Consider the following 142717-nt stretch of genomic DNA (forward strand, 5'->3'; position numbering starts at 1 on the left):
TCCCTCAGACCAAACCCAAGGAAGAATCCCAAGAGAAGAGCCATAAGCCAATGAGCTAAATATCTCCCAGATGCCCTGAAAGAATGTGTATCTGTGTTTGGGCGGGGGATGGAGGGGAAATTGCTTTCAAAGTTCTTGGGCTTTAAGATGTCAAATCAAAAGACAATAAGTTGAACTTCTTTGATGTTGCTGGATGAAACTGAAACTTTCAAATAGTTATATTTTTAGCAAATGTGCAGAATAGAAAAAAATACACTCACCAACTCAGGAAAATAACAAGAAAGTAAGGTTGTGTTCACACAAAATCTAGACAGATCAATAAAAGTTGGGCTTGAGAATTTGTGATATTGGAGTTTTCCTCTGACATGATGAAGTTCTTATTTCCGTTATCTATATGGTCCAAGAATGTTTCAGCTGAGAAAGCAAGATAAAGTGGTCTATGGCTGCATTACTGTACAATATCACTGTAACATCTGGATGAATCAAATTGAAAATCTCTTTAAAGGACAAATAATCTACATTGTAAAGCCACACCAGATTCTCACAAATAAAGCTTCACAGAAAATATGCTTATAATACAGAATCATAGAGCCAACAAGGAAACATTTCATCATAAGTGAGTAAATTTTTTAAAAATCCAAATATTTTTGTTGGTACAAATTAAAGTTAATCATTGATATTTAAAATTCAGTAAGTTTGTTAAAAGCAGGTAAAACAAAGCTAAGTAGAGAATTAATAAATATAAGACTGTATTTCCCATATACAATGCTGCAAAGACATATACAATGCTTCAGAGACAATACCATGAAAGAGAAGTTGAGACATAGAATATGAAATGATTAAACCTAGTGCGTGCTTCTTTGGATTTCCAGAGATAGACAGTAAGTGGAATGACTGAGAGAAAATATTAAAAATTAAGTGGTTGACAAATTTCCTAAGCTGATGAAAAACATAAATCCCTTATGGACATCAGGGAGGGTGTGTGCTATGGTGAGTGCTATAAAATGTATAAGCCTGATGATTCACAGACCTGTACCCCTGGGGCAAATAATACATGAAACATTAATAAAAATAATTTTTTTAAATACAAGAATTTTTTAAATTATTTTTTCTAATTTGAAAATGTACAACAAACACCAAGGTAGATAAATACAAAAGAAACATACCTACGTAATACAATGAAACACAGAAAACCAAAGGTAAAGAAGTGCTTTCATGTGCAAACAGAGAGACAAGGCAGGCTTCCTAAAAGAAATGACAGTTACATAAACTACAGACTTCCCAAAAGAAATGGTAGATAGCAGACAATGGTGGAATGCTATTATCAAGAAATGGGAGAAAACAACTCTCACATTATTCATTTATTATTATATTATATTATATTATATTATATTATTGATGTAGGGTTGACACATAATGTTACATTAGTTTCAGGTGTACAGCATAATGATTCAACAAGTCTATAAATTATGCTAATCTCACCATAAGTGTAACTTACCTTCTATTGCCATACAACACAATTAACAATATCATTGACTATATTCCCTATGCTGTATCTTTTTTCCACATCACTTTTTCATTACATAACTGGAATCCTGTATTTCCCATCCTCTTTACCCATTTTACCCATCCCTTTTCTTCCTTCACCTCTGGCAACGTTCAAATTGTTCTCAGTATTTATGAGTCTGTTTCCACTTTTTGTTTATTTGGGGATTTTTAGGTTCTACATATAAGTGAAATCATATAATAATTGTCTTTCTCTGTCTGACTTATCTCACTTAGCATAGTATCTTCTAGATCTACCCATGTTATTGCAAGTAGCAAAATCTTAACCTTTTTATGGCTGAGTAATATTCCATTGCATATAGCATTTCTTCTTTATCCTTTCATCTGTGGATGGATACTTGGGTTGCTTCTGTATATTGGCTATTGTCAAAAATGCTACAATTCACAAAAAGGTGCATATATCTTTTCTATTTAGTGTATTTGTTTTCCTCATGTTAATACCCAGTAGTGGAATGACTAGAGCATATGGTAATTCTGTTTTCAATTTTTTGAGGAATCTAAATTGTTTTTGATAGTGACTGTACCAATTTACAACCCCAGCACAGTACACAAAGTTTCCATTTTTCCCACATTCTCACCAACACTTGTTATTTCTTGCCTTTTTGATTCTAGCCATTCTGACAGGTGTAAGGTAATGTCCCATTATAGTTTTGGTTTGCATTTCCCTGATGATTAGTGATATTGAGCATCTTTTTATGTATCTCTTGGCCATCTGTGTCTTTTTTGGAAAAACATCTATTCAGTAGGTCTTCTGCCCATTTTTTAATTGGGTTATTTGTTTCTAGAAATAAGTTGTATGAGTTGTATGAGTTCTTTACAGATTTTGGTTATTAATCCTTTACCAAATCTATCATTTTCAAATATTTTCTCCCATTCAGTAAGTTGCCTTTCCATTTTGCTAGTGGATCAAAAGATATTCTTTGGTGTAGTCCCAATAGTTCATTTTTGCTTTTGTTTCCTTGCCTGACAAGACACCTCCGGAAAAATGTTACTACAGCTGATGTCATAGACATTACCACCCGTGTTTTCTTTTAGAAGCTTTATGACTTTTTTCACATTCAGGTCCTTGATTCATTTTGAGTTTATTTTTGTATATGGTGCAAGAAGGTTTAGTTTCATTTTTTGCATATAGTTATCCAGTTTTTCCAACACCATTTATTGAAGAGACTGTCTTTTCCCCTATTGTATATTCCTGCTGCCTTTGTCATAGATTAATTGACAGTGTGGATTTATTTCTAGGCTCTCTATTTTGTTCTCTTGATCGATGTGTCTACTTTGTGCCAGTACCGTACTATATTATTACAACTTTGTAGTATATCTTGAAATCCGGAATTGTGATGTCTCCAACATAGATCCTGGAGAATGTTCCACAAGCACTTGAAAGGAATGTGTATTCTATTGTTTTGGGATGGAATTTTCTGTTTATATCCATTAAGGCCATCTGATTTAAAGTGTCACTCAAAAGACATTGTTTCCTTATTAACTTTTTTACCTTGATGATCTGTCCATTGACGTACGTGGGTGTTAAAGTCACCTACTCTTATTGCATTACTGTCAATTTCTCCCTTTATGTGTGTGTTAGTATTTGGTTCCTGAGCCCTCTGCACCAGGGGTGCTCTAGGAAGCTGTCTGGATTTGAAGTGACAGAGACTTGTGTTCTTAGTGCAATGGCTGGAGCTGTAGAACCAAGGGTGTCACGGTGTGTGCCGTGTTGGGACCATATAGGTAGATGGCTGGAGCTGGTATGGTCTAAGTAACCAGGACTCGCTAGGTAGTGAGTCCTGCACTACCAAGACAGAGGGGAAAAATAACCTGGGACACCTGCCAGCCTGTCTGACCCAGAGAGTTCTAGCAGCTCCTCCAAAGTTTGGCACAATTCTAGGTCTAATTCCTTTATATTCTTTTGCTCTTTTAAACCCACAGCTTTTTTTCTGTGCCCCAGAGCATCCAGGGCTAGGGTGGGCTAGGGACCTTGCTCACCAAGGCAGCAGGCCAGCTATGGCATCTATAACTAAATATCAGATACTACCACAACTCACACGAATTCAGATCATTACTTATAGTTAAAGGAATAATTTTCCAGATAGAATAATTCTAAATTCATGGGCACCTTATATATAATACAGCAAATTATAGAGCTGTGTCTGTCACAATAAGAAAGATATTGACAAATCCTCCTTAACAGTGGGAGATTTAACATTCTCTCTAAAAGACTGAGCAACTAGATTTTTTAAAAAGGTTTTCAGACTGTGGATGGAGACAACAATGAATTAACCTTTTAATCTATTAGTGATACATAGGATGACACATTAAAAAATCAGGGAGGAGATACTCCTCTCAGTCGTGGACCAAACTTTCACAAAATTTGACCATGAACAAAGCCTAAAAGCAAGTGTTTCCAAATACCAAAGTAACAAGATCACAAAATGTGTGTTCCCTAAACAAAGGGAAAAAGTAAAAATTAAAGTAGAAATTGATAATAAATAGATTAAGAAATACTTAAGTATTTAAAATTTACTTATAAATAATAAATTAAGGGAGAGAAATAATGAGAATATAAATATGTTTAGATGAAGGGTGATTATGAAATAGTATATACCAAAACTTGTTTAATTCTTAGCAATTCTGTAGTACTAAATACTATATTAGAAAACATTAGAAAATTAAAAATTAATGACACTAACAATCTAACTCAGAAAATAAGTAAAAAAGAACAACAAACAGAAGATAATCATTTTGCAACTCCTAATGAAGTAATTGATTCAGGCGAAGTTTTTAGTGGATGCCAAACCATTTGATAAAAAGCTGACATAAAATGGAATTGATACAAAACTCAAATAGGGCCCACAGGTTCCTTGCTAGTAAGTGGGATCATCTTCCACTGTGATCAATATTAGCAACATTAATAATTAGCCAGCTTTTTGATGTAATTAATAAGAAATAATTAGTCTTATAATATTCTCACAAAGAAGCATTTTATCAACTTAATAATGTACTCAAAGTAAGTCAAATAAAATCTTTACACTTAAACTTCTAATTTATAGGAAATACCAAAACCTACAGTGATAACAAATACCAAACAATCCACAAATACTTTTAAATCCACCATATACTTTAAAAATCAGATGTTCTGGGGCACCTGGGTGGCTCAGTGGGTTAAAGCCTCTGCCTTTGGCTCGGGTCATGTTCCCAGGGTCCTGGGATTGAGGCCCACGTTGGGCTCTCGGCTCAGTGGGGAGCCTGCTTCCCCCCCACCCCGACTGCCTCTCTGCCTACTTGTGATCTCTGTCTGTCAAATAAATAAATAAACTCTTTTAAAAAATCAGATGTTCTAAGGGAAAACTGATCTGATCTCTTCAAAAAACTAATGTCATAAAAAAGAAGAGAGGGGAATGCTCTGTATCAAAATATCCTTTAGAGAAATACTACATATTGCCATTGATTGAATCATGGTCTGAAGAAACTAGATTTGAAAGGAATTGTATGAACTAATGGAGACATAGATAATATTAAATAATATAAAATTATTTTAGGGAATGATTAATTTTGTTAGGTGTGATAATCCTGTTGTGGTTATGTAGAAAAATGTCGTAGTTTTAGAGATGGATACTGAAAGAATTAGGAGTATCTTATGGGGTTTTGTTTTTCATTTATTTATTTTCAGCATAACAGGATTATCTTGTTATGATATCTTTAATTTACATTTAAAAATTTACCAAAAACAGATGAAACCAATGATTTAATTGTTAAATCTGAGATAGGTGTTTATAATTCCCTTTATTTTTTGTGTGTTTGAAATTTTTTATAAAAGTTTCAAAAATAAAAAGCAAAGAAAATAGATGCAGCCTCAGAGATCTACTATTCTTAGCTAATGTGAACCAGACATCAGCCCATCCAGGCTCCGGTCTCACCAAGAGCTGCCTCCCAATGTTGCACGATGTTTGGCCCTGAAAGTTATAGCGGCAGAGGTCATTCATTCCTCAGCAAGCATGGCCTTGTACACTGAGTGATCATGACATTAATTCAACCTTCTCTGGTCTTAAACTTAGTATTTGAACATGAACTGGGAGTCAAGCAAATTTGGACAGCTCCTACTTGAAATAACTAAGAACACTGGGGAGACATTCTAGGATTAAAAGCAGTTTCAACTCTTGGAAGCAATTTTCCTTTCCAGTTATACCATTGCTGATTTGGCTTAAATCCTGCCAAACATTTCTTTTCTGGCTGTCTCATTCTAACCAGTTATCCGACGGAAATTGCCATTCTTCTTCCAGAATATGGGAAAAAGAATTATATTCTTATATGGATAAAAATTAAGCAGTCCAATTTTATATTCATTTATTTGAGCCTTAATCTATCCAAAAGGTATGCAGTATGTGCTACGAGGGACTCATAGATAGGCAAGCTCTAGAAGAAAGCATAAATGACATTGGGAGAGAAAGGTCTTAAAGATTAAAGGCATAGTTTGTTGCAGAAATCCAGAGAAAAAACACTATCTATAGAATGAACCATGGGACAGGCTATTAATAATGATAGTTTTGTTTCTACCTTATTCACCCTTTCATTTATTTTTCTTTCCTTGCTATGACTCCTTTTTAGGCTGAATAAAAGTGACAATAGCAGGCATCCTTTTCTTGTTGCCAATCTGAAAGGGACATTTTTCTAGTTTCTCCACTAGTGGCTTTTTTATTTTTTATTCTTGTAGTGGATTCTATTGGTTGCCACCAAGGTTCTTTTCATTAAATCAGTCAGTGTAGCCAACCCCCAGCTATTGAAAATTAACTGACAGTTTAAGTTTATAGCTGCCTTTTCCACAAAGAATTATCTGGATCAAACTGGAGCCAGTGGGGCAACTAGTGTCAACTCATTGAAATATGATTACCAAGACTGACCACTTTGTAAATACCGTTGAGACATTGAAGAAAGAAAATTGTAGGCTCATATTGAGTAATCAGCAATCTAAGACAAATTATGAGACTCAAAATTCTCCTTGGCAGCATTAAAAAAAATATTTTTTGCCATAAGGTAGTAAATAAAGTGAAAGGCTAGATTTAGAATTTATTTGTGAGACTATCATAAAAAATTTTTTAAAGATTTTATTTATGTATTTGACAGACAGAGATCACAAGTAGGCAGAGAGGCAACCAGAGAGAGAGAGGAGAAATCAGGCTCCCCGCTGAGCAGAGAGCCCGACGCGGGGCTCGATCCCGGGACCCTGAAATCATGACCTGAGCCGAAGACAGAGGCTCAACCCACTGAGCCACCCGGGTGCCCAAGACTATCATAAATTTAGAGGAGGTCATATTCTCCTTGCCTAGGTTAGTGCCCTCATAATAAAGTGGGATGCTGAGGTTTGGGATGGGACATGTAGCTTCACTTCCTCTCTACATGTGCCTATCCACAGATGCCTTGGATATCTTCCCATTATGGCAGTTGGCTTCCCACAAAGAGAAGATCCAAGAGATCAGGCAAAAACTTCAATACCTTTTATAACCTAGTTTCAGAAATCAGGTACCATTACTTTCACAATATTGTATTGGCCACTCAGTTCAGCCCCATTCAGTGGAAAGAAACCACTCAAGGGCCTGAATATCAAGAGGCATGATTCCTGGTTGCCATCATGGAGGCTGAGTCCCACAGACCACACTTTGGTTTTTAATAATTCAAGTCTCTCCTACACATGAATTCTCATAAAGTCTCAAATCCTTGCAGTATCAGCTTGAATTCCATGGACTTCATCCTCTAAATCAGGGACAACCATGTATGTGCTTCCTTGAATGTAATTTCTAAAGACTAGTGAATGAAGAGACAGTTATCCGTTCTGCACACCCATTAAAAGGGCAGGGCAGGGATAGGATAATCACCATAGACTCTTCCATGTAAAACTGGAAAAACAAGAGGTACAGAGAGTTATGGGCCCATAACATTCCTAAAATCTAGAATGTCAGACACGGGTTCATAGTGCCTTGATGAGGATTTAAGTTTTGGGAATCGTTCACTGTGTTTCTGGATTTGCCCTCTGAACTTTTTGTTCTTCCCTTCCTTCACTATAAAATGTGTCTCATGTTTATAATTGGGTCATGTTCTCAGCCTTCTTCCTATATAAATTTGAGGATTCAGAGTTCAATTTTTAATTTTATTGTCCCTGTTCCTTTCAGTTCAAATTAGTGCTACTTCCATTGTCTGATAATTTTTAAAATTTTACATTACTGTTTTTTAAAGTTTTTATTTTAATTTCAGTTAGTTAACATACAGTGTAATATTTGTCTCAGATATACAATATAGTGATTCAACACTCAACAGTGTGAGAAATGAATTCACAACTATATGGTCAATTAATCCTTGACAAAGCAGGAAAGAATATCTAATGTGGGAGAAGATAGTCTCTTCAACAAATGGTGTTGGGAAAACTGGACAGGAACATGCAAAAGCATGAAGCTGGACCATCTTCTTATACCAAACACAAAAATAAATTTAAAATGGATTAAAAGTCCTAAATGTGAAAACTGAAACCATAAAAATCCTAGAAGAAAACAAAATATGTTTATTTTTAAAATCTTTGTGGTTCTCCTAGTAATCTTACTAAAGTTTAATCCTATAGATAAAAAGCCACACTGCAAGTCTCTTTGAGATAAGCCTTTTTCTAATTGGACTTCCCAGTGAGGCTATTGAAGTATAACACACTTTAGATTCTTAGAAGCCCTGCTATTTAAAGTCGAAGGTCCATGAGACACAACATTAAAACATTATAAAGATTTTGTTTGACTGATTTTTCTAAGGTCTTTACTGGCATATTCTCCTCTTTTTTTTTTTTTTAAGAATTTATTTATTTGACAGAGAGAGATCACAAGTAGGCAGAGAGGCAGGCAGAGAGAGGAGGAAGCAGGCTCCCCGCTGAGCAGAGAGCCCGATGCGGGACTCGATCCCAGGACTCTGGGATCATGACCTGAGCCGAAGGCAGTGGCTTAACCCACTGAGCCACCCAGGCGCCCCATGGCATATTCTCCTCTTCATCTTTAGACCATGTTTTCCTGAACTTTTTCTGTACTTAATCTTTTCCTGGGAGCCTTTTTTTTTTTTTTTTATCTTGAGGTAGAGAGGTTTACTCTATTTTTTTTTTATTAATTTCTTTTCAGCATAACAGAATTCATTGTTTATGCATCACATCCAGTGCTCCATGCCATATGTGCCCTCCATAATACCCACCACCTGGCTCCCCCCAACCTCCCACCTCCCGCCCCTTCAAAACCCTCAGTTTGTTTTTCAGCCATTTTAAAATGTTTACATCATTCATCATATGGAAAGTCTAGGAATTTTCCACACCAGCAAATCCTTCATTTTCATGTTTAACAGTTATTTCCTGAGCATATCTCTCTCTTCTTGCATTTTACTACTGGCAATAAGAAGCAGTCAACTGGCATGTTGAGTAGTGTGCCTGGAAGTTACCCAGTTCACTAAAAAAAAATTTCTACTCTCCATGTTAGTGCAGGAAACAGCATATTACACAGGGAGTCCCTTCACTCTAGTTTCCAGTAGTATTTTTCTCACTGTTCTTTAAGCCCTCACTGTCCATCTCCTTGGAATCACCTGGCTTCCATAAACAAACTCTTTGCTTCCATTTCCCTAACATTCCTTTTAAAGGCCTTCCCCCTTTTACCTCTTTCCTTGTTTCAAAGCAATGCCCACATTTTTTAGATTTTTCTTAGAGTAGTATCACAGTCCCAATACCAAAATCTCTATTGTCTATTGCTGCGTAAACAGTTACCCCCATATGTAGTGCTTTAGAATAACAATGAATATCTTCTATCTCTTTGTTTGTTTATACAAGAATTTAGGTGTAGTTTGGCTGGGTAGTTCTGACTCAGGGTTACTCATGAGGTTCCGTCAGACATCAGCTGTGGCCGCTGTGATCTGAAAGCACAAATGGGCTGGAGAATTCACTTGAAGATGGCTCGCTCACATGGCCACCAAGCTGATGCTGGCTATTGGAGGACAGTTTCAGTTCTTCTCTATGTGAGCCTCTCCACAGGACTATCTCAGTGTGTCATGACATGTTAGTTGGCTTCTCCATGAGTAAGAGATCCAAAAGAACTAAGGCAGAAATTTTAACACCCTTTATGACTTACCGTCAGAAATCACACACACCACTACACATGACATCATGTTAATTGAACCTGATAACTGAGAAATGGCAAGTACAGCTGAGCCTTGAAAAATGCAGGGGTTTAGGGGTGCTGAATCCTCATGCAATTGAAAATTTGTGTACAACTTTTGACCCTCCAAAAACCTAACTACTAAGAACTTTCTGTTGGCTGGAAGACTTACAAATTAAATAAGCAGCCAGTTACCACAGGATTTAATGTAACATACCAAATACTTCATATATTTGTTTTTTTGTATGTGATCCACATTGTAATGTAAATTTGATGAGCGTAAGAGTATTTGTCAATTTTTAAACTGTCGGATCCCCAAAGTATATATAGAAAAGTGCCTGTATAGCAGAAAGTAAGAAAATATTTATTGGGTGAATAAATACTAGACCCCGAATTTTAGTGAATGTCTAATGAACATCTTCATTTCAATGACCTTGAAACGTTGATCATTATCTGTCATTCCATACGGCAGACAGAATAACTCCATCCAAAGATGTTCATGTCCTAATCCTTGGAAACTGTGAATATAACTTGTGTAGATTATGTGGAAAGGGAGAATTAAGAGGAAACTACGATTGCTAATTAGTTGACCTTAAAATAAGGGCATTATCCCAGAGTAGCTGGGTGGACTTAGTGTAATCCCAAGAGTCCTTAAACCTGTAAAAGGGACAAGAGGAGGAGCTCAGAGTGATGTGATGTTTGAAGAATGCAACTAGCTCTTGCTAGTTTTAAAGATGGAAGAAAGCGGTGACAAGCCATGGAATGCAGGCAGCTTCTAGAAGCTGGAATAGGCAAGGAAATGAACCCTTTGCAAAGCCTATAGAAAAATAATCCTTGTGTTTAGCCTGGTGAGATCCTTGTCAGGCTTATGAACTTCAAATCTAACGTAATACATTTGTGTTGTTTAAGTCACTAAATTTTGTGGTAATTTGTTATGATTGCAATGGAAAATTAATACACTTCCTCCCTGTTCTCTTTAGATCTACTTATTCTCTCCTATACCCTCTTTATTACCAGGGACACAGTGGTAATAAAGTGTGATAGGTTTCTCTTTTTTTTTTTAATTTTTATTTATTTATTTGAGAGAGAGGGTAAGAGAAAGTATGAGAGGGGAGAAGGTCAGAGGGTGAAGCAGACTCCCCATGGAGCTGGGAGCCCAATGTAGGACTCGATATCGGGACTCTGGGATCATGACCTGAGCCGAAGGCAGTTACTTAACCAACTGAGCCATTCAGGCACCCAGGTCATAGCCTTCTTTCAGGAGCAGTGTTGGCCTCCTCAAATCCAGTTTCTATGTAGTAGTTTCAGGAAACTTCAGTTCTCAGAAGATACAATCTTGCTCATTTACTCCTGTATCAATATCTGGAACCAAGCACACCTTATAGTTTTGATCCCCATTTGTGTTTCTAATCTGTTTCTGATACACAGAGATGCTAATCTTGTATTTAAACATAGTTGTTTTATTACATTTTTAATATCCCCTTACTTTCATAGTAAATAACTAAGTTTTATCCATTCTATTACTAAAATGTCTTGTGGGATTTGCTCCTCATTGGAACTGTCACTGGTAATGTTCTCCTCTAAGTCCTAAGCATCTCTTCAGGGATTATTGCAGTTAACTTCCTAACTGGTTTAGCTGTTTCCAGGCTTTCACATTTTAATTCATTGTCCTCTGCATACTGCCAGTTATCATTATAAGATATAAGGATGATGTTATTACTATACTGTTGAAAAATCTTAACTAGCTCCTATCATATTTAAAGTCCGTAGTATTAAGAACTGAGTAGTATTAAGGCCATAGGCTCTGGAATCAAATTGCCTGTGTTCTGCACTTTGTTTCAATTCAGCTTCTGGCTCAGAAAAATCTGGGTGTAATAAGTCAAGCAGAGAGAGTCAATAATCATATGGTTTCACTTATTTGTGGAGCATAAGAAATAACACGGAGGACATGGAGAGATGGAGAGGAGAAGGGAGTTGAGGGAAATTGGAAGGGGAGATGAACCATAAGAGACTATGGACTCTGCAAAACAATCTCAGGGCTTTGAAGGGGAGTGGGGTGAGAAGTTGGGTGAGCCTGGTGGTGGGTATTATGGAGGGCACGTATTGCATGGTGCACTGGGTGTGGGGCATAAACAATGAAATCTGTTACACTGAAAAGAAATTAAATTTTAAAAATACCTTCATTTAAAAACAATAATAATAATAGATGTTCCTTCACCATGTAGTTTAGGAGTCATGGTGAATAGCACATATATCTTAATTTTATTAAACAAGTTTTTTAAATTTTTAAAAATATGTTTTCTTAAATAAAAAAAAAATCTGGGTGTGCATCCTAGTTTTCCCATGTATTGCATGACTCAGGGAAAAGTTTTTATCCTCCTAAGAGATCATTGTAGTACTTTCTCCAGAGTGGTGAATACTGTACTGTAATACATGGAAATTTCTTAGACAGTAACTGGCATGAAATGTGATCAATAAATATTAATTGCTTAACTATATAACATAGTATTCAATGTTATTAAGATTCTGGTCCTTTATATTAGTCTGTCCAGGCTGCCAAAACAAAACACCAAATATTGAGTGACTTAAGTAACAAATTAATTTTCTCACAATTTTGGAGGCTGCAAGTACAAGGATCCAAGTGCCTTCAGGGTTAGTTAGTGGTGAGGCCTCTCTTCCTGGCTTGTAGACAGCCGCCTTCTTAGTGTGTTCTCACATTACCTCTTGTCTATGTGCATGTGCAATCAGAGAGATTTCTGGTGTCTTCCTGTTCTTCTTAGGACACAATTGGGTTAGAGCTCCATCTTTATGACCGCATTTGGCTTAATCACCTCTTTTACAGAACAGTCTTTAAATATACTTATATCAAGGGCTTCAACATATGGATTTGGAGGGGACACAATTCAGTCCATGACACCCTCCTTAACCTGACATTCCGGACTCATCTCTTTCTAGTGATACAAATGCCAGACTCCTGCCATAATAGTATTTTGTGTCAAAAATGCACATCCTCCCATTCTTCTCTTTTCAGAGTTCTATCTGGTTCAAATGCAGAAATAACTGACCTTCCATCTTTGCTCCTATGTTACTTTGTTCAGACCATTAACATAGCTAACATGAGATTAGTATTTTTCAGGTACCTATTTCTTTTATATACAATGTTTTCTGTTAAATGTCATAAACATTGTATAATGTAATTATTATTAATGACCTTCCTTTATGAATGTAGCAGCTGAGCCTCAAAGAAGTTCTTTATTCATCTTATCAAATTTGAGAACACTAAAAATGTGCTTGTTTGTAGAGGATGGTACTATTCACTGATTAGGAAATATTGAAAGAGGAGTAGGTTTTATGGGAAAAGATGTTTTATTTGACACATACCAAGTACAAGGTACCTATGACTTATCCAAGTATGCAAATATTCTGTACCCATTTAATATAGCCAGTCTTGGATTAACATACAATTTGGGACTTAGTCTTCTCAGTCCATCATGGTTAGTACAAGTAAGTGTTTGGTGGCAAATAATCTCTTCTAGTGGTTAGTGAAAAATAATGTGTTAGTGAGTAATAATGCTAAATTATTTGTTTGTTCTAGATGTTCAACATTCTTTCTCTTCTCATTTTTACCATATATCTTAATTTCTAAACAGACAATTTTTTAAATCATAGAAGTGGACAGGATCTGAAGTGAATGACACAAGATAATCTAAAGGTAGTTCTTTTAATTTATAGATGAAAAAACACAGTTTAGTTAAAAGTGGCTCGTCCAAGGTCACAATTAGTACTCACATAAGAAGTAACACTCATATTTTCTTAAGTTTAAGTTTGTACTTCTTAATCATATTCATAATCATAACATTCAAAATGTTTTCTCATTCCAATCAAAAGCCTATTCTACCAGTGATTCTCAAGCAGTATTCTGCAGAACATAAATTATGTGAGAAGCTCAGTGAATAAAATTCAAATGTCTTTGAACTCTGAATACAATCCTCTCTTAGAGAGTTGCAGCGAACATTTAACCCAGAATTTAATTTATTTTTATTTTATTTATTTATTTATTTATTTTTTAAATTTGCATTTTCTTTTTTTTTTATTTTTTTATTTTTTTTTTAATTTTTTATTTTTATAAACATATATTTTTATCCCCAGGGGTACAGGTCTGTGAATCACCAGGTTTACACACTTCACAGCACTCACCAAATCACATACCCTCCCCAATGTCCATAATCCCACCCCCTTCTCCCAAACCCCCTCCCCCCAGCCCAGAATTTAATGATAGAACCCCTTTTCCAGCATGTATTAATTCTAGTAGAAGATGCTTTGGAAATTATGCACTATGCCATATTTGAGAATGACAGTGGTTGGCCTGAATGCTTGGTAGGAAAATTTCCTGCTGAGATGAGGTCAGGCTAATGCAAAGGTAAGAATTTCATTTGTTTGGTAGATTTACACTGTTATTGGAAGATGTAGCACATATTAAAAAAGTTTCATTAATAAATGAGTATGGGATCATTTGAGTAACTTCCTTAGAATGTATTAATCATATTGTAAGGTAGGTTTTTTAAAGATCTGATTTCTTTTAGGTAAATGGAATGTAAATACACTAAACTGGGTGTTTGAGGGCTTCCGGTTGGAGAACTGTTCTTTCCATGGTAATTGCTGGAAACGAGGTAATGAAGTCATTGTTCTTTGTTTGACAAAGAAATGCTGGGAAAGATGGGAAACTAAACACAGAGTTAGGATTTGACAGAGTAATTAATTCTGTTGCTGTGAAGTAGTAAAGAAGCCTCAAGGGAATTAATAATGATGGAAATCTCAGCCCAGTTTTACGGCTGTGCATTGACTTGAATTTGAATTAAGGGGAAATATTTCTAATAAAATTTACACATGAACAGAAAGTTTCTGATTTTTTAGGACTGTCTTTTAGGACTAAAGATTACTCATGAAAACTGTGTACATCTTAATGATATACATCACTTCAATCAAAACCATGATACTAAGAAAAAAATATGTGCTAAAATATGGAGCAATATAAATACTTCAAAGTAAATTTACATAATTTTCAAGTTATTTTGGTAAGAGAAAGGCATTATTGTCCTGTGCCAGTTGTAAATGCAACAAACTTGACTACTTTCAATATGTATTATGTTTATATATAGTGAATAAGAAAAATTTAAATATTAATTTGCGTTTCTATTATCTTTAAGCAAGTTCAGATTTTAAATGTTATAACTAATGAATTAATCAACATAAATAACAACATTAATTTAATATTCCTTGTTAAAAATACTCCCTAATTAAAAAATTTTAAAAGTTGCAAATAAAGAATATAACCTAAAAGTGGAAAGGACATACCAATGTACTGAAGATTTGTCAGCTTATTGTAGCTGGAAACTTAGAAAAATCACAGATCAAGAAATATTCTATTTTTAAAACTACATTTGGAAGTTTAGCCTTTTTCCCATATCTATAGATACAAAATCAAATCTACAACTACAACTATAATCTATAATCTATAACTATATTAATGGAAAGAAAACAATTGTGGCAAACACCTCTGAACTTAGAGGTCTGCCTCTTACATGCTCTATGAAAGCAGACCCTTCTGTGTCTTTCAGGAAGTGAAATAAATCTATAAATTATAAACAACCAAGCAAACATTAGATATTTAACTGGACCAGTCAGTGCTACTTCCCCTGATCCCTACTTCTCCTGCAAGATAATGAATTTTTAAATTCAGTAAAGGCAAGCATCACTCCTTCTACTAATACTTTTTGATCCAGCAATGTTCAATGCGCCATACTAAGTACTATGAATAAGACAAGTCCTTGACCGCCATATATTTATATCTCAGGAAAGCAAGTAATTCTTTGCAAATACCAGGATGAAGGTAATTATCATAAGCAAGCTACAGAGAAGTTATCACGAAAATTTCAGATGCTAGAATTTTTACTTCAAATTGTAATGACTGGAGCCAGCTTTATTACAAAATGGCATTTACACTATGTCTTCAACAACAGGTCAGATTTGTTTTTGCAAAAATAGGGGTAAAGAGAATTCCAAAGGGCATAAAAATTAGGAGGGTTATCGGTACGGTTCAGGCACTTTGAAAATTCCTCTTTTAACTACAGCAAAGATTGTTGAAGTCGGAAATAAAGTATAAATTAGCAAAAACCCTCTTACTTGTAAACTGTAAAGCACCCATGAGATTTTGCAGTTTTGTTGTCAATTCAAAGGTTAGGCAATAACTCTTCTTTTTCACCAGCACAAATACAAGGTTTTACACAAACTAAATTCACCTGAATGCTTGTCAATGACTAAAACCTGGACTTCAGTCCAGGTGTTGTCCACACACCCTACCCTCTGGAGAGGGTAATGTTGTGGAGATGAAAATGCTCTACCATCTCCAGACAGGCTGTTTTCAGTCTGTTTTCCCTATAAATAGCTTTGTAATTCTGCATTACACCACACCCTTTGGTTACGTATATAATAGTTGGTTGGGCTTTATAGGATTTATCGAGGCACACAGGCTGACAGCCTTCAAATTATCGGTGGTTCTCCATACAGACATGGCCGTTTCCTCCCTGAGACACAACCATCCTCTTAAGAGTTGTAGTTCAGTGTAATCAATATTACAAATTTTAAAGAACGGGCTATGTTCCAGGCCCTAAAGCTCGGGCCTCAGAGCCTACAGCTAAGCCCAGAGCAGCGCGCGGAGGGAGGTGTTTCGGGATGGTAAAAACATGCCAACGCCCAGGGAACCGGACCCGCCGGCCTATTCAGAAACCAACACCCCACCGAAGGCCCGGGGGCTGAGCTCCGGAAGGCTGGCCGACTCCAGAGAGCTGCGAAGCCCTTCCTGCCTCCCACTTCCGCTTCCGGGGAGGTGACTCCCGGGTACTCCCGGCGTGAGAGGCGGTAGCGAAAGGGGAGCCGGAAGTAGCCCGACACTTCCGGTACGGGAAACTCCTTGCTGCCGCTCGGGCTGCCTTGACAGGCGCGGTCTCTGCAAGTAGCTCTGTCTCCTTTCGTCTTCCTCGCGTCCAGCCTTCCAGCTCTTTCGCCGCCGCCGTCCCGCAACTCCTGTCTCCGCAGGCGCCCCTTCCCCCATGTTCCGGGGCAGGAGTCCTGAAAGCGAAGACCCGCTCGCCGGTACCCCATCATGTCCGAACTGACTAAAGAGCTGATGGAGCTGGTGTGGGGCACCAAAAGCAGCCCCGGTCTCTCTGACACCATCTTCTGCCGCTGGACGCAAGGTACCCTGGCTGGGCTCTGACTTCCAGCCGCTTCCTTTGCCCTGCGAGAGGCTAGCTGGACGCCTCTGGCGCCACAGCTCCCCGGCTTGCCCCGCACTGTGTCCCAGTTGCCCAGCTCAGCTCTGAAACTGGACTTTCTAGAAACGCCCTGCCTGCCTTGGGGGGAGTGGTTGAGTAGGAGAAGGGTTACAGCTGAATGGTGCCACTAAAGCCCCGAAGCGCCTCTGCCACTTCTGAGCTCCCCTCGGGCTGGAGAGCAAGGGTGGTGGTGGTTGGGCTGCAGTGTTTGACCCTGAGGGTGTGCCCTGTGCCTCGGTGTCAGCGTCTCAGGAAGTGTTGTGGCCCCCTGAATCTTGACCGACCCCCGCCCCCAACAAGGCTTCATGAAATGGGTGTTCGGTTTAATTTTGGAGAGCGCCAAGTCCGCACGAAAGTCAAAGTGGCTAATTCCAGAAAGCAGCTCTGCTCTTTGTATTTCAATTATGTGGTTAGACGTAGTACTCGGTGTACGAATTTAGTGTTGCTTGCTTATCAGGTGCTCTTTGGACCCAGAGTATCCCCGGCTTTGAGACGGTTTATGTCTATTACAGTTAAAAGCAATGTGGATAATAGTACTTCCTGCGCTGGTCTAATTATCCAGATAGGATTTTGAGTTTTGTAAGAAGTTTTATTAATACGAATGCTAATGAAATAAAAATGACCATTTATTGAATTTCTGCGCTGTGCCAGGCTCTGCGTTAGGTACTTTATGCTAGTAATTATCTGTAATTCTGAAGTTATAATAAAACACAACGTGGCACACTGCTTAAGGTGACTTAAAGACTGGTGAAGTTAAGAGCCTTTGGAGTCAGAAGGATTGGTAATGTAAGTATGTAAAACATCACAGGCTGGTAAATAATAGCATTTCATTCTTATCATTAAATCCATTTTTTAGTAAATACCTGTTCTCAAAGGATTTGGGGGAATTTTAGCATTGTAAATCCAAGTTCCTACCTCATAGTGTGTACTTTGTAACAAAAATGCAGGGTTTATGTAAATCCCTTCCTCTCTCCCACATATGCCTCATTTAAGAGCTGGTAAAATTAGACTCATAATGTTTTACAGTCAGCTTATTTAGCTGATCACTCTTGTTTTGCAGATGAGGAAAATGAGTGGTGGGGTCATAAACAGGCCAGAGTTGGGCAAATTGAAAGAATCGAGTGAATTACAAGTCTCCCAATTCCTAATGCAGCTCTCTTTTCACTTTATTCCTTTGAGTTTCCAAACCATAACATGTAATTAGTTTGGCTCTTTTTACTCATTTTAATTACATCACTGAAGTAATATTTTCTGAAATCTTGGTCTCCTGCATTTGCAGATTTTAAAGCTTGCTTTCCACTTTGACTGAGTTTATCCTAATAATGAACAGCCCAGAAGTATACAAGGCTGTGAAGGATTAAGAAAAATTTTACTTCCTGTGTAATTAATTAGCATTAATTAAGCATTTACAACATAGAATAAGATAGTATTCAGCCTTGTTTATGTTAATACTGAGATGGAGATTCCAGGAGAATTCAGAGGCAGTTCTAGTAGTGGTTAAGAGAAGGCTTTGGAACAGGTGTGCTTTGGTCCCAGATTCAAGTTATTTAATTTAGTTAAACCTCAGTTTCCTTCTCTGTAAAATGAAGATAATAGTAGTGTCAACCTTACAGGGTCGTTGTGAGGATTGAAGGCGTGTAAACCCATGGAGGCACTTAGCACGATATCTGACATACGGTAAACACTCAGACATGGAAGTTCTTGAGACTTAATTTAAAAAGTGTTTAATTGTAAGATAAGCCAAAGATCACTCCAGCCATGACCTGATACTTACAAGAAATTATTTGATGAATAACCATTATTTGTTTACTTTTATTAATTTTTTATTGAAGCATCGAGGATACATGATAATTATTATCTAAAATACAACTTTATAATGACATTAGAGAATGCTGGGCCCTGAAGGTCCTTAACAAGATTCATTCAGTCACTGCCATTTAAAACTAAAGAATTTTTTTTTCTTTTTAGAGTTTGTTTACATTGTGGATATATAATTCTTCAGGGTTTTACATTGATCAGGATTTTCAGGCAACCGAATTTGTGTTTTTAATTTACCATCTCTGAGAGGAAGGTTGTTACTGGTTTTGCGATGTTAACTGTTGTATTCATCTAGAGGCAAAAATCATTGCTGAAGATTGCTTCGGCAGTCATTTGGGATTATGAGACTAGGCACAAGAAACTGCTGTGCTGCACTTGCCTTACAGCATTTGTAATGTGACACCAACTTTGGCTTTATTTCCTAGTCTGTAACTGCTCTGACAACTGTATTCTTACGAGTTTTTTGGAAGCTATTTATAAGTGTGAGATGTTTAGGGTAAATATTTGTAAAATTATGTTTAGGCATAGTCCATTTATGAACCTATATTGATCACATTAAAAGTTTTGTGATACATTAGAAAAAGCTGCAGGAGTTGCTGCAGCACAGAGTTGGGTTTTTTTCTGAATTGATTTAACAATGTCAGATAATACGTGAAATCAGTAAGCCACAGAAGTGGCACATAGTTGTTTTAATTCACTTGGCTGTTTTAGATAATTCCATTCTATAACTCCTTTTTCTTTGGGGGAAAAATGGCATTTTGTGGGATTTTGGTTTGGTTTTTTTTTTTTTTTTTTTTTTTTTTTTGGGGTTTTGTGTGTGTGTTGGGGGGGGTTGCCAGTTTCTCCTTGAAAGACCATAAGTCACATAATTTAAAGATTTGCAGCTGTTATTTTCTTTTCCTTTTTTTCTTTTTTAAAGACTTTATTTATTTACTTGACAGAGACAAAGTGAGAGAGAAAACACAAGCAGGGCGAATGGGACAGGGAGAAGCAGGCTTCTCTCTGAGCAGGGAGCCTAATGCAGGGCTGGGTTCCAGAACCCTGAAATCATGACCTGAGCCGAAGGCAGGCACTTAACAACTCAGTTGTTATTTTCTAACTTGGAAATTGAGTCTCTGCCCCTGCCTCCTTTTCTCCTGCTCAGTTGCCTATGATCATTTTTTAAGAAAAGTGTATATTTTCTACCTCTTATTCAGAAACACCATTTATTCTCCTTGCCCTTTTTCCCACAGACTACAGCAGTGTTCCAGGCCTCTGCAGGTTAGGATGGGAAGGCAGACAAACAATAAGCATAGCACAAATGAAGTACATGTAATAGAAAGTAAAGAAATAGGGAGTTGTGGAGTGGGGTGGCATGGCTAGCCCTTATTTTAAGATGAGATTTGAGCAAGCACTGGAAGCAACTGAGTTAGTTATGCACTTATATCTGAAGAGTGTTCCAGGCAAAGAGAATAGCCATTATAAAAGACTTGATGGAGAATATTCCTGGCTTTTTGTTCAAAGACCAGGAAGGAAACTAGTTCAGCTGTAAAAGGAATGAGAGAAGGGGAGAGTAATAAAAGATGATGTAAGAAATAATTTTCATACAATGGCCAGTAAAGCCTTATAGGCCATGGTAAGGACTTTGGCGTTTATTCTGAATGAATGAGAGGTCATTGCAGAGTTTGGAGCAGAGAAGAGAAACAACATGACAAGTTTGTTTGTTTGTTTGTTTGTTTGTTTAAGATTTTTTAAATTTATTTGATGGATCACAAGTAGGCAGAGAGGCAGGCAGAGAGAGGGGGGAAGCAGGCTCCCTGCTAAGCAGAGAGCCAGAGGGGCTCAATCCCAGGAACCTGAGATCATGACCTGAGCAGAAGGCAGAGGCTTAACCCACAGAGCCACCCAAGCGCCCCCGACATGACAAGTTTTTAAAGGACTGATCTGACTGCTGTGTTTGAGGATAGACTGTAGTGGCTTGAATGAGACAGCAAGATCAAATGAGAGACATTTGCAGGAATCCAGTGGGGTAGAGATGGTGGGTCAGACCAGGATAGTAGTACTGGGAATGGAAGCCAAGTGGTGCAATGGACCAACTCCCAGCAGAACCAAAATAAGAGTCATTTAGATCTGACAGGATTAAGTATAAATCTTATTATACATGAAAACATTTTGACTTATTGAGAATTTGTTTCCTTTTCAGTATTGATTGTCCAGTTCAGTGTTTGGCAAACTTTTTCTGTGAAAGAGTCAGCTGCATTTGTTGTTTCTGTCTCAGTACTCATCTCTACCATTGCAGCAAAAACAGCCCTAGATAATATAGTTATGGCTGTATTCCAAAACTGCATTCACAGAAACAGGTCAACCCCTGATCTAGATGATAAGCTCCAAGACACCTTTATTTTTTTCCTTTCCTCTAAGTTTTAAGTTATTTTATCATTTAACCTATTAGATTAACCCAAGAGGGAGAAACACAATTCCCATTTATACAGTTCATTGTTTGGTGGGGTTTTGTGCAGGTGGATGGAGAATGGAGATATAGTTGGCTGAAATTAAGAGTTTGGACTTTTGGTATAGGACAGTTTTTGTTATGTAATATGAAAAAAAATTTAACAAATAATTTATGTAAGTGAGGGATCAGTTAAAATATAAGTATCAAATGTATTTATAAGTTAATAGATTTTTTATGATTTAACATTCTACCAAATAATAAAATGATAAACCAGTATTATTATTGTTGTTATTATTATTGAGAGAGGGCGAGCAGGCATGTGCAAGCAGGGGAAGGGGCAAAGGGAGTGAGAATTTTTAGTGGGCTCCCAGCCCAGGGCAGAGTCTGACATGGGGTTCTTTCTCATGACCCTGAGATCATGACCTGAGCTGAAACCAAAAGTTAGACTCTTTATTTTTTTGTAATTTTATTTTATTTTATTTTATTTTTTCAGTGTTCCAAGATTTATTTATGTACCACATAAACAATGTACCACACCCAGTGCTCCATGCAATAAGTACCCTTCTTAATACCCACCACCAGACTTACCCAACCCCGTATCTCCCTCTCCTCAAAAACCCTCGGGTTGTTTCTCAGAGTCCACAACTCCCGGTTCCTCTCCCTCTCCGCTTTCCCCCAACTCATTTCTCCTCTCCATCTCCCAATGTCCTCCATTTTATTCCTTATGCTCCACAAATAAGTGAAACCATATGATAATTGACTCTCTCTGCTTGACATATTTCACTCAGCATAATCTCCTCCAGTCCCGTCCATGTTGATACAAAAGTTGATTATACATCCTTTCTGATGGAGGCATAATACTCCATTGTATACATGGACCATATCTTCTTTATCCATTCGTCCGTTGAAGCACATCTTGGCTCTTTCCACAGTTTGGCAACTGTGGCCATTGCTGCTATGAGCACTGGGGTACAGATGGCCCTTCTTTTCCACTGCATCTGTATCTTTGGGGTAAAGACCCAGTAGTGCAATTGTAGATTCATAGGGTAGCTCTATTTTTAATTTCTTAAGGAATCTCCACAGTTTTCCAAAGTGGCTGCACCAACTTGCATTCCCACCAACAGTGTAAGAGGGTTCCCTTTCTCCACATCCTCTCCAACACTTGTTTACTGTCTTGTTAATTTTGTCCATTCGAACTGGTATGAGGTGGTATCACAATGTGGTTTTGATTTGAATCTCGCTGATGACTAATGATGAGGAACCTTTTTTCATGTGTCTTTTAGCCATTTGTATGTCTTCTTTGGAGAAGTGTCTGTTCATGTCTTCTGCCCATTTTTTGATGTGATTATCTATCTTGCGTGTGTTGAGTTTGAGTAGGTCTTTATAGATCTTGGATATCAGCCCTTTGTCTGTAGTGTCATTTGCGAATATCTTCTCCCATTCCATGGGTTGCCTCTTTATTTTGTTGATTGCTTCCTTTGCTCTGCAGAAGCTGTTGATAACGGACTGAACCAGGCACCTTGATCTACCATTATTCATTAATGATTCTTCCAAAAAGGAGGATAATGTGGATCATTATCATTTCAGAGGTTTTTGTTGTTGGATGCCTCTTTTTTCTCTCAAGGATAGATATTCCTTTCTCCAGCTTACCTGAGTCATGTCACCTAAGATCCAATTCTTTTAAATTAAAATTTGTAAGTTTATATGACAAAATTAATTTCTTGGTACTTTGAATACATTATGTATATTTTAGTTCAAAGTATCTATCATAAATTCTTACATTGCATTATGCTTTACAGTTTTTCAAAGTCTTATTTAATCCTTGCAACAACCCTGAGAGACCGCAAAGGATAAATGTAGTTTTCTTCATTTTTATAAAGGGGAAACTAAGGTACAGTTCAGATTTGACTCAACCAATATCACAGAGTTTATAATGACAAACCAGGTCTTTCTATGGGCTTTTGTTTACTTCAGAGCTTAGTGTTATGGAGGCAGAAGTTAAAAAACTGATTTGAATAATGTATATATGGGTAGTAAGTCATATGAAAGTAAAAGATTGGAAAACTACAAAGATGTTCATGACTTAGGTTTAAATTTGTTATGAGCTATAAAGCAGATTTCTATGTCTGTAGAACTGTGGGAATGTGATACTAAATTATATATTTGTGATCATATGCTTTAGATGACTAATTTCAGATCTAATCAGAAAAAAACCATTTTGAGAAAAAATAATTCCTTTTAGAAGTAGGAAATTATTTGAGTGTAAGAATACAAGAGAAATAACTGTATATCCTAAAAAACTTAAACTCAAGTGAAACCTTATTATAAAGGGAGAAGCCTACTTAACCTAGTCCTATTTTAGCATAGAATATTTAATTTACATTTAGTTGACTTTATTATATTTATTTTATAATAACCTTTGTGCATTATCAGCACACTGGAACATGTATACTGTAATTAAACAGAATTTGGAGTATAGCAGATCTGCCTAGAATTCTCTCCATGGGATTTTTCTATGTAACATACAAAAGCAACTCACTGTAGTTCATTTCAGCTATAAGACTTGCCCATGGAGCTTGAAAACTGCATTACATTGTTAGTAATTTTAAGGAAGGTAAAATTCATTATTGATTCATGTTTATTACATACCTCAAATGTTTGATAGCTTCTAGTTTCACTTCTGCCCTTGGGCCCAACGTCAAAGATCCTTTCCTGTTCCTGTAGGAACAGAACTGGATGGAGTAAGGGGCCTTTTGGCTTCATCTCTTGTTCCTAGATTGGATCTCAGATTTGGTTGTCTTGATGTGATAACCAGCACCCTTAGATTTCATTTGTCCTTATTAAATTTGTCCTGTGCATCTTACCTATTTCTCATCCTCCGTATAGCTTGTCTTCTATTTTGTTTCTCCCAGGCTGCTGCGTATTGAGGGAGAAAATTGTGGTCAGCATCAATGCAAATGTAGTAATCAAACCTTAGCTGAGCCCTCTGCTTTTCTCTCAGTTCTTTATCTTGTCAGCTTTTCTTAGTGCTTTTTAGAATTAACATTCCCTCAGTTCTCTTTTTCTCCCATTCCCCTCATTCTTATTCAGTAATACCACTTCCTCTTTGTGTATATATTTAATTTAGAAGCCTGCTAAAATTCACTTCTTCTGCCAGGCCAATGGCTTTCAAGTTGTTTTTTTTTTTAACTAGAGGCCTCATTATACTCTGAAAAGTATTAAGTACGTCAATATGAAAAATAAAATTAATGAGACCTGAAGCATTACTTTACATTTCTGTAAGTCTCTCTAATGTCTGGCTCATTAGAAGACGGCTGGATCCTCACATTTGCTTCTCTGTTCAGTCTGTTGCAGTCTGTGTTAGGAAGAATATGCAGAAAATCCAGCCTCACAAAGGTTTGTAAAGTAGGAATCATAAAAAAGCCTTTTTAGGTAATTGTGAATATTCATTTTTGATACAACACCAGAACTTGACCGGTGGTAGTTTCTTAGAGGTTATTCACAGTATGGAATCTGAAACCACATGAATGAATTTTTTGTACTCTCTTAATTGAAAACCATTGGTTTGTCTTGTACTTTGAATGAATCTTTACCTGTGCATTCATATCTGATAGCCATGCATCAGTCATTTGAAAGTTACTGGTCCACTGGTTTATTCACATATTCCAAATGATAATACACTTCATTCTACAATAACAAAAATCACATTTATTACTGTCACCACTGATCTCATTAGAAGAATATCCAAGAATTGAGATGCTGTCAAGTTCACAGTGGTAGATGCAAGTTTTCCAAAATTTTAGTTATGCTCGAAAGCCTAAAATTTTATCACTGGCAAATATAACCGTCAGTTATTTTTCTCGATGTAGCAGGCTCACTTCATTCCCTTCTTAGAAAGTGTTTGCCGCATAATCAAGTCTGAATAATCATAGTTTGTTAGTACCTCTTCAGAATAAAAACAGTGCTCTACAAAAAAGTATGTCCAGCTTGCAATTCAGAAAATTACATACATGCATTTCCTGGAGACAAAGATCAGTCATCATCAAGGTATGTTGCACAGGTGCTTTGTGGGTAGTTTCCATTTTGTCATGCAGAATAATTTTTAAAAGGACACTTTATTCAAGTCAAAATTTAATAAAAATAGCATCAGTGAGGGCATTCTTTAGTTAAACAGGCTTCTTTATGTGTGTTTGAGAGAGGGTAGTTTTGTTTACTGGGATGGTGACTGCTAGTACAGTTTAATGACACACTTTGTGTGTGCTAAGACATTAGCAGTCACACCTATCGCTTTTGTACCATGGCTATGAAAGTCAACACAGTGTAAAGGGCAAAAAATGTCTTAGTATCCTTATGAGAATTATTTTTACTCCTAGTAGATCCCCTGAAAGAGTCTCAGATTTTCAAGTTTCTATAGACCACACTTGGAGAATCTCTTTTTCTCCAGTCCTGTCTGCACCCCACCACTCCACAACTCTTTCAAGACTTAGAGTCTTTAAACTTCCTTTTTCCCATGTAATCACTCATGCCCTTCAATCCATATAAATAATAATTTTTTATCCAGCTATGTTTTAAGTTACCATATGTTTCCCCTTCATTGGTTTGACAAGTAGTTTGCATTTACTCTTTCTCCTTATATTCTGAATCACAGTTCAACCCTTTAAAATTTGCTTACACTCTCCAGTGCTTTAGATTTCTTTTTGTATTCCCAGTGATGTGCTTAATGCAGTGTTTTATGTTTTACTCTGCTCAGCAGCATTTGAAGCAAGTGACTACTCTCTGCTTCCTGGAGGACTTCAGTGTGTTTTCCTCTTACCTTTCCAATCTTTGTCCATCTTTACTGATTCAGCCTCTGCTAATTTTTTGATGTTCCCATCTCCATTATTTTTGTTTTACATATTCTCATTTACTTGACTGCCAATGTTGAGGATGATTCAAATTGTGTTTAATCCTAGTACTTGCCCTGAGCTCCAGACCGGTATTTCCCCACTTCTAAGAATTGTTGCCAAATGGGAGCACCTCGGTGGCTCAGTCAGTTAAGCATCTGCCTTCCACTCAGGTCATGAACTCAGGGTCCTAGGATCAAGCACCACCTCGGGCTCTCCACTCAGTGGGGAGTCTGGTTCTCCCTCTCCCTCTGTAATCTCTCTCACTTTCTCTTTCTCAAATAAATAAATAAATAAATGTTGCCAAATGGTTATCTCAACTGAACTTGGCACACCTAGAAACAGACTCTCCCGTTACCTTCCCTTGCAATATTTCAAAACTATTTATTGAGCATTACTATACAGTATACTAGGAAAACAGTGGTCAGCAGAACAGGCAAGATACCTGTAAGGCAAATATTAAACATGTAAGCAAGCAGTTACTTGTAGTAATCACAGAATATGAAAAGTACTAGTTGTGCTTAATGGTAGGAGAGACCTACTTAGATAGATTTATCAGGGAATATCTCTGAGAAGTTAACACCTAAAATGAGAATGAGATGGATTCAGGTTTCTGAAGAGAGAAGAAACAGCAAGCACTAGGGCTGAAGTAAAGACTTTTAAGTAAATTCACTGTAGATGATGAATATGAAAGTGAACTAAGAAAATGTGGGTTTGATAGATCACGGTGTCTTTTAAGGCCATAAAAATGAGTTTGGGTTTCATTTTAATTGCTGTGAAAAGCCACTGAATTGTATTAAGTAGGCATGACAAAATCTGATTTCCAAGGCTACAGTATTCCTCTGATAACTATGGTGAGCATATAAGGATTGGGAGCAGGGTAAGTGGGGAGGAATGGAGTCCTCTAGTTGGAAACTTTTAACAGTACTCTAGGTGAGCGATGACAGTGGTTTGAATCTCAGAGTAGACCAGAGATGGGATAGAATAGACAAATATAAATCATGTTTTCGGGTCTTGAACCAAGAGGATCTTGCCTTAAAATGACAAAGGGTTAACAAGTGTTTCAGGTCACAGTATGTTCAAAGGGTAAGAAACCTGACAGAAAATGGATATTTAATGACCTGAAAGATACTCAGCATGCCTGAAGTCCAAGAGGAAGAGTGGCCAAGGATGAGGTAGGAGATTTAGGTCGAAATCAGATCATACAGGACCATGTTAAGAAAACTAAACTCTCTTTATGTCTGGGATTATAATCTGGGCTCTGTTTGAGAATTCTCTGATTATAACCAATAATGGAAATCTTGAGAGTGGATGAGTTACACAAGGAGAATGTATGGAATGAAAAGAACATAGATCCTAAAGCCAAGACGTGAGAAACATTAACATTGAAGAGGAGTGGATTGAGGGGACTGAGAAGAAATGGAAAAGAAAAATTTGCCACAAGAGAAACCAGTAAAGCCAAGGGGCAAAGGTTTTTCAGAAGAAGCCCATGGTCAGCATTGCTGATGATTCTCTGGAGAATAAATAAGAAAAGACTTGAGAAATTGCCTGTACTGGTCATAGATGAACTTGGTGAGAATGAATTTGGTGCAGTGAGAGGTTGAAAATTTGGGAGATTGAATAAATTGTAAGGAGAATAATATTGTAAGGTTAAATAAGTATAAGGAGATTAAAAGAGTGCCTGTGGACAACTAGGTGGGCTTTGAGAGGGTGGTGATTGGAGTTTTTGGTTTTTTTTTTGGTTTTTTTTTTGACCATCAACTGCATTTTTTTTTAACTTAGACTTTACTTTTTTAGAGGAGTTTTAGGTTTGCAGCAAAACTATGGGGAAGCTACAGAGATTTCTCATATACCTTCTGCTCCCACAATGTGCATAGTGCTCCCCTTTTACCATTACACCCCACCAGGGTGGAATATTTATTAATTGATGAACCTGCACTGATGTCATTATCACCCAAGATCCATAATTTACAGCTCACTCTTGGTGTTGTGCTTTCTCTTGGTTTGGACAAATGTATAATGACATTTATCCATCAGTGTGGCTTCACTGTATTTCCCTGCCCTAAAAATGTTCTGTGCTTTGCATGTTTATCCCTCTTCCCTTTGTTCCTTCACCAATCCCTGGAAACAACTCATCTTTTTATGGTCTTCATTGTTTTGCCTTTTCCAGGGTATCTTATAGTTGGAATCATACAGTATGTAGCCTTTTCCAGTTGGTTACATCATTGAGTAATAGGCACTTAATATTCCTCCATGTCTTTTCATGACTTGTCAGCTCATTTATTGTTTTAGTGCTGAATTATATTTTGTTGTCTGGATTACTGTAGTTCATTTACCCACCCATTCACTTACTGAATGAAGACCAGCTTAGCTGCTTCCAAGTATTAGCAGTTATGTCTCAAGGAGCTATAAACATCTGTGTGCAGCTTTTTGTGTTGACATAAGTTTTCATCTCTTTACTCAAAGAATTTTGGGAGGATTCTTAAGGAGGAGGATTGGTTTTTGAATATGTGAGAAACATGTTTAAGCCCTGTTTGAAAGAGAAGGATTGAAAGGTTGAGAGAGCAGAGGTGGGATGGAATGGGATCCTCTATGCTGTTTCTTATCTCAATTGTTACCACCTACTCTCTCAAGCTAGAAACTTCAGAGTCTGCTCTCATTTCTTTGCCCCACTTGTATGTGCTCATCAAACCTTAATTTTTACCTAAGAAATACTATCTAGGTATAGTTTCTCCTCTCCATACTAATGGCAATTTTATTAGGTCGCTAGCATCTCTATATGGCTGTTGAAACAGTCTCATCCCCGTTCTGTTCCTTTAAAAAATGGGGGGGAAAAAAAAGGCAGTATGATCATATTATAGTTCAATTAGTATTTGTCATGGTCTGGCCTTTCCCAGTACTACCCTCTTGTCAGCTTTCCCTCCCATTTACCATCTCCCCCATACTACCCTTAAGCTACATTAAATTTCCCCCTGTCCTATAAACTTGTCCCTTTTCTTACCAAACTCTTTCCTTTAATAAAGGTAAGTTTTCTTTACCTGAAAGTCATTCCTCATCCTCGTCCTCACAAATTCCTGTTCAAGATCAGCCTCAAAATCACCTATTGTGACTTGACTCAGGCAGAGTAAATCATTTCTTTCTGTATCCATAATACTGTTTTCATATTTCTGTTTTAATATCCATTTATGCTTTATTTGTTCATATGTCCATGCTCACCTGTACTGTTGGCTCCTGCACACGAGGGACTTTGTCATTCACGCGTACATCCTAGATGCTTGCTGTAGTATTGTATGTTCATTAAGTGTTCGTGGGATGAATGACTGAACTACAACTATTAGTGAAACTTTACATATTCCTACCATGTTGGAATTAGAAATGATCATTTTAAAGATAACTACACAGAGACCTAGGGAGGTGAAATGATTTCCCAACAGTGATACCGATAGTAACTCGGTCCTCTGGACCTCTGGCCCTATACAGTCTGTAGGAACATTTACTAGTTGTTCTGTCAGTGCTGGTTGGGTAATAGTGAAATTGAGCTAGAGCTAGTATGAGCACATTCATAGTCTATGATGCCTTTAATTTTTAGCTTATAGAATATGACTCAAAGATTTGAATGAAAAATATATTCTATATGGAAAGGATCCTGAAATTCTGTTTGAAATCAGTAGATAGACTAGTCTTTCTTCAAATAAATTATTTAGTGTTCTTTTACTAAGGTCCACACTTTATCCCCTTAGTCCACTTAGGAGGATCCCTACGTACAAATTTTGTGTGTGCATGTGTGAGTATGTTTATGTGTGTTTACATGCATTTGGGGCACAGGGTGGGAACAGGGACTCCAGATCTCTTTTCAGAGGGTTTCTTGATTCCCCAAAAAGTTAAGAACCACTGTGCCTGAATAACTTGGAGATATTTTGCTTTTGTAATAAGTGATCTTTCTCAAAGCAAAGTACATTAAACATTCTTTGGGCTTCTGTTTGAATTACCTTTTTAATCTTTGCTACTTGCTTTCATTTTTAGGGTTTGTGTTTAGTGAATCAGAGGGATCTGCATTAGAACAGTTTGAAGGTGGCCCCTGTGCTGTTATTGCACCTGTTCAGGTAACATAGACTACTTTACCGACTCCTTAGAGGGACATGTTCAAACGTTTCATATTTGACTTTTCGTTTTCTACTGTGTATGTAATTAGATGATGAGTTATCTCTTCACTTTTGTTCATGTAAATTGCTATAAATATCCAAAAATAAAAAATGAATTCAGAACATGGGCAGGTTATGCAGCAATAGCCTTTTAACGGTCTTTATTTTCAAGAAAACATAATAGGTGTTCTCTAACCTTCAGAAAATGATGGTGACATTGTTCTAGAATAGTGATCCTATCAAATCATAATGTTTTATGCTACTGTTAGGTATATCATAGCAATAATACTCTTTTCATTTGTACTTTCTGTAAAAATGATTTTCCTACAAAGTTGAGGATGAGTAATACTTCCATGCTCTGAAACCGTATACATTTTTAAAATAAGCTGTATTTACAGTTTTAGGCTGTTGGCTTTTAAAATAAAATTAATGGTAACTGACTACAAACAGAATTTCCAAAATTTAATAAAAAGAGGTTTTTCTTTGACGAGATAGTGTTAATCTGAATGTGTGTGTGTGTGTGTGTGTATGAGATTTGAATCCTAATGTATTGTTTGAATTTCAAAGGCCAATTTGCTGCGAATGTTACATTGTTAAAACCACATATTGAATTTTCAGTTTACTGTAATACTTTAAAATGTCTGAACAGCAGTGTCACTTCGCAGCTGGTCTAAGAGAAGCTGGAATTGATTATGTTTTAATCAGCACGTTTTGAAAATACATATTTAATGTGATATTTATTATTCATTGGGCATAAGGAACACATTCCTGAACTTTGTTAGCTACAACGTAAATTTGTCTCTCAAGCCTTATGCTCCTCATTATTAAATTAAAAATTTATCTCTGAAGGAGGCGGCAAAAAAAAATCTTTCATGACTGAGTCCAAAATGTATCTTTTATAGTTCATCATTTTTCTTTAAAGGGTAAATTTGATTTTTTTTTTTTTGCATTAGTAGAATTACAAAAAAAATAAGAAAAATTTGAATGTTTGAATGTTACCTGGGAGTAACTGAATATAAAGAATAAAATTTAACTGTAAATTAGTATTAGAGTTGTTATAATATTATGCTGGGCACAGATTTTGGTTGCTTTCAGAATCTTATTAACTGAATTTAAAGATTCCTTATCTTGTCAGTATTTAAATTAGATTATATTAACACTGCCCTTCCTGGTTTTTTTACTAAAAATCTATGAATGTAATTAAATGCAAGGTATATCACAGTTCCCTGTTTTATAAAATTTTATAAAATTTATAAAAATGTGAAGTTTTACAAAATTCGGTATATTTCCACAATGATAGCTGTTTTTGCAAGGAATAATTGTAATGTTCAAAGCCCTCTTGTATCTTTGAGGTTGTAATTTAGCTTCATAGTCACATAAATATTCTCAATCATAGAATTATGGGTTTCTTTTTTTTTTCCTCAGTGTAAAAGTCAAAACTGAGCCTTTAAGCCTAATGAAGGGAAATGAGCAAGTCTAGATAGTAAAACTTTTTTAAACTATAAAAATTAGAATATGGTACTATAGCCAGAAGAGTAGGCATATTATGGAACCCAATAGTTAATACTGGACAAATGACATTACATATAGCATTTTACCAAGAATTTATCACATACTGCAAATCAATGGTAGAATAAAATGATATTTAATGAATGTCACTTGATAAAACTGCCTGCCAGTTTGAGGGGAAAAAATGAATTTAGACGAGCTGATAGCATATATCAAATATGTTCTTGATATAAGATTTAACCACAGAAAAACTAAAACTAATGTATTGTCAGCACTAGAGAAAGGATGAGTTCCAGGCTCAGAAAAATATTTGTAGTGAATATTAGCAGTAAGTGGATATTGTTGTTCTTATACAAGGAACTTGTACAGATTGGTTAGAAAACACTAAAACTCGTCAGTGGTGAAATGATGTGTATAGAGTCATCACAGGTGGAATAGTGATCGAGAACTAGAGAATCAAAATGTTCAGTCTTACTAGGAATCCAGAAAAGTACAAATGAAACTATAACTAGATTGTGTTTACTCTTATTTTTAAATATAAAATAATTGCCAGTGCATATTATGGGTAGGATGATGCTGGCATATTCATAGTGCCATAAGTACATTTGTACTTTGATTTGGGGAGGATAGTTACATTATAACAGGAACCATAATGCAGATTGTTTTTTATGAAATCATTGAACTTCTGTGAATCTTTCTTAAAGAAGTAATCCTTCATATGGAAAAGGTTGTATTCAATAAGAAACTATTATAGTAGTAAAAGAAAAAATTATAAGCCTAATTTACTATAATGTAGTTTACACATGAAATGATGTTTGAGTAATTTTGATAGCTCAATAGACATTTAGTGATTAAGAATTATAGTTATGATGCCTGTGGGAAAGCCAAAATGAGAAACATGATCGCATACCCATTATGCTTCTCACTTGTAAGAAAAACTAAAACAGGTATGAAAGGCTGGAAGGAAGTATATCAAAATACTAACAGCATTTGTATTAGCGGTGAAATAATGGGTATCCTACCTAATTTTTCCCAAATTTTGTAAGGTAGTTACAATACTCCACAATTTTATGGTTGTTGCCGTACTGGGGGAAAGCCAGAAACACTTGATTGCAGCATTGGTAGATTTTACTAATATAAGAATGTTGTAGAATATTACTTGTGTGGTTTTTTTGTTGTTGTTGTTGTTGTTGTTAAAGTAATTGAAATGATTGCTTATTAGGTGGCAGGTACTGTGCTAAGTGCATTACATAGATTATTTCATAAAATCCTCACTGCAGCCTTTTAAAGTTTATGCTATTATTATTTTTAGTTAGTAAAGTAGTGGAACCAAGATGCACACCTAGGTGTGTCTGACTAAAAGCAGTCCTCTTATCAACACACTACCACTTTCAAACATGTAAGTGAGAAACATCGAAGTAACCTTTTTCTTGGATCTGCTTCCTGGAGGTTCAGATACAACAGGTGGCGCATAAGGGTCTTCATTTTTAATAAACATGTCAGGTGACTAGGATGGAAATGGTCTGTAAACTGCACTTTGGGAAGGAAACACTACTGAACTGCTTTCTATCAAATCATCAGTATAACACACTTAAGGAAAAGTGAGAGATCAGTTTGTTTTTTCTTTTAAATCTTGTATTTTTTTTAGTCAAACCAGGAAGTTGGAACTCGTGATAAGCGGAAGAGTCTTGTAGTGTATTTTTATGTCACAAATCAGAGCTAATAGAGCAGAACCACCTTTGTATTTTTATTTCTTTTCCCCCAAGGAACCTAAGAAAAATGTAGACTTGTTCCTGTTTCTAGGGTTTTCATTTTGTGAATGAGCAATTAAGTTTCTTTACTTTTCTGTTTATGTGTCTGTTTTTTTGAGTCAGTTGAGTCACTTTTTCTATGTATCAAAAAATATGTATCATGAAAGAAGAATTTTATGGATCTAGAATCAAGTTTATAGTAGTATATTCTGAATAATATGCTCAATTACTGTTGAATGTGGTGAGAAACTCCAAAATTTTTATAGTACTATTTAGTAAATCATAAAGGGTTTTTTCCCATTTTAAAATAAAAGAATAAGGTATGCTTACAATGCATTCTAATAATTATTGCTTTAATTGTGTAAAGGCATTTCTTTTGAAGAAGCTCCTGTTCTCTTCAGAGAAGTCTTCTTGGAGGGATTGCCCAGGTATGATCGTGGTTGGTCTTTAAACTTTTCCTTCACCTTCTAATTTATATATGATCTATGCAGCTTTTACTGGCAATAGTTTAACTGAAATTATTTATCTTAAAAAGTAAACCATAAACAGGATATTTGTTCTTGAGATTTATTTTTTCAGTGTTTCAGAAATTTTCATGAACAGTGATATTTTAATATGTGTATTACCTAATTTGGTTTACCCAAGAGTCTAAGACAGGATAATAGAACTAAGGACAAAAAACTTTGGCTCTCACTAAAAAGTGGTGCCATTTCCCTGAACTGTTAAATGATAGCCTACCATAAGGAATGGTCATTTGTGTTTGTTTTGTCTTACTTGGCTCTCAGCAAGAACTGAGTTATCTTTGTATTCCTGCAACTTTTAGTGCAGTGCCTTACACAATGCAGATAACACTGCAAACGAAGCTGTCCTAGCTTCTGCGCTATGATTAGGTCAGAGAGCTGTGTGGTTCTACCTGATAATAACAAACATTTGCATTCCTCTTGACAGTTTAAAAGTCTTTCCTTCAATAAGTGAACAATTTCATGTGAACATCACGATAACTTTGAGAAGAATGGGGAATATATTATAATCCTGGTTTGGCATATAAAGGCAAAACAGTTTCCATTCCAATCCATACCCATAGAATCTAATGATTGTGAATTTAAGGGCTAAAGTGTCACTCATGTATTTTTTATTAATTAGTAGTTGAAATGCAAAATAAATTATAGAAAACAAATCAAGAGATATAATTATTAATATCAATGTTTTATTGATAAAATTTATAATAGCTGTTATACAGAAAGATATTTACATTGATAAAATATATAGCGTTGTCATAAATGTAAATGTCGTGGTGGTTATAAAATGAATGACCTAATTCTTGCCTTTAAAGAACTGCTAGTCTATTAAGAGAAGTAAAATTCTCCCCAGAGCATTAAATTTTATGTAGGATGTGTGTACACATCGTATCCCCTTTGAAAGTTTCAGGGGCAGTCCTACTGTTAGAGAGCTATCCTGCTTGGAAAGGGGAGGTGGGTAAGGCCTAGGAAGACGTTGAGCATTTTCTCATTGCCCCTTTCTATAAAAGTCTAATGTTCAGATCACTGCAATATAGTATCAGGAGCTTCTGTATTATGCAACGTAACCGCGATGGCGTCTGCTACTGTAATGGATTGTGGTACAGTATGTGCTATGTGTCACCTCATTATCCTTACCCCTATGGGACAAGGAGATCAAAGACATTAGACTGACTCAGAAATGAGGAAAAAATAGAAGTCTCAGCAGGCCCTCACACTGTGCCTGGTCCTGCAGTAAAGGAGCCCTCAGGGCTCCTAGTGCTCCCTTTGCAGCCTCAGGAAGGGGAGCGATCAGTACCAGGTTATTCCAAGTAACGTATTCTTTCTCCTAATGTTCAATTCTTCATTTTTCTCGTTTCTTTTTCTAATTAATGGCCGTATTTAATACTGATGACATATTAATCCTTAAGCACTTTTTTTTTTTAAACCTAAGTTGTTTATGGGGGGAGGAATCCTCCACTTAAAATGCTTGGTTTTCATTATTAAGTTAAAACATTCTTACTATTGTTATCCATGACAGGATATTTTTCTTTTCAAAGAAAACCATTATAACTGATACTTTGGTTATTTTTAGAGGAAGAGCGGAAGGAACTCCTTTGTCATACCTTATGTGATATTTTAGAGAGTGCTTGTTGTGACAACTCTGGATCATACTGCCTCGTTTCCTGGTTAAGAGGAAAGACAGCCGAGGAAACGGCTAGTATTTCTGGGAGTCGTGCAGAGTCTAGCTGCCAAGTGGAACATTCTTGTAAGATACATTTTTATTTCCTGAAGTCATTAATAAAACTGTCTTAATAAAACTGTTGAAAATTTTAAAGAAAAAAAATATTTAAAATTTTCATAACACTTCTTTTTTTTAGCCTGAGCTTAATTCATGAGCCTTAGAATCTTTCATTTCCCTGTCAATTATGTTAGTTGCTGGAGGATATTGCACTTGTTTATCATGTCATTTTTGGAAAAAAGAAAGGATTTGCATCTCTTGAACTTCTCTATAAGTTTTAGTTAGTTTCTGCTTGATGACAATCTCTTCTGATCTTTTGGAACTCTAATACAGAAAGTTAAAAGAACATAATCCTACGTACTTTAGTTTTAGATGCTTTAATGTTAGTTTTCTTGCTATTGGGAAAAAAAAGGATTTTTGGGGACATTAGAAAATTTCTTAAATATCTTTAGTTTCTTAGAGCAGAGATGGGGACATTATTCTTTATTACATATTATTTCTTTTCCTCCTGAACTTTTTGGACATTGTGTAATACAGTCTACATATATAGGTTATTTTTAGGTAGTTTTAAAAAGGGTTTAATTATTCTTTCAGGTTTCTCATTATTGAAGATTTCTCTTTAAACAAAAGCTATTCTTATTCATAAAAAAAACATATTCTGTGGATTATAGCCTTTGACACTTCTTACATAATCAACTTCAAAACTGCCAGAATGCAGTAGTAAAAAGAAGACTTCTGGTGGTACTGAAGGTAGATAAAGAATTGCTTTTCTGTTTTTCTTTTCAGGAATGATCTTGCTAGTATGTGACTTCTGATAATTGGTAGTTCCATGTGTTTATATTGAAGAAGTGACTTATTCTGCCTATGATGCATTCCATTAATGATCATCCCTGCAGAAATTATTTTTAAAGAAATTGGACACCTGATTTACAGAGAGTAAATTTTGATTACTCATGATATATATATATATCTCAGTTTCCACGTAGGATTATCCCTGAGGCACAATTGTCTCCACAGGCTGAAATGACTCTGTAATGTCAGTCTTCTTTCTCCTGTAGTTAAAGTGGCAAATTCTAATAGGTGTACATTGGCAAGGAATAATTTTTAAAATTTAAACAGTTGAATGACTTTCTTTTGAGGCCTTTTAAATATAGCCTTTCAAAAAGAATTTAATATACTTTGAGAGTCGATGATGACAGTTGAAGAAGAAAATTGGAAAATATTCCCAAGGATGATTGTCAAGAATCTTAAGATTGGTTTTAAACTATTTTCCAGGTTTTACTGGGTTGCATGAAAGCATGTTTAATAGTTTCACTTAGGACATTAAAATCCTGACAGAGGAACAGTTGGACTAATTAAAAGTTCTTTTAAAGACTATCTGCTTAAAGCCAATCTATACACTAAAATGCAAGAAAATAGTACGATCTTTTCTTTTAACATTTTTCGTTAGTATTTTTGTAGTACAATCTATACATGCCATAGAGTACACTGTATAATTTCTGTAGTTAGAGGTTAAATCACTCTAGGTTAAATAGCCTTTATAATGTATTAACTTTGGTACTTGGTACTTGAGTAACTAATTTAGGTGGGCATATTAGATTTAATTTCTTTTCCAAAAACATATTTTAGTAGTTTTCCAGTTCACTTTGCCTCATTTTAAAAGTGGACATGAAATGAAACCATATATTAAATCTGTTTTTAGGTTAAGACTGTAAAAATTTGAAAAGTTTTGTTAAATGAAAATTTGAGAATTTACCTTAGATGTTGACAAATGCAAAGAACTTACATTAAAGTTTTTATTCCGTATAACAATCTGTTTTACCTGTTCTTTCCTTTGTTCCCAGCTATGTTCTTTTTCTTGTGTTTTATATTTTTTCATCATCCTGCCTGCTAAGCTTTTTATTTTGCTTGCCTCTTCTCTCTAAATTACTATCTTTATGTCTACTTTCATAGTGTATACCCAGTAGAATTATTTAGGTAATCAAGCACTGCAGAGCAATTAGTACAGTTTGGAAAAGGTTAGGTTGAATTTTTATTTTATCCTGAAATTTTACATGTGAACTGTTTTTCCCCTTGTCATTAGTACATTGTGCACAAACATTAATTTCATTGGCTTGTGTGGTTGTGTAGTTTTGGCTTTCAGTAACGCACACTTGTTTGCAATAGTGAATGCTCAGGTTCAATTTCAGTTTGTTTCCCATGCATATCAAAAGCTTATTGAAATTAACCCATCTGGGCTGGTAAAGATTTTTAAAAGTAGTTTAAAGCACTTGAGAATTAAAGTGATTTGAAAAGGAGAGCCTAATGAAACATTTTTAATTGTAATTCAAAAAATCCTAATTTTGAATTCATAATGAATTTCTTTCATTTTCTTATCAGAGAATGAAAGAAATTCATAAGAATTAATATTTAAAAGTACTAAGATTTGCTTTATAAAATATATATAAAATTGTTCATTGTGATAAATTAGAAGTATTTTGATTCATGTTTGAGATCTTTAAAGGTGTTATCTTTGTAAAGGGAGCCAACTCTCTGGATTCAAATCTCTGCTGTGCTGTTCATTGCATTGTGCTCCAGGGAGGCTTCTTCTCTGCCTTGGTTTCTCTTCTGTAAAATGCGGCTGATAGGGTTGTTAGAGGATTAAATGAGATAAAATCTATAGAGCATTTACAGAGGGGCCTGGCACTTAGTATAAAGTGCTATATAAACATCACCTTGGATTTAAATGATTTATTTTATTTCCTTTGCTTTTTTAATTTATAATTGTACTGTATTAATGATCATAATCCAAATGAGTTACTGAAAACTTCTCTAACAATTGTACCAACAAATGAGGAAACAGACTTAAAGCTGTCGTTGAACCTGTGTAGTTTCAAAGTGCTATTCCTTTTTATACACATTAGTTTAAAAATTAAACTTAACCTAAAGATTTTATATTATAAAGGAAGAAGATTAGCTATGATGATTTTATTTGGATCTATGATTTGGAAGATTATTTTAAAGTGCAAGACACATTTCAGTGATGTGTGAAGCACTGTCAATAATTTCTCATATTTTATGTAGTATTCTAGCCTGACTGAGTTGAAAATAAATGTTTATCATTTAATCACCCTTCTACATTCTCAGTATTATATCCATTTTAGTTATAATCATGGTAACTAAGATCCTGAAATAAAAATTTGTGTTATAGTAAAGTTGAAAATAAACAGAATTTTAAGGGAGTAAGGAAATAGGGAAAATTTTGATTGCTTGAAAGTATTTACAGCCTGCTGTGTGTATCTTGTGTCATTTATTTGCCATGTGTAGTGCTGAAAAGTGTCTTTTATGTATAGCTGCCTTGGCTGTCGAAGAGCTTGGCTTTGAGCGATTTCATGCATTAATTCAGTAAGTAACATTGGAACATTTAAAATACTTACCTTGTGGACACATTGCCATTTTAAGTCTGTTCATATTGTGGAAAGGTACTTAGATATATATAATTGAGGATTAATTTGTTACCAGTTTTTTAAATAGTAATTTATTAATGTTTACTTAAATTATTCTGATTCCTAAATTAGCTAACTACCAGAATACACCTTTTATAATATTAAAAGCTTCTTCATCGCTTACAATGAAAAAAATCATTCTAGCTTGATGTCTCTCTGACCTGAATGAATACAAAAATTTCTAATAGGATAAATATTTGAATTATTTTGTTTGCCAATATATGCCTTCTATGATTCTCATTAAAAGTGCCATATTTTCACTAGAACATTAAACTTTTTATTATAAAAGGTAAGGATAGGTACATTGATAGTATTACAAGTGGCATTTGAAATACGACATTACTTTCTTTTAAAAGAAGCCACAATTGTACACCTTATCTTTGGTATTCAGATATTTATTACGTAGTTTTCAGGCTTTACAGAGTCAAGTGTTTTTTTTTTTTTCCTTTCTTGAGCACCTCTTAAAGCTACTTCCTTCTTTAAAAATGTGTAATTATTGTAGAATTTATTGATGCTAGACAGTTCACCTAAGTGATGAAGAGTTTTCCTGCCAAGTAGGCATTCTATTTTAATAGTATATATTTAGCAACATTTGTCAGCAGCAGCTTTTGCTTTTAATGGCTAAATCTGTATTTGAAAATTTGAGACACAGAAATCTCATTTGTACATATACAGTTTAATGTATAAGACAGTTTTAAAATTTTCCCATTTGTCAATGTAATCATTCTCATCTCTAATACTAATACTTAATTCTTTTTCCCCCCCCAGAAAGAGATCATTCAGAAGTTTATCAGAATTAAAAGATGCTGTCTTGGACCAGTATTCAATGTGGGGAAACAAATTTGGAGTGTTGCTTTTTCTGTATTCTGTGTTACTGACAAAGGTTTGTTTAAGAAGATACTTTTGGCTTTTATTAGTTTGAGTTTAGTACTGGTTTTCATGCTGTGATGAGTAATTTTATTTTTGGTACCGTTTCTAATCTCAGAATAAAAGTCTACTTATGCTGATGATAAGGAATCATCCAGTTCTCTTTTCTTACCACTCACTTAGTACTTAACCACTTTCAAACTTAGTTTGACTCCTGATTTCTATGTTATAAAAGTTATCAGTGATATTCTAATTATGAAATGCTCTCAGTTCTTCTGAGTTTTATTTTCTTTCATCTTAGCAGTAACTGGCATTTGACAACCTTAATGCTTTCTGGAAGCTCTTTCTGACGCTCAGTCCCTCTCCTAACTGACCTAAAAAATCACTGTGCTAGTTCCCTTTTATTATTGTCCCATCTCCCCCAACCCTCACTGCCTTTTATCAATAGCTTCATTTTCTTCTTTACCTGTTATCTCCTGCTCCTTTCTCTCCCGGTCCAAATTTTTATATTGAAGAAATTTTCAGTCCCTGTCATCTTCACGCTTTTTCTCTTATGGGCATTTTATTCTCTCAACTTACTTTTATGTGGTTAATTTCAATGCGTATACTTCTGGCCTACCTTTTTTTCCCCCAACTCCTAACCTCCTATCTCTAACTGCCTGTTAGTCTCAGTTGAGTATCCTGCTAGATGTGTCATGTCTGCTATCAGACTTCTTTCATTTGACAGATGTTTATTGGGCATTGACTCCCTGCTAGGGATTGGAATTATAATATGAGAAACAGGTTTTTTTTAAAAGATTCCTCACCAGTACTGTGAAAAACAAATTTACACATTAACAATTCCATGCGGGCTCTGTTTTTAGGTGTTTATTTCTTGCATGCACAAAGCCATGGGGGCGGGGAGGCAGGGTAGAATAGAATGTAGCCTGAATCTTGGATTTGATTTGTTTGTCTTTGGTGGAATCAAGGACAGACTTTACATAGTAGGGACCCTTTGGTGGATATAGTGTCTTGGTGGATGAAGAAAAGTTTTCTAGAAGAAAAAGCTGTGGGAAGATTTTCTGAGCCATGGAAACAGCAAGTATAAAGGCATAATGAATTTGGGTGTAACACCACAAGAACTCTGAGGAGTTCAGTTTTACTGCAGCATTTTATTTATGTAAAAAAGGCTCAGAATGTTAAGGCCCTTGTATTCTGTCCAAAAAAAAAATTATTGCAGTTTCACTTGGTCAGTATTAGAACAGAGCAAAAATTTAGACAAGGTAATAACGAGATCTTTTGTTGATAAGTTTCCTTAAATTGAGGTAAGACTTGTGTGAGAGGGAGTTGGTGGTAAGGTTGAAGACTGGAGTCAGGAAAACAAGAAAGAGTGGTTACTGAATGGTGAACCTAAGCTAGGGCAGTAGCCATGGAAATGGAAAAGAAAAAGACCATATTTAGAAGTGTGTTCTAAATTTGGAAATTTAAAAAGCACATTTAAGAGAAAGAACCACAAGTACTTTGTAGTTTGTTAGATGTGGTAAAGAGCAAGTGAGGGTAGGACTTAAGATGTCTGGCCTCTAACAGGTTTGGCTTTGACTATTCATTATTCCCCCCCCCCCCGCCGTTTTTTATGCTCAAAACTTTTGATGCCTCCTCTTCCCTTTACAGCCAATAAACCGTCATGTCTAGTTCTTACTTGAGCTGGTCTTTGAGATGATGTCCCCTCCCTCACCAATGATTATGTCACTTCTTCATATTACTCCTTTTGGCTTTATCATGGTCTGTTTTGTGTTGTTTACAAGGCAGCAAGTGCAAAAATCTCGTACTTGTTTGTATTGTCTTACAATATTTAGGCATTCGTTAAATATTTGGATTTTTGACTAATGCCTTTAATCCTTAGAAATGGCCTTAATCTGATAGAACCAGTGGTTAAAGTTAGATGAATAGCACAGTGACGGGCAGTTATTCTTTATTCTTTCAACGCTGATGAAAATGCCCTAGTCTTGTACTTACCTAGACTTCTGGGGATTTGGATGCGTTTTTGAGGAATTTTAAAAATACCAGAAAATTCATTTTTAAGAAAAGAAGCTTCCTGCCCCCCTACTTTGACACTTTTATTTTATCAGTACATGTTTAAATTACTGATATTTCTGAGAATGCACAATCAGAATTCTATTTTCTTCTGTTTCAGACCTTTTCTATATTTAATTGATATCTCTATCAACACTTATGTGTATGTCTTTAATACTAATAAGTTTTTTAAAAGGCCTAAGTAAATACTTCAGATACCTTAGCAGATGTGTTAAATCTGAATTTACTTCGGCCTGAAATTAAATGAATATTAACTCTTAGGATTTAAAAACTTTCTCCTCCCTCCTGCTGAAATTTAAACCTCTCTCAGTACCCCTTTGGCCAACATGCCATAAGATCTATCACCTATGAGATAGTCAGTGCTCTGCATAGAGCCCAGGATAGAAAAGATACCCTTAGAGGAGCTCCTCTTACCATTATCATCTCATATGTTCTCTCATATCAAATATGGGTAACTTTTTAGGAGAAAAGTTACTTAAATAAATGTGTTTTATTCATTTATATAAAAAATGGTCAATTTATAAACTGTAATTTTCATTTTTAGTTTTTGAACTAAGTGAATGTTTTGGTTCCTTTAGGGCATTGAAAACATAAAAAACGAAATTGAAGATTCAAATGAACCTTTGATAGATCCTGTATATGGACATGGCAGGTAATTAACTAAAATCTGTCTTTTCTTTCATGGACTTAAGTTTTTAGAAACTTGACTTTAAGATAATCTGAGTCAGATACTTTTGTCAGTGTTGACAGCATAAAGTGTGTGGATTTGAGTAGTCTGTGCTTTATGCATTGCTTGCTTTATGTGTGAAATGATAATTTCCACTTCAGATTTATGTATGCATTGCACTTATCATGGCTCATACTTTCTTTAAAGATGACAACAGAATTTTACAAATTCTGCTTTATGTTCCTCTTAATTTTTTAAAGAATGCAATTGACTCATTTCGACTTAGAAATAAGTGTATCCTTACCTGTTTGTAAATGCTTTCCTGCTTGAGGGAGATATTTTTTTCCTTATTTTTCTCTGAAACCACACCCCGCCAAGCTCTGTATAATTGTACTAAAATAGTCAAACAGTGATAGTTAACCCACTCTGTTACATAAGTCCTTCTCTTTAGATCTTTGTGCCTCAAAGGTTAAAATTCAATGGTCCATCAAACAAAAAATAATAATAATTACATATATTATTTATAGATGGTTATAAATATAAAGTAAGTTATTAGTCTAAGTAACTTTTTTTCCCATCCATTTAAACATAATATCTTAGATAAATTTGTTAAATTTAGATGAACGTATAGAACAATAGATACCATTGTGATGATACACTAAGTCATACATTTCGAAAGCTGTTGTTGAGCATATAAAATAAAAATGTAAGGTATTCCTAACTTTGTTTCTTAATAGACATAATGTAGAAGTTATTACTTTATGCTTTACCATGGGATCATTTGATGTGGAAACTAGTTTATTCATGTTTTAATTACTTCTACATTTTTATTAATAGCCAAAGTTTAATTAACCTCCTACTGACGGGACATGCTGTTTCTAATGTGTGGGATGGTGATAGAGAATGCTCAGGAATGAGTAAGTATATTTTTTGCTGTGTTTACTCTTTGATGATGACTATTTCCCTAGAGTATCGTTGATTGTTATTCACCTACTTAATGGCTCTGTGTTACTAAGAGGTTAACATAAGTGCTTTAATATAGAAGAATGTTTCCCTGTTTTCAAGGCACTGTCACTTAGAGAGTGTGGAATTTGAAGGCAGACAAACTTGGATTCAAATTCCAAGTGTTTAGACTTCAGTAAAGTTACTTCATCTACCTTTAGTTTTCTCTAGTATAAAATTGGGATTATATGACTTCTTTAGAAAGTAATAAATCGATCTTTTTAATCTATAAATCTTGTACATTTATGTAGTAATATCTATAAGTCTCAGACACTACTGCATTTTCTTAAAATTGAAAATTACAAGTAATGCAATTTGAAATATGAGTCTAGTGGTTTTTCCTATATTACATTTAGTGTGTATAATTTCATCTGAAATGTTGGGCAGATTTAATGTTATCTGAGAACTTTAAGTGACCCCCCCCCACCACCACCACACCTCCATTTCTGGTTTCATTTATTTCATTGCTATAACTTCATACATTCCCAAGGTCTTTGAAGTGAAACACATTATTGGCCAATTCATCCAGTTAAGAGCTGATATATAGTTCTAAGTAAAATTCCCTTCAGCTTATGACTGGGTCAGTTTAAATTCAGTTATTTACTCACTCAACTTGTATCAATTACTACGTACCTCTTTTTGGAGTATGTAAAGCATAGGACAGGAAGCTTCTATAGTTTCTATAGTCATAGGGAAATTTATTTATCCTATGAGATGAAACTTCACCAGATAGCAGAAGCAAATACTATGAGCTGTTCCTTTTTACTTCCATTTAAATGAGTGAATCTTGATCTTAAATTTGAATTATTCTCAAGTTTTAGAAATAGGTATAGCTAATTAACAAAACAGGAAAGGATATAATATTAACGGGGAGGGTGAAGGTCAGTAAAAATTTATAATTTCAGGTTTAAAGCACCCTAGCACAATCCAACCCTTACTTTTACTATTTAAGAAATGTAAGAATGACCTTCTCTCCCTCTACACATTAGATAAAATATGCAAAATCATTCACTTAGTGTTTAGGTTAGAATGAGAACCCAGTTTTGCTGATTTCTGGCAAAGAACAAAAAACTTACGGACAAAGAAACTACAAATTTACCTTGCTCTGTTTTTTTAAATGAGCCCATTCCATTCTTGAACCTTATTTTGATTCAGAGTTGTAAAGGCACTTAATCCTCCCAGTTAAAGGTATGTCATTCTTTCTTCAGTAATATGCACTCACTGTATGGCTTCTACACACCCTCTCTTTTTCCTTCTCCCTATGATTTCTGGAGCCTGGAGTGTCTTAGATCATCTCAGATGATCAAAGGAATATCCGGTTCCTGTTAAACTTAGGTTAAAGTATCTCATCCCACTTGTCCCTGTCTTTGCTGCCACTCATAATTCTATGGCTCATAATTCTTTCCACTTGGACTTTGATGGCATTTCTCTGGCTCTTGATCCTAGTTACCATAGTCCTCCTTTCTCCTTATTCTGCAGATTCTCCTAAGCCTGCCCTCTCAGAGCTAGGCTATTCTGCCTCCCTAGGCTTTTCCTCCCCTATCCTCCCATAGGCTTTTTTCTTGCCATGAATTTTTTACTTTCCCGATAGGGTATTAGTCACTTATCCAAGTTTAGGTTCTTGATGTGTACAAATTTATTCTTTTCTGTTGCTTGAAACATCAGCTTTCAAAGCTGTTGTCTCGCTGTGAATTTTTTTTTTTTCAGTATAGCTTAAATATCAAAACTAAGCAATTACTTGAATTATCTTGGAAAAGAAGGTAGTCAGGGCATATGTCTTTCATTTTCCCTTAATTGTTAGGAATTATTAGGAATTTGTTTTCAGTCACCAAACTTAAAAATCTGTACATTACTCAGCATTTATCGTATGTTTTTCTGAACTGACAACATGGGGGGAGGTTGTGATATATGTAATATACAAATAAAAAGTATAAGTAGGTACTAGTTGTACAGTACTTAGGCAAGCCACTTTACTTCTCCTAGCTTCAATTTCCTTATTTATAAATATGGAGGTTTATTGCCTTCCTCAAAGGGATGCTCTGAAGGTTAAGATCAGATTTCTAAAATGCCTCAACTGGCCAATGGGGAGAACTCAGTTTTCCCTCGAAAACACACACACCTAGTTTGGGGAACTCAGAACGTGCACCCAAATAACCATAATGCAGTATGAAATGAAGCTTGTTGAAATAAAGTATTATAGAGGAAAGAGAAAACCTTTCCCACTATGTTTATGTCGGGGTAAGCAGAGAGACTCTCAGTAGGAGTTAACGTTTTGATGGGGCAAGATGGAACGAGTGAGAGGGCATTTTGAGAAAACTGCAGGTTGTGTTTAGGGGCTGGAGACAGTGGATGAAAGCACTGGACCTGTGAAGGAGACTGGTAAGAGGAAGGATCCTAAACATGGGGCTAAGTAAGAACCCAGAGTCTCTTGAATACTCAGAAGTTTACATTTTAGTTGGCAGACATGAGGAAGACAGTCATTGAAGGCATTTGGAATGGAAGGAAAGAGGGAGCAGCTTGTATTTATGTACTTGGGCTAAGTAGCGTTTTAGACTGCTGTATGTTCTTAATGTTGGTAGATAAAAAGGTGAGCCTCGGGTGATTAAGTTGACCGGTGTCAAGCAGCAAAGGCATAAGCTGCTGTGTCCACACCCAGAGCTTGTGCTCATTCCACTGTAGCATGTGCCGCTGTACCGCTCTGCCTCTGTCAGAGACCACAGCAGAGTGGACATTCATGAGGTACCTAAGGGTAAAGTACAAATGACTAGGAGGTTTTCAGATAAAGCTTATTAAACAAATGAACAAGCATGGCAAGTGGACTTGAAACCAGGTCACAGAGAGTAAATATTTTAGCCGTGTAAGCAAGGAAGTTTTCCTGGTGGAAGAGGGAGAGAGGAACTGATTGCCAAGGCAAAGAGATGGTGTGTGTAGGTTTTGTTTTAGGGGATAGAAATCACTTAAATTGTTTGTTGGCCAGGGGAAGGGAACCACCTTTAATCAAAGTAAATGGGGTCAGGAGGAACTGTAACCTCGGAAAGATGCAGAGTTGTAAAACAGGAAGAAAGAACGGGCTGAGGAAAGAAAAAGGCATTCGAAGTGTGAAAGATTTCAATAGGGAGAAATTTTGAGATTTTGAAGTCTGCTGAGAATAAGTGGACCGAGGTGAAGTTGGAGGCATATAAAGGAGAGAAAGGGTTTGAGTCCACTGCTTGAAGAAGGAATAAGAAAAAAAAATGGATCGTGGGAGAAATTTTGAATTGCGTCGTCAGCAGTAAGAGGGAGGGATGAGTTTACATAGAGTGATTTAGAGTGGATCCAACCAGTAAGGTTTATAGTTAGGCTTTTTCCTGCCAGTAAGTATAGATCGGGCAGTTGGAGAAAAAATGCAAATTATGTGTTACCCAGGAAAGACCAAGAAGGCTCAGTGAAAGATAAATAGGGCATTTTTCTTGCCTTTAATTCATAAGGATGTCAATGCTTGATCTGTCATATATTTTATATATACAAATAATATAACATGCAATAAACATTTTTCTCAGTTTGTCTTTGCCTTTAGTTAATGGTGGACATGTATATTAACATTTTTACTGTTATAAACAAATACTGCAGTGAACATTTTTGTTTATAAATTTTTACATATTCAAGTATTCTTATAGGATAGATTTCTAAAAATAGAATGTGTGATAAAAATTTAGGTGTGTTATATTTGTTACTAATAGCTTTATCAAGATAGAATTCACGTACCACACATATGATATTATTTAAAATTTATAATTCCATGGTATGTATGTATTTATTTTAATTCCATGGCTTTTAATACATTCTTAGAGTTATGTGACTGTCACCAGATCAATATTAGAACATTTTTCTATCAGTCCAAAAAAATACCCTTGTGCTCATTTGCGGTCACTCCCCATAATTGCCTTGCCCTTCAGCTCCTAGCAACAATTAATCTGTTTTCTGTCTCCGTAGATCTGTCAAAACTGGGGATTTCTTATAAATAGAATCATGTAATATCTGGTCTTCTATGACTGGCTTCTTTTACTTGGCATGTTTTCAAGGTTCAGCCATGTTTTAGCGTATGCCAGGACTGTACTCCTTTTAATTGGTGAATATATCCCACTTAGTAGAGAGACCATAATTTATGTATTCCTTCATCTATTGTTGGACATTCAGCTTGTTTCCACTTGGCCGTCCTGAATACTGTGTTTAGGAACATTTATGTAAGTTTTTGTGAGGATGTATGTTTTAATTTTGCTTTGGTATCTACTTAAGAATGAAAATCCTGGGACATATGATAACTCATCTATTTAGAACACCTGTAAACCTGATAGATAAAGCCAGATTACCTTCTAAGATCAGCCTTACCAACTGCTAATATATCAACTTTGCTTTTAAAAAACTTAACTGTTTTCCTGTATCCTGGCCCCACTCAGAACTGTCCATCTTTTATATGTCATTTACTGATAATTCACATTTCTCTGATTCCTCCTGAGCCTCTGTTTGATCATCTTTTTGTGTGTTTGTCAGCTTTTAGTATTTTCTCTTCTGGGAATTGCTTCTTTCTAGCTTTCGGCATTCTGAGGGGAAAGGTTACTGTCTTCTTCATAGTTGCTAGGAACTCTATAAATTCTTTCTTTGTTTAAAAAATGTGATGCAAATATTTTCCCTCAGCCTTTTCTGTCTCTTAACTTTGTTAATGGGTGTCTGTTATCATCCCGGAGGTTGTCATTTTTAGAAAGATAATCATTTCATCTTTTCTGTTACAGATTTTGTTTTTCAGTTTTTTTTTCTTAAATCAGTTTTGTATTTCGCCACAAGATTAAACTAATATTTCCTAATATTTTCTTCAAATCATTTTATAGGCTTTTTTTAATGTTTAATTCTTTAATCCACTTGGATTATTTATTTGTGAATAGTATGAGATGGAGATCTACTTTTACTTTTTCCCAAGGAACTGCCCAATATTCCTAACTTGTCATTTTCTCCACTGACCCACCTACTTGATTAAATAACAGATTTTCCCATATGTGTGAAACCTTCTTTGTACTCTTCTGTTCCACTTACCTGTTTGTGAGTTCTTATGCCAAAACTACCTTATTGCCTAGTTGTATGTTCTTTGATATTTGTTGGCACGTTTCCTATGATTATTATAATAAAAATATTATAATGTAAAATTATTATAGCCATTTTTATATTATCTAGCCCAGTTGAACTTTTTTTAATGTTGCAGTTTTAAGAAATTTGTAAGAATTCGAATGAGTTATGTTAAATTTGTAGATTATTTTAAAGAAGTGCCATTTTTACAGTAGTAAATCTTCCCATTTAGATTGGACTTTTCTGTACCTTTCAATGAAAGTATATAGTATTGATCATATGTGTTCTGTAGTTTCCGAATCCAGATACTTGATTCTGCCTCAACTGTTAAAACTATCTTTAGCTTCTGCAATAGAATACCGATAAACCTGCAGTAGAACTCGTCATCTAATTTCATTTTTGCCCACCCGCTAGTCTTTTACACCAGCTAGTAGGATATTTTTAGAAACTAAGTCAGATCATGACAGTTTCAATGACTTGGTTCCCCATGCACTTCAACCCGTCTACTGCCACCCATGCACTTCAACTCCTGTCTACTGCCAGCTGCCTTTACTACTGCATGTCTTTTGAGCTGAGATTTTCTTTGCTTTGTTTGCCTATAGATCAGTTTTTCAGTGGCCTCTTTCCTACCTTTAAGGTATTCTGTTGTATTTGTGCCCTGTGTTATTTTATGTATTGAACATTTACTGTTTACATTTATTTGATTATTTGAATGTTTTCTTCATTTTATGGGATTGACATAGAGTCAGCTCTTATAAATCAGAAACCCAGAGCTTCCTTTCTTTTTTCTCTTTAATAGAAATCATTATCACAGTCATTCCAGGCTACAGTTAAATAGTTCATTGAATGTTCATGAACTTGTGATACGCAGACACTAAGAGACTCTAAACCGAAAATTTAGATCACTTTGAAATTTTAGTATTTTTTAAGTAATGTGAATTGCAATTAAGTGGTTAGGTGGTATATAAATTTGAAGTGTTTGGTTTATCAAAATTTGAGGAAAAAGTCAGAAGTGCTTCTTTTCTCTATATTTTATTACTATAAAAATAGATTTAACTAGCTGTAGTTAAGTTGCCAGAAGCAATACGGGACTCCCAGTTAAATTTATTTGCAGATAAATCATTTTTAGCATAAGTATGTGCCATTCAATATTTGGAATATAATTTTACTAAATACTGGTTTTTTATCAGAAATTTACATTTAACTGGGCATTTTGTGTTTTTATTTGCTAAATTGGTCTATCCTAGCTATATGTCAACTCTGTAGCAACCTGACTTCTTAGGAATACAATAACCAGTAAATGGGTTTAAGAAGCTCTTCACTTTCAAAAACAGATTACACAAAGTTCATAGCTCAAATTGTGTGTGTGTGTGCAATTTATGTATCAGTGACATAATCAAGTCTTTCTCAGTATCCTACTGCTTTTTAGTTTAGCTAGTCTAACATTCTTGCAACTAAGTTCATTTTAAATTTATCTAACTACAGATTTTTTCCCCTTACTTACTCAAGGATCCCATATAATTTCATCCTGGCTTATTTCTCAACCATCAGAAATCTATGCTTGAAGAAAATTGTGCCACTTGCTTTTATTTCTTTGTGCTACTCCCTTTGCCAAAGACCTATATCCCTCTCATCTGTGCCTGTGCAGTCCTTCACTGCCTACTTCACAGGCCATCCCTCCAAGGAGAGCTTCGTGATTCTCGGGGCTGAAAGTGATCTACCCTTACCTCTGAGCATTTTGTTTTCATGGCACTTAACCACATTCTACTTTGATGCCTACTGTTTAAGGGGGGGATGGGATTTTTTAAATTGTAGTAAGAACATTTAGCATAAGATCTACCCTCATAATGATTTTTTTAAGTCAAGTTACAGAATTAACTATAAACACAAAGTTGTACAGCAGATATCTAGAACTCAGTCACCTTACATGACTGCAATTTTATCTGTTAAATAGCAACTCCCTATTTCCTCCTTCCAGCTCCTGGCAACCATCATTCTGCTCCACTTCTTTGAATTTGACTATTTCAAATACCTCATCTAAGTGGAATCATACAGTATTTCTCCTTCTCTGACTTCTATATTTCACTTAGCATAGTGTCCTAAAGGTTCATTCCTGTTGCCATGTATGATAGGATTTCCTTCTTTTTTAAGCCTTGACTAATAGTCCATCATATGTATATTCCATAATTTCCTTATCCAGGCATTCGTTGCTGGACGTGTAGATGGTTTCAACATCTTGGCTGCTGTAAGTACTGCTGCAGTGAGCATGGGAATGCAGATATCTCTTGCGATTCTGATTTCAGTTCTTTTGGACTGAATACCCAGAAGTGGAATGGCTCTGTCACATGGTAGATGTATTTTTAAGTTTTTGAGGAACCTCCATACTGTTTTCTATAGTTGCGACACCATTTTACATTTCCGTCAACAGTGTATAAAGGTCCAGTTTCTACATATCCTCACCAACAACTTAAGTTTTTTTTCCCTTTTTTAATTCTTTTTTTTTTTTTTTAAATAATGTCCATCCTAACAGGTGTGAGGTAATACCTCTGTTGGGTTTTAATTTGCAACTCTTATGATTAGTGATGTTGAGCATCTTTTCATATATTTTTGGCTATTTATATGTATTCTTTGGAGAAATGTCTAATCATGTTCTTTGCCCAATTTTTAATTGGGTTATTTTGGGGTTTTGCATTTGAGCTGTAGGAGTTCCTTATCTATTTTGGTCCTTAACCTCTTATCAGATACATGGTTTGCAAAAAGAATCTTGCCAGCTTCATCTTTGTAGTCCCCATGGTAGCTTTGTATTTTTGCACTCTGCAGCATTGTTGGGTTTTTTGTTTTGTTTTGTTTTGTTTTGTTTTGTTTTGTTTTGTTTTGAATACTTGGCACTCAGGGTATGCTTCTTAAATGCAGTGCAGTTATCTGGTGTCCAAGTCAGCATCAAATTTAAAAGGCCCAAATGGGCCTTCTATAGATGTACTGAGAGCAGTGAGAAGAGACAGCTGAAGTGGAAGAGAAGAAAGGGGGAGGCAACCAGGAATATAAAACTTTGCATATATATATGATCTCACTGACTGAAGCAGATGGGGTTGATAGGGAATCAATGTGATTATAAGAAAACAAAGTTAGAAAATTCTAAAATAAAATGACACAATTATTAGGATGTCCTGCAAGTGTCTCAGTAAGTCTTGAAGTCATCTTACAAGTCTTATATAAGTAAATTCTGTAAGTTTTAATATGTGAGATTGGTATATCCTCACTACATTTACAACTTTGTACACTAATAAATATTCTTAAGAATGAACGTTAGCTATCAAAAATAAAAATTTAAGGGAGCCTGGGTGGCCCATCAGTGGTTTAAAGCCTCTGCCTTCGGCTCAGGTCCTGGTCCCAGGGTCCTGGGCTCAAGCCCCGCATCGGGCTCTCTGCTCAGCGGGGAGCCTGCTTCCTCCTCTCTCTCTGCCTGCCTCTCTGCCTACTTGTGATCTCTATCAAATAAATAAATAAAATCTTTTAAAAAAGAGAGAGTCTTAAATAAATAAAAATAAAATTTAAATAGATGATATTCTGTCTAAAGAAATAGTAATTTGAAATAATACCATTTAAACTATATATTTAAATATGTGCTTACTGACCTAATCTGAATAATTCATTACCCAAGAATTATGAACAGCTGGTTTTCTATACTTAATAGCATGATATTATTATAAATATACTATTTTAGGTGTATGTTTAAAATTCCAAGGCAGTAGATGGTGCAGTATCTAATCATAACACTAGGTGGTGGTATCCGATTTTAAGAAATTGAAGTGTGGAAATGTTTCTCAACATACATATTCTTTGACCTTGAAATCATTTAGTGCTTAAATCTCAGAAGAAAGAGGAAGGAAAAATTAATAAAGCAATAGAGTACCATTTCTACTTATTAGGGTTACTCACCCCTACTCTCTTTTTTTCCTTTGAATGCTATAATCCAATTATTCACATGTTGTTTTGTCTCATGCTGTTGACATTTGTATTTGTTTTGTTTGGGGTTTTGCATTTTTTGTGGGGTTTTTTTGTTTGGTTTTGTTTTTGTTTTTGCTCTTGACACTTTTAAAATGACTGAAGATCTTGGGGGCACCTGGATAGCTCAGTAAGTTAAGCATCCAACTCTTGATCTTGGCCCAGGTCATGATTTCAGGGTCATGAGATCAGGCCCCATTGGGCTCTGCATTGGGCATGGAGTCTACTTAAGATTCTCTCTCTCTACCCTTATACCTTAGGCATGATGTCTCTCTCAAAAAAATTTTTTTTAAAGTAAAATAAATGATTCAGAAATCCCAAAGAGCTTTGGATTGTATGAGTTATAAGCAAATAATGATCAATATTTTTCTTCTTAGAAATTATGACTGAGAAATTTAAAAAGGTGTATTAACTCATTTTAAAATAATAATACAACCATTACATGTTAATAAAAATACAGTAAATTTTTTTTTATTTTTTTATTTTTAAGATTTTATTTATTTGAGACAGAGAGCGCGTGCAAGTGGGGACAGTGGGAGAGGGAGGGGAAGACTCCCTACTGAGCAGGGAGCCAAATGCAGGGCTCGATTCCAGAACTCTGGGATCATGATCTGAGCTGAAGGTAGATGCTTAACGACTGAGCCACCCAGGCGCCCCTGAAAAGTAACTTTTCTAAAATGAGAAGAAAATTTAGAAGAGTGACTCTGTAAGTCCCTTCAATGTCTATGTTATTAGTGGAAATTCTCTTACATATTTATAGATTCAGTCTTTTGAGGTGGAACAAACATATCATTGGGCCTCTGGAAAACTTCACTCTACATTCATGAAAGCTTAAGAGAAAAAAGCAATGTCTTTCTAGTGGAAATCATTTTGATTTCATGTAGTCTCTAAAAGGGTCTTGTGGACCCTTAAGAATCCTAAAACACAATTTGAGAACTATTATTATACCTCCTGAGTACCTGTAAGAAGCTAGTGAAAAAATAGAAACTCTATGTATAATTGCATACACATTCTATTATTTTGGATTTGTAAATCCAAAAGACTCAACAGCCAGTTCATAGCTTATACCATCTGAATGTTTTGTTTAAGATTACCTAGCATGACTAAGAATTGATGATATTACATTAATTAGAAAAATACAGTATCTTAATGGAAAAATGGACAAAACATGACCAGATGGTAAAAAGGAAACCAAGTTATAAATACGTTTTATTTACATGGGCATAATTTTTAACCAGGAAAAAAAATGCTTTTTAAAAATAAATATAGACCCAAATTACTATTATAGTTCCATTTAATGTATGTTAGCTGAAAGTGATAGTCTATAAAACACTCAATTATTGTTATAATTACATCTCTGTTGTGGAATAATCTACTCTTCATTTTCTGAGCTTTGTTCTTTATTACCCACATGCATGCCTTCAATTCTCTTCTCTATGCTGATGATTCCCAAAGCTCTGTATCCAACCTTGATCGCTTTTCTTTGTGTTTCTCAGCATTACTTCCAATTGTGAATCCATCTCTCACTAGAAGTTCCGAAATTTTCTCCATCCCAGCTTGTCTAAAACCAAAGTCCTGTTCTTTATTCATACCACTTTGGGACTTCTTAATTTTTCCTTTTAGTTAATCACCATTTATCAGGGTCCCCAGACTAGAAACCTTTGAAGAAAGGTTTGACATATTCAAACATTAAATACATAGATTTTTTTTTCATACTTTGTTCTTTCCTCCACCTTGATCTTTCTTCCTATTTTCTTCTCGGTGACCTGGAAAATTCCTACATATGCTTAAAGATTCAACTCAGATGTTGTCCCTTTTTTTTTTTTTTTTTTTTAATTTTTTAAAGATTTATTTAGGGATACCTGGGTGCCTCAGTGGGTTAGGCATCTGCCTTCAGCTTAGGTCATGATCCCAGCAGCCTGGGATCAAGCCCCACATCGGGCTCTCTGCTAAGCAGGGAGCCTGCTTCTCCATCTCCCTCTGTGATCTCTCTCACTCTTGTTCTCTCTCAAGTAAGTAAATAAAATCTTTATTAACAAATTTATTTAGGGGCACCTGGGTGGCTCAGTGGGTTAAAGCCTCTGCCTTCAGCTTGGGTCATAATCCTGAGGTCAGATCAAGCCCCGTACCGGGCTCTCTGCCTAGCAGGGGGCCTGCTTCCTCCTCTCTGCTTCTCTTCCTGCTTCTCTGCCTACTTGTGATCTCTGTCAAATAAATAAAATCTTTTTAAAAATAGATTTATTTATTCATTTGACAGAGCTAGAGGGGACAGAGGGAGAGAGAATCCTCAAGCAGACTCCCACATGAGCAGAGAGCCCCATGTAGAGCTCAACCCACAACCCATGAGATCATGACCTGAGCCAGATTTAAGAGTTGGATGCTCAACCGACTGAGCCACTTATGTGCCCCTCACATGTTGTCACTTCTATATATCTTCCCTAATACACTAGGCAGATGTTCTTTTATCAGAAGATAAAGTGTGTGTGGGGAACCTGGGTGGCTCAGTTGGTTGGGGGGTTGGACTCTTGGTTTTGGTTCAGGTTGTGATCTCAGGGTCATGGGATGCCCAGGCACTCCCACCCCGACCCTGCGTCAGACTCTGTGCTCAGAGCTTGCTTGAGATCCTCTCTCTGCCCCACCCCCTCACGGGTCTGCTAATTCTTGCTCACTCTCAAATAAATAATGAAATATTTTTTCAAAAAAAGTACAGTGTGTGTGTGTGTGTGTGTAAGCATGTGTAAATAGAGAAAAGAGACACATCTTTTTCTTCTGTCTTTCTTGATAAACTTCGCCTTTGTAAGGCAGACACCTTGTTCCATTTGTCTTTATTTCCTGAGTCTTAGGCACACTGTTTATAGGAGAAAGGAATGGTATCAAATGCCACTGTTTTAAATATTGTGCAAGTAAGTTCACTGCTATCCAGTGATAAATTTTACAAACTAAGATGAGCATGTTCATTTGTTTAAGTCAAAGTCAATTCAAATTAGCTTTTCTGCATGGATATTATTATATCTTTCTTCATTTTTGCCAGGAATTCCTTGGGTTTCAGAGGGGATGATGTCTTCATTTTAAAAGTTAAAGTTGAATATAAGGTTTTCTAAGTACATTTACTATATATCTGAAGCATCACATCACCCACCACAAACATGATCTAATGGTATTTTATAATAAGTAGCAACAAAATGATAATTTGATGTAACCACTCAACAATAAATATGTGTGAAGTTTTAAAGTATACTTTTGGGGAAAAGTAAAACTTTTGGTGCAATATATATATGTGTATACATCTATATATAAGTAGTTTTCAGATTTATGTCTGTTAATGCAGTACAAACTTCTCTTTTTAGAACTTCTTGGTATACATGAACAAGCAGCTGTAGGATTCTTAACATTAATGGAAGCTTTAAGATACTGTAAGGTAAGTTGATTTTAATGGTACTTTTCAATCCTTTTTTATTCACATGTCCACTGTTGTGGACAGTATTTTCTTCTATGACAACATATAGCTTACTGCTGTTACTTTGTACTTCTTAGTTCTTTCCTGATCTCCTTTCCTAAACTGACAGGCATATTAAGGGCAGAGTTAAGTTGGCTGATCATGCTGAGTTTCCTATTCGTGAGGTTCGTTTCTTTTTAAGGATAGAGGGCAGAATCCAGTAAAAAACAGTTTATAAAAATAGAGACACCTATAAATGAAAGTAAATATATTTTTTGGTAAACCAAGAGAAAAGGATATATTGTTTCTTCCTCATAACAGTATGCTTCATGGAAAAAAAAATTTGCTAGATGCCTGAAGTTTTAACTTTTGTCTGTTCCAACTGAAAAACGACTTCACACTCGAAAAAACAAATTCCAAGCATTTCATAGTATTAAATTCTTTAGCACATGGGCTAAGGTTAGAAACTGCCATGAACCTCTCATTTATTGATAAAAGTTTCATTGTTTTCCTGCATCATCTGAAATAACTATTGGATATTCCAAATAGTTTTAAATGGGATTCAAATCATTAGTGATTAATACTTAATGAGATGGCCTCATTTGGAGAAAGGAAGAAGTAGATCTAATTAGTAGATCTAATTTTCTTTTAGAATGTTGGGTCCGTAGCAGTAGTTCTGGTGATGGTGATTTAATACAGTTATGTCTTGCCCTCTTTCTTTCTTTCTTTTTTCCTTTAACTGGAAGTGTTCCTCTGTGTCATGACAACACTTGGAAAGGAGTGATATGGGTATGATAATCAGATAGGTTTCATCCTGTCCTTATCCATTAGTAGGGATTGTATTGTATCAAAGTAGTAACTCTTTTATTTTCTGTGACTTTAATTTACAAGCCAAAACTGTTCGGAAGGAGCCTGGCAGCCAGAGCATCAGGCTGCATCCCGTTCTCCCAAGAAACACACACAAACGTCATTGATCCTAAAAGTGTGTGTGCATGCTTGTGTGCATGTGTACACACATACAAATGACAACTACGTAGAGGTGATGAATATGTTAATGAATTTGATTTTGGTGATCTTTTCATAGTGTATACATCTACAAAAACATTAAGTTGCACACTTTTAATATATACAGTGTTCACATGTGGAAGATATTTTAATAAGGCTGTTTTTTATAAAGCATGTGTGTGTTCTGCAGGAGGATCGGGTGTGGAGATGAGACTGAAATCTTCACTGTGTAGCCTGTAATTTCCTGATCTAGAGCCTGTCTGTCCCTCTTCAGTTGCTTTGCCCTGTCCACTGCTGTGCTCTAGCTCTGCTGGTTTCCTGCCAGATTCTCAAACACACCCAGGCCCTTTCCTGCCTGATAAGACTTCATACTTGCTGTCATTTCTGACTGATACTCCAGTTTGTAAATGGATGGCTCCCTCTCCCCATCAGGTCCTACTTAAAGTGGTGCCTCAAAGACCTTTTCCTCAGCTATTCCTTCAGTGAAATTTTCACAATTTCATAACAATAATCACTCTATAAAGATCTTTTCATTTGCTTTTTTTATTGTTATCCCCAGTGAATTATAGACTCTCTGAAGCCAGTGACATTGTTTTTCTGGGTACATATTTGGTGTTCAGTAAACATTTGTTGAATGAACGGCCAATTTAACCAGAATTATAAGCTTTTCTAAATCATGCTTTTGCTTTTCTTTAGCTGTTAGGAAGAACTGGGGAATGAAAGCCTGTTTTCCTCCTAAGATCTTAGTGGGAAAACAGTGCTGGCTGTATATTCTCCTATTATATATTGCATTAGTGTTCTAGCAGTAACTGGTATTTTTAAGATTTAAAGATTCTTTTAATGGCAGGACACAATACAGTGGTACTGGGATAGATGAAAGGCAGAACTGTCTATTACTTACACCTCCAAACAAGGGAAGGCTACCAGACAGGGCCACAGAGGGGATTATACCGGTGGACAGCGCAACAGTGAGGGGCGACCGTAGGTGGCAGCTTTGGTATGGGTGTTGGGATGGAGTCAGCTAGGTTTCATGGGCTCTGCTTGGATTGGAAAATTTCAGTGAGCTCTAAGGCTTAAGGCTGTTTCTTCTTGTCTGACACCTAGCTGCAGGGAGCTTAGAGCCATACACAGTGGCCCAGAGTGTGGGAGACCTGGAAGGGAAGTGGTTGGGATGGTGTGATTATAGCTTTTGGAAAAATTATTGTTACCCTGGTGTGTTCATCTGAACATAACTGTAGACGTTCCTCTGAAAACCTGTATACATTTACTTTTCACCAAACATTTAGAGAAAAGTATTAAGGAAATCATTGTGTTTGTATTAGTTTTGTGAATCTGAACATCTCCCTGTTAATATTGTAGCAAATTGCTATCTAGAAATTAACATTTTCATATCATTTTGACTAGATGTGTTCATTAACACAAATGAAAGTCTCTTTACACACACATACAGTGAAGAGGATGACTCTGAATGCTTTTGATGGTGCCCCCTCTTTTTTTTTTTATTTAATTTAATTTTTTTTTTAAAGATTTCATTTATTTATTTGACAGAAATCACAAGTAGATGGAGAGGCAGGCAGAGAGAGAGAGGGAAGCAGGCCCCCTGCCGAGCAGAGAGCCCGATGCAGGACTCGATCCCAGGACCCTGAGATCATGACCTGAGCCGAAGGCAGTGGCTCAACCCACTGAGCCACCCAGGGGTGCCCCCACTGTTTTAAAGATTTTATTTCAGAGATAGAGAAGAAAGCACACGAGTTGGGGGGAGGGGTAAAGGTAGAGGGAGAAGCAGACTCCCCACTGAGCAGAGAGCCCAATGCCTGGCTTAGTCTGGGATAATGACCTGAGCTGAAGTTATACACTTACCTGACTGAGTCACCCACCTTTTTTTTTTTTTTTTTTTTAATAACTCACATAAAACTCACCATTTTACAGTGTACTGTTCAGTGATTTTTTTCACAAGGTTGTACAACCATCACCACTTACCTAATTTCAGAATGTTTTTCTTAACTCTCACAAGATACTCAAAACCCATTAGTGGTCACTTCCTCACTCCTCCCCAGCTTCTGGCAGCTTTATTTCTCTGGAGTTTTGCCTGTTCTGGACATTTCATCTAAATGGAATTGTACAATGTAGCCTTTAGTGTCTGGCTTCTTTAACTTAGCATAATATCTTCAGTGTTCATTCTTCTTTGAACTTATATTAATACTTTGTTCTGTTTATGACCAAATATTCTGTTGTATTATATGCCGGTTTTGTTTATCTGTTCATCACCTGATGGATATTTGGGTTGTTTCTGCTTTTGTGCTACTAGAATAACACTGCTAGAAACGTGCATATGTATAAATTTTTTGTGAACATGTTTTCCTTCCTGTTGGACATATACCCAGCAGTGAAATTGCTTGTCATGTAGTGATTATGTGCTTTATTTGCTGAGGAGCTGTCAGCCTGTTTCTCTCAAGTGGCTGCGTTATTTATGCACTCTTACTTATTTATATTAGTGTAAGACACTTAATGAGTTCATTCATTTATCTTTTGATCCGTCTATGTATTATACTCATATTTTACTTCTACCTTAATTAAATACACACAAATACACACTCATTTTCTAAAAGGGAAATTAAATAATCATTAAATTTTTCACCCAAGAGGCAGCTACCACATGAGTCAGAAAGCCTGAGTTTTAATCCCAGCTCTGTACTAGTTACCTGTTTGAAATCAGACAAGGCACTGATCCTTTATATTTCTGTTTCTGATGTAAAATTGAAGGACTTGTGCTGAGCACCTCTAAAATCCCTTCTACTATGAACCTGTGATCAGACCTTTTCCTTTGTCTTTGTCCTTTGCTCTTATTTTCTGTTGTCCCCAAACCATCATCCTTCCTGCTCTTCTGGTTCACCATTGCCATTAGCACATCCCGTTCATCCTTCTCATCAGAGGACAAAGATACTGGTGTTTTGTCCCTGAATACAAGAGAGTGCCTATTTCCCACTTCCAAATGATAATTTAAATTCCAAAGGGCCATCGTGGTGTTTGAAAGCAGGGAATCCTATCAGGGCTAATGACGAATAAGGGAAGAATTGCCCTGACTGCTTCAAGTAGCCACTTGGCATTTCCCCATTCAGGGGAGTCTGTGTGAGAAAAGAAAATAGAGCAAGTGGGATTGGTAAGGTTGTTTTTAAGTTGTAATCTCTGTCCTCATAAGAGTATAGAATTAATTGATATGAACATAATGGGATTTCCCAAGTCTTCTTGTTTTGTTGTTGTTGATTTTAAACTTTCTCAGTCACACACACACAAAAACTTTGGATACTGTGTTTTTTATAGATTAAATATATAGACTTGAGACAGGCTATAACTTTTTGTACAATTTAAGGAGACTTCATATTGTAGAACTCTGAATTACCTCCAATCATGAAGAGTCAAGTAACAGGATTCTTTTATATTCTTAGATATTTTGTAGTATATATTTTGCTTTAGAGAGATTATTATATTGTCCCAGGTTCTTTGAAGACATGATGTGCTTAAGGATTTTTCTCTTTCCTTATTTATTAGTAAATATATTCATTTGTTAATTTATAATTGTTCTTCTGATAAAGTAATTATTATCAAGGTTATAGTTTTAGGATTTGACCACCACGCTAAAAATCTAGAACATTTTGTCTAGCAATTTTAGTCAAACCTGAGAATGATTCTTAGGGCTAAACTAAGTTTTTCCAGCTGAGTTAAATCTGTATTATTGTTACTCTGATGTAAAGGTGCGATATAAGCTTAGCCCTGACCGTCTTTATAACATTGACTTTTACATTTGGCATTTGACCTTTATGGGTAAGGCATTCTGGCACAATACATTATTCCATTTAAGTATGAATTGGACACTTCAGTTACGCTTCTGATACTCATGGGCAGATACTTAGCAGGCAGTATAAAATTTTCATTTGTTTGTTTATCTTGCTACATTTGTTCTAGGTTGGTTCTTACTTGAAATCTCCAAAATTCCCTATTTGGATTGTTGGCAGTGAAACTCACCTCACCGTATTTTTTGCCAAGGTATGCTTATAGCAGGATTTTTTTTTTTTTTAAGTATGACATCAGGCAACAAGTAATCTAAGTCCATATTTAGTTTGGATCTTCGTGCAAAATTCAGTGTATTCCTACTAACAAGTGGATTGTTCCAAAACCTAAAAAATTAATAGTAAAGGAAATATTATTACACTGCTCTAGTTTTACAGTTATTTTAGTAAACTCTGTCATGATTTAGTTATAATTTCTTTATCTTTTGTGACTTCAGAGCTTTGGCTTTTGATATTTTTCAGAAATGACTGTTAAATAACTAAATTTAAAAGTTTTGGATTGCTCTTTTGTAGAAAAGATAAGAATCTCATTTATATAATATAAAATTTTAGTTAAAACATCTAGGAAAATATTTTTAAATCTATTAGTAGTTCAGTGGTATAGAAGTGATCTTTTTAAGATGTAATGTTTCCTACAATTTTGATATATAAGGTTATAATATTGACATAGATTAAATGCATTTAAATATGTTTATTTTAAAATTCTTAAACCTGTTTCTAAATTTCCTCCTTTAACAATAGTACTTCTTTCTCCACATAGAGTGGTTAGAGCTTTGGAGTCAGACAAACTTCATTTGAATCCTAGCCTTACCACTTCCGAACATCATTCAGCCTCTTTTCCCAGGTCTTTAAAATAAGGGTTTCTGGTAATACCTCGCTCTTAGATTTGTTATCAGGTTTAAATATATAGTGTTTAGCCAGTACCTAGTCCAAATTAAGTGCCCAAGGAATCTTGGCTGTTGCCATCCGCCTCCCCACTGCCATCATTATTCTGTATTTAGTAAACATGGAGTTGCTGATGTTGGAGTAAAGAGAGAAAATATAGAATTGTTTATTTTGATGTTCTTTATGTCTAGAGGACTTTCCTGATTACCCCATACACTTTTTTAGATTGTACCTGTTAGTGTAATTTTCCTTGTGTCTGAAAAAGTATGACTTGTATAAATTGTGCCAAGGAGTGAACTGATAGTGCGAAGTTGTGTGGGTCTATTTCCTCACTTATTACTGGATTACTTTTAATGTGCTGTCAAAATCTAGTGATTGGATTTAGAGTGAGTACTTACCTTAAACAGAAAAAGCTATAAAATATAACTCAAAAAGTACAGACTTTGATGGAACTACAGTAGTAAAAAGTACTGATAAGTTACATTTAGTCTGAAAGCTTTTGCTCTTTATTTCCCTCCTAAAGTAGAAAAGAAGTTAAAAACATAATGTAAACTATAGAAACTGGACAGCTTTGAATTCCAGAGGGAGGATTTCATCATTTGACTAATTTTTGTGTCAAGTGTTCTAAATTTCCAGAAAAGAAAATCAGTTCCAATTTGCATGCAAAAATGTAGTTTCAAGCCAATTATTATTTTTATCTCCAGCTCCATATTTTAGCACAGGAAAACTAATGAATTCTATGAAACACTTTAAGTTTCAAATACAAAAAATAATGAGATGAAAATACTTTAAATCTTAAATTTTATGATTGACATTTAAGAAATGATTTTGTTATCAAGTAGCAGAAGAGATTTTACAGAAGCTTAATAGAAGGAACGGGGTCGGCTTAGCTATGTAAATACAGACACTTTGTATTTTAGCATCTAAATATCAGATCTGTTGTTAGATACCTTCTTTTCTATGAAACATACTCTTCCTACCCACCTGCGTGGTTTTCTTTATATTTTCCACAGCATTTGATCTCTTGTGCAGTTGAATTTATCACACAGTGCATTGTTCCTATTTCCCGTACCTTCTGTGTGTGTGTCCTGTGACCAGCAGTGAGCCTTGTTCAGGACAGGGACCCTATCATTCATCTTAATCACAGATCTCAACCACGTGCAACAAAATGTTGAATGAGAGACATGAAGTGCATAGAGAGAAACAAAAACCCCTACCACACCACACCCGAAAGAGCAAGCTCCGTGTATGCCCTCTCAGTCAGATGAGGTTTTCAAATCTCTGTTCATTTGCATCCCCGGGGCTACTGATAAACCAGACAGGAAAATGCACAAACACAGAAAGTGATTAGAAAGAATTTTATGGTAAGATTTTAGTTCTTCAACTGTTATAAGTCCTAAAAATCACAATTATCAAGTACCTTATTTCTCTTTTAGAAGTCCTGAACTTTAAAATGATTGTTTTGGTACTTACCTTTGTATCTGTGGGTCTGATACATAGTCTGACACATAATATAGGGGATTCATTAGTTCAGTGAATAAAGTCTATGCCTAAATTTTCCACACTTAGGTTCCAGTGATAATTATATCTTCTTAAAAATATTTTTTCATGACTCATTCTGAAGCTGCTTAGAAGCATGGATACTTCCTCTTCAGTGAATTTTAAAACAACTGAATTTAGATTGTTTGAACATGGCTCTTTCAAAAGAGTTAGAAGTAAAGAAATTTTCCCTTTGAGATAAAAGGTTGAAGATTACCTAAGTAGTAAATGAGATTGGTGATGCTTCATAATATTTATTAGGTCCAGTTGAAAAAAATTTTTTTAAAGATTTTATTTATTTGTTTGACAGAGATCACAAGTAGACAGGCAGGCAGAGAAAGAGGAGGAAGCAGGCTCGCCGCTGAGCAGAGAGCCCAGTGCGGGGCTCGATCCCAGGACCCTGGGATCAAAGGAAGAGGCTTAACCCACTAAGCTACCTAGGCGCCCCCAGTTTAAAATTTTTTCTAAATAAAGCATTTCTCTAGTCTTCATAATGTAGAAAATACTGTAAATTTGTTGTTCTGTACATTATAAGACCTATTATTTGATCTTTCTTTGATATTTCTATATTTGAGCAAGTAATTTTGGTTTTGTTTTTGTTACTCAAAGAGTAATGTGGAGGTTTGTTTTTCTTATTTATTTTTGGTTTTGGCTTATTTATTTTGGGGAGGTTCACTGACTTTATGTTTCATGGCCTGAAACAAAGAGCAGCATAATGTAAATCCTGAGGTCTTTTTCTGTAAAACTGATAAGTTTGTATGGATATGTGTTTCATTTGCTGACCTATTTGTACTGATTATGATTAAGGATAAAGCATATTTAAAGGTCACAATTTTCAAAGTAAACTGTAATTTAACATTTTAAAATGCTTTTGAGGGACACCTGGGTGGCTCAGTTGGTTGAGCAGCTGCCTTCAGCTCAGGTCATGATCCCGGCATCCTGGGATCGAGTCCCACATCGGGCTCCTTGCCCCGCAGGGAGCCTGCCTCTCCTTCTGACTCTGCCTGCCATTCTGCCTGTGCTCGCTCTCTCTCTGACAAATAAATAAATAAAATCTTAAAAAAAAAAATAAAAATAAAAATAAATAAAATAAAATGCTTTTGAAAAGCAATGTAATTCTTCATGTGATACACCGGAGGTGATGGTAGTTGCACCTGTCATCATTCACATGTCTATTCATTTGTCAAATATTTACTAGGCATATACTATGTACCTGGCATTATGCCAGGTGCTGTGAAGACTGTGGTGCAAAAATAGATGGGCTCCTGTTCTTATGGAGGTATCTATTCTAAAGGGGGAGGCATTCATTAAGGAATCATTTATAAAACTATAAAATTATAACTGATGAGGGCTGACAAAGCACAGGTCTATAAAGCTCTAAGAATGTACCTTAGTTTTGGAAGACTAGGAATGTTTCCTAAGGAGAACTGATGTCTACAGTGAGCATCGAGGCATTAGTAAGGTGAAACAATGGGAAGAGGGGAAAAAAGCCTTCCCTAGACCAGAAATAGGAGCTCAGCACTATGGTGGGAACAAACTGGAAGGGAAGAGTAGGAGCACAGAGGATTTAGAGGGCAAGATGTAAGATGAGGGTACAGAAGCAGAAGCAGGTCTTTGACTAGAAAGACTGTTCTGGGGAGATAGGAAGGAAAGAAACAGGATTAAATTTGCATTTTGGAGGACTATGGCTAATTGTGGAAAATAGACCTACTGGAGGATAACCTAGGGAGTGGGTAAAGAAGACTTGTAGTATTCTGGGTAAGCAGGGGATATGGTTTGGCCAGGGTGATGATGGTAGACATTGATGGAAGTTCATAAATTTGAGAGATTTATTCCCGAGGTAGACTGACAGGACTTGGTGACAGATTGAATGGGATAGATAGAGGTAGAGAAAGTTAATGAGATGAGTGTTTTTAATGATTAATCTTAGAGTCTCAGAAAGAGCTCAGCAGCTTTGCTCTTGTTGAATTCACCCACTCGTGATTATAGCAATTAATGCTTCATTTGGCCACTTGGCCCAGTCAAGAGTAAAGACTGAGACACTGTAGTTCCAGGTCTTAATGGGCCAGCCACATAATGCCACAGTGCGGTTTACAGTCCCGCCCACACTGACAATGCCTGGAATGCTCACATGAGAAACAAATCAAAGGAATAGGGGAAAAGGAACTCAATAAAATAAATTTTTAAAAAAGAAAAAATGGAGATAGTATAGGACAGTGTAGGGATCAAAAGAAAACTTCAAAAAACCAAACACTTTAAGAGAAGTTATTATATCCATGAAACTTTGGAGGCTATGAGGAAAGGACATTTGACAGACAAACTAGAAACTGAAATCTTACTGAAAGAACTGAAAGACAAATTGGAGAAAGCTCTCCCCTACATCATTGGCTGTAGCTTCCTAACGGAGGACTATGCTGTTGCCCTTCAAGGAGCTGTGGTATCTATTAAAATGTAAGTCACTTCCTGTTACTCTTAATCTCTGAGCCCTACATTGGTTCGCCTTCATTAAACATAAAAGCCAAAGTCCTTAGAATAACTTAGTATGCTTTGCGTCACCTCATCTGATTATTTCCCCATTGCCTTTCTCATCACATTTCCTACTACTCCCCCTTCCTGTCTTGCTTAGCCATGCTGATCTTTCCTCCATCCAGTTCAGGAACGAGGCAAGCCCTTTGCACGTGCTCTTCCCTTTGCTTAAAATGATCCTGCCTCAGATGTCTGTAGAAAGGGTTCTTTTCTTCCTTCAGGTTGGTATTCAAAAGTCACCTCACTTTCCCTGGCTACCTTTTCTAAAATGTCAACCCCTTATCCCCCTGCCTTTTCATTAACATTCTCACAAATATAGATATATTTTAATTGAGGTGAAATTCACATAACAAAAATAACCATCTTCAGGTGAAGAATTTAATACATCTTAGAGAATGGTGGTTGCAAAACATACATAGAAGCCATCCTGTGAGAGTGGGAGTTTTATGCTTAGGTTACAAGCTAGTCCTCCTTGGTATCAACTGCGGGGAGCGCGTAGGAACTGAGAGTCATCAAGCAGCAGGGGTCCCACAGAACTCTGTAATAAGGGGATGTGGGTGAGGTAAAATGCAGTGCATAAAAGGACTTCTTCAAAGAAGGAAGCTTAATTTTCATTAAGGTGGAGAGTTCTCCAAGTCATCTGAGCCATGACAGAATGAAATTTTCAGATCTGTACATTGTGAGAGAGCTTGCCTAATAGGTATGGGTAGTATGTTAAAAGTCATCATACTATAGTATTTTTTTAATTCAAGTACCATGGAACTTTTGGTAAATTGAAAACTTAAGAACTTACTGTGCAGGTAAAAGAAATGATTTTGAGTAGTAGATGCTTGATAGAGAACCTCTATTTCTGAACTTACCTTTCTTGAGTTATTTCCCTTGATTTCAAAAAAATGGCTCTTATTCTTAAAATAAGGCTGAGTAACATGTTTAAATCAAATTTTAGGAGTCAGGTCTTTTCATACTGAAGCATATATACTTTAAATACCCAAGTATCACCTGAGAGACTATTTGGGCAGTTGTCCACTTACCTTTCTCTTCTCTCTAACCATCATTTTACCCCCTGATTCCTTGCCTTTTTTTATATTTTAGTTTTAAGATTAAATTATTTGGGTCATTTTTATTATTTCCTCTTGAATTGGAACTGATTTTAAAATTAATTTTTAGAGCAAATTCAAGATGAGGGCTCTATATTTGAAAATATGATTCTCTGATTTTGTTAGAATTTTATGTGTATAAAGTAGATAAAATAAATGTCTTATTTGTTTTTATTGTGCATCTCAGTCTCAGTGTGGAATGACAGCTGGTGGTTTAATATAAAAATGGCTGGAACCCACCTATATAACATCTAGTTTCATCTTTGGAAGATCAGTGACTAATTTCCCTTATAATCCATTTCATGCTGTCTTTTGAAGTTGGAGAGATGAGTTTTACATCCCTTTTTGTTCTCTTTTATGGTTATAAAAAGGACTCGCTGTGTATGTGCAGAGTATCACCTTTGACCTTTCGTGTGACAAAAGCAGTTTTCCTTTTAGGTAAGAACACATGAAAACACATGACCATTGAAACTCAGAATATAGAAAGAAACTGAATTGAATGCAAAGGAGGAACAAAACATGGATCTGTTCCTTCATGAGCTGACTGCTCTTTCTGTGGTGTCTGTTACTGGGAGTCAGTTTAGAATTCTTTCTCCAGGGTAAGCTCCTTTTGTGTGTTCATCCTTGGGTGTAACGTTAAGAAGACTACTGCGATTAAGTGTTAGGTTTCTTTTCTTAAGAGTTTAAAAACTGGACAGCCCTACTTGACCATTAACATACATTTCTCTACATGTTATAAACACAGTTTTAAGAAAAAGTGAAACAATACTTTAGAGACTTTGTTATAAAGAAAATTCATCCTCTGTGTATCATTCCTGTTGGGTCAAAGTCTTGGAACTTGGAAGGCGGGTAAATTCACAGTCAGATCTGTAACACGTAGAATGTTGCAGTTTGGATTTTGCTGTATTAATGCAGTTAGTCACCCCATCCATTTATCTTAAGTAAATTTGTGAATTTGTGTTTATGTTTCAGTGCCATGCCTTCTCTACTACAGAGAGGAAATGGATTTGAGAACTGAATTATTTATTTTTATAGTTAAAGTCATAACTTGTCATGTATGCTTTTAACACCTTTTCTCTAATGTAAGAATAGCATCTGGTATTTGAATGACATGGAATGTTTGGGTAGAAGTCTATATAAATGAACTATTTTCAGTTTTTAAATTATTGAAAAACTGTGAATTTTTTAACCATAAGCTGTTTGCTAACTGCTTAGCACACTTTGGAGCTACCCCCCATCTCTCTGTAGGGTTATGCCAAGGATTTGTACAGTCTTAGTAAAGCATTTCTTTTTGGCTGTTTTTATCAGAGATCTTTCAAAATGTATTATAAATATTCTTGCCTCATTCAACAAAGTGACAATGAAATTGCTCTTACGTTCTCTTTCATACTACTCTGAACACCTTTAGGCAGCTCTTTCTGTATCTGGTTTTTATAATTTTTAGGATTTTGCTTTTTCTCTTTGTTCATCATGTCAGTCATGTCAGCCTGCTGGCTAGAGGCCATCCCTCTTTCCCTTGCAATTCGTGTCTAAGAGTTTTTTGTTACAGTAGAGTTAGACAATCTTCCAAAGGTAATATGTTGTTGATAAGACCTACAGGTGTTCTGTCATGAGTAAAGTCTATGAGTGTTAATTAGAGTCAGCGTTGATAGGTCGACGTCTCTAGGTGTCTGTGTGTCATTAATGGAAATAATTGCAGTCAGTACATTGGATAGCAGAATGGAGCAAAAGGTCTTACATCATGTATTTAATGTATGATAGTGTTAAGAAGTTTGTGGTTTTCTTTTTCTGTACTTTTATCTGTGTTACCCTCGGCCCAGAATGTGATCAAAATCCTGCTCATTGTTCATGTTCTAGCCTTGACATTTTTCTTGTTTTGGTTTTTCTTTTTTTTTAAGATTTTATTTATTTGACAGACAGAGATCACAAGTAGGCAGAGAGGCAGGCAGAGAGAGGGAGAGGAGGAAGCAGGCTCCCTGCAGAACAGAGAGCCGGATACAGGACTCGATCCCAGGACCCTGAGATCATGACTTGAGCCGAAGGCAGCGGCTTAACCCACTGAGCCACCCAGGCACCCACATCTTTCTTGTTTTGACTCCTGCTTCTCTTACTCCCTTGCTGCTGCTAAAATTTCTTCCAGCTATCTACCTTCTTGTGATCACTGATGTTAACTGCGCTTTACCTGTTTTTCCCACAGGACCCAGTATAGCTAACATTAGACATTGTCCTAAGTCCTATTGAAATGCATAGATGAATGATGCAGTGTAGTCGTTTTCTGTTTGCATTTACTGAGTGGTGCCTGTGTCAGGCATTATGCTAACCATCTTGCATGCAGTCCTGATTTAATCCACAGGTAACCCTGTGAGGTAAGTACCATTTCTCATCTACATCTAATGGTCTGGGGCCAGTGACAAATAACCTCTCCAAAGTTACATATTAGCGCCAAAGCCAGGATTCAAACTCTAATCTTCTGACTCCGTAGCTTTTCACTATTTCTATTCCTTAGGATAACAAAAAACAAATAATTACACCAGGACAAAGTAGAGACTGGAAGAGGGGAGAGGTGGGTGCACAGGATATGATACTTGAATGTAAAGGACATGCTAAGTTTTTGTCTTAATATGAAATGAGGGCTGTATTCGAGACTTGGAGAAAAGAATAAGCAAAAAGGGACGAGATGGTGGGATGTGATGGTCCACGCTATATATGGGGACTAGTAGTTCATTCTGTATGGCTACACCATCCTGGTTGTGCCAAAAGATTAAGAAGGAAGCGAAGGTTGGGATCAGATCTAGGACTAGCTGGAATAATCCTTTATTCCCAAACTATCTTCGTTCTATAATGTCTGCATGCTTAGCTTGATATGGAAGGCTTAACATGCATTTCCAAGGCATGAGTGTAAAGCATGTACAAGGAAGTTGAATAACCTTCATAATGAACAAGAACTTTTCCATAAAGCTCTGATAATACTTAGAGTATTAGAAATTTGAATATTGTGACTATTTTTCATAGTCAAACCCTGTTTAATATAAAAGAAAGGATTTGTGGGTGGCGGGGTTGGGGGTGGTACAGTCTGGGCTGTCCCTCACTTTGCATTGACACTAAGGCAAGTCTGTCAAGCTTAAATTACATAGTGGTGTGTGGCCTGCAGTGTAATTCTTGTAGACCTTCATTTTCATATGAACCATAGAAGGTCTGCATATGTGGAGATTCCCCTTTATGTGGCTTATATTATAATCGATGTTGGAGGGTAAACATGAAGGGAAAGACAAGAGGAAAAGGTAGGCCAACTATGAACAGGAAGAGCAAATATACATAGCACAAACAAAATAAAGCCCCAGCCAAAATATGAGGTTTTAATTCCATTTGCCAGCTTCCTGAAGTAGTGACCCTGAGATCTCAGTGATTTATTCCATATTCAAGGAGGCAGTGAGAGCAGTCCACCCCAGGCAGGAGGCATATTTGACCACTAGAATTGTCTAGATTTGCATGCATGCGTTGGTGATCATAGAAGCATTTCAACAAGGTGAGTTTTGTTATATTTAAATTGTCTGTAGACAGTGTACCCTGTATTTGCCTATACTGAGTACACCACTCCCACCATACCCTTTCTCCTCAAACACACACCAGAGCTTATTTCTCTCTTAATTTACATGGTGGCTGCAGGTGTGTTCCATGTACCTTCTTCTAAGATCTGGAGTGAAGGAGCAGCCTGTCAGAAGGTGCGATTCTCCTGGTAAAGGGAAAAGAGAGACACTGGCAAAGCCACAGGTGGCCCTTGAAGCTTTTAGGAGCTAGCAGAATGTCACTTTTGCTTATCCTGCTCTGACCAAAAGAAGTCACCTGGCCAAACCTGACATCAGTGAGGGTAGGAAGTAGACCCGTCCCACAGAGGTACTTCACAAGCCCATAGCCACAGGCTATGCAGTTCACATGCAGTTTATATTATATATAAATATAATAATATTTATATTATTATAAATAATGCTCTTACAAGGCAGGGAGGCTAAAGAAATTGAGAACAATAATGCCATCTAGCTCCATAAGTTACATTGTGTGCACGTGATGTAAGAGAGTTTAAAATGCTTCAAATGATACAAAGTCTTTACTTAGAAATGAGGAGGAATTTTCTGACTGATTTTTATCCAGGTGATCATTGAATATTAACTAACCATTTAAAGAAGTCAGAAAATCCGTTTTCTTGAATTATGTAGGTATTGATGTGCTGAGAGAGGAATGGCTTGGGTGAGCTGTTCTCTTAATGAAATTCAGTAGTTAAAAGGCTAACAGTTTTTCTCCACCTGGTTCTTCACATAAGCAAGAGAACATGAAAATGCTTATAGATATCCAGCAGAGTCTTTATTCAGAGTGGATGCCTTAGGCCTTAGGGATGAATTCTCTGGCAGAAACCAGTTGAGAAAGACTGGTAGGATTATTAAGGTGAGTTGTGTAATTATGATAATAGGGAGAAAAAGAAGTCATTCATTAGTATTAATAATAGTAGTGATTCTACTCATGCCTGTATGACTTCTTCCTCCTGCCTTATTTCTACTTGTACATTTAGAGTTTGGTTTTTTGGAGAAAGAGCCTTGAAGGGCTTTTCTTTCTGTTTCTCCTCTGACTTTTCTGCTAATGCAACACAAATGAGCACTACATAGCAGTGGGCTGTTGTGGAGAGAGCTGGGGGCTTTTGCACATTTGGGGAGAAGTAATGGAAGAGCAAGGAAAAAGTCCACTGCCCTAGCTACTGTCAGATGACGTGGCATCACCCGAATTGTTTCTAACAGTGGCACTGAAGAATATTATGTACTTGGTAATTGATTTGAAATCTGTCTCTTAGTGATTCCCAAAATATTTCCAGAAGTATAGTGAGTTTTAAAATCAGTATGAAACATCAAGTGATTTTAAAATGAAACGTTACTTTAAAGTTTAAAGGGAAATTATGTACCAGCTAACTTTTTTCTTTTGAGGGCCTCTTCATGGCACTAGGTAATGTTGCCTATGAGCTAAAATGTAACATATATGTGTGGTCATTCCTGAAGTTAGGTAAAACTCTGAGGTTCTTTGATTACTTAGGAGATTTATCTTGATAATGATGAAAGGTATAATGAATAAACTGTAATGACCTTTTTTCAGTAATGAGCTACTTATACCTAGCCAACAAACTGAACACAGGCCTTTTATTTCAGTAGGTGTTTAGAAGGATAGCTCGTGTTACAGGATTTTAAAAGGTTTATGGTGAACAGCGAATAATTATAGTAATAGGGCAGGCAGAACTGCATGAAAAAGAGATACTTGTTTCATGACTATAGGATATTAGATAGTCCCATGACAGCGTGGCTGGCTTTCCCCCCTTCTCTTCTATAGCAGTTTGCCAGTTAAGGAAAGTTGGTTGAGGCTAGATAATTTTAAAAGCTATATTGTTTAGCAATCCCTGTTGGCCAGTAAATTGGCTAAATAGAAATTGTTTGTTCTAATATTCCTCTGATAAAAGCATCAGATTATTATATTTAACCAAGTAGAGAACTACTTTTAGAGTAAAAATAATTTTGATGGTAAATCAGAGTTTAAATAATGAAAACAATATTTAAATATTTAACTATTAGGTTTAGTATCTTTTCCCAGAGGGGGTACCTAAAAGAGTTTTTGATGCAATATATGTGGAAATTTTGTTCTACTTAATAAAGCTAGTGATGAAGAAAAGAAAATGCCTACTGCTAGCCTTGTTGACTTGGATAACTTGGAATTACATCTTTGGAAACTATAACTGAATGGTTTCCTGAGGATGGTGGCAGGGGTTGATGTATGGTTTGGATTTTATTTTAGGAGGTAATTCCTTAATTTTAATATTGTTCATCAACATAAACATACAGTAGCATATTTTTCTCTCTTCCGTTTGATTGTGACCATACACACACACACACACACACACACACACAACCTAGGTCTTTCTTTACCATTTAACAGGCTTGCCAGCCAGTATTCAGAATATTGTGGGTGTGTGGGTAGTTGTATGCAAAATATGTATTAAATATAGAATCTAAAAACTATTGCTATATGGAGTCCTTGAAATGGAAATCCGAAGGGTCAAGTTCTCGCATTCTTCCTTGCAGTTCTACAGCTGTTACATGAGAGTTCTCTGACTTCATCTTTTATGTTTAGCAAGAAAAATACAGCAATTGTATCACTCTCTAAAATATTTTGTCTTTAGATTATAAAGGACACTTTATCAGTTGAATTAATTCTTCCCATTCAAACTTGCTATGCAAGTATGAAATATATTTGACATTTAATATATTACCAGATTCACCACTGTTAAAGATCTTTAAAATAGGAATCTTGTTCAGAAGTGTTTAAGTTAAATAAATTGGCCAAAATTAGTATTGGCATTTGTCATTTTAAATCAAATTAGAAGTTAAAAAGAGTTCAGCATGGAACACTTTAATGGGAATAGGTGGATTTATAACTTTTCCAGATTTCATCCATAAACCTTTAAACAGTATATAAATTTAAACAAGCTTTAACAAAAGATCATTTTCTCTAATAATCTAAAAAGCATGTAAACAATCAAACTTCAAAAAATCAGATTGGAAGACCGTACTGGCTTTGATTTGTGGATATAGACTATTGGAATGTTTTCATTGGAATTTCTTGTGGGGGGCGGGGCTTTTCCTTTTTCCTCCCTCTAGCAAAAACACATCTTAAAATGAGTGGTATGATTAAAAACAATTTCTAGTGGGTTTAGCAGATTAGCTATTAGTGTATCATTGAGACAAAAGGAGCAAAACAAGATATTAAAAAAACCATTGATGACAAAATTTATTATTAGTAATGACTGTTAGAGTTGCTGGGCTCATTATGTGGAACCTGACCAGTGCCACTGGTTGTATTTTGGGAGGAGAAAAGGGATTTCTGTTTAGGTGGTCTGCATCTGGGTGGTTTGCTCATATCCAGTGTTTTGAGCTACTTCTTTCATACTTCTGAACTTCAACCAAGAAACTGTCTAAATTCCTTTTCTACCATCCTCCATTCTGACATCTTTGAAGTGATCTGCTGTCCTCCATTTCCATGTCTTGCTTTGTAGGTTTTCTAGCGCTGGCCTCCTCCAGTGCTCAGGTCCTGCTCCCACTGGCCTGTGAGCAGCTTGCAGTTGGCAGGCATGGAGTGCTGGTGGTGTGCTCAACATTGGGAGAACGCCATGTGCTCTACTGGGATATATAACCGTCACCTCCTAACCCCTCATGTTCACAATCAGATGCATTCTGCCATCAAGGCTGATTTCCCTTCCTCACAGCTTTTCTCACAGTTCTAGTTCCCCACCTATGGCTCTACTAATTCCTTCTAGGATTCCCTACGCTCTTTGTCTTTGAACTGAGAGCCAGAGAATCTTTTTTGTAAAATCTATTAAGGTATACCCAGATGTGTCAGAAAGTTGTTGAATAAGTGCCAGTGCACTTGGAGAAATAATATATTCTCAGTGGGTCAGCCATATGTAAATTTTACAGTTTTAAATATCGTACAATATTTATTGGAACACATCCATGCTCATTTGTTTATGTATTACTGTATTGTCTTGCTGCTGCGATCATGTGGCCCTATTTACTCTCTGGCCCATTACAGAAAAAGTGTGCCAGCCCCCATTCCAAATGAAGATTTGTTAAAACCAGATTACACTGGGAGTTGTGCCCACGTGTCAAACGATCTTCTAGATCAGACCAGCATATATAGCCTCTTCAAACAAGAAGAATACATTTTCTAAAGCCTAAGTATTTTGTGTGTTCATAACCAGAGGCAAGAGATACACAGTGAACATTTTTCAGTAAGTCTTAAATTTGTCTTCTCTGTGTTAGCATAGTACATTTTGTTTATAGCACTCGTAAATAAGGCATCAGGTAGTTCACTTTCAGTTCTTTCACACACCTGCATTTTCTGACCTCTTTAATGCCAGAGAATTTGATAAAAACTTTTTCTGTGGTTAAAACTGGAATCTTCTTTGTTAGCTTTATAGTAATTTCCCAAAATTTAACTTTGTAAGAATATTAAAGGAGTGCTTCAACCATATTCTCTGCCACCTCTTCCCGTAAAAAGATTTTCTTTTGTGACTGAGAAAAACAGTACTTCCTTTCCCGCTATTAAATCGTATTTATATTTAGAAAATTCAAAGTCCTGTTCTAACAGGTGTTTTAAGTTTTTCCTCATCACTTAACTAATAACAAAGGTTAAAATGCAACACCTGGTTAATAGAAAAAATGTATCCTTCTCTTGGGCCAGTATAAGTTTACCCCTGGGTAAAATCTCATCTGCAGCTCTACCTTCTTATCCAGAATTTCAGTGATAAATCCCCAAATTCCAACAGCCATTCTAAAGGGAAGAATTGGAAAGAAGTGAGGTTGGAAGTAGTCAAGGAAACTAAAACCTGTGGTGGACTACATGGAGAAACTTCTGGAATTACGGTTGAAAGTGATAAAAGCAAGTAGGGGGATCATGGTAATAGTCCCAGTGTTAGTAATTGCGCCCTGAATCAGAGAGCTGACATGCAGTCCTAGCGTCAGTACAAAGTTAATGATAGGGCTAAGGCTGTACTGGTGATGTATTCTAAAAAGGAAAGCGTTTTGAAGAAATTAGGCTAAATAAACACTACCCAAGAATCTCGCATTATCATCCCAAATTACGAATGCATTCTTCCTTTGACCCAACAATCCTGCTCTGGTGCTCTGTCCTACAGATAAAACTGCATGTATGAAATTACATGTTCAGGTTTCTTTGGTGCAGCAGTGTTTTTCACAGCAAAAGATTAGACATTATCCAATTATCCATCAATGAAGGACTGAATCATAAGATCAGAAAGTGATTGAAAGGCCAGATGAAAATATGCCACATGACATACATCTCCGAAGTAATATTGAAAATGCAGAAAAAGTTGCTATCAAGGGATAGTAAATGCGAAAGAATTGTACATTCCCAAATCTTACTGTGTTATAAAATAGCACTTTTTTACTTTATTTTAATATGTGAAATACGTGTAAGGGCTTGCATCTGTTGTTCTCCCATCTGACTTCTATTCCCGTTCAAACTCAAGTATCTTATCTCATGAAAAGACCTACACTAATTGATTCTTAAGCTTTGTTCTTTCATCTCCAAGGTAAAGAGGGGGTGATGTGGTGATTAGGACAAAAGTGAACTATAAAAATTTATTTCCACAGAGGAACAGCATTTCAAATGGTATTTAACACTTTTATCCTATAACTTGTTAAAAAGGATTCAAGAAGGTAAAAGGGGATGGTTAGAAACTTGTTCTCTGATGAGGTTTGTGTGAGTGACCACAATTTTAGACAAAGGCTCCGATCAACGCCATGAATAGAGGAAAACAACTACAGCCCAGAACCTAGATTTCTGCCAGTAAAGTAGAATTTCATAACAGTTTAAATATGTGGAGCAAAGGTTTGTGAAGAGTCTAAATTAATGTTGAGTTTTGTGATCATTTTTGATAAACTATAATATTGCTTCCTACATAACATTGCTTACTATAATGTAATTATCTCTTCCTATAGAGAATTTTAAATCTACTTTCTAGACATTTCGTGGCTAGGTATTGCTATAATATACTTACTAAAGTAATAAATACTAAATGCATTTCTATGTAATTATTTACTATCCTATATCTCTGGATTTCATTTTTAAATATTTGAAAACTAGGTATCTTATAAGTTATATTTTTATTTGAACAATAATTAAAGCAAAAGTATGTCATTACTTTTTGCAGGTTGCATTTTATAGTAATTATTTAATATTAGACTTCTCAAGTGTTTTTATATGAAGCTTCAGTATCATGCTCACGACGATTGCCTATGGTTGCAGTATTATTCCCATTTTTCCAATGTGTGGTGAAGGCCCAGAGAGTTTGTGGCTTAGCTAGTCACACACATGATAGAAATGTCACTCAAAATCTTCTGACTCCAGATTTCCTCACCCTAGCCTCATACTTGTTCTGTTTATTTGTGAGGCCATGGTATTGCTGTGTCTGGTTGATAGCATGCTTTTTGTCTTTTCAGGATATGGCTTTAGTTGCTCCTGAGGCTCCTTCAGAACAAGCGCGGAGAGTTTTTCAAACCTATGATCCAGAAGGTAAAAGACTTTATTATTTTATTATCAATGGCTGAGTGTTTTATATCTTTATATATTTGAAGTGGATTGATACCTGAGTGTTACTCAAAATCATTTTTGGATTATTGAATGGGTAGCATTTCTTCAAATTTTTAAATTGGAAATGTGAAAATGGGAACAAATAAGGATGCTTAATGAATTTTAGGTATACAAATTTGATAATTGATACATTGCAGAATGGTAAGTATAGTAGCATTAGCTAACACCTCTGTCATGTCACATAATTATCATTTTTCTGTGGTGACAACAGTTAAGATTTAGTCTCTGAGCAACTTTGAAGTTTATAGTACAAAATACTGTACTGTATACAATATACACAATACAAAATATAATCGCTATGCTGTGCATTAGCTTATCTACTAGTTCCGAGTAATGTCTTAAACACCTCCCCTGCTCACCTACCTCCCCAGCTCCTGGTAACCATCGTTCCTAATCTGGCCTTGGTATCAGAATAATACTGGTCTCATAATATGGTTGAGGAGTGTACCCTTACCTTGAGTTTTTTTGGCACAGTTTGAGAGGAACTGGCTTTAATTCTTTAAGCATTTGAAAATACCTGTTTCTGCAGTTTGTTAAGAGGTTTTGGGTTACTTTGTCAATCTCCTCTTTGTTACCAATCTGTTCGGATTATCTGTGTTTTCATGATTCTGTCTTGGTAGTTTATATAGTTCTAGAAATTAATTTATTTCTTCTAGGTGGTCTAATTTGTTGGTGTATGATTGTTCATAGTATTCTGATACTTAGTGTTTCTGTGGCATCAGTTGTAATGTTTCCTCTTTCATTTCTGATTTTGAGCCCTCTCTTTTCTTGGTGTATATAGCTAGAAGCTTGTCTAGTTTTTCAAAAACAAGTTGTTAGTTTCCTTGATCTTTCCTATTGGTTTTCTGGTCTCTATTTCATTTATTTCCATTTTGATCTTTGTTATTTCCTTATATTCTGCTAACTGTGGCCTTAGTTTGTTTTCTAACTTCTTGAGGTATAGCATGAAGTTATTTGAGATCTTTCTTACACTTCTTTTAAAACTGCTTTTGAGGGAACCTGGGTAGCTCAGTGGGTTAAAGCCTCTGCCTTCAGCTCAGGTCATGGTCTCAGGGTCCTAGGATGGAGCCCCTTATTCAGGCTCTGTGCTCGGCAGGGAGCCTGCTTACCCCCTACCCCGTCCCCCGCCTACCTCTCTGCCTACTTGTGATCTCTGTCAAATAAATAAATAAACTCTTGAGGGTGGGGGGGCCTGCTTTTGCAGCATCTCATAGGTCTTAATATATTGTGCTTGCAATTTCATTTGACCGTATTTCTTGATTTTCCTTTTGAGTTCTTTAACCCATGGGTTGTTCCGGAGCATGTTGTGGAATAGCCATGTATTCCAGATTTTCTTTATTACTGATTTCTAGTTTCATTCCCTGGTGGTCAGAAAAGACCCCTGGTATGATCTCAGCCTTCCTAAATTTGCTAAGACATTTATTTGATCTATCATGTGATCTATCGTGGATGTTCATGCGCACTTAAGAAGAATATGCCTTCTGCTGCTGTTGAATGGAATGTTGGGTATATGTCTAAAGTGTCATTTAAGTCCATTGTTTGCGTACTGATTTTCTACATTGATCATGTGTTTGTTGTTAAAAGTGGGGTATTGAACCTCTACTCTTATTTCATTGCTGTCTAAAATTCTCCCCCATCTGTTAATGTGTTTAATATATTGAGGTGCTCCAATATATGGTACATAAAGGTTTATAATTGTTCTATCTTCTGAGAAATTGATCCCTTTATCATTATATTGTGACCACCTTTTCTCCTGTTAGCTTTTTACTTGAAGTCTATTTCATCTGATATAAGTATAGTTACCCCTATTCTCTTTGGCTTCCATTTACTTGGAAAATCTTTTTTTGATTCTTCTGAGAGTCCTTCAAGATTAAGTGAGTCTTTTGTGGGCAGCATTTGATTGGGTTTGTTTTTTTTACCCATGTAGCCACTCTTTTAATTGGAGAATTTAAACCATTTAGAGTAGTATTTTGATAGGTAAAGACTTATTATTGCTATTTTCTTAGTTGCTTTCTAACTACAGTTATATAGTTCCTTTTTTCTCTTGCTGTCTTTGTGACTTGACTTTATAGCAGTATGCTTTGATTCTTCATTGTTTATTACAGGTCTTTGCTCTGTGATTACTATGAGGCCTTCGTCATATGCCTTATAGCCATCCATTTTAAGCTGATAACAGTTTAACTTCAATTACATCAGAAAGTTCTGCCCATTTATGTGCCCTGCTCATAATTTATTTTGATGTCCCAGTATACATCTCTTTATACTGTGTATTCATTAACATAATATTGTAGCCATAATTATTTTTAACACTTTTGCCTCTTATATACTAGAGTTCAGTGATTTACACACCATTACAGAATGAGAATGTTCTGTTTGTTCATTGAGGTATAATTGACATGAAACAGTTTCAGCTGTACAACATAATGAGTATGTATATTGTGAAATGATCACAGTAAGTCGGGTTAACATCCATCACCATACTTAGGTTTTTTTCTTGTGGTGAGAAGTTTTAAGGTCTATTCCTTGAGCATCTTTCAAATATACAATACAGTATTACCTGCAATCACCCTGCAACACATTACATTCCTAGAAGTTACAGCTTGGAAGTCTACACATTTGATGCCCTTCAACCTGTACTTCCTCTGTCCCCTACCACCAACGCCTCCCCCCCGAAGCAATTAGTCTCTTTATCCGTGAGTCAAGTTTTGTTTTTAGATTCCACGCATAACAGAAATCACATGGCATTTGTCTGATGTATTTCACTTTGCATAATACCCTCACCTTCCATCATGTTGTAGAAAATGGCAAGATTTCCTTTTTTATTGATGAGTGATATTCTATTTTGTGTAATTTTTTTTTCCATTCACCCATTGATGGACACTTAGGTGGCTTCCATATTTCAGGTATTATAAGTAATGCTGCGGTGAACATGGAGGTGCATATATCTTTGCGAGTTAGGTTTTTAATTTTTTAAGGAACTTCCCTACTATTTTCCAGAGCAGCTGCACCATTTTTTATTCCCATCAACAGTGCATAAATGTTCCTTTTTCTCTGTATCCTTGCCAACACTGGTTATTTCTTGTTTTTTGATAATAGCTATTCAACACGTATAAGGTAATATTGCATTATGGCTTCAATTTGCATTTACCTGATGGCTAGTGATATTGAGTACCTGTTCATATACCTGTTGGCCATCTGTGTATCTACTTCAGATAAATGTCTATCCAGATCCTCTACCCATATTTTAATCAAATTAATGTTAGGGGATTTTGCTCTTGAGTTGTAGGGGTTGTTCATGTATTTTGGATATTGACCCCGTATCAGATGTATTATTTGCGAATATTTTCTCCCATTTGGTAGGTTACCTTTTCATTTCATTGATTGTTTCCTTTATTGTGTAGCTTTTTAGTTTTGTTTTTTTTTTTTTTAAGATTTTATTTATTTATTTGACAGACAGGGATCACAAGTAGGCAGAGACACAGGCAGAGAGGAGGAAGCAGGCCCCCTGCCAAGCAGAGAGCCCAACGTGGGGCTCGATCCCAGGACCCCGAGATCATGACCTGAGCCGAAGGCAGAGGATTAACCCACTGAGCCACCCAGGCGCCCCTGTAGCTTTTTAGTTTTATGTATTTTTGCTTTTGGTGCCTTTGCTTTTGGTGTTAAATTCCAGAAGTCATAGCCAAGACATGTCCTAGAGCTTACCACCTATGTTTCATAATAGGACTTTCATGTTTTCTGATACTCAGTTATTAAATGGATTAAGTTTTTATGTATGGTGTAAGACAGTGGTCCAGTTTCATTCTTTTGCATATAGCTCTCCAGATTTCCCAATGCCATTTACAGAAGAGACATACTGTCCTTTCCTTGTTGTAGATTACTTTGTTGTAAATTAATTGGCCACTTGTGGGTTTACATCTCTGTTCTGTGCCATTATTTGTCTGTTTTTATGCTAATACCATACTGTTTTGATTACTGTAACTTTGTAATGTACTTTCCTATCAGGAAGCGTGATGCCTCCAGCTTTGTTCTTCTTGCTCAGAATTGCTTTGGGTATTTGGGGTCTTTGTGGTTCCATATAAATTTTAGAAATGTTCATTCTAGTTCTGTGAAATATGCCATTGGTATTTTGATAGGGATTGCATCAAATGTGTAGAGTGCTTTGGGTAGTACAGACATTATAACAGTATTAATCCTTCCAGACCATAAACACAGAGTAGCTTTTTACTTGTATCTTCACTTTCTTTTCATTAAAGTGTTACAACTTCCTTATTAAATTATATTCTTCTTGGAATTGTGTTCTTAGTTAATTATTAGTGTATAGAAATGCAACAGATTTTTTTTTTTTTTTATTCTGCAACCTCACTGAATTTGTTAAGCCATTTTTTAGTAGAGTGTTTAAGGTTTTCTATATAGAATGTCATGTTCTCTGCACATAGTGACAGTTTGACTTCATCCTTCCCAGTTTGGATGACTTTTCTTTTTCTTGCCTAACTGCTTGGTTAGGACTTCTAATACTATGTTGAATAAAAATGGTGAGAGGGGACATCTTTGTTCCTTACCTTAGAGAAAAGGATTTCAGCTGTTCACTATTGAGTGTTACAGTAGCTGTAGGCTTGTCAAACATGGCCTTTATTATGTCGAGGTAGTTCCCTTTATATCTGCTATGTTGAGAGTTTGAATCATGAATTGTTCAATTTGTTAAAGGCTTTTTCTGCGTCTATTGAGATGATCATATGATTTATTTTAGCCTTCATGCTGTTAACGGGGTATACTGAGTTGTGGATGTCAAACCTTCCTCACATCCCTGGAATAAATCCCACTTGATTGTGGTATATGATACCTTTAATGTATTGTTGAATTTTATTTGCTAATACTTTGATGACGATTTTTGCACCTGTGTTTATCAGGAATATTGGCCTACAATTTTCCTTTCTTGTGCCATTTTTGTCTAGTTTGGGTATCAGGATAATCATGGCTTCCTGAAAACATTTGGGAATATTCATGTCTTTTCTACTTTTGGAAGAGTTTGAGAAGAATTGGTATGTATTCTTCTAACATATTTAGAATTCACCAGTGAAGCCAGCAGGGCCTGGACTTTTGTTTGTTGACAGACTTTTTTAGTGATAGTTTCCTTATTCACAATTGGTCTGTTGTAGATTTCTAGGAATTTATCCATTTCTTCTGTCTAGTTAATAGTCTCCTCTGATCATTTGTATTATGTGGTATCAGGTGTCATGTCTTTGATTCTGATTTTATGTGCGTCATCTTTTATTTTCTTGGTACATCTAATTAAAGGTTTCTCAGTTCTCTTTAAAAAAAAAAAGAACAGCTCTTCATTTCATTGATATTTTTCTGTTTAGCCTCTATTTCATTTATTTCCACTCTGATTATTGTTCCTTTATTATTTTCTTTCTAGTTCCTTGAGGTGTTTGACATAAACAGTCTTCTATTACACTTCCAGTAGAGAATTTTGAATTTGACTGTATATTCACCTTTACCAGTGAATTTTATACTTACATTTTAATGTTACTAATTTAGTGTCCTTTGATTTCAGCTTTAAAAGCCTCATTATTTCTTACAGGGTAGGTACATGGTAATAAACTACCTCAGCTTTTGTCATTCAGAAAGGAGAGAAAGTATTTCTTTTGAGCACTTGCTCTCTGAGCCTACAAGTTTTCTGCTGAAAAAGCTACCTATAGCCTGATTGAGATTCCATTATATATGATGAGTCTTTTCTTCTGTTGCTGCTTTCATAATTCTGTATTTGATTTTTGAGAGCTTGATTACAGTAATATGTCTTGGTGAAGAAGAGCTTTCAGGACCTTTGAACTTCATGTATCTAGATGTCCCCTCTTGCTTCCCAAAGTTTTCAGTTCTGTTTTTTCCATATGGGACTCCCATGCAGAATTGTAGAGAAGACGACTATGTCCCAAATGAAAAAAACAAGACAAAACTACAGGGGAAGAAAAAGGGCTAAACATAAGGGAGATAAGCAGTCTACCCAATAAAGAATTCAAAATAATGGTCATAAAGACACAGTGGATGAAATCTGTGAGCACTTACTCAAAGTGATAGAAATTATAAAACATAACCAGCCACAGAGGAAATGGTAACTAAAGTGAACAATGCACCAGAGGAAGTCAAAAGAATGGGGTCAGCAGTCTAGAAAACAGTAATAAGAAGCAACAATGCTGAATAGCAAAGAGAAAATTAAAAAGTGAGGATGGGTTAGGAGACCTCAGCAACATATCAACCATAATAACATTCTCATTGTAGGGGTCCCAGAAGGAGAGAAACAAGGTGGGGAAACCTATTTGAAGAATTAACAGCTGAAAATTTACCTAATATGGGGAGGGAAATATACATCCAGGTCCATAAAACACAGAGATCCCCAAACAAGATGATCCCCTGGAAAACAAGATCCACACCAAGAAAACAGTAAAGAGAATCTTAGAAGCAGCAAGAGGAAAAGCATACAAGGGAAACCCTAAAAGATTATCAGCTAATTTTTCAGCAGAAACTTTGCAGGCCAGAGGGAGTGGCTAATGTTCAAGTGCTGAAAGAAAGAAAGGGGAAAAAAAAAAAAAACTTAGAGCCAAGAATACTCAACTCAGCTAGGCTATCATTAAGAATTAAAGAGGAGGGGCACCCGGGTGGCTCAGTTGGTTGGACAACTGCCTTCGGCTCGGGTCATGATCCTGGAGTCCCGGGATTGAGTCCCACATAGGGCTCCCTGTTCGGCAGGGAGTCTGCTTCTCCCGCTGACCTCTCTCCTATCATGCTTTCTCTCTTTCAAATAAATAAAATAAAATCTTTAAAAAAATTAAAAAAAAAATTAAAGAGGAGATAAAGGGGTTCCTCACCACTAAAATCTTACAAGAAATGTTCAAAGGACTATTTTAAGTGGAAGAAGGCCACAACTAGAAGAAAATTATGAAAAGAATTGGATACAAAATCAATACACAAATCTGTTGTGTTTCTATACACTAATAATTAACAAGAGGGAAATGAAGGAAACCATGCCATTTACCATTCTATCAAACAGAATAAAATATGTAATAATAAATCTAACCAAGAAGACAAAAGACCTGTTCTCTAAAAATTGCAAGACAGGGGCACCTGGGTGGCTCAGTGGGTTAAAGCCTCTGCCTTTGGCTCAGGTCATGATCCCAGGGTCCTGGGATCGAGCCCCACATTGGGCTCTCTGCTCAAAAGGGTGCCTGCTCCCCCCCCCCACCTACTTGTGATTTCTGTCAAATAAATAAAATCTTTTAAAAAATAAAAAAAAAATTAAAATTGCAAGACATTGAAAGAGATTGAAGAAAACACAAATAAGTGGAAAGATATACCAGGCTCTTGAATTGGAAGAAGTAATATTGTTAAAATTATTGATAGCACCCCAAGCAGTCTACAGTGTATTCAGTGAAATCCCTATCAAAATAGCAATAGTGGCTTTTATAGAACTTGAAGAAAAAAAATCCTAAAGTACGTATTAACCTCAAAAGCCACAGCAAGCTTGAGAAAATGAACAAACTTGGAGTTCTAGATTTTATATAATAATCCAAACAGTGTGGTATGGCATACAGACAAATGGAACAGGATAGAGAGCCCAGAAATAAACCCATGCTTATATATGGTCACTTAAACTATGACAAAGGAGGCTATACAATAAGAAAAAGACAATCTCTAAAATGGTGCTGGGAAAAGTGGACCACTTTCTTAAACCCTGCACAAAAATGCAGAATGGATTAAAGACTTAAATATGAGACCTGAAACCATAAACTCCTAAAAATGAACCCTCAGAAAACCTACATAGGCAGTAATTTGGATGTCAACCTTAGTGATATTTTTCTGGATCTGTCTCCTCAAGGGAAACAAACTATTGCATCTACATCAAGCTAAAAAGCTTTTGCACAGCAGAGGAAACCAGCAAAACAAAAAGGCAAACCCTGAATGAGAGAAAGTATTAGCAAATGATAGATCTGATAAGGGAGTATTATCCAAAATATATAAAGAATTCATACAATTCAACACCAGAAAAGCACATCATCCAATTTTAAAATGGGCAGAACACTTCTATACATATTGTCCAAAAAAGACCTACAGATGGCCAACATACAGATGAAAAGATGCTCAACATCACATTAGTGGAAATGGAAATTTAGGAAATGCAACTCGAAATCATGAGCTATCACCTCACATCGGTCAGAATTATCTGGTATCAAAAATGCAAGAAATAAGTGTTGACAAGGATATGGGGGGGAAGGGGGGACCCTCATGCAGTAGGAGTGGTAATATAGGCTGGTGCATTGTGGACAGCAGTATGGAATTTCCAGAAAAAACTAAAAGTACAAGTATTTTACCAGAAGATAAGGAAAGTATCGATTTAGAAAGACATAGACACCCCTATGTTTACTACAGCATTATTTACAATAGTCAAGATAATGGAAGCAACCCAAGTGTCTATAGAAGAATGGATAATGTGGTATATATACAGGAATATTACTCAGCCATAAAAAAGAATGAGATCTTTTCATTTACAACAACATGGATCCAAAGGGTATAAGGCTAAGTGAAATAAGCCAGACAAAGGAAAATACCATATGATTTTACTTAGATGTGGAATCCAAAAAATAAAGGAGCAAGCCAACACTACAACAACAACAAGGGTGACAAGAGAAACAGACTCATGGAGAACAAATTGCTGGTGGCCAAATGAGAGGATGTTGGAGGGGCATGAAATGGGTGAAGGGGATCATGAGGTATGAACTTCAAATCTAAAACTTAAGCCTATTTAAAGCTAGCCTATTTAAGCTAATTTAAATGCTATTCCCTTATGTTTATGAGATACACTGACTCTGATTCTAATGTGCATTTATGTAACCTTGAGAATAATTTCACTTGGAGGTTGTTTCCTGTTCATCAGTCCTTAGGCATTCTCTAGAAATTCCTTTTGTTCAGTTCAGTTCTCTCTATTCCTCTTAATGGAGCCATTTTCTCCTCTGTTCCCTTGCTGCTTCCCTCCTGCCACCCCCACTTACCCCGACCGGTGTCGTCCCCGCCCTCCTTCTGCTCCAGGTTTTGTAGCTTTTCTGTCACATAATACAGGGGGTTTTGCAGGCCAGCCCGTAAATTCACTACTCCTTTCTTTCTGATTTTTCAAGTGCTTACACAGTGTTTTTGGTTGAACTATGGTGCCTGAACCTTGTTGAAACTTGTTCAGGCTAGTTTGAACGGTCAGACATGACACTGCTTGTTGGGCAGCCATGTGTCAGGCAGCCCTTCCTCCTCAGGCGCTCCCATCTACTGGGGAGCCAGACGAGCAAACCAGTAGTAATACGAAGGCAAAGAGGCCAAGGAACGCTGAAACATGACAAGGTCTTAACTTCATGATGGTGTCCTAAAATCATGATGAGATGTCACCTCACATCAGTCAGAATTATCTGGTATCAAAAATGCAAGAAATAAGTGTTGACAAAGATATGGATAAAATAGGGGGGTACCCTCTTCGTTCCCTTGCCTGGGAACAAAGGTTGCATACTTTTTTCTACTGGTTATATTACATTGCAGCTATGTGTTATTAAATTTTTAATAATAAGGTTAAGTAAAGTATAATAATACATCGTTTAGTGAAAGAAAAATTATTATTTGACTAAAACTGGCATTAACTTACTTTTAGATCTCAGTTTTATTTTGTATTCCCAAAAAAACTTGACTCTCTCACACCTACAGTGGTTTGAAAACGTTACAGTCCTAAGTGCGGCCGTGTCCCCGCTCCCCCCTGCCCCCGTCCTCCATCTTCTCACAAGTTGTCTCCTGCTTTCTCTGCTAATTCTGGGCTTTGCTTTCCTCCTGCAGCACAGTTTGACTGGTGACCAGACTTGCCAGGCTTTCCCTTTTCTTCCCTTGTCTTTCAGAACAGAAATCGGGATTTGGTGCAAATGGTGAAGCTTCTCGGGAAACGACTCCCTTGACTGTCACTTGCGTTCTCCTGCACCAGTGCTTCTTTACACGCAGTTATTCCTCCTCTCAGCCACTTGACACATTTTACAGTCTGTTAAGTTAAAGCTTCTTTTTCTTCTAAAGACACAGCTTTTTCCCTTTTCAAGTGTTTTAAACACAACTTAACCATACCAGAACACTTACATGTTACCTGCTTAAGATCACAGCTGGTGCACTCTCGTCCTCTCGCCGCCTCCGGTTACCCGTGCGTTCAAGGTCTAGAGCGCTGCTGTGGTCCGGTGTGACGGTCAGCAAATGGTCCTTGCCGGTATTTCCTCTGTTGTTGGTACCAAGGGCTTATCATTGCAGCATCTACTTCCATCATCTCTCAGGGAATCGGTGCCTAAATACTAGATGTCCTAAGCTTCATCTGCTTTCAGACTTAAATATTTCTTTTTCTAAAGATTTTGCCTAATACTTTATTTGGTATGAATTCAGGAATAAAGTAATATCAAAATAAAGGTTTTAAAAAGGTAAGCAATTGTCCAAATCACCTCTTCTAATCGGGGGTATAGTAAAAGTCTTCAGTGTATTATGAAAATTACACTACAGTCTAGCTTTAAAATACCCTAAATGTAGAATCACTGGGCTGGTAGTTACTGTTGTTCTCGAGAATGTGTGTGATTAAGATACTCATAAGTATCTTAAAAATATGCTGGACTATGTATGCTTGAGGTTAATCGTGTTTGAGTGAAGAAGGTTGTTTGTTGCCCCAGTTTTTGTTTGCCTACTTTATAGGGCCAGTTAGCTCCTGGTTTAGTCTCTATTATGTTAAGAAGTGGTAAGACTGCCCACCATTCAGGGTTCCTGAGGAACATTGTAATACAGACTGTTTATCAGGTGAATATACACATAGCCCCAAAAATAAGGAAACCTATGGAGAGAATTGTCCCTTTCAACTAGGGGCCAAGTAAAGCCTGTTTTACATTTTGAATGCTAAGGTTTTAGCTGTGACTTAGCTAAACAAATGAGTTTTCTACCTTTTAAACTGATCAAATTTAAGCTTACAAAGCTTGAGTATTTTCACACTTACCTTCAAACAAGTTCTTTACTCTCTATACCTCAGATTACTGGTAACTTGAAATCTGGGAATTAAACCTTCCCTTCTAAAAATTATACATTTTTACTTATCCTAAATAAGGGGGCCCCGGGTGACTCAGTTAAGTGTCTACCTTCGGCTCAGGGCATGATCTTGGGGTCCTGGGATCAAGTTCTGCACTGGGCTCCCTGCTCAGCAGGGAGCCTGCTTTTTCCTCTGCTGCTCTCCCTGCTTGTGTGTGCTCTCTCTGTCAAATAAATAAATAAAATCTTCTTTAAAAATAGATATAGGTATTTATATCTATATATCCTAAATGATTCTTTGTTTTTTAGGCAAGGCCAATTTTTCTTCAAATGGCTAAGCATCTGCTTAAGAGTTTCAGACTATAAAATCTTAACTTCTTTCTTCCCTTTCTGAAAGAGTATATGCCACATCCCGAAAGAACCACTGCACTGTATTCTGGAGTAAGATAGAAGTGGGCCTTTTGTACATCTTGTTCTCCATGACAAGACTTTGTTTTTTAAATATCTAATTCCCGAAAAGGATATTGTGTGGAAAGTTGATTTAAAGCTGAAATAGTCTCCAGGAATGAGTAAATGGGTAGAGAAACTCAGACACTGCACATTTAAGGGAATGAACTTGCTTGTTAAAACTGTGATTTCAAGTGCCCCTACACGCCTTTGTGTGTCATGTGCTATTGCATCATCCGAGTTTGGGCCCTTTCCCAATGCTATTTCCTCAGCAAGCCCAAGAAAAGGAATATTTTCCATAAACTCATCTTCATCAACCGTTTGTTTCTGTCCCAAATTCTCAACTTTTGAATTTTTCCCTTTAAGTCTATGGCTTTTACTTAAATGAAGTCTGTTATAGGGATAGCTCTTGGTCTTAGAGCAGCGTATCATTAACATTCTTTCAAAAAGAATGACATTATAACTGACATTGTAACTAAAGAAATTTGGTGGTAAAGACTTATTTTAATTGGCTTTCTTAAAGGGAATTTAAAGGTTCACACTGTTATTCAAAGACAGACATACCTAATTACTAAATAATTATGATAACTTTAAATAGAAAAATACTTTTATCTTTGACATTTATAACCTTTTTTAAGGAGTAATTTCACTTTTAAGTTTCCTGAGAATTCTCAGGTACAAGTCATGTGGGATTTTTTTATTAGAAAAATAAATCATTGCCTCTGTGCCCAGAAAAGTCAAAGAAGAGAGTATCTAATAATAGGCACAGTTGCCTCTCACATGATTTTTCTCCTAGCATTTCTTAAAGCAAACTCTTACTCAAGATGCTAATGCTGTTTTTCTCCCCCAGATAATGGATTCATACCTGATTCACTTCTAGAAGATGTGATGAAAGCATTGGACCTTGTTTCCGATCCTGAATAGTAAGCGAAACAGGAAGTATTATTTAATGGACTCAGAAAGAGTCTATCACATTTAAAACATGACACAGTTTTGCCTTTTTTAAAAATCTAAACCTGAGTATAGGAAGCTTAGTTCTTTATGTAAAGCAAAGATGTAAGGAGAAAGCAGTATTTATAGCAGATTCAACATACTTAAAATGACCTTTTCCCCACACTTTTCCTATTGTTTTTTCTCACTATAAAACCTTCTCCATTTTTAAAAATTCTGTGCATATCTGAAAGTAATGACAGATATCTATGATGTCCATATTGCTAGTCGTCTCACTTAAAGGACCGGCAAGCTTCGGACTTGGTCTTAAAGACATTTGATCGAAGACATTGCACATTGTATATCATTAAATTGACTGATCTAAAACCTTTTTGTAAGCAACCCCAGTATGTTACAGAATATAGTTTTCAGTATTGCTAAATGTCCTCTTTTGATACTTTGTAAATTGATACATCTCTAACTTTTCATAAATGTGTGCTTTTTGATATCGATGAGAATCTCTTAAGGGGATATATCTGTTGCTCAAATATGAAAATACAGAGATCACTATGATCTATACTAACTTTTCCTTCGGTAGATTTTAATTTTCAGTCTCAAAGTTATCTGACAATGAACAAATTAGAGCTTACAAAACAAAAGAAAAGATTCAGCAAAAGCACCATCAAACATTTAAATACACAGTTTTTAGAACTTGATATTTAAAACTGTTTTTAAATAGCTTGCTACATTTTGTTTGAGAGTATGAAACACATTTTCAAATGGCTCACATCTGAATTAATTTATCTATTACTAGAGCTCTGATATTATTCATTCTTAATAGACATAATCATTTCTAACTTAAAGAGGAGGAACTCAATTCAGAAAAATGAACTTGTCCAATAAATGGTATAATTGTAATTATGTATTTTGTAAAATCGCAAATCGTTATTTCTTCTAAATGGATTTCCAAATAGAAACCATCTTGTTTATATCACTGTAGTTTGCAAAAGAGAATTGAACTCAAGCAGTTTTGATTGTTGACAGTTCTCAAGAGGGAAAGGAGAAAAAAAAAGTTGTGTGTTTTTTTTCCCTCAAATTCTTACGTATGTGGCTATCGTCTACTTAATTTTCCTTTATTCATCAGGATACATAACATACCTTCAATTATAAAGTTAGTGCACTTGAGTTAGAGGTAGCTAGAGGTAGCTGACAAATTGGACTGAGTTTTTCATTCTGTATTTTGGCCTACTCACATTTATAATATGTGATGGCCTATAAACAAATAGCACCGCATTAAGATTAATGAATTAAATACATTAAATATGACCTTGCCTTCATTTGTTTCATGCCCTAATCTAACCTAACATGCCCAGTCTTACTCAGACCCGCTCTACCGTCATATCCTTTGCATTATGTAACAAGGTATATTTAACCTGTCATTTAAGATCTGGGAGAGAGGGGCTCCTGGTGTGGCTCAGTGGGTTAAAGCCTCTCTGCCTTTGGCTCATAATCCCAGGGTTCTGGGATCGAGCCCCACATTGGGCTCTCTGCTCAGCAGGGAGCCTAATTCCACCTCTCTAACTGCCTGTCTCTGCCTACTTGTGATCTCTGCCTGTCAAATAAATAAATAAAATCTTTAAAAAAAAAAAAAAAAAAGGTCTGGGAGTAGAACATAGAAAATGAAAATTTTCTGCAAAGACCATTTTCATTTTTACAACTCTGCCTTCCCAGTTCCACCTAACCCCTTTCACCAGCCTTGGCTCCACCTACATGGCAAGCAAAGCGTGTTCCCGGTAGGCTGTTCCTGGAACAACGCAGTCTGCGCAGTCCGCGCCTCTTGCGGTCACTCGCTGTGCTTCAGCATTCTGTGCCTCTTCACCCTATACCCTTCAGTTACATTGTCTCAATTTTAGCTTCTTTTGCATTTGGTTCTTGAAAGTAAGCCTTTTGGGAGATGTTTTTGATTATCTGAAGTGCCTTTGACATGGTTTCTTTTTCTCTTTGAGCTTAAACATTTTTTTTTTAAGTTCAGTGGCTCATATGATTGTTAAATTCAGGCATACCTATGAAGCAAAGAGAATTGCCTTTGGGAGGTTATAAGCCTGTGTTTACAACCCAAGCTTTTGAAATTACTTTACCTAATAAGGGGCAATGTTTCAAAGTCGTCATCATCATTTAAATTCTAAATAGTAACAGAGTACTCTGGTTTAAAAATAACCAAGTTTTGGCAAATTAGATGTCATTCCTGTGTATTTGTCACTAACGGTCTAAAAAGAACAGCTCTTAAGATTTTTGGCAGTGAGATGTGTTATAGTACTACTAATTTAATCTCTATGAAAGAAGAAAAATAAGCTTTTTCTCCTTGGGTATCCACTGTTTTTCTTTTTTTTTTTTTTTCCCTCCCCGTAGTATCAATCTAATGAAGAATAAACTAGATCCGGAAGGATTAGGAATCATCTTATTGGGTCCATTCCTTCAAGAATTTTTTCCCGATCAGGTAACATAATTGAAGACATACTATATGTTTTGTTCTCCTGGGATGAGCATTTCATGATTGTTTCAGCATTTCTTTTCTACTCATGTAAAATGGTATAACATGCAGCTAGAAGACGAAGAAAGTGCTGTTACGATGTAAATACTTTCCCATACAGAGAGGATAAAGGGTATGTGTGTTCCGGTACAGTAATGCAGAATTTCTGGGGAGGGGGAAGTGGAAGAGCGCGCATGCACCGGCACATACAGCTAGGGTACTGGTTTTTAAAGGAGCTGTAACAATGAGAAGTGCGCGCAGTAAGAAGAGAAAGACCCTCTCTACCCTCCTGCACCCTGTTTTCCTGCTCTCAGGTCATTCTTACTCATAAATGGTACTTACCTTTTTGGAACTTTTAAAATACATTTAAATAAAGAAAGAAGGTAAAGGAGTCTGTGTGCAGGAGAAACACCTAAGTTGCAGGAGAATTTTAGTTGAGTGAAAGTAGAACCTTGGAGTGGAGCTGTACTGTTTCATGTTAGGACATGTCTTCCACAGGGCTTCGACAGGCGCTAGTCTCCATACTCCTGAGTCACCTCTACATCGTTGACAAAGCCAGTTCTGTAGCCCATGCCTGTCTTTTCTTCGTGTTTCCTAGCTCCGTGAAGGATGTTACTGCTAAACCAGATGCCAAATTTAGGCCAGGCATAGTGGGATCATTTCATCAGATACTATAATGGTTTAAGTTAAAGATCTGTGTTTCAGTAGAAATGCCAGTTTCTATTTCACCTCTCTTATAAAGGAGATGTACTGCCAAGCTTGAAGTCATGGAGGGAAAAGGTCAAGATAGAGTTGTTAATTTTATGTTTTAGGTTTAAATTATCTTTAACAGAGTAGACATTACTGACATTCAGTCTTGGTAATTAAAAGAGAACCCATATTTTCTAAATCTAGATCTGTAATGGTTAATGCGAGTAAAGAAAGTGAGGTGAAATTCAAAGTAAGTATATAACAGAATAGCTAGAGGTCTTTAAATTTTGGTAAATACTTCATGAAAAACTTTTTTTTCTGACATTATTAAAATGACTATTGGATTGTGATATCCTCTCTCTCTTAGATATCTTAATAAATGTTTAGTAAATGATAGTATTAACTTTATAACATTAAATTTAAAATTATTGCACTAAATTTGGGGGCAGATTTTGAAAAGTGCTTGGGAAGTATAAACAAAGTGGGATAGTTACCAGCTCTTGAAAATCTGCATCTCAGATATGATTCATTACATGATAGTACTTATAAATATTTTAAGAACTTATTAGTTCAAGAAATTAAATTTTTAATTGTATTATTCCTTGAGATAATTAAAGAGAATTTTAGTCCCCTGGTCTTTCAAAATGTAATCTCCAAAAGCTTGTTAGAAATGCAATTTCTCAGGTCCCTCCTCCAGGGGATTCTCATGGTGCCAGACTTGCTGCTTCAGAGAAAGACTGGGCACATTCCCGCCCGCTCACCTGCTTCTGAACTTTCTGGGGCACATCCCTTCTGACCATGGTCCACACCACTGAGACCTCTTTATACTGCTTTGTACCTGACCAATTTTGTGAAAGTCAGTAAACCTTTAATCAAGTAAAGTTGCAAAATGGGTCAGAAGGGCAGCCAGGAAAATATTTATCTAACTTCAGTGATCTCTACAAACATTTAAAGTAGGGGCGAGGGAAGAGCAACTTCTTTGCCTAAAGGAGAGGCAGAGTGGAGAGGGAGGGAGGTTGGGGGGCTGCAGAGGAATCCAGAAGCATTTCAAGGCAATTTATTTATAATAAGAATAGCAGAAGCAACTTCCATTTTTTTAAAGCTCATAACTATGGCCCAGGTACTGTGTCCCTTATAAATTAGGTACTATTTTCCCTCCATTTTGGCAATAAGGAAATTGAGGATTAGAAAATGTAAAACAATAGCTTGAGGTCACACAGCTAGACAGTGGCTAATGGAGCAGCCCCGGGATAGGTATTGCGCCACTGTGTTACAATTACCTTCTGTTGATATTTTGCATTTTCTGCCAGTTGTTCATGAGTGGAACTAAAGAATATAAATTGTGTATCTATTCCAGTGAAATATTTGCTTTCATTAACTCTGAAAATAAACAGCCAAATTATTTAAGTAACTAATTCCATCAACTCATGTATGCAATTAAGAAAATTATCACATTTTTGATTTTTCTATTTTTTAGAAAGCATTTTGAGTAAGATACAAGAGTTATAAGCTTAGATTTTTTTTTTTTTTAAGATTTTATTTATTTGAGGAGAGAGAGCATGTAGGGGGAAGGGACAAAGGGAGAAGCAGACTCCCCGCCAAGCAGCAAGCCCGATGCATGGCTCCTCCTCAGGACCCCGGGACCAGGACCTGAGCCGAAAGCAGACACTTCACTGACTGAGCCATCCAAGCGTCCCGATTTATTAGATCTCTTTTCTCAATTTTCAAGAATTCAAAATAGCCAACAGAGTCTTTTCATGGGAAAATGACTATTACGTTTGTCTACAACAGAAAAGTCAGACAACTGAGTAGTTGGAGAAATGGCATAAAAGCTAGACTGGTTCTGTATTTTAGGATTCTTGGTTGCAAATCACAGCCTGAGTTGACACAAGTGGGAAGGAAAGGTAAGAACTGTGAGGAAGCGCTTACAGGCTTTCAGGAACTGAAGCAGGGAGGACGGGGGCGGGCTGCCCCTCTCCCGTGGGTTCTCTAGAAAATCGAGCCACTGTTGCCAGCAGCTCTCTTCTCTGAGTTACAAAATGGAACAGATTCTAATGTGGACGAGGACCAGCTTTTGTCCCATGCATATCCTTGTATCAGTCAGTTAAGGCAAAGGACACGAGGCCCTAGGCCCTGAGGGAGATCACTGGAGCCAGCCAGGTACCTTAGGTGGGGCCAGACCATTGATGGCCTTGAATAAGAGGTTAAGAGAATTGGACTTGATCTTTAGCGAAGGTTAAGGCAGTAAGGCTAACATGATCAGATTTCCTGTAAGTTTAGTAAAATGGGAATTTATAGGATTTCCCTTCTTTATTGGTTATTATTAAAGGCTCTAAGTGTAATTCGCATCTTCATTTCCCACCAGGCTCTTTTCACTGTTTAGAAGTTGACAATATTTAGATGGGAGAGGGTGGGTGGAAACCCTTTCCTTTGTAAGCCAGTGGAAAACACTGGTACATAGATGTCTGTCTGCAAGCTGACGAAGAGTGACATTACTGCTCTTACGTATTATTTATTGAGAGGAACAAATTATTTACAACCAGAAAAAGGTAAGATTTTAGGAAACATTTTTGTTTTTTAGAACCTTGTCCTTTAAAAAAAAATAAACCAGAAGAGCTTATAATAAATATCAGTACTTCCCCATTTTACAGCATCTTCCCCAGAAGCCACTAGTTAAGTTTTTATGTTTTTTAGTAGATAAGGTCTTAAGTTTCTTGCTTCAGCAAATGATTCCCCCATCAAAGTATATGGATTTAAGAAACTTGAATTTTCCTTTCAACTACATTTTCCTTTCGAAGTATAAAAGTAAACTTTAAAGTTTTAATAGTATTTTATTTATAATAGGGCTCCAGTGGTCCAGAGTCTTTTACTGTCTATCACTACAATGGATTGAAGCAGTCAAATTATAATGAGAAGGTATGAGCATTCAGAGTAATTTGTCTTCGCCTTAATTTGGTAAATATGAGTCTGTAACAAGGTTTGATTCCCATAAAATTGTCCAAGAGTCTTTTACTCTCTTTACTGCTACAGCATATTTCAGAACTGGTTGTATTTTGATTTCATCAGTATATGTTAGTCATTGAGATCTTCATTAGTGTTTTGGAACAATAGTTTCACTGTGACAAAACAGCTACATTTACATACATTTTGTTACTCTCGGCTGTATCGATATTACTAGATCAGATTTTGCCCATAAAATAGGTCCTGTTTTATCTGATAATTGTAATAACTTGAGTTAAATGCTTTGTGGACCATTTTTCAGAAAAGATTATACTGTGGAGAGTTGAAAAATGTGAGTTGTAGTCTCATTGTATTAAATTGATTTCATCATAGAGAGTAATATATTAATGCAAATAAGAATTGCAAATGTGTTTTTATGAAAACTCCCAGTTAAAACTAATAAAGTTATTTCTTTAGGCTGCTCAGATAGATTAGAGCTTTTATATTGGAAGAACATAATTAGAACAATCCTGTGTACCAAACACTAATATATAAAAATACATATACTTTGGAAGAAGACAGTCTGTATCTATTCCTTTTAAATTATACATTTGGAATTTCCCTTCCTACAAAAAGAGATTAATGACGGACTCGTTTAATATACACAGTAAGCTCTTTTAATGAGTTAGGGTATTAGTATATTATTTCACAGACAGTCCTAAAAGTTTTTTGCAATTAAATCAGAATAAAACTTGTTTCTAGTATCCATCTGCCCATGTATATTTTATATGATCATCACCACTGTATATAAACTACTTGGCTAGTTTTACCTACCAGACTTTTTCTACTGTTTGATTTTTGTTTCTGCCCTGACAGCCGCCTTAATTTTTTTCCCATGGTTTTTCATGTAGTACGGAATACACTCATGAATAGCATTTTATAATTACAAAAGCAGATTTCATTGACAAACATCCAGTTTGCTCCTATCTGTGGAAATTTTAACCCTTTCAAATTTTAAAAGGTAAACTCCTCCTCTGAATATATAGCTCTTTTTCTATTATAGCTTCTAATCTCATGAGACAGCATGACCATTCCAGTGCCTCCATATTAAAGCAGTAAGAACTATATGTTATATAAATAAACATTTCTTCCAACTGATATGTTATTTAAAGGATGGTATTTTTTCTTTATCAGAAACAACCTGCATGTATTTTAGGATTCACATGTTTTTGAAGTCATGATCTTAATATCTAAAAATGAACTGCCAAGCTATGAGTTAAAATGTGTATCACCATCTTGTTTCCAAATACATTTTTACATTAACTAGTAAGCAAATATTCTTGCTCATAATATCTATCAAAATAAAATTAAAGTTCCATATGAAATAATATGCAAGGCCTGAATAAATATTATATATATATATATGCAAGGCCTTATTTGCTAGCCCATGCAAAGTTCTCTGTCCTTCTTAAGACTGACCTCTGTGGCTTTCTTTGTTCAACAGGTAATGTATGTTGAAGGGACCGCAGTTGTTATGGGTTTTGAAGATCCTATGCTACAAACAGATGACACTCCCATTAAACGCTGTCTCCAAACCAAATGGCCATACATTGAATTACTGTGGACCACAGATCGCTCTCCTTCACTAAACTAATTTGCCTATTTATAAGGAAGATTGTAATAGCAGATGTTGAAAGAGGGATGCAAGACTGGCAGTTGGCTACATGAAGCTATACACTGGTATCATTGATTAACTGTAAATAACAATTAAAAACACATTTTCAGTGTTTAAGATATGTTTAAATTATTTGTTTTAAAGCTTTATGTTAAAGGTTACCCTATTTTAAGTCTTTGTGTGAAAGTTACTAGCAAAACTAAGCTTTAATCAGAGTTCATCACTTTTACAGTCAGATAATTGGTCATTTATTGAATTATAAACATCCTAATACTATACAGCATTTATATATTGAGTATCAAAGTTACTATTTATAAACTACTTTGGGTTTTTATTTCATTCAGACATATTTTATGGTTTCAATGATTCTGGCTTGCAGTCTATCAGCCTCCACATTGAAATGCACAAGAGTTAAATCTTTGTTGTTTCTTCTCTAAAATCTGGTTTCCATTAGGAATACTGATAAATTATCAACCTGGATTCTTTGCCAATTGGCTTAGCTTTGGCATGTTTATAAAAAGTAGAAACTATAAGGGAACATTACCATTTATTCACTGATATATAGAGGATGTATTTCAAAAAAAATGATAGGTAAGAGAATCTGTTTGATAGTCTTAACACTGTTAACTCACTGTATTGCCAAATACACTTTTCCAAATTTGTCCCAGCAGCCCTGTAAGCCAGCTTTCTTGTATATTTATGTGATAAATGCATGAGAACATCTGTTATTACATTAGTATATTGCATTATTTATTACGATCCTGGTGGATGGCTAAATAAACACTTTTTTTTCTTTAACTGTAGCTTGGCAGTTTTTACATTAGTGACTCAAAAGAAGCTAATACTTAATGGTGTTTCTGCCCACCAATCCTTAGACTATATCATAGAACAAATGCCTAATGGACTTCTACAACCTTGAAAAGGAGACCAAACTGTACACTGACAAAAGAATTCTGTAACTTACTTGTCAGCCAGGAGCATTAGAAGCTCAGGAGGCAAAGTTACAGAAAGGCCCACCCTGTTTATTTTAGAGAGAGATTTTACTTTATTTCAGTAAGTTTGTTGCCCAGCAATTTGAAAGGTGAATAGCTAGAATTACTTTCTTTCCTTCACTTGAGAAGCATTTGTCAAGTGTACTCTTAGGAATTTAATAACTGAATTTCATGGACACCTGTGTGGCTCAGTTGGTTAAGCGTCTGCCTTCAACTCAGGTCATGTTCTCATGCTTCTGGAATCGAGTCCCACATTGGGCTCTCGCTCAGCGGAGCCTGCTTCATCTCCCTCACTTCCACTCTCTCAAATAAATAAAATCTTAAAAAAAAAAACCTAAATTTTACCTTCATTATTTAGCTAAATATGTTTGTATTCGCTCTGTGAATTTGGGGTTTTATTTAAATTTTATTTTTATAAATGTTAATGGTTCCAGTATAAGGTTTATAGCATAAGAAAAGAGTGGAACAAGATTTTATGTATGATTTTTGGTGACATTATGTTCAAGAGTGTGATACAAGCTACTAGAATTACAGCTGTACAATGTCTTTGTTATTAATGTTGGCTGCTTCCAAATGTATATAAAACACAATATGCTAACTCTGGTCCCAAATTCCATAGGATTATGAAGAAGCATAGATTTTCTCATAAACATTGAGCCTACAAAATAGTGTTTACTTTTTTACGATTATATAACAAACCATCCCAAAAACTTCATGACATAAAACAATTGTTTTACAAATTCTTTGGCTGTGGACTTTAAACAGCACAGTAGGGAGGGCTTATCTGCTTCTCAATCTAGAGTCTCAGCTTAGAGAGTGGAGGGATCTTTACTCACATGACTGGACCTTAGCTCCATCTAAGGGACAGATATGGAACACATAAAGCTGTGGATACATTTTCCTTCCACATGTATGTGAGATGCTTACCAAGATCAATAATATGCTGGGCCATAAAGCAGTCTAGAGAAACCCCCAAAAGTTGGGTAATTAAGCAGCACATTTCTGAATAACCCGAGATTCAAAGGGAAATCAGAAGTTAGAACATGTTTTACTGAATGAAAATAAAACAGCAAAAATTATGGATGTGACTATAGCAATGCTTAGAGGGAAATGAATGGCTTTAAATATATTATTAAAATAAAGGTTTGAAAATTGGAAAGCTAAGCTTTCATCTCAAAACAAACTCAAAATAAACCAAAGAAAGTAAACAAGATAAAAAGATGTATTCACATATAAAAGGATGAATTTGTACCCCTACCTCACACCATATGCAAAACATAACTTAAAATGATCAGAGGTCCAATTGTAAGAGCTAAAACTATAAAATTCCTAGAAGACACAGGAGTAAGTCTTCATGAGCTTGAACCCATAGTATGGTTTCTCAAAATACCAAATACAACAAGATTGGACTTCACCAAAACTAAAACCTTTGTGTGTCAAAGAGCATTATGAAGAACAGAAATATTTTCTCCCCATTCTATGGGGAGAAACCATATGTATCAGGGAATTTGTATCTAGAATATATAAAGAATGCATAATTCAAGTAAAAAACAAGTAGTTTTCAGTGGGCAAATGATTTGAAGAGCTTTATCTCCAAAGATGATACATAAATGTCCATCTAGTAAACACATGAAAAGATGCTCAACATATAGCCATTAAGCAAAATCAAAATCGCAAAATAACCATGTCACACCCACTAGGATATTTAAAAATCAAAGAAGACAAGAGTTGGCAAAGATTAGAGAAACTGGGATCTTCATGTTGATGAGGATATGAAATGGTGAAGTCACTTCAGAAAAACGGTTGTACAGTTTCTCAAAAAGTTAAACACAGCATATGATCCAGCCATTCAATCCTAGCTACATAATTTGTACAAAACATTTACACAAAATCTTTTATGTGGGTATTCATAGCAATGCTTTTCATACTAAAATGGCAACAACCGAATTGTCCATCAAATGATGGATGGATAAATATAGTATACACGTATACAACTGAAAATTATTTGACAGAAAGAATTCCACATGCTACAATATAGATGAACCTTGAAAACATTACAATAAGTTAAAGAAGGCTGTCACAAAAAGATCATCTATTATATGATTCTATTTCTGTGAAATGTCCAGAATGGGCAAGCCATAGAAACAGCAATGGGATTAGCAGTCACCAGGGGTTGAGAATATTGGAATACAGAACTGAAAGCAAATGCTTCCAAACACTGATGAGAAAATAATACAAATTGTAAACCAGTACCCCCAGGAAATAGACAAAACAGTATTTATTTTATGAAGCCAAAATTGTGCTGAAACAAGACCAGAACCTGACAAAGACTTTACAAGAAAGATTACAACCAAATATTTCCTATGATCATCAGCACAAAGATCCTATACAAATATTAAACCCATGAATAAATTTGTGTGTGTGTGCGTGTTTGTGTATGTATACAATGTGCTTATATGTAATACATAACTAGTGAGTACTGCAGAAGTATTAAGTTTATTTAAGATTAATAAATTTGTAGCTTAACATTAACAGATAAATAATGGTAAGAAACTAGAAATCAATTTTAAGAACTGGAAAAAATACAAACAAATGGAGGCTAAATAATATGCTACTACACATCCAAAATGTCAAGAAATCAAAGAGGGAAGCAAAAAATACCTGGAGAGAAATTATAAACACTACAGTTTAAAATGTTTGGGCTATAGCAAAAGCAGCTCTAAGAAGGAAGTATATAGCCTATGTCTAAAGAAAACAGCCCTACATTAGTAGAAGCAAGGAAATACTAAAGATCAGAACAGAAATAAAAGAAAGAAAACTAAAAAAAATAATAGAAAAGATCAATGAAACTAAGAGCAGATTCTTGGAAAAGATTTTAAAAAATAGTGACAAAACCTTATACTACTCAAGATAAAAAGAAATTCAAATAAAATCAGCAGTAAAAGAAAAGTTACAACTAACACCAAAGAAATACAAAAGATGTTAAGAGACTATTATGAATAATATTATCTTCCAACAAACTGGATAAGCTAGGAGATATGAAAAAAACACAACTTCTAAGACTGAATCAGGTTGAAATAGACTATCTACAAAGACTTATTACTAGTAACCAAGTTGAGTCAGTTAAGAAAAAAAATCTCCCCACCAACAAAAGTGCAGGACCAGATGACATCATTGGTCCATCCTACTTAACATTTACAGACAAGTTAATACATACACTTCTCAAACTATTCCAAATAAATACAAGAGGAAGAAAGGCTCCCAATCAGTCTAGGAAGCCAGCATTAACCTGATATCCAAACCAGACAAAGACACTACAAAAAAAAAAAATATATAGACCAGTGCCTCTGAGGAACATAGATACAAAAGCCCTCAACAAAATATTAGCAAATTCAAAAAATACATTAAGAGGATCATTTAACACAACCCAATGAAATTTATTCCAATGATTTAGTATTTGCAAAGAAATTAACAAGATATACCACATTAAGAAAATGAAAGATAAAAAGCATATGATCATCTCAATAGACGCAGAAAAAGCATTTGACAAAATTCAATATCCATTCATAAAAACTCTCAACAAAGAAGGCATAGAGGAAACATAATAAAGACCATTATAACAAACCCATAGCTTACATCATACTTAATAGTGAAAAACTAAAAGCTTTTACCCAAGAATATCAACAAGAAAAAAATGTCCACTCTCTCCACTTTTATTCAGTATAGTACTGGGTGTTCTAGCCACAGCAATCAGACAAGAAAAAGAAAAGCATCCAAATTGGTAAGGAAGAAGTAAAACAATTTGCAGATGACATGATACTATAAATAATATACTTTATATACTATATATATAAATAAATATATACTACAAATAGAAAACCCTCAAGACTCTACCAAAAAAAAAAAAAAAAAAAAAAAAAAAACCCCCAAAACTCTACAAAAAAAAAAAAAAAAAAAGAAAATCACAGGCCCAAAATCTTATGACAGTTTATTCAGTTCCACTCAGTAAACTGGAACTTAACCCCTAATTCAACCTCCACCAGAAACACAGTCTTAACTGGTCAGTCAGGAATTTTCTGGTCAGCATCAATGAGGTGACTTGCCACACAGGCCATCTTCATCTCCAAAGGAAGAGTGGGATGCAAAATAAGATCCCCTGATCTTCCTTGTTAGGGAGGGTGATCTTGCCTTAAATAATCCTTTTATTTTGCTAGTAACTTTCTTGGCCTACCCTCCTTCCTATAAAAACCTTCCATTTTGTACAGCTCCTCAAAGCCTCCCTCTGTTTACTAGATGGGATGCTGCTTGATTCATGAGCCATTTAATAAAACCAGTTATATGTTTAAATTTTACTTGGTTGAATGTTTGTTATTTAACAGATTTAATAGCAGTAATGGGATCCTAAGTGAACTCCAATAGCATTCATTGACAAAAAACACGGGCATGGAACTCAAGAAGCTTTTGAGTCCACTTTCCTGCTATTTCTGAGAGCTGCAGGTAAACTCCTCTCAGTTGTGAGCACCACTGTTATCTTAAATTTGAGCTTCCAAACTAGTTGTATTTCCTTCACAGAGCAGGTCAGCTTGAGAGGACAGACAGGCCAGAAACCCAAAATGAGCTGGCAGTTTTGCACAGGGCCCAACTGAGGCAGCAGAAGGATCCACCAGAACTAAGCCCTAGCCTTTCATACCACAATTCCCCAGGTGGAAAACCTCAGTAAGGTTCCATGGGAATTGGTGGTGCATAAAGGGCTTCTTGTGTCCCAAACACAGTAACATCTCTTGATTACTGCAGAGACATTAAGGTGCAAGTTTGTCTTGTTTTGTGTAGATAAAAGCTATTGCTGGGGCGCCTGGGGGGCCCAGTGGGTTAAAGCCTCTGCCTTCGGCTCAGGTCATGATCCCCGGGTCCTGGGATCGAGTCCTGCATCGGGCTCCCTGCTCGTTGGGGAGCCTGCTTCTGTCTCTCTCTCTCTCTCTCTCTCTCTCTCTGCCTGCCTCTCTGTCTACTTGTGAACTCTGTCAAATAAATAAATAAAATCTTTAAAAAAAAAATCTATTGCTAATAGGGATCTTGGAGGAGAAAAAGCTTCAAACATTAGTGGGCACAGGCTAAGCATGTAAAGGCTGTTAAGGGGCTTCCCACCTTTAGAAGACTCCCATAACAGAACATGTTGCTCACAGAATGGGTTAGAATGACACTATGTCACCCACTGAACTCAAGAAAACTTCTGTGCAATGAGCTCCACTGTGAATCACCCACAATTTCCAACCCTGAGGCACACCTGTTCTAGGTGTTAGTTTGGCTTTGAGAAAACCAAAGGCTTAGCTAATGGGATGCTTACATTCTCAAGAGTCAAGCATACCACTTTCCAGCACACCTATATAGTTTACGTCTTAGAACTATAGTCCCAGAAATTGCAGATAACTAGCAAAAACAGCAAAATCTTACTAAGCTTGTTTCAAGTTACCAAGAATTACTAAGCTTGGTAATTCAAGATAAAAATAAGTACAACACACCTAAATACAGGATGATAGTTCATGTAACCAACAGAGATATCATCTGTCAGATTGCTTATGCCGCATAGAAGGAGATATGATAGTTTGTGCAGCTTCTGCTCATGAACTCCCAAAGTATGGTGTGAAAGTTGGCCTGACAAATTATGCTGCAGCATATTGTACGGGCCTGCTGCTGGCCCGCAGGCTCCTTAATAGGTTTAGCATGGACAAGATCTATGAAGGCCAAGTGGAAGTGACTGGAGATGAATACAATGTGGAAAGCATTGATGGTCAACCTGGTGCCTTCACCTGCTATTTGGATGCAGGGCTTGCCAGAACTACTACTGGAAATAAAATTTTGGGGGCCCTCAAGGGAGCAGTGGATGGAGGCTGGTCTATCCCTCACAGTACCAAACGATTCCCTGGTTATGATTCAGAAAGCAAGGAATTCAATGCAGAAGTACATCGAAAGCACATCATGGGTCAGAATGTTGCAGATTATATGCGTTACCTAATGGAAGAAGATGAAGATGCATATAAGAAACAATTCTCTCAATACATAAAGAACAACATAACTCCAGACATGATGGAGATGTATAAGAAAGCTCATGCTGCTATACGAGAGAACCCAGTCTATGAGAAGAAGCCTAAGAAAGAAGTTAAAAAGAAGAGGTGGAGAGAAAGACAACTATCATATGATCTCCCTGATATGAGGAAGTGGTGATGCAACATGGGGGCTTAAGTGGGTAGGAGAAGAATCAATGAAACAAGATGGGATTGAGAGGGAGACAAACCATAAGTGACTCTTAATCTCACAAAACAAACTGAGGGTTGCTGGGCAGAGGGGGGTTGAGAGAAGGGGGGTGGGGTTATGGACATTGGGGAGGGTATGTGCTTTGGTGAGTGCTGTGAAGTGTGTAAACCTGGCGATTCACAGACCTGTACCCCTGGGGATAAAAATACAGGTTTATAAAAAAAAATAAAAAATTAAAAAAAAAAAAAAAAGAAGAGGTGGAATCGTCCCAAAATGTCTCTTGCCCAAAAGAAAGATCGGGTAGCTCAGAAGAAGGCAAGCTTCCTTCAAGCTCAAGAGCAGGCTGCTGAGAGCTAATAAACCAAACCACAACTTTCTATGAAGATTTTTCAGATAAAGACAATAATAAACTTATTCATCAAGCAGAAAAAAAAAAAAAAAATTGGCTTGGTAACCATTAGGTGGAGAGGGAGGTAGGCAAAATAAGGCCAGACAGAAACGTGGGTTAATTCCATTTGCACCTAGGGTCCTACAAACCTGCTGCCAGTCCTCAGGGGAATTAGGACTTAAGAATGCAATGGTCATTTTGAGGAACATTCCAATTAGTAAGATCACTTAAGAAATGCACTTGAAGGCAAGGGTTCCAGTTAAATAGAATGGGATACCTATTTTAACTGGCATGAAGAAGCCTCCTGAAGGTTTCAAATTTCCAAAGTACTTTCACTGAAATTCATTACCGAAAAAGAGGAAAAGATACCTAGAACAAAGGATTGTAAGACTGATATAACTCCTGATGTTCCCCTCTATCATTTGAGTACTCATCCTAGTAATTCTCTGTCTGAACTGTCTTTCCACTCTTGAGTGACTATTATGCAATTACCTTTTAAAATAATGCTACCCAGAGGGAAAGAAAGACATTCTAGCATAGATGAATGGAGGTTAGTCCTTAATATCATTTAGGTGGGAACCCAGTTCTTTGAGGAATTAAAAACTGCCCTGGTTCTACAAATCTAGTCTTGATAAAAGCAGGGCTGTGCTTCCAGAAGCGGTTCGAAGTCCGCCAATCCTTTGTGCCAATTCTGAAAACCTCGCCTGTGTGTCTCAAAAGGCTTTTAAGTATTGCAAAAATTCTGATCTTAAGGGAATCGAAGCCCTTCCAGGAGGAGTGTGCTTTATTCCCATTTTTTCCAAGGTCTTCCCCAGAACTCTCATCTAGACCATCTTTTTGATGGGGGTAATTCAGGTACATTTTAAATATTATATGTACTATATTTATAAAATATATATGCCAAAGTGGACATAAAAATCTTAACTGTGTTCTCCAAAGATAAAAAAGGGAAAGCTTTTTATCTGGGAAAGCTTAAACTATCTGGACAGGTAACTTTAACATATTCCATCTACCAGAAAAATAAATTTAGATCCAACTTTTATAACAATGGCAATAATTTTAAGACAGAAGCCATGATTATGATCTCTGGTTTCACATGTTCATGTGTGTCTATGTGTATGTGTTATAGACGTGTGATGTTTTCTACCCCCAGATGTTATTGCTAAAATTAATTTGTAAGCTCTATTTAATTGGCTCAAAAAATTAAGCACCTATGTAATTAAACTTTCAAATGTAATAGACATAACCCAAATGTTATTCAAGTTCATAAGTTCTGGGGTCATCTTCAGTAAGTTAAATTTAAATCTGTTTTTAAAACAAACATGTTTAGAATTATCAATATTGAATATAATGCAGATAATCATCTTTTATTCTACTTGAATTTACCTGTTAAATTCACATTGTATCTTTTGCAATTTGTGAACAAAAAATGGCTTAGAATGATAGTTGCTTTTGTCTAGGTTTTAATGGAGTTTTCATAGGTAAACTAGACATAAATGTTAAGAACAAGTAGATGGAATAAAAATTTCTAAGTAAGCTTTTTAAATGGTTTCCCAAATCTTAATAACTTAAAACCTTGAAGGTTTGCTAAATGATAAGTTAAATTCACTGAAAATATTTGGGGTACCTGGCCTGGCTCAATGGAACATGCAACTCTTAATCTTGGGGTTGTAGTTTCAAGCCCTGTGTTGGGTGTAGAGATCACTTAAAAGTAACATCTTTAAAAAAAAATTCATTGAAAAGTTAAAAAAAAGTTAAAATCTAGATCAATTCCCAATAAGATAATGCAACATTAGTTACTGTACCTAAGTTTATCTACTTTGGCTTCTTACTACAGAGAAACCAGAAGATAACTGGATGTGTTAGTGAGATATTGGAAAATTGAAAAAAGCATATGTTTCTAGAAATTATGAAATATATTCATAAATTTGCAAATTTAAAGAATGCTGGTAAAGCACTTTATAATCGTTCACTTCTTAGTTTTCACTAGAAATGAAGGTTTCTAAGCATTAAGAATTCAAAATAATATGTGTAATTAAATGTACTAAAAATAATAAGGAAAACATCTTTGTATGCCAGGAAAGCAGGATTGGTTTTCAGAAAGAGAAGGTATGAGAAATGAAAATACATACACTTTGTTGTTGAGGGAAAAGAAACAATTTAATCCTAAGGCAAATGTGATTATTTAAAGAGGAAAAACATCGGACAAAATCATAATATAAAAAGAAAATTGTACAAACTTGTGGAAAAGGCATCTTTAATGTGTGGTCAAGCTGGCTAAGATTAAAATGAATTTATTTTAAAATGAATTTTAATGTCAAAAGGAAGCTGCCACCATTTTAGAATTTGGTTTTCTTTCTGTTAAAAGGACAGTATTCTTGGACTTCTGGTCTGCTTCTGGCAACAGACTGTGAAAGTACATCTTTTAATTATTAAGTTCCGTGATTATCTGTGATCCAGTTTAGACAAGTGCTTTAAAAATTTTTTTAAAATATTGTTTCACAACCTTTCCCAAAATGAAATTCTAAGTGAAATCTTCTTAACCTGGAATATTCCAAAGGGCTTGTTAAAGTAACTGGGTTTATTTGATATGTTAATTATAGGGAAAACACTGTCAATAAGTAATACTAAGCCTTTTTTACATCATAATTTTAAGATTGCAGCATGTGTAGAGTCCATTCTCCTTCTGCAAGAAACTGCCCCTCATTGCCAGACTTTTGTCATCCTGATGTCCTTTTAAAATGGCAATGGTGTGCTCCTGAGTCAGAAATTAAGAAGACTAAATCATGGCTCTAGCCGTCAGGGCCACAGGAAATCCAAGACAACCACTTAGTTCTTCCTGGAACCCTGACAAGCCCCATTTTTTGGTTTTTGCACTCCTTCACCTACCATAGTGCATTTAAACAGACTCCAATTATGAAAAGACATTGACAGAGAGACTCCTATAAAATTTCTTCAATATTCTACCAACAATGTCTGACCTGTTAGCTCCATAATCCTAGAAAAACTGGCTTTGTTCCCAGAGACTTCAGGCCTCCTTCTGGACCCCTTGAACACCTGCACCTGCACTTCATTGAGCTGCCACTGAGTAGGAGTTACCCATCTGTTCTTGCTATTGTAGGTGTGTTTTCTGGATGGGTTGAAGCTTTCTCCGATGCAAGGCTGATGTCCAGTGGCAAAGAAGCTGCTAGAGAGTGTTTCCCATTTGCTATACCTTCCTGAAACTACAATGATTGAGGTGCCCAGTTTACAGAACCCCTATCATATGAGCCTTAACAAAATCCTTGCAACCTTCTTGGAATTACCATTGTCCCTATCATCCTCAATCTGCAGGCAAGGTCAAGAGAACTAATGGGATCCTCAGACTTAAAAGCAGTAAACTTGCCAAAGCTACCAGACTTCCCTGGCCTGAGGTATTGCTTTTAGTCTTGCTGACTGTTCTCAGTATCCCCTTTGGGAAACAAATTCTTTCCACACAGGATAGACTGACAGACCAGTGTCTATTGGTATACAACTTTCTGCTGATCTTTTATTATCTCTCATTTTCTCATGCTAATATGACCAGCTCTGGTTTATGTCTTATGCTAAAGCCTATCATCAACAGGTTAAAGAAGTCTTCCTGGATTCCAGTTGAAAGGATCCTGTTGGTCTCAGTGTGAAGCCTGGTGATTCGGTGTTCTGGAAATGTCATCGGAAAAAAACAGCCCTCAGAATTGATTGGAAAATACCTTACCAAGTGATCTGACCATTGACAAGTCTGCAAAATTAGAAGACGCTGAGCCCTGGATAAATGCCTCATGGCTGAGTAAGTCTTCACCTAACATCAGATCCTATATAGACACTGGGAACCTCCAAATCTCACTGATGAGGAAGAGAAGTAGCTGACATTGGGGAAGACTGCTTCTGCCCAAGACAACAGATAAAGATATTCTACTTTACCTGAATATAAAAATTCTTTTTCTTCTCTTCTATTACTCTGGCTTTGCCCTGGAAAGATAATGCCCGCATCAGTACCTCCTAGGCCACTGGAACAACATTGAGATTAATATTTCAGCTACTGAGAAAAAACTAACCTTTCTCATAACTTTCCACAGGAGAAGTACGATATTTCATTGGTTAACTCTCCTGACTTTATATGGTCAAGTTAGAAAAGACCTACTAGCGGGCTTTCATGATTTAGGAGTCCTTCTGGCAGGTCCCTACTTCTCTGGTTAAAGATGAATGTAAATGAGGCCATACTTCTTAATTCTTGAAATTACTGAAGAATCTGCTGCTAGAGCAATAGCTGTCCAGTAAAGCTTAGACTTTCTGGCCAAAAGTTGTATTTGGTAACAAGACAGCTCTTGGTTATTTTTCAGCTGAACAAGGAGGATTTTACAATGTGGCTAACATCACCTGCTGCATCTGGATTAACACTTCTTGGGAAACAAATTCAGTTATAGACAATCACTGAGAAAGACACTTGGCTTAAAAGTGTAATTCCTTCAATGCAGTCTTTCTTCAGAAGTCTCCTGTGTGTTTTGCTTGCATCCTTCGATTGTGTCGGAGTCAGTTTTCCTTTCAGTCTAGATGTCTGCACTGACTCTCTGCCTCTTGTAGGCTATGCTTGTGCTCTATGTTAGTGTGACCCAGGGCGGCCACCTCTGAGGGGCGTGACTGTAGAAGGGCATGGGGATGGGGAAGTGGTGTTAGCAAAATTGGCACTAGTCCTAGGTCAGATCCCCTGAAGTGCAGTGGTGGCCTGAGGCATCTAGCATGGTAGTGATTTTAGCCAGGTGTGAGCAGCATCTGTGCATCCAGGTCTGGGCTCAGCCACGTAGTATCTGTGCATAGTGGTGGGTCATGGAGCCTAATGGCTAAGGCACTTGGTATCTGTGTAGCTGGTGGCTAGGTGGGGTGCACAGAGCATAGCAGAATTGGTGCTGAGCCCAGGAACAAGGCAAGCAGGCTTCAGTGGAAGACTCCTCAGAGAACTTATGAGTGAGGCACACTGCTAGCAGGTTAGGTAGCAAGTGTCTTTGTCGCACTAGCTTCCACAGGTGGCTCTGTTTCTAAGCTGGGTTGGGGGAACAAAATGGCACCTGCTAGCTCCTTTATTCCCAGAGAAGTAGCCCCAACATGCTCTGAAATCAGTATAAACAGATCTTCCTCCCATTGTGCAAACTGTGCTTCTATGTTGTATCTCCTCAGGCTGTTGTCTTTTTAAGGGTGGGGATCAGGCTATCATCTACCCTGTAGGCTCACCTAGTACTGAGTCAACTGACTTTTAAAACTCTGGGCTCCAAATCAAAAATTACATGGAAACAAATGAAAACAAAACACTATCATCCAAAACCTGGGGGATGCAGCAAAGCAGTTTTAAGAGGGAAGTTTATAGCAATACAGGCCTACCTCAAGAAGCAAGAAAAAATCTGCAATAACTTAACCTTAAAACCAAAGGAGCTAAAAAAGAACAAAAACAAACCCAAGCCAGCAGAAGGAAGGAAATCATAGAGATTAGAGCAGAGATAAATTATATAGAAATTTAAAAACAGAATAGATCTTTGAAAAAAACCAACAAAATCAATAAACTTTTAGCTAGACTCATAAAAGATGGAAAGAAAAAGGACTCAAATAAAATCACAAGTAAAAGAGGCAAAATAGGATGCCTGGGTGGCTCAGTAGGTTAGGCATCTGCCTTCGGCTCAGGTCATGATCCCAGGATCCTGGGATCAAGTCCCACATCAGGCTCCCTGCTTGGTGGGGAGTCCCCTTCTCCCCCACCTGGGCTACTCCCCCTGCTTGTCTCTCTCTCTCTCTGTCTCTCTCTCTGGCAGATAAAAAAATAAAATCTTAAAAAAAAAAAAAGGAGAAATAACAACCAACACCACAGTAATACAAACAATTGTAAGATAAAATTATGAAAACCTGTATGCCAACAAATTATAAAATCTAGAAGAAATGGATAAATTCCTACAAACATATAACAACTAAAGCAGAAAGAAATGGAAAATTTGAACAGACCAATTGCCAGCAAGGAGAGAGTCAATAATAAGAAACTCCCAATAAACAAAAATCCAGGACCAGATGGCTTCACAGAAAAATTGGACCAAGCATTTGAAGATGAGTTGATACCTATCCTACTCAAACTGTTCCCAAAAAATAGAAGGAAAACCTCCAAATATATTCTATGAGGCCAGTACTATCCTGACACCAAAACCAGATTAGGACACCACAAAAAAAAAATCAGAATTACAAGCCAGTATCTCTGTTCAACATAGATGGAAAAATCCTCAAATACTAGCAAACAATACACTAAAAAAAAATTCACCACGATCAAGTCGCATTTATCACTAGGATACATACATGGTTTGATATTCACAAATCAATATGATAAATCACATCAATAAGAGAAAGAATAAAAACCATATAATCATTTCAATAGATGCAGAAAAAGCAGCCGACAAAGCAAAACATCCATCCATGATAAAAGCCCTTAACAAGGCAAGTTTAGAGGGAACAAACCTCAACATAATAAAGCCCATAAATGTGAAACATTCATAGTGAACATCATCCTCAATGGGAAAACACTGAAAGCTTCCCCCCTACCGCCAGAAACAAGACAAGGATGACCACTCTCACCACTTTTATTCAACATAGTACTGAAAGTCTTAGGCACAGCAATTAGACAATCAGTCAATCAATCAATCAATACCGTCCTAATCAGTAAGGAAGAAGTAAAACTTTCACTATTTGCAGATAATATGATGCCATATAGAAAACCCTAAAGGGGCATCTGAATGACTCAGTTAGTTTAGCAGCTGCCTTCAGCTCAGATCGTGATCTCAGGGTCTTGGGATCGAGCTCTGCACTGGGCTGCCTAGTGAGCAGGGAGCTGGCTTCTTCTCCCTCTGTCCCTCTCCCCTGCTCATTCTCACACTATCTCATATAAATAAAACTTTAAAAAAAAAAACCTGAAGACTCCACCAAAAAATTATTAGAGCTGGTAAATTCAGTAAAGTTGCAAGATACAAAATCAGTGTACAGAAACCTACTGCATTTCCATACACTAATAATGAAGCAGCATAAAGAGAAATTAAGAAAACAACCCCATTTACAATTATACCAAAAATTAATAAGATAACTAAGAATAAACCTAGCCAAATAGGTGAAAGACTCATACTCTGAAAACTATAAAACATTGATGAAAGAAATTGAAGATGACAGAAAGAAATGGGAAGACATTCCATGCTCATGGATTGAAAGAACAAATATTAAGATGTGTATACTACCCAAGGCAATTTACACATTATCAAAATACAAGAGCATTATTCACAAAACTAGAACAAAGAAATCCTAAAATTTGTGTGGAACCATAAGAGACCCTGATTAGCCAAAGCAATCTTGAAAAAGAAAAGAAAAGCTGAAATTATCACAATTCCAGACTTCAAGTTATATTACAAAGCTGTAATAATTTAAAACAGTATGGTACTGGCACAAAAATAGACACATAGATCAATGGAACAGAATAGACAACCCAGAAATGAACCCAGAATTATATGGTCAATTAATCTTCAACAAAGGAGATAAGAATATCTAATGGGAAAAAGACAGTCTCTTCAACAAAATGTGTTGAGAAAATTGGACAGTTATATACAAAAGAATGAGACTGGGCCACTTACTTACACCATACACAAAAATAAACTCAAAGTTGATCACAGACCTAAATGTGAGACGTGAAACCATAAAAATCTTAGAAGAGAGCACATATAAGCAGTCATTTCTCTGATATCAGCCATTGCAACATAATTTTCTAAACAGGTCACCAGAGGCAAGGAAAGCAAAAGCAAAAATAAACTTTTGGGCTTACATGAAAATAAAAAGTTCCTACACAGCAAAGGAAACAATGAACAAAACTAAAAGATAATCTGCTAAATGGGATAAGACACTTGTAAATAACATATCCAATGAAGGGTTCGTATCCAAAATATATAAAGAACTTAATACACCAAAAACAGTCTAATTTAAAATATACAGAAAGGGACACTTGGGTGCTTCAGTCAGTTGAATGTCCAAAACTCTTGATTTCTGCTTGACTTGTGATCTTGGGGGTGTGGGATTGAGCCCCATGTTGGGCTCCAGAGAGAATCTGCTTGGATTTCTCTCTCTCCCTCTGTCTGCCTCCCTCCCTGTGCTCTCTCTCCCTCTCCGCAGCCCTCTCCACTGACTGAAAAATAAATCTTTAAAAAAAAAAATGGATAGAAGACATGAAAGACATGGACAGCCAATTCTTAAAAGCAGACATCCAGATGCCTAACATATGAAAAGATGCTTATCATCACTTATCATCAGGGAAATGCAAATTGAAACTATAATGAGATATCACCTCACACCTGTCAGAATGGTTAAAATCAAAACCACAAGAAATAACAAATGCTAGTGAGTATATGAAGAAAGAGGAACCCTCATACACTGTTGGCGATAAAGGAAACTGGTGCAATCACCAGTGGAAAACAGTATGGAGGTTCCTCAAAAGTTAAAAACAGAACTACTACATGGTAGTAGTAGTAATCACTCTACTTGGTATCTACCAAAAAAAAAAAAAAAAGAAGAAGAAGAATACCTGTTCAAAAGGATACATGCCCTTCTGTGTTTATTCAGCATTATTTATAATAGCAAAATCATGGAAGCAGCCCAAGTGTCCATTCATAGATGAATGATAAAGAAGTGGTACACACACACACACACACACACACACACACACACACAATGGAGTATTATTCAACCACGAAAGAATGACATCTGCCATTTGCAACAACAAGAATGGAACAAGAGAGTATAATGCTAAGTGAAATAAGTCAATCAGAGAAAGAGAAATACCATATGATCTCACTAACATGTGGAATTTAAGAAACAAAACAGATGAGCAAAGGGAAAGACTCAGACTCTTAGAGAACAAACTGATAGTCACCAGAGGGGAAGTAGGTGGGACAATGGTGAAATACATGATCGAAATAAGGAATGCCCTTGTTTTGATGAGCACTGAGTGGTGTATGGAACTGATGAATCACTACATTGTCTACCTGAAACATAACACTGACTGTTAACTAACTGAAATTAAAATAAAAGCTGAAAAGAAAAGCAAATCAGACAGTTGGGACAATCACAAAGTTTGAGAAACAAATAAAAGCTAGAACAGGATAGAACAATAAGTCTCATCTCTGGCAAGACTCCATCAAGACTGAGAGAGGTGGCTATTTTATCTACTATGTAAAAACCAACATGGAGAATCAGGGGGAAAAAAGAAACAGAGGAATATGTTCTATATGAAACAAAAAGAAGAACATCAGAAAAAGATGTTATGAAGAGGTAGGTGATTTACCTAATTAAGAGTTCAAAATAATTATCATAAATATGATCAAGGTCAGGAGAACAATACATGAACAAAGTAAGATTTCACTAAGAAAACTTAAGAAAGTACCAGAGAGAAAACAAAGAGATGAAGAATACAGTAACTGAACTAAAAAAAAAATACATGGGTTCAACAATGGAAGAGACAAAGCACAAGAAAGGATCAGCACTACCCTTAAACAGGGCAGTGGAATTCATCTGATCAGAGCAGCAAAATAAAGAAGTGATGACACTTAAGGAACATAGAGGACAGTATCAGGTAAAGTAATATTGCATCATAGAGTCCCAGAAGGAGAAGAGACAGACGAGGTACAACACTGAAGGAATAATGGCTGAAAACTTCCTTAATCTGATGAAGGAAACAGACTTCCAAATCCAGATCTCAGAGTTCCAAATAAGACACCAAAGATACCCACACTGAGTCATATAGGATATAAAAGAGTCATATAGTAATGAAAATGACAAAGATAAGCAGAGTTCTTAAAAGCATCAAGAGAAAAACAAGTTGTTATACACAAGAGAACCATGATAAGAATAATCAGAGTTTTCTGTCAGCTTTGTTGAAAGTTATGTCAAACTTTCTAGGCCAGAAGAAAGTGGCACAATATATTCAAAGTGATGAAAGGAAAAACCAACAACCAAGAATATCATACCCAGCAAAATTTTCCTTGATAACTGAAGCAGAGATAATTTCCTGTCTGGAAAAACTAAATGAGTTCATCACTACTAGATTGGCCTTACAATAAATGTTAAAGGGAATAAGCTTAAACCAGGAAAACCTGTTCAAGTATAAATTTTACAAAGTTAAATATTTATTTAAATTAATACTGTAATGCAATGGTGGTGAGCTAATCACTCTTAAACCTAGTATAAATAAAAGACAGAAGAAGTAAAAATAATTAAAAATATAGTAATTTTTAGTTAATATACAAGATAAAAATACATAAATTATGATATGAAAATCATAAAACCTGTAGATTAGAAAAAATGCAGTGTTTTAAAATGTGTTCAAACTTAAGTTGTTATTAACTTAGTAGACTAGTATAAATCTAAGATTTTTTATGCAAGACTCATGTTAACCACAAGGAAAAATCTATAGTACATCACAACAGATGCACAGAGAGGATCTAAGCATACCTTTAAAGAAGCTCATCAAATCGCAAAGAGAGTAGGAAAAGAAGGCGCAAAGGAATCAAAACAGAAACAATGAGCAAAATGACAACATTAAGTCTATACCTACCAATAACTACTTAAATTCGAAATCTACATGTTAAACTAGATGGACATAACATTTCAACAACATTCCATCCCCAAGCAACAGAATGCACATTCTGCCGAAGCACAATGGAATATAATTCAGCATTAATTGCAGGTCATACCACAAAATAAACCTTAATAAATTTAAGAAGACTAAAATCATATCAAGCTTCTTCTCTGACCACAATGGTATGAAATTAGAATTACAAGAAAAACTGGAAAATTTTAAAAATACATGGAGATTAAACAACATGCTAGCAGATGGCCAAAGAAGAAATCAAGGCAAAGTTCAGAAAAATAGCTCAGACAAATGAAAATGGAAAATACAATTATATAAAAATGAACAGGATGCAGCAAAAACTGTTGTAGGAGGGAAGTTTATAGCAACTGACACATTAAGAAACATGAAAATACTCAAATAAATGACCTAACTATACCTTATGAAACTAGAAAAAGAAGAACTAACTAAGCCCAAATTTAGAAAAAGGAAGAAAAGAACAAAGGTCAGGTGGGAAATAAATGAAATTGAGACTAAAGAGAAAACAGAAAAGATCAGTGAAACTAAGAGGTGGGTTTTTGATAAGATTTTTTTAAACTGACAATTAGCCAGACCCACCAAGGAAAAAAAGAAGGACTCAAATGAAATCAGAAATGAAAGTAAAGGGGCGCCTGGGTGGCTCAGCAGGTTAAAGCCTCTGCCTTCAGCCCAGGTCATGATCCCAGGGTCCTGGGATCGAGCCCCGCATTGGGCTCTCTGCTCAGTGCAGAGCCTGCTTCTCTCTCTCTATCTCTGCCTGCCTCTCTGCCTACTTGTGTTCTCTGTCAAATAAATAAATAAAATCTTAAAAAAAAAAAAAAAAGAAAGAAATGAAAGTGAAGAAGTTATAGTGGATACCAGAGACATAAAAGGATCACAAGAAACTATGACAAACAATTATATGTCAAAACACCTAGAAGAAATGGATAGATTGCTGGAGACATACAGCCTATCAAAATTGAATCATGAATAGAAAATCTGAACAGACTAATTATTAGTAAGGAGACTGAACTGATAGCAAGAAACTTCTCAACAAAGAAAAGTCCATGACCAGATCGCTTCACTGGTGAATTTTACCAAACATTTAAAGAATTAACACCAATCCATCTCATTCTGTTCCAAAATTAGAAGAGGCAGAAACCATTCCAGACTTATTTTACAAGGCCAATATTACCTTAATAACAAAGCCAGGTAAGGGCGTTCCAAAAAAAAAGCAAAAAACAAAACAAAACAAAAAAACTATAGACCAATATCCCAGATGAACAGAGATGTAAAAATACTCAAGAAAATATTAGCAAACTGAATTCAAGAATTTGTTATAAGATTCACACACCATGACCAATTGGGATTTATCCCTGGGATGGAAAGAGAGTTCAACAAATACAAAACAAAAAATGTAATGTATTAATAAAATTAAAGAAAAAACTAACATTAAATTGTGCTACCCAAAGTAAACTACAGATTAAATACAGTCCCTATAAAAATTCTATTGACATTTTTCACAGAAATAATAGAAACAATCTCAAAATATATATGGTACTCCAAAAAACCCCATATAGCCAAAGCTATCATGAGAAATCAGAAAAAAGTCAGAGGCATCACATTTCCTGATTTCAAACTATACTACGAAGCTAGTATCAAAAGAGTATGGTATATAAAAATAGACACACCGATAGTACAGAGAGCCCAGAATTGCAGTCAACTAATATTTGGTAAGGGAACCAGAAACATCTGGTAGGGAAAGGTTAGCCTTTTCAATAAATGGTCATGGGAAATTTGGGTAAACATACACAGAAAAACTAAATTGGACCCCTATATTACTCCAGGAACAAAAATTAACTCAAAATTGATTAAAGACTTAAACATAATGCCCCAAATCATAAAACTCCTAAAAGAAAACATAGGGAAGAAGCTTCTTAACATTAGTCTCAACAATGATTTTTTTTTGATAGGTCTCCAGAAGTACAAATGAAAAAAAAAAGAAATTAAAAACTGAGGGGTGGCTGGGTGGTGGTTCCGTCAGTGGGGTATCTGCCTTCAGCTAAGGTTATGATCCTGGGGTCCTGGAATGAAGCCCCATGTCTGGTTCCCTGCTCAGTGGTGGGTCTACTTCTCCCTCTCCTTCTGCTTGCAGCAACCCCTGCTTGTGCTCTCTGGCATATCTGTCAAATAAATAAGATCTTAAAAAAAAAGAAGGAAAGAAAAAATAATCTATATAGAGGACTACATTCAACTTAAAGCTCCTGCACTACACAAAAACCATCAACAAATGAAAAGACAACCTACAGAGTGGGTAAGAATACTTGCAAACCCATCAAATGAGTGAATATCCAATATTTATAAAGAATTCATACGATTCAATTTTTAAGAAATATTTTATTTATTTATTTGAGAGAGAGAGGCAGAGGCAGAGTACAAGCAGGGAGAGGGGCAGAGGGAGAGGAACAACCAGGCTCCCCGGTGAGTAGGATTGCTAGATCATGACTTGAGCCGAAGGCAGACGCTTAACTGACAGAGCCACCCAGGTGCCCCTCATACAACTCAATTTTCAAAAATCCCTAACAATTGGATTTTAAAATGGGCACAGAAAATTAAATATACATTTTCCAAAGAAGACATCCAAATGGCCAACCGGTGCAAGAAAAGGTATTCAGTAATCACCAGCGAAATGCAAATCAAAACTACATTATCACTTCACAGCTGTATGAATGGTTAATCATCAAGAAGACAAGAGATAACAAAATAGATAACAATAGATAACAAAATAGACAAGGATGGGGAGAAAAGGGAATCCTAGCGCACTGTTGGTGGGACTGTAAAGCACTTCAGCCACTGTGGAGAACAGGATGGAGATGCCTCAAAAACTTAAAAACAGAACTGTCATAGAATCCAGAAATCCTACTTCTGGGTGTATATCCAAAGGAAATAAAACACGTTATCCAAGGGATGGATGCACTCCCATGTTTGCTGAAGCATTATTCACAATAGCCAAGATATGTGGACACCCTAAAAGTCCATCATTAGGTGAATGGATATAGAAGGTGTGGTATATACATTTACAACCGAATACTATTCACCCTTCCATTTGTGACAACAGGGAAGGACCTAGAGGCTATTATGCTGAGTGAAAGAAGTCAGACACAGACAAGTATTGTATTATCTCATTTATACATGGATTAAAATAAAATGAACTCAGACTCAGAGAACATACTGGTGGTTGTCAGAGACAGGGGTTGGATTGTGGGTGGGGTGAGGGAGGGGTGGGTGAAATAGACAATTGCTCAAAAGGTACAAACTTCCACTTACAAGATAAATGAGTCCTGAGGATGTAATGTACAGCGTGCTGAATACAGCTAACAAGACCGTGAAACGTATTTGAACGTCGCTAAGAGAGTAGATCTTCAAAGTTCTCATCCTAAGAACAAAGGTCTATAACTAAGGGCAGTGATGGATGTCCACTAAACCTACTGCGGTTATCATCTGCGATATGGTATACACACATCAAATCATTAAATTATGTACTTGGACTAACAATACAAGGTTATAGATCAGTTGTAGCTCAGTTGAAAGGAAGGAGGTTGATGATAGGGACATGGGATAAATAATGATCGATGAACTAAGCAAGAGAGACAGATAAAGGCTAATGAAACCAACATATTCCTCTCCTTTCAAAATCAAACCCCCATTGCCAAATGAGTAACACAGGATACCACTGCTGTTTTAGGCTCACCCCAGTCCATTCCAGGAAGACAGACAAGAAGCCAGAAAGAGCACTGAACCTGAGATTATAAAATCTGTTTATAAATCGTGGCTCTGTCACGTATTTGACTCACTCATTTGGCAAGCATGCAGTGACTAGCTGCGAGGCACCAGGCAGTGTGCTGGCTAGGTCACTCATGTTTGAATTCTCATTCCTCTGCTGTTAAACGGGAATAAATAATTACACCTGTCTCACACACTTATTACCAAAGTCAAATGAGGTAAGCTGTGGACTGTTCTCGACTCCCATTTATAGTCCGTAGTAGCCGAGGGAAATCATTTTCTCTTGCTTAATTTCTCAGCATAAGATTCTTGCTAACAATCAGAGAAAAGAGGCCAACTAGAAACAAAGTCACATTGCAGGTCAAGTTCAGCTTTAGTTCTGACAGTATGTCAAGTATTACTTCCACAACATTTTTCAATTATAATTACAGATCCCCTTTTTATGGTGTCTCTGCCGCAGCCGCTGGGCTTTTCCTAAGACTTTTCAACAACCCTACTGCACTTTTACAAGTATAGTACCTCAAGTTTAGAGATGAAGTTCCTGTGCCTGATCACATGATCAGAACATGGCAGAGCTGAGAGACAAGGCTGGGTTTGTCTGTCCCTTATACCCTGTCCCTGATCTCCAGTGGCCCTGGTGGCCCCGAGTCCAGAGAACAGTGTCGCGTGCTTTTGAAGTCAGGGTGACTTTTGCACAGCTCAGTACAATGAGGCACAAAAATGCCTGGTCTCATCTCTGAATATTTGCTCCTGGTATTGGGTTTGATCAACTTAAATACTTTTATTTGTATTTTATGTAAGATGAAGTTGACAATGATAGTCATTTTCACTCCCAAGAACTTAGTGCTCACTGCTATATAGACTAAATGAGATATTAAAGATAAAGCATCCCAGTACACACTGGATGATCAATGGTTGTTTTTGTTTTCTTTTCTGCTTACCTTTTCCTCCTGAAGACGATGGAATGTGAAAATCGCAGAATTGCCATATGGACTTGGAGACACTTGCACTGCATTCCAAATTCACACCAGCCCAGAATTTGTAAAAAGTATTGATCTAAATGGAGGAAAAAAAAATACATCATGTGATTTACTGGCATATAAACATAGTATAATATCCTATCAGGGTATACAACTTAAAACAATTTCTAAGTATGAAAAAAATGCTTTGCCATCAAAGTATTATGATTTGAGTAGAAGACTCACAGTACAAGTAATTTTTTTTTGCCCCTTTCCAAATCAGAATTAATGCTAAACATCCCCACTGAAGAACACTAACTCATTCTATCAACACAGTGGTTACATTATGCAATAACATTTTCCTCCCTGTCAGTGCATTTCTTCTCTTGTTCGCACTAACTGGGCTTACATATTAAACCAAGTGACTAATTCCAAACAAATATTTTGAGTGAAAAAGCAAATGCAAGCCATTTCTAGCTGTCTTGCAGAATTAGATTAAAACATGTTGTCACATAAACACACAAGTAATTGTGTTAAAAATTTAATAGGGGAAAGGTGCCGTGTCAAAATCACAGTGCTCCAGAAAAACTAAAAAAGGTTTTTTTTTTTTTTAATGTACTAAATTTCCTATAATGTCTTATTTAGTTACTGTCACACTTCTCATCTATTCATTCTTATAATTTCAAGATAGTCGGTACCACTTTTTCTTCTATGGCAGAGTTCCAGAATCCTAATTGAAATACACAACCTTGCAAGAGTTTGGAACCAAAAGCCAACCTCGTGGACGTTTCTGAGGGCATGTGGACCCCTGACGCAGGTCCTTCTATTCACTAGCTATGCATTCCTGAAAAAGTTGCTCTGTTTCTATCTTGTTTTCCTCACCTACGAAATGGCTTATTGTTACAATTCTAAATATTTTGCATGCACTTTCTGGTTCAAAGTGGTGGGAATTACAATGTTTATCATCAATTCTAAGGTCATTCACTTGCCAAATAATGACTCCATACCCTGACCAACCAAAAATACTCATTTTCTAAAGAAGATGGTGCACAAATCTGGGACTGGACAGAATTAAAACTAAATAAATAAATAAATAAAAATAAATAAATAAAAAATAAAACAAAACAAAACATAAAACCAAAATAGAACCACATTTAAAATGTTCAAGCTCCCAAACAATCCAGCCTCTTAGGGAACAGGATGACAGTTTTGAGAACATTCCCCATGGAGGTCTGTGACCTCAGGTACAATGCTAATAATCACAGCAGTAAGTCTGGGGCTTCTAAGAGGTAGCAACCAAATCTCATTCCCATCTGAGGTTCTAATAACACCTTACCAAACAAACACTCAACAGTGGTGTGTCGAGTTGTTATTCAATACAATACCCATTTTTAATCCATTTTAATAATCGCCCACTTGAATAAGGGAATTTTCATGAATTGCATTTTTTTAAGATTGTATTTATTTATTTGAGAGAGAGGGTGTGTGTGCTTGTGAGCATGCCCATGGGAGAGGCAGAGGGAGAGAGAAAGGGAGAAACGGACTTTCCGCTGAGCAGAGAGCCCGACGCGGGGCTCGATCCCAGGCCCCTGGGCAGATCCTTAACTCCCTGAGCCACCCAGGTGCCCATGAATTGATTTTTCCCTTAAACTGCTGGGGTTATAAGAGTCCCCTTCCCCCAGTCCCCACTATCCTCAGTACATGTGACACCTGGTACAACTATAATAAAAGATAATGAAGAATAAAGTAACATTAAGGTTCAACTCACTAAAGGTCCCATCTCCAACCAGTGAGGATATTGGGTGGCCCCCCTGACTTGACGGGTGAAATCTGAAATGGGATTGGTTAGGAGAGTAGGTAAAAATCCCAGGTGATGGCATTTTTAAAAATTCAGGAAAAAAAAAATGCTCTTGGTCCAGAGGATTCTCTCTCTCCTTGTATGAAACAGAACCTTGAGCAGAGAGCAGGTCTGGCTGGGCTGCAGAGGAGTCTTAACGTTTATGGAGCAAAAGCATGCGGGGCCTGGGGGCAGAGTCCCACACCAAGGAGTTGCAGTCTCATGCTTCAATGTTTAAGAAGACGGGTGCAGAGTGCTGAGGTTGCAGAAAGAGAGGAGGGAGGAGGCCAAAGGCAAGCAGCCTGGGGCAATGTTTCAAAGAGGAAAAGGTGCGATGGCCAGGACAGGGGCATTTAGAAATCAAAACCAGGCATTCCCAAAGGGGTGACAATCCAAGAAGAGGGAGCCCTTGCAAGGAGCAGGCAGGAGGGCTATCCAGAAGGGCAGACAGAGGCTACTTGGCTGAGTTCATGCTACGTCCCCACTCCACACGGGAGAAAGCAAAAACTCGGAGGTTAAGGCCCAAGGTCCCTGGTAAGTGGCAGAGCAGGGGCTCAAACACAAGTCTCCGAGTAGGACCCACCCAGCCCTAAGCCAAAAGCAAAGCTGGACGGACAAGCAGGGAGTCTGTGGTCTCCAGGGCCAGGGAGCCAAGCCCATCAGCACCCTTGCTTCTGCAATCAGTTTCCAGCCACCCCTAGCACTGGTTCTCCCGGTTCAGCAATGCTGCCCTGCTTCACCAGCTCCTGTCCTATCGCCACTTTCCTCCTTTCTCTGTGTAAGAAAATGAGAGGAAGAGGGTGAGCAGAGAGGGTCTCTGGGGTGGGGTCTCCTTGTGGGAGTGCAATATTCAAAGGGCGTTTCCTCCTCAAACCATGTTTGGGAGTGGGTCCTGGGACTCCCCTCCCTAAAAACCAAATGAAAGAGGCGTCAGTGGAAAGCCTTTTTATAACCATGGGTGCCTACAGCATCGAGAGACCCTCTCAGACAGTAGCCCTGGAGAGATGTTCATTTGCTGTTTTGTGTTTTGTTTTTTGTTTTTTTATAAACATATAATGTATTTCATATGCTGTTCTGAACAACACGGAAAGAGAACTAGAGAAGCCTAGTGGAATGACCTTCATTTCTACTTACTGGGGATACCGGGGGTGGGCATGGGGTAGCTGTGTTTGAACTATGTCCAGGTGGCCCAGCTAGGAGAGCAGCCCACAGGAGTCTAGTATGTCACACATCAGGGAACTGTAGAAGGGAGCCCCTCAGCATGCTGTAAAGAACTCATCCTAGTCCCCGGTGGAGAGAACACCCCTGGGAACACATACATGAGAAGATCAATGGCGGGTTAGTCTCACCCAGGGACGGAGTACAGCCAGCCAAGAGACAGCGGCAAGATTCTCCAGTTACATCCCTTCCCTCCCCTGCCTCCTTGGCCCAGCAGGGTGGAACCCCATCCCCAGCACTTTGCTAAGCCCCAATCCCAACAGGCAGAGTCGCAGTAAGGGTGGAGGATGGAGGGAGAAGGGTTTGAAATTCAAGATTTAGACCAGATTCATTCTGTAGCTTTAAGTGAGCTGAAAGTTAAGGACTCCTAAAATAATTCTTTAACTCCACCCCACCCCCTCCCCACAATCAAACCAGCAAAGGAACCTATCAGTTTTACCTCCAAAATATGTCCACAATCCAGCCACTTTCACCACCACACTGCTTCCATTCTGGCTACAAGCTACCACTTTCTTTTTCCTAGATTATTCCAAAAAGCCTCCCCCACCTAGTGCCCTGGCTCCCAAAACCTTGCCCCTCTACAGCCTATTTTCAACACAGTAGACAGAACAATTTTACTGAAATGCAGTTCGGATCATGTCACTATCCTGCTCAAAACCCTCCAACAGTTGCCTTTCTTGTTCATGATCAAAGCTTAACTCCTCACACTGGTCAGTATTGCCAGATAGGATCTGTACCCACATACACCCCATTTCTTCTCTCATCGTATTCCTATAACCACCCTACAAAGACACTGATATATTCGTCACAAGTGGTCTCTTAGCCAATTTTCAAATTATCCTACACACTCTTGCCTCAGGACCTTTGCACTTACTTTCCCTTTCCTTGAAATTCTCGTCACTCAGATATCCCAAGCCTCACAGATACAGCTGCCAACCTACAAAGGCCATATAATGTAATCTTTGTCATTGTCCTTGAAGATCGTTACCACACAACTAACTCTAAGCTAACTGATACACTTATTTTTTTTATCTGTATTTTCCTACTAGGCTCTGTAAGGATAAAGATGTTTGCTTCTTTTGGTCACTACTGCATCACCAGTGCTTAATACACAGTGGGAATTGAATAAGCAATTGTTCAATGAATTACACTAACCAAGAATCTGCTGAAGGATGGGAAAGAGTATGTGACAAATTATGGTTTAAGCCAGTGACTGGGGAGGGGGAAGGAAATGTTTTGACACTTTCACTACCGTAGAGTTATCACACAATAAGGAACCACTTATCTCTGTGCCTGGTATATAGCAAATGCTGCATTAAGGTTGTATTATGCCTGTTATTATTTGTAGGTCAAGGATGTGTAACTGAAATGAGGGTAGAAAGGCCAAAGTTATTTCATGAAGGGAAAACTACATGTTGGGGCTGGGATGCTGGGATAGTGGGAAACTCCCAATGGCCGTGCTCATGTGGCTGAGCTGGTGCAGGCTGGCCCTGGGAATTCACATGGGGTGGTTTCCAGGGTCTTCCATTCATGTCTATGTAGACCCCACCACACAGCTGCTTGACTTTTGCCACAATACAAAAGCACGACTCAAAAGGAGTGGTCCAAGAGGCAAGTCTCAATGTGCTCGTGCCAAGCAAGCTTCCACTCACATTTCTTTCGTTGGTGTTTCAATGACCAACATCAGACACATGGCCAAGCTCAGAGACCAGGAATGAAGTGACTCCAGCAGGACAGGAGCACCCGGGAACCTGATCATTGGGAGGAGCCAAAGGAGCAGCTTCTCATCGCCATCTCAGGGAAGGTCTGGACCAAATACAGACTAAACATCCAGCATCTCGAAAAGATTGCTTAATCCAAGTGTAAACTCATTTGCGAGATCATTTCACGCAAACCAACTCTGCATAGCCTGATTTATAAATTATGTCAATTCTTTCAATTTTCTCGGGAAATCTGCTTCAAACTCAATGCCATCCATGTACAGCCAACAGGTCCTTGTGAGGGGTCAACAGGAGATAAAAATCTCTGGGTGCCTGGTGAGCAAGCAATCAGTAAAAAAGAAGGAAAAAAAGAATAAATAAAATAAAAATTGTGCCTTGTCAAAAGGCCATTATAGCAAGTTAATAACAGCTAGCACTATCATTTTCCAAGTCAAAGAATATTTTCATTTCAGTCACTGCAACTGATCATTAGAGTCAAAGCAAGGAGCCCCATGGGTAATGCTAGAGAGAGCAACCTTATTTCACTCTTTGAAATTTCTACTTTAAAGACTTAATATTGGCTTGTGCAATTATTATTTCAGAATTAAATATCACCAGATTACTAAGGACACATCTACTTTAAATTTAAACTGGTGGTTTCTGGATAAAATTCAAGGATACTGGTTTCAACAGCAAAATACATACAAAATATCCCACAGTGGTTTAGTTACTCTAATAGTGAATCACATTCACTCCTTTAAGCTTCTCCTTAGCAACAATTGTACAGAGAGATATTTTTGTACTTGCTTCCAACTCCTAAAAGGAATATACCCTATTTGGGCATGACATTTGACAACAAATCTTTTAGAAACATCGGTCTGGCATCACTCTCCAGAATCTTAGGAAAATATAGAAAGACCAAAGATGGAAAAACAGATCAATGATATGGACCATGACTAAGAAAGGGAAGAAGGAATCACAGAAAGAAAGATCAACAGTACGTACTTGGAGGGTTGTATGGGATATTGGGTACAAACAAAAGAGAGGAAGTAAAGAGGACTCCAAATTTTTCCTTTAGAAGATGGAGAAAATGCAACTTGAGAAAGAAAGTCATTTAGTATCAGATGGAAGAATAGGATGAGAAATTACTGGAGGGAAGTGCTGAGTTTCAAATATATTTATTCAGCCAATGTGTTTTGAGCCCCCACTATGTGCCAGACACTGGTCTAAGCTCCAGGTCCCCATGAGGGATATGAGAAGGATGCTGTCCTCGGGGAGCTTACATTCTGCTGGAGAGAGGCAAACTGCAAATATGTAGGCAAATGAGATAATTTCCCATAATGATAACTTAGAAGTGCCATGAAGGAAATACAAATAGGAAATGTGATAGAAAGTGAATGGGACCAATTGCAGAGGTAGCAAGTACATTACCTCAGAAGATGAGGGAGACCCGAGAGCTAGGGGATGAGAGTAGGCTAGTGAAGGAAGCACCTGGGAAGGCATCTGGAGCAGAGAGAGAGAAGCAAGTGCAAAGGCCCTGCGATGGAAAGTTACTCTGCAAGTTTGAGAGCTGGCACTGAGAAAGACAAGACAGGAGATCAGTTTGGGAAAAGCAGGCAGAAATGATAAACCCAGGGGCTTCAGGCCGTGGTGAGAACTCTGGACTTTACTCTGATCATGATGGGATGCCACTGGAGAACATGAAACAAGGTAACAGGATCTGATTTAAAAGCTCACTCCATTGTCAAATCAATATGCTGTACACCTTAAACTGACACAATAGGTCATTTACGCCTGCAGAAAACTGGGGAACACTCTAGCTGCTCCATAGGGATAGATCATAAAAGGTGCAGAAGTCAGGGCAAGAAACCAGCGAGGGAGCTACTGCAGGACTTCAGGTAAGAGGGGCAGAGGTGAGAACTGTCCTATTGGTGGGGGATATTCTCTGATGGAAGCTCCGCTGATGCATTCAAGGGGGATGTAAGGAAAAGAGATGAACACACAAGACGATCACCTGCAAACTTCAAAGAGAGATTTGAGGGACAGCAAAAATAAGATTGCAAGATACTCAAGACTAAGGTCTTCTCTAGATACCTAAAAATACAGGGCTAGAATTTAGATGAGAAGTTCACGTTGGAGGCCTAAATTTAAGACTTATTAGCTTGAGTATGATGGCTGATGTGTTCATGCACTCTAATAGACTAAGCATAGAATGGGAACAGCCTGGCATGCCAAAGTGAATATTCTTATTTAGAAACAAGATGGAGAGTCACAGAGTCACATGTAATTGGCCATAGTAGGGAGATAGCCAAGTGTACTGAAGCCATCCATGACCGACAGGCTCCAGGTCTCAGAGGATTTTGTCTCTTAGCGATGCCCAATATAGGGACTTGTTTATTGCTTTGTCTAATCTGAGACCCAAGAAAATGTTTCTAAAATCTGAGAGGAAGTCCAAAAGGCTTTAGTGATCCAGGAGAATAAGGTCTTGGAAAAAGCCAGGTAATTAAAAAACAACAAAACATCTTATGGCAACCGTTTACCATGAAATAAATTAAACCAACAACGAGATACTGAAGGACACCTATTAGAATGGGCAAAACCCAAAACACTGACTATACCAACTGCTGACTGGGATGCAGAGCAACACCAACTCATTTGCCATTAGTAAGAACACAAAACAGTACAGTCACTTTGGAAGACAGTTTGGTGGTTTCTTACAAAACTAACCATATTTGACCAGATGATCTAGGAATCACCCTTCTTGGTATTAATCCCCAAAAGTAAAAAAACTGTGTCTACCCCAAAACCTACACATGGACATTTATAGCAGCTTTATTCATAATTACCAAAACTTGCAAGGAACCCAGGTAACCTTCAGGAGGTGACTGAATACACTTCTTATGGGATTTTAACAACACCAAAAAAGTAATGAATCATCAAGCCATGGAGGAAATTTAAATGCATACTGCTGAGAATATGAAGCCAACCTGAAAAATGTACATAGTTTATAATTCCAACTATAGGACATTTTGGAAAAAGTGAAACTGGAAACAGTAGAAAGATCAGTGGTTGTGCAGTGTGATGTCGGTGGGCGGGGACAAATAGGCAGAGCACAGAGGATTTTTGAGGGCAGTGAAACTATTCTGTGGGATACTGCAATGGTCAATGCATGTTATACATTTGTCCACAATATGTACAACACCAAGAGTGAACCCTACTGTAAACTATGGACTTTGGGCGATTATGATGTGTCAGTGTAGGTTCATCAATTTTTAACGCATGTCCCGCTCTGGGGGAGGGTGTTGACAATGGGGGAGGCTGTGCATGGTAGGGGAGCATAGGTCTATGGGAAATCTCTGTGCTTTCTGTTTAATTTTTCTGTTAACCTAAACTGCTCTTTCTGTTTTTTAATTTAAAAAAAAAAGAAAAAGAAAAAAGGAATCAGATTGGTGTGGCCCAAAGTAAAAGACTAGAAGCCCAGAACCACAGCCAGAGAAACCAGTGAGATAAGCATGATTGCTATTTTTGGTTAGATAAACTTCATTCTTCTCATTGCTCAGACCAAAAATCATGATGCTGTCTTTATTCCTCTCCTTCTAGTTCACGAGCAAATACTATTGGCTGTACCTTCAAAATAGAAGGTAATCACTTCGTATCTCCATGACCTTCTTCTTACATTATTGCAAAAACCTCCTAATTAGACCTCTGCATCCCCTACCTTGACTTCTCAAGATGTATTTTCAGTGCTGGAGCTGAGGGATCCTGTTAAGGTCGGAGCCAAAAGCCATGCTTCCACTCAAAATCCCCCAGACTTGGGGCACCTGGGTGGCTCAGTCAGTTAAGCTTCTGACTCATGACTTTGGTTCAGGTCATGATCTCTGGGTCGAGAGATTAGGCTCTCTGTGGGGCTCTGTGGCTAGGTGGGGAGTCTGCTTGAGATTCTCTCTCTCCTTCTTCCTCTGCCCCTCCCCCACTCATGTGTGCATGCTCTCAAATAAATAAATCTTTTAAAAAAAATCCTCCAGACTTCCCATCCTTACATGGTCTTAAAGTCCCCCACATTGTGCAACCCCCTTTTCCACTCCGTATTGGTCTCAACTCATCTCCCTACCTTCTCCTCCTGAACTCCATCCACACTGCTTCCCTGTGCTCTAGATCCACTGGGAATGGCCCGTGTGCCTCCTGCTCTTTCTGCACAGAATGTTCTTCCCCAAGATACCCACATGGCTCATGCTCTCATTTCCTCTAGATCTTTGTACAAGTTCTTATCGGCGAGCCCCTCCCTGTCCACTCTAAATTATTAACAGCTCCCTACAAATTTCTGACCGGACATTTGCTCTCCCCCTTACCTTGTGTTACTTTCCTCCACACCGGTTTTTACCATTTGGTATATCGTTATGGTCTATGACTTTTATTGTCAGTCTTTCCTCTCTAGAATGTAAGCTTCATGACTTGAAGGATTTTTATCTACTTCTGCTATGTCTATCCACCTAAGATCTGGCACACCTCAGGAACTTGAAAAATATTTGTTGGATGAATTAATAATTTATAAAAGAAATTCCCAACTTTTTATTTAAAAGTGCACATAACAAAGAAATTGAAAAGTCAGAGCCCGAGGCTACTGAAATGTCTCTGTCTTCGTTCATTTGGGCTGCTCTAACTAAGTAACATAGATGAGTGGCTTATAAACAACAAGAATTCGTCACAATTGTGGAGACTGGGAGTTCCCAGATCAAGATGCTAGCAGATCTGGTGCTGGTGAGAGCCTGCTTTCTGGCTCTTAGACAGCCTTCATTTTGCTGGGTGCTCACCTGGTAGAATGAGCAAGGCAGCTCTCTGGAGTCTCTTTGATGAGGGCACTAATCCCAGTGGGACCTAAACACTTCCTAAAGGCTCCACTTTCAAGTATCATTTCTTTGGAGATTAGATTTCAACATATGGGTCTCACAGGGCTCTATAGCAGTCTCCTAGCAGTTTTTCCATATAATTTGAGAACAAATGGCATACTACAGATTTTTATTGATTACAGAAGATCTGTGCCTCTGATTATTCTGCACTGACCAACCAAACTGATATATGTTTTATATCTTTCATTTATATCTGACTTTAAAACTCATTTGCTCGCTGTAATCTTTATGAACTACATTAAGTTCTTAGGATGCATGGAGTTGATTATAAATTCCAACAAAGCCTGAATTTAGAGGGCCTTTGTCTCTCAGTTGGCTATTTTGGGATGCCTTTGCTTGAACACTGTAACAATGCAACTAAAAGGAAAAAACGAAACAAAACAAAACAAAAAACTACACACTCAAGGACTAGACCACAAAACAACTGTCTTGTTTATTAAAACCTGATAAACTTTTCAAACTATATTTATCATTTGTTTACAGACAAAGCAAACTGTTAACAGGCCAAGCATGTTTTTGGTGATACATCAATTTCTGGCCACTAAGAAATTATAGCATAAGGAAAAATCATTTGTCTTTTTTCTTGGTGCTTTAACTATACTTCCCGAAGCAACAGATAAAACCAGCTTAAAGTTTTTAATAGCACCACTCAACGGGGGAAACATTTATCCCTACAATTAAGTAGTGCCACTGATATTTTCCTTTGTATCTTTAATTACTGTTAATAACACAGTTAAAGGAAAACATGGACCCCTTCATTGAGCCACTTGAAAATGGGACCAAAATTCCAGATTCTATTACAGCTGTTTCTTTTCTACAGTTTTGTTACTGCTGTTCTATCCTCACCATCCCTTCAGACCTCCTTATTTAACCAGGAAATACATGAAACTTAATTAAGAAGAATGAAGTAGGGCCATCTGGGTGGCTCAGTGGGTTAAGCCTCTGCCTTTGGCTCAGGTCATGATCTCAGGGTCCCGGCATCGAGCCCTGCATCAGGCTCTCTGCTCAGCGGGGAGCCTGCTTCCTCCTCCCTCTCTGCCTGCTTCTCTGCCTACTTGTGATCTCTATCCATCAAATATATAAATAAAATCTTTTAAAAAAAGAAAAAGAAGAAGAGTGAAGTACCTCAGTACTCTCAAGGTAAAAGAACACTAGAAGTTCACTATTTGTGTTATACAGCAATAAAACAGACATGAAGTTAAAAGTTGTCTGTTATTTCTATTAAGAACTTTGCAAGGTAAAACCTCACTGTAGGTTGCCGTGGTCTGTCTCTATGGGAACTGTAAAACATCAACACATAGTTTGAAACAGGCAGTATTCCTCCTATTGCACATAACAAACCACAGTTGAGTTGGAAAAAATCCTTCATGGCCAAATTGTTACCTATAGGTCCATGTTTACTCCCTCATTTCCTAAATTGGGGTTGGGATTAACAACACTTCTTCTGCCCATCTGTCCACATAATAGAATTATAATAATTAATAAAGTGTGATACAGACCCAGGAACAGAGAGATGAATGTGGCAAAACAGAAGTTGCAGAAATTAGCTCAGATACACATAATACATATGTGTATTAATACACAGTATTTCAAATCAAAGGGAGAAAGATGGATTATTTGTATGTCAACAGGTATCCATTTGAGGAAAAATATTAGTTAGATCCCTATATCTCATACCTGGTAATAAAATATATTCAAATGCATTTGACACTACAGGCGTACTAGTAATGGTTCCAGTTCAAGATGAAGACATAGGAGCTTTCTGGACTTACCTCCTTCCATGAATACAATATATCTAGCACTGTATATGAAACAATTCTCTCTGAAAGAAATTCAGATACTAGCTGAGTAACTCCTACATAGGAATGAAAATGCTGGACCCAACATATAGACCCCCAATTTTTAAGAACCACACCTGAGAGATGGAACCTCAAAACACCCAGCTCTGAGAGGACCCACAAGGCTATAGCAAACAAACAGGATCACAAGGACTAACTGTGGCTAACCTCCCAGGGCTCAGCACAAAAACGGCAAACTAAAATGCCCATCTCTCAGTCTTTCCATGAAAGAGGCCTATTTGCTTATCTTTTCTTCAGCATGAGGATCAGACTCCTAATTTAATACAAACCTAGGCACTGACTACGATCTTCTCCAGAGACTGGAGAGGCTGATGGATCCCATCTTTATATTCTCTCTCCTACTCCCTCTCCTGCTCCAGTTCAGTCTCCACCAAGGGAGCTTTTGCAGCTGCCATCCATTGAACATATTTGATGGTCTGGCTCTGAAGGTTACTTTCAACAATCCCAAAGGATGGTAACAAAGAAACTGGCTATTCTTCCAGAGCTCAGTGCAGAGGGGGCAAGCAGCTACGTATTGCTACATATTTCCCTCTTAGAACTACTTTTGCTGTGTCCAAGAGATCTTGAACCATTGTTTTCATTTTCATCTGTCTCCATCTATTTTTTTTATTTCTTCTTTGATTGCTTTCTTGACCCATTGGTTGTTCAGTATCATGTTGATTATCCCTCACATGTTTGTATTTTTGTAGTTTTTTTCTTGTGATTTATTTCAGTCTTCATACCTTTGTGGTTGGAAAAGATGCATGGGATGACTTCCATCAACAGACAAATGGATAAGGAAGATGTGTGTACATACACACACAATGGAAGGTCATGCACCCACAAGGATGAGATCATGGCATTTGTGACAACATGCATGGACCTAGGGGATATTATACTCAGGGAAATAAGTCAGACTGAGAAAGACAAGTACCAGTGATTTCAGTCATTTGTGGAATCTAAAAAAAACAAAATAAGAAAACAAACAGAGCAGAATCAGACCTATACATACAGAAAACAAACTGATAATTGCAAGAAGGGAGGGTGTGGGTAGAATGGCAAAATGGGTGAAAAGCAGTGGGAGATACAGGCTTCCAGTTCTGGAATGAATAAGTCACGGGAATAAAAGGCACAGCATAGAAAATATAGTCAGCAGTACTGTTATAGCATTCTATGGTGACAGGGGGTACCTATACTTGTTATGAGCTGGCATAATGTATAAACCTGCCAAATCACTATGTCGCACACCTGAAACAATGTAACATTGTGTGTCAGCTATACTTGAATGAAAATTTTTAAAGGATATGCTGCCAGGCTTCTAATTAGCCTGCATCCGGGGTGCTTAGACCCTTTCTGTTTGGACACTAAAAAGTCTTGTCACATGCTCAACTACTGGGAGCTACTAAAAGCAAAGACAGCTTAGATTGAAAGTTCAAAGGAACAACCAAGTGCAAGGGCAGGGCTAAATGACAAGGTTCATCTCCCACAGGAGAACACTCCCTTAAGGCTGGGAATGGTGACCATTTTATCTAACACATAGAAATAACAATGAGAGTCAAGGGAAATGAAGAAACAGAGAAATACGTTGCAAACAAAAGATGAAACTCAAGAAATAGACCTTAGTGAAATGGAGATGAGTGACTTACCTGATAAAGTTTTAAAATAATGGTCCTAAAGATGCTCAGTGACCTCAAGAAAATAATATATGAACAGAGTGAGAATGTCAACAAAGAGATATAAACAAGTACCAAACAAAATCACAAAGCTGAATAATATAATAACTGAACTGGAAAACCCTTGGGGCACCTGGGTGGATCAGTTGGTTAAAATCTGCCTTCAGCCAAGGTCATGATCCTGGAGTCCTGGGATCAAGTCCCATATTGGGCTCCCTGCTCCACAGGAAGTCTGCTTCTTCCTCTGACCCTCTTGCCTCTCATGCACTCTCTCATTTTCTTTCTCAAATAAATAAATAAAGTCTTAAAAAAAAAAAAAAGAAAGAAAAACCCAATAATGGGATTTCAGCAGCAGAGCAAATGAAGTGGAAGAAAGGGATCTGTGAGCTCATATATGTAACAGTGAAATTCACCCTAAGAGAGGAGCTAAAAGAAAAATGGATGAAAAAAGTGTAGATTAAGGGTTACATATATAAGGAGTCACAGAATAAGAAGGGGCAAAAAGCTTATTTAAAGAATAAAGGCTGGGGGCGCCTGGGTGGCTCAGTGGGTTGAGCCTCTGCCTTCCGCTCAGGTCATGATCTCAGGTCCTGGGATCGAGCCCCGCATCGGGCTCTCTGCTCAGTGGGGAGCCTGCTTCCTCCTCTCTCTCTGCCTGCCTCTCTGCCTACCTGTGATCTCTGTCTGTCAAATAAATAAAATCTTAAAAAAAAAAAAAAAAAGAATAAAGGCTGAAAACATCCCTAACGAGGCAAAAGAAGCATACATCCAAAGCCAAGAAACCTGAATGTTCTAGTTAAGATGAATCCAGAGAGACACGTAAAATTAAATTGCAGAAGTTAAAGACAAGGAAAGACTCTTTAAAGCAACAACACAAAAACAACTTAACATATAATGGAATCCCCATAAGACTATCAGCACTTTTTCCGTCAGAAACTTCAAAGGCTGAAGGGTAGAGCGCAATACATTCAAAGTGCTGAAAGAAAAAAATTCAACCAAGAGTCCTCTACCAAGAAAAGTTGTCCTTCATAATTTAAGAAAAGACAGTTTTTCAGATAAGTAAAACAAGAAATTCGTCACCATTATAATGGCATTACAAGAGATGTTAAAGGGACTACTTCAAGTTGAAAGGAAGGGATGCTAGTAAGTAACAAGAAAACATAGAAAGTATATACCACACTGGTAAAGGTAAATATAAATTCAGAATACTCTAATGTCATCTTGGTGGGTAAATCACCTATAAGTCTAGCATGAAGTTTAAACGACAAAACTATTAAAAAAAAACTTCAAAAAATACGTAAAATGTAACATTAAAACATAAAACAGGGGGAGAATAAAAATGTAGAGCCTAAGTATGTATTCTAAATTAAATTATCAGCTTAAAATAGATGTTTATATAAGCTTCATGGTAATCACAAAGCAAAAACCCTTAACAGATACACAAAAGATAAAGTGAAAAGAATCTAATCATACTGCTACAGAAAAACCATCAAATCACAAAGGAAGAGAGCAAGAGAATAAAGGAACAAAGGAATTAAAAAACAGCCAGAAAACAATTACAAAATGGTGACAGTAGTTATACTTCCATTAATAAAATAGATGTTCAGGGACGCCTGGGAGGCTCAGTTGGTTGGACGACTGCCTTCGGCTCAGGTCATGATCCCGGAGTCCCGGGATCGAGTCCCGCATTGGGCTCCCAGCTCCATGGGGAGTCTGCTTCTTCCTCTGACCTTCTCCTCGCTCATGCTCTCTCTCTCACTGTCTCTCAAATGAATAAATAAAAAAATCTTAAAATAAATAAATAAAATAGATGTTTAGACAAAGACTATATAATAAGGGACAAAGAGGGTCATTAGATATAATGAAGGGGTCAAGTCAATGAGAGGATATAATATTTGTAAGGATTTATATTATATATATACATATAATTATGTATTTATATAATGTTGCACATAATTGTATTTTTATTTAGAATATAATTTCTATATATAATTATATTATTTGTATTTATATTTTTATATTATACATTATATTTATATTTGTAAATATTTATGCCTGTGATATAGGAGCACCTAAATAAATAAAGCAAATATTAACAAACCTGAATGGAGAGGGCGCCTGGGTGGCTCAGTGGGTTAAGCCACTGCCTTCGGCTCAGGTCATGATCTCAGAGTCCTGGGATCGAGTCCCGCATCGGGCTCTCTGCTCAGCGGAGAGCCTGCTTCCCTCTCTCTCTCTCTGCCTGCCTCTCCATCTACGTGTGATTTCTCTCTGTCAAATAAATAAATAAAATCTTTAGAAAAAAAATCTGAAGGGAGAAATAGACAGCAATACATTAAAAGTGGTGGATCTCAATACCTCACCTTAAACAATCATCAAGATGGAAAATCAATAAGGAAACATTGGATTGAATCTATACCTTAGACCAGATGGACTTAAACATCATTTCCATAACATTTCATCCAAAAGCAACAAAATGCACATTCTTCTCAAGCTCAATGAAAAATAAATCATATGTTAGGCCACAAAACAAGTCTTAATAAATTTAAAAAGATTGAAATCCTATCAAGCACCTTTTCTGACCACAATGTATGAAACCAGAAAGCAAATATAAGAAGAAAATACTAGAAAACTCACAAATATGTGGAGGTTAAATTACTTGAGGCTGAACAACCAATGGTTTCAAAAAGAAATCAGAAAAGAAGTTTTTAAATATCTAAAGATAAACGAAAGTAGAAATACAACATAACAATGTTTGTGGGAAACAACAGACTCAGTTGTAAAAGAGAAGTTTATAGCAATAAACATCTACACTAAGAAACAAGAAAGATCTCAAATAAACAAACTGACTTTACACCTCAAGAAACTAGAGGAAAAAAAGCAAATTGAGTTCACAGTTAGTGGGAATGAAATAATAAAGATCAGAGCAGAGATAAATGAAATGGAGATGAAACATTACAACAGAAGAGCTCTCCCACAGAATCTCCCTCAGATCTAAACTAAAACAAACAAACAACAACAACAACAATAAAAATTAAGAGGCTTTTTTGTTATTATTTTTTTAAATTTTATTTATTTATTTGACAGAGAGAGGTCACAAGTAAGCAGAGAGGCAAGCAGAGAGAGAGAGAGAGAGAGAGGAGGAAGCAGGCTCCCTGCCGAGCAGAGAGCCTGATGTGGGACTCGATCCCAGGACCCTGAGATCATGACCTGAGCCAAAGGCAGAGGCTTTACCCACTGAGCCACCCAGGTGCCCTAAGAGGTTTTTTTCTTTTCTTTTTTTTTTTTTTTTTGGAAATGTAAATAAAATTAACAAACCTTTAGTTGCACTCACAGAGGTAGGAAAAAAAGGGATTTAAAATCAGAAATGGAAGAAATTACAACTGAAACTACACAAGTAGAATCATAAGAGACTATGACACAAATTATGCCAACAAATTAGACAATCTAGAGGAAATGTAAAAATGTATAGCAACATAGAACCTTCATATAAACTCTGAACATACTGGGGCACCTGGGTGGCTCAGTGGATTAAAGCCTCTGCCTTCAGCTCAGGTCATGATCCCAGGCTCCTGGGATCAAGCCCTGCATGGGGCTCTCTGCTCGGCAGAGAACCTGCCCCCAGCTTCTCTCTGCCTGCCTCTCTGTCAAATAAATAAATAAAATCTTTAAAAAAAAATCTGAACATACTGATTCCTACTTAGATTGAATTTGTAAAACAAACAAACAAAAACCAAAAACTCTACCAATAAACAGAAGTTTAGGAACATATGGCTTAACTGGTAAATTCTATCAAATGTTTAAAGAATTAACACCAATTCTTCTCAAATTTTTCCAAAAAATTGAAGAGGAGGCAATACTTCCAAAATCATTTTACAATATTATCCTGACACCAAAACCAGACAGGGACACTACAAAATTACAGGCCAGTGTCCCTGAACATGGATGCAAAATCTTCAACAGAGTATTATCAAAATAAATTTGACAACGCATTTTAAAAGGATGATACACAATGATCAAGTGGAATTTATCCCTGTCAGGCAAGGATGGTTCAACATCTGCAAATCAACATGATGCATCATTTGAAAGACACAGGGATAACAAATAGGTGATTGTCTTAATAGATGCAGAAAAGCCATTCTACAAACTTAATGTCTATTCATGATAAAAACTCGGCAGGTGAACAGGGAACATCCCTCAACATAAAAAAATAAAAAATTATAGAAAGCCCCCAGGGGCACTGAGATAGCTCAGTCAGTTAACTGCCCAGCTCTTGGTTTTGGCTTAGGTCATGATCTCAGGGTTATGAGACTGAACCCTGCATTGGGCTCTGCACTGGGCATGGAGCCTGCTTAAGATTTTCTTTCTCTCCCCCTGCTCCTTCCCACCCTTCTTCTCTTAAAAAAATTAAAAATTAAACAAAACATAAAAACCATATATAAGAAGCCCACAGTTAACTTCTTAGTCAATGATGAAAAACTGAAAGTGTTTCCTCAAAGATCAGGAGTAAGACAAGGATGCCCACTTGTGCCACTTGCTAGAGCAACAAGGCAAGAAAAAATGAATAAAAGACACCCGTATCAGAACGGAAGAAGTTGCCCCACATCAGGGTCCCTGATCCGTGGGGAGTCTGTTTCTCCCTCTCTTTCTGGTGCTCCCTCTGCTGTGCTCTCTCACTCATGCTCTCTCTCATATAAATACATAAAATCTTCTTTAAAAGATTTTATGTATTTATTTGACAGAAAGAGAGAGACAGTGAGAGAGGGAATACAAGCAGGGGTAGTGGGAGAGGGAGAAGCAGTCTCCGCCAACAGAGAGCCCAATGTGGGGCTTGATCCCAGGACCCTGGGATCGTGACCTGAGCTGAAGGCAGATGATTAATGACTGAGCCACCCAGGCACCTCAAATAAATAAAATCTTAAAAAAAAAAAAGGAAGAAGTAAAAACTGTCTCAATTTTCAGATGACATATTATATATATATATATATATATATATACACACATATGTATATATATGTATATATGTATATATATACATATATAATTTGCAGATATATAATTTGCAGATGACATATTTTATATATATATATATATATATATATATATATATATATAAATGCACCTATTAGAATACATGAATTCAGCAAAGTTGCAGGTTACAAAAATCAATTCACAAAAATCTGTTGGGTTTCTACACACTAATAATGACCCAACAGAAAGAAAAAAATTTTTTTTTCAGAAAGAAAAATTTTTTTAAATCCCATTTATAATTGCATCAAAAAGAATAAAATACCTAGGAATACATTTAATGAAGAAGGTAATAACCTAGTGTACACTGAGAATAGAAGACACTAATGAAAGAAGACACAAATAAATGTTTACTTATGGAAGAATAAATATTGTTAAAATGTCCATACTATCCAAAGCAATCTATAGATTCAATGAAATCTCCATCAAAATTCCAATGGCATTTTTCACAGACATAGAACAAATAATCTTAAAAATCATATGGAACTGCAAAAGACCTTGAAGAGCCAAAGTGATTCTGGCCAAGAGCAAAGCAGGAGACATCAAACTTTCTGATTTTAAACTATCTTACAAAGCTATAGTCATCAAAACACACTATTGGCATAAAAAAAATACATAGATCAATGAAGAACGAAGACCGCAGAAATAAACCATGTATGTATGATCAATTTATGACAAAGGAGCTAAGAATGTATGGGGGGGCAGAGAAAAGAGAACAGTCCATTCAATAGTGATGGGAAAACGGGGCAGCCTGGTGCTTAAGAATGAAACTGGACCTCCCATATACAAAAATCAAATGGATTAAGGTCATGAACATAAGACCTGAAATCATAAAACTCCAAGACAAAAACATAAGGAGTAAACTTGTTGACATTGTTCTTGGCAACGAGTGGTTTGTTTTTTTTTTTTAATTTTATACCATAAGCAAAGGCAATAATAACAAAAATAAATAAGTGGGACCACATCAAACTAAAAACCTTCTATACAGCAAAAGAAGCCAACCTATTAAATGGGAGAAAATATTTGCAAATCATGTTATCTGATAAGGGGTTAATATGCAGAATAGATAAATATTTCACATACTTCAATAGTCAAATAATAATAATAATAATAATAATAATTTGACTAAACTATGAGAAGATCTGAATAGACATTTATTCCAAAGAAGACATACAGATGGCAACAGATAAATGAAAATATGCTCAACATCGTTAATCAGGGAAATGCAAATAAAAGCAAATGAGGTATTACCTCACACCTGTTAGAAGGGCTATTTTCCAAAAGACAAGAAATAACGAGCATTTTCGAGGATGAGGAGGAAAGGGAACCCTCGTGCATTATTGGTGACAATGTAAATTGGTGTTGCCACTATCCAAAACAGTACGGAGGATGCTCAAAACATGAAAAATAGAGTTACTATATGATCCAGCTATTCTACTTCTGGGTATTTATCCAAAGGAAAATAAATCACTATCTCGAGAATGTATCTGTGCCCCCCATGTTCATTGCAACATTATATACGGGAACAACCTATGCTATTGTTTATCCGTGCACAAATGATTGGATAGAGAAAATGTGGTATACACACACAAAAGAATGTTATTCAGCTATAGAAGAGTGAAATCTCGTCATTTGCAACACTTAGATGGATCCTGAGAGCACTACGCTAAGTGAAATAGGTCAGAGAAAAACAGATCTTATATTATCTCACTTCTATGTGGAATTTTTTACAAATAAAAAAATTGAATTCCTAGATACAGAGAACAGACTGAATTTGCCAGAGATGGGAGTTGGCATAATTTGTGAGGGTGGTCAAAAGGTACAAACTTCCAGTTCTGAGATAGTCCCAAGGTTGTCACGTACAACATGAAGACTATAGTTATCGATCTTGCTTTGCATATCTGAAAGTTGTTAAGAGAGGAGATCTTCAAAGTTCTTTTTTTTTTTTTAAGATTTTATTTATTTATTTGACAGAGATCACAAGTAGGCAGAGAGAGAGGGGGAAGCAGGCTCCCTGCTGAGCAAAGAGCCCAATGTGGGGCTCGATCCCACGACCCGAGATCATGACCTGAGCTGAAGGCAGAGGCTTTAACCCACTGAGCCACCCAGGCACCCCAATCTTCAAAGTTCTGATCACAAGATGAAAATTGTAACCATGTGATAGGATGGGTGGTATCTAAACTTATAACCATTTTGCAAATATATACATATATCAAATCATGTTGTTTGCCCTGAACTAATATAACATATCAATTATATCTTGATAAAACTGGAGAAAATTTTAAAGAGTACTAGTAGAAGTTCTAAGTGACTTTATATGGGCTTGGGATAGAAAAAGACCTACTAAGCGTAATGACAGCACAGACACATAAAATTTTATAATTTCTGTATGTAAAAACCCATAAGAAAAATTTAAAAAGGAAATGGCAAACTAGAAAAGAAATACACCCACGTGGCTGACAAAGGGTTTATATTGCTACCCTGTCCCAATAGGAAAATGCTTTTAGGATGTTATAGGACACTCATGAATGAAGGAAAAGGCTCTCTAAGCTTTAGTTTCTCTCTTGACAATTAACAATAATGATTGTTACTTTACTGCATGTAAAGAGCTTAGTACTGGCCTTGCACTTATGGTTTCTAATAAAAGCAGTGTTATTTATTGCTGCGTGTGTGTATGTGTGTGTGCGCACATGCACACAAGGGCACCTGCACAAACCAGCTCCACCAGCTTGCCCAGAACTGATCACGGGGAAAACTGAAAGTACAGTATTGCAGCAAACTCCTCAGCTGGGCCATGGGGATGGCTGGTCACCCTGCCACACACATATAAACGTACACAGTGAAAGACCCGAAAGAACGTGCACCAAGCTTTTAACAGGGCTTAATTCTGGGAAAAGAGTACTATAGACTCATTTTCTTTGTTATGCTCAATTGTATATTCTAATTTTTCCTTTAAATGAATGTGTTGGTTTTATAAGAAAAAAAATTTATTTTTTAAAATTGAGTTAACTCTTAATAGCTGTGGAATGATTTCCTAAATACAGACTGAGTCAAAATTAACAGCCCTTACTCTAAGAGAAATATCTTTTGACCCCAAGATATGATGTGGTATCAGTTTGCCAGCACTAAAGAAATGTTCTCTGCACATGGTTTCTGCATTTTAATGTTTTGAGAGTTAGCATGGAAAATACAATAAAGTTGTTTAATAAATGGCAAGATATGTAGTTATATTAGTATGCAATGTTTTCAGTGTTGTCAGTAAAAATTAGAGATGCTCCATGTTTCCATTGCATTTAATACAAAGTCACTTCTGATGTCATCATTTCAAAGACAATTTATGTGCTGAAATTTTGTACAGTGGATGCTGGGATTATGTGATTTGCACTGAAATTGACAGCATGCTAATAGAATTTGTGATTTATACTTTGAGGGATTTTATTTCTTTAAATATCTTTTAATTTTTTATTTTTTATAAACATATATTTTTATCCCCGGGGTACAGGTCTGTGAATCACCAGGTTTACACACTTCACAGCACTCACCAAAGCACATACCCTCCCCAATGTCCATAATCCCACCCCCTTCTCCCAAACCCCCTCCCCCCAGCAACCCTCAGTTTGTTTTGTGAGATTAAGAGTCACTA

The 142717-nt window shown here is 36.6% G+C and overlaps 1 protein-coding gene, 1 long non-coding RNA gene and 1 pseudogene across 4 annotated transcripts; 2 read left to right on the forward strand and 1 right to left on the reverse strand.

Moving 5' to 3' along the window:
• The first annotated feature begins 16876 nt into the window (after positions 1 to 16876).
• Positions 16877 to 98634, forward strand: MINDY3 (MINDY lysine 48 deubiquitinase 3). 3 transcript variants are annotated; one of them, XM_059404250.1, is made up of 15 exons: positions 16877 to 16975; positions 30209 to 30288; positions 33955 to 34015; positions 35679 to 35852; positions 39158 to 39209; positions 40079 to 40193; positions 42829 to 42902; positions 43755 to 43834; positions 56369 to 56439; positions 61426 to 61506; positions 77410 to 77482; positions 89922 to 89994; positions 92411 to 92498; positions 96066 to 96137; positions 97666 to 98634. In XM_059404250.1, exons 1-15 carry the CDS (start codon positions 16882 to 16884, stop codon positions 97813 to 97815), a joined length of 1338 nt encoding a protein of 445 aa, XP_059260233.1. In that variant the 5' UTR covers positions 16877 to 16881; the 3' UTR covers positions 97816 to 98634. The 3 variants fall into 3 exon arrangements, with proteins under 3 accessions (XP_059260233.1, XP_059260235.1, XP_059260236.1); XM_059404252.1 differs by lacking the exon at positions 61426 to 61506; XM_059404253.1 differs by lacking the exons at positions 16877 to 16975; positions 30209 to 30288; positions 33955 to 34015; positions 39158 to 39209 and having other exon boundaries at positions 35769 to 35852.
• LOC132020144 (uncharacterized) lies at positions 77389 to 121203 on the reverse strand. The gene is made up of 3 exons (XR_009404936.1): positions 121120 to 121203; positions 120856 to 120970; positions 77389 to 77468 (listed from the first exon to the last, which is right to left on the reverse strand). It is a non-coding gene; the product is annotated as an uncharacterized LOC132020144 (long non-coding RNA).
• Positions 104316 to 105500, forward strand: LOC132020906 (large ribosomal subunit protein uL18-like; annotated as a pseudogene).
• Positions 121204 to 142717: the final 21514 nt, after the last annotated feature.

Source organism: Mustela nigripes, chromosome 6 (assembly GCF_022355385.1).
Source record: "Mustela nigripes isolate SB6536 chromosome 6, MUSNIG.SB6536, whole genome shotgun sequence".
Taxonomy (NCBI): Eukaryota; Metazoa; Chordata; class Mammalia; order Carnivora; family Mustelidae; genus Mustela; species Mustela nigripes.

Bases quoted from the DNA above. Each gene is read 5' to 3' on its own strand.
- MINDY3 (XM_059404250.1), top strand. From the start codon at position 16,882: ATGTCCGAACTGACTAAAGAGCTGATGGAGCTGGTGTGGGGCACCAAA. The intron at 89,995-92,410 runs GTAAGCGAAACA...CCCTCCCCGTAG, and splicing joins CTTGTTTCCGATCCTGAATA to TATCAATCTAATGAAGAATA. The intron at 92,499-96,065 runs GTAACATAATTG...TATTTATAATAG, and splicing joins AAGAATTTTTTCCCGATCAG to GGCTCCAGTGGTCCAGAGTC.